A 121,896-nucleotide genomic window follows, 5' to 3' on the forward strand; every position below is an offset into this window, starting at 1 on the left:
TTCTCATCCTAAACACAAAGCTCTGTATGAGTCAGAACCTGGCATCACTGCTTTCTTATGAGCTGCCCATCCACTGGTTGTTGTTTTTTAAATAATAAAGTGTGGGTTGAACATTGCATAAAGAAACAATATTTGCAGCCAGTCCTCGAGTATAAAAGATTTCCAAGCTGTCATACAGCATAAGACGAGAACAATAAGCAGCATTAAAAATGAAAAGGTCTTAAATTGCCACTTTAAGCCAAGAGGCAAGGAAAACAGAAAGGAATGAAGATTTAATGGACCGTGATCCTATTAGGAGAAAAGGAAAAAGACAGAATACATTTTAGGATAAGAAGAACTCAGGAAGATATGCAAGAAGAATTAGCCAGGGCATTAGCCAGGACATAAAAGAAAACAGGTTAAGGAATGTAAGCTATGTGTATGGGTTTCTTGTTTGGAATAAATAAATAGGTCATTGTTCTTGAATAAATGTTCTCCATAAAAACATTTATGGGGCTTAAAAAGTATACATGGGTCTCATTTTCCTGCCCACTGGGCATTTAGGTAGCTCCATGGGGCAGTCAAGGAGATAGCAGACAAGCCTCTTCAAAATGAGAATTTTATACCTGAGGGAACTGACTGCCTTAAGAGACATTCTAAAGCCTCTTCTAAAGCCAATCTTGGAATATATACAAATGAATCAGTTTCTGATGGCGTTACTGCCAGTTCAGTGCACATGCGTGTACAGTTGCCTGTAAATAGGCCAGTGCATGCACAGAACATTAAAAATGTCGAAAAAAAACATGCTGCGGCAAACAGGGAACCGATTTGGGGCGAGCCTGCCGTCCCTACCGGTTCAGCGACCCAGTCGCAATTTCTACTACTGGTTCACCTGAACTGGTGTGGGTAGCAACCCATCTCTGAAATGGATACTTGGAGTTTCCAGTTCTCCAAAAATCCAGAATCTAACAGACAAGGAGCCAGAGGAGATTTTTTAAGCAGTATTAACTGATCCCAGTTGGTGATCTATAATTTCTGTTTTGAATTATTGCTAGTTTCTGAGCAGCTTTAAAAGACAGCAGCATATGCAGTAGATAGAAGTAATCTGATCTGGGAATTATTTCACTAGGCTCTTCTTGGACAGGAAGGATCACAACAGGCACACCTGTCTTGCCTTGGAGAACCTTGCTGTTGATACTGGAGATCCCAGTGACCGCAGGGGATCTTTGCTTATATCTAGACCGCAGACTGATCCTTTTTAGCATCCATCTGCAACAGACTGTTGATATGTCCCTCCTGGACAGGCAAATCATCCAGCAACGTATCAATGTATTTGTAGGGCTGAGTTTTAATTTATTGTCCCCATTCAAATTAATAATTTTCTGAATGAGATGTAGTTGCCTGGATTTGACATAGAAATTCCCTGAGTTATTCTGATGCATGACCTGTCCTAGAACAGAATGGTGCAATCTAGCAGAAGGAGCAAAAAATGATGTGAGTGATGTTTTGCTTGAGTTCCTTCTGTGGTTGCTAGCTATTTACAGTTCAACAAAATGGGAATACCTTTATTGATGTGGTGTGTATGTATGTGTGTGTGTGTGTGTGTGTGTGTATGTATATGTGTGTATGTGTGTGTGTATGTATGTATGAATGTATGTGTATGTGTATGTATATGTATATGTATATATATATATATATATATATATATATATATATATATATATATATACATACATACATACATACATACATACATACATACATACATACATATATATACACACATATATTATTTATTTATTTATCAGCACAAATACAACATACATACATACATACATACATACATACATACATACATACATATATACATATATATATATAATCTCAAGATACTATTTCACAGATGGCTACTTGGAATTATTTCTTTTGTGAACTTGTTTAGAAAAGCGGTTTTGTATTTTGAGCGCAGATACCCATTTCTGCCTTGCATTTGGCATATTAGGCAAGTACATTTTCTGTCAACTTCTCCATTGAACCTTTTTGTTTTGGAAGTAGTCATGTCATTATGATAGTCATTATAACCAGGAAAATGTTCTTGTTAATAGCCACTGTAGGAGAATATACAGATTATCAAAATTCCCCATGCCCAGAAATATTGGGGGCCTTCTTCTAGTCTAAATCAATGCTATCTATATTAAGTGTTTAAGAATATGTAGATTTGTATAAAGTCAATCTGCCTTACTTTCCATTTTGTAAAGAATATTTCCAGTCCAGTAGATATAGGTCAGTGCACCAAGATGCTGCTTTCTCCATAGTAATTCACTCAGACCCACCTCAGTAGGGATCCTGTAGCCCAGATTTTGGAAAAGTCAATCCTTCGTGGCAACATATCAGGCATAAGGTATCAAGAACAACACAATGGATTGCTCAGAATAGTTTCTTTATTGCTGTGCCCCCATAATTAGGAATCTTGTCAGATTAAAGCATACTCTGCAAAATTATCAGATAAATCCCATAAAGGTTTAGGAACATGACTTCTGGACCTCTTTCTAAAAACTGAGGACTCAAGGCTGATCTGTCTCTTAACCCCTTAGGAAAAATCCCCTCCCTCCTGCATTTCAGTGCTAGATTCAACCATACAACCTATTCCACTGTGCTTAGAAAGCAACTCACAACCAACAGAGGTGTTAAAACAGCTTTCATGTGATCTTAGTATCTTACACCATCAACCTAGTTCTTATATTTTGTATCAATTGTATCTCATTATCCTGGAATGTAGTCTGATATCCCAAGTGGGAGGGGTTACTTCAGTGGTGGTTTTCAATTTATTTACTACTGGTTCACTCGTGCACGCTCGTGCGCTTGTGTGACACTTCTACACAGGCGCAGAAGCATCCAGGTGAGTAGGTGGAGCCTCCTGCCACCACCAGTAGCGGTTCGCCTGATCCGGGGCGAACTGGCAGAAACCCACCTCTGGGTTATTTCCCAAAGAGCAAAGAGAGGGTGGAGCTTGGAAGGTGTAGTAGGCAGGAAAAGGGCAAAGGGGGACCCTTCCTAGAAATTCACAGAGTACATCTATAGTTTAGGCAGATACCGTAGTTGTTTTAGTGTGGCAAGATTGTTTCTGCAGGTGAAGAATAAAGAAACTACTCAGAAATAACTCCCTGTATCATTCTTGGTTTTGGGGGCCTGACATATGGACAATTTAAGGGCAGCTTCACAGAAAGCACGTGATAATAGTTGCATTGGAATGAAGCTGAAATCCTTGTCACAACAACATAACTGTATAACACGCCACAACTGTTAGCTGGGAATCCACTGTCACCTGAGGATAAAGGAGACTCCCGGACACTCTGCACCTGTTCATTTAGGAGAAATGTGATATATTCCAGAATGTCAGACCTCCAGTCTTTGAGTCCAGATTGCTCATGATTAACAACACTGCATTTGCCTGGTTTAATTTTAGCAGTCAAGGCGTTTTTATTTTTTGAAAGATGTGGTTTTAAATTTTGGATTAACTTTAAATGTATCAATTGTATTCCTTATTATAGTTTCTATTTTTTAATTGTTGTAAACTAACTTTCTATTTTTATTCAAGAATGCAGTGCATTCAATAATAAAATGAATGCATGAATTTAGGCGATACACTTCTTAGACATTGACGGCAAAGACCAGTACAGCACTTAGTATAATATGGATGTCATAGCATTTTAATGATTCTCCAGTCTAAAATTCCTAACAGATTTTATGCAAGTATTACATAGTATAGGGGACAAAATTGGCTCTGATAACAGGTGGACTACTCTGTTCATACACTTTCCCATCACTGTAAACTGTTACTCTTCCTCCTTGTCATCTGTATCAATCAGCCTTATTCTCAGATTCCTCCATCTGCTATATCAGCTTCTCATCGTCTTACACAATACATGGACCACACCCAGATATTTCCCCAAATAAACTGGAAAAGCACCTTATCCTACTCCCTAGCCTACAATCTATCATGCTGATAATGTTTCCTTCTTCAAGGAAACACCCATCTTAGACTTTAATATCCTCCCACTGCATTCATATTTCATGTCCATTAGTAGTCAAAGGATCTTCTGGAAGAGCATAGAACATGGAAGAAACAGGAACAACTCTGTTCTATCTGGCCTTAGTTGGAATAGCTCCTGCATCTTCTTCCTTGGACTCCTACAGTTTGCATAAAAGGCAGTAATAACAGCATTGACCAATGAACAAGAAAAAAACCAAATTCCACCTCAATGTAATACCTTCACTATGCCCCTTCAAATATCAAAAGGATCATGCAATTTTTTAAGTTTACCAAACAAAACTTAGATCAACACAGATTCAAGCACCATTTTTCTCTTCTTTTGCTTTATTAACATGCTTCAAGAGCAATACTGACATTCCATTAGACATAGGGGTGGGTTCCTGCCAGTTCTAACCTCTTCTATAGAAGAGGTTCCACAAATCTACAGTGCTATTTAGAACCGGTTCCAACTCCCTCCCCCCGCCCATCCGCACATCATCAAGGTGAAGAGCGAGAGGAGGAATTCTGGAAGTTGAAGTCCACACGTTTTTTTTCTAAAGGGTTAGAGGTGCAAGGGTCTTGTAACTTGACAGCTTTAAGATTTGCGTTCTTCAAATGCCAGAGTTTCTGAACCAACATTTTGGTTGCTAAGCAAGAGCGTTGTTAAGTGAGTTCCATCACATTTTACAAGTTGGCCACATCCACCCAATCACATGGCTGGCAAGCCACTTCCCCGGTCACATGGCTGGCAAGCCACTCCCACCCGGTCACATGGCCGGCAAGCAACTCCCACAAAGCAGGCCACACCTACAGAAGAAGTTCTAAAAATTTTTGAAACCCACCACTGATTAGACATACAGTCAATCCAGAATTGAAACTGGTAGCCAACTATGTGAGAATCACTGGCATAAGATATGCCAGTGATAGGAGTTATAGGGTGGCATGGCTTTTAAAGTCGGGATGAATCGCAGTATGTTTTATGTTTCTAGTCCAAGGATGTCAAACTCACATCGTCACAGCATCATCATGTGATGTATTGTGACTTTTCCCCCTTTGCTAAACATGGTGTGGACATGGTCAACATGTGACACATCCGGTCCAGAGGTGGGTTCCTACTGGTTTGACCCACTTCAACAGAACCGGTAGTGGTATGCTGGCCTGGGTCACAGAACCAGCAGTAACCCAGACTGGCCATACCTCCGAACCAGTTTCCCGGTCGCTGCGGTCACCATCTTTTTTTGAGTTTTTGAGAATTTCCATTGAACTGCGCATGTGCAAAATGTGCACATGAGCAAACCAGCAGTAACGCTGGCTAGAACCCACCCCCGATCCGGTCCACAGACTGCAAGTTTGATACCCCTGTTCTAGGCCCACTAAACGTGGTGTGTGGAATTATAGGCATTTGAAGGAACAAGGTTCTTAGTCCAACTGTTCGACATTGTGGAGATGTGTTAGTTAATGTGTATACATGAGCTTGTTAGCTAATGCTAAATTTACTGAGCAGATTGTGGATGTTGGCTTGATTACAAATGCAGATTGACTATTGAGACTTTAGATTTAAGAGCTGCTTTGGGAAATATTACCTCTTTCCCTTTACTTTTCAGCTCCCTCACCTGATCTCTTAAATCTTTTCATCCTCGCCTGGAACTTGAAAAGAACTGTTTTAAGCTCTGCTTTCAACCAAATAATGAGAATAGGGTTTATTATGTGATTATCAACAGTTGCCAATGCCGGATTTAGATGAAAAGAAGCCCTAGGCTATTCCACTTATGAGGCCCTTTCACTTCCCATTTTTAAGTTTGTAAATTACATGAGAGACAATAAAATACATCATTACTGTGATATATATCAATATATATCAATATATATAGCTAGCCTCCCGACGGAGGGTGGCTCTGCTCTGTGGCAAAGGCAGTGAGGCCAGCCGCCTCCCCTGCTGCGCTCAGCTGCCTGGCTCGGCCCCCTCACCCTCACTTGCCTGGCCACTGGTGGGCTCCGCATCGACGGGGTGGCTATTGGGAGTGGCCGCGCCTCTCACCCGACCGCCGGTGCCGGGAGCGTGGGCGGGTTCCCCAACTGCCGAGGCGCTGGAATGATCTTAACGAATACATTTTTATGTTTGTTTATTAGTCATATGCGTAGAATTTCTCCTTATTTTCGGTTCAGTGTTTTAGTGTTCACTGTTTTTAGAATAGTGTAATTTTAATTTTGCTAACAATTTGAATGTAGGCCCCTCTTGATCTTGAGGCCCTAGGCTGAAGCCTAGTTAGCCTATAGGAAAAGTTGCCTTTCATTTTGAAAACCTGAATCACTCAAGATGGTTAATCAAGAACCAAAACAGAAAATGTCATCAAATGCTCCCAAACTGCTAAAATGATTATTCTCAGAGAATGAAATTCCACCCAAAATACAAACAAATTGAAACCATAACCACAGTTTAACACTATTTATGACTAAGGGACTCTGCATGGAAGCTATCATTGCTTGCAAATAATGGTATTTGGAGTAGTTAGCAGCTTCATGTAGCTGCTTTGAAGATTGAGAGAAGTGGTTTTTTTGGAATTTATTATTGACTCATCAGGTTATAAAAAGCACCAAGAGCATTTGAATCTGTCCCACTGCCCTCATGATTGTAAAACAGACGAGGACACTTAAATAAAAGAAAGAATATAGGAAGATTGGGTGCTTTCCAAATTCAAGGGAAATTAATCTGATTGGGTACCTTTCACCTTGTATTTTAATTTAAACCTAGAATCGGGCTACAGTACAAATCTGTCAATTAGGTGAGAATCTGTTAGCTGTTCTGCAAATTATATCAGACACTATGTAGTACAATACTTGTAGTAAAACAAATCTTACCTGCCATGCCTCAACTTTCTTGATATCTGCACATGACCCATTGGCAAATAGCCCTTTCCCAGGAGTGCAAGTGTATATATCCTGCAAAGCATGAGCAATGGAATATACTGCCAAGTACACATTGTAAGATATCCGCAGGTGGGTATAATCCATGTATGGTGTTTCCACACTAGTGATGTTCTCACGCCCTGTACATGGGGGACGGAATGAAGCTGTACCATTTCCAGCTCTAGGGCCTTCTTCATAGCCTTTGTGGAAGAAACCTGGGAAATTTTTGTTTCCTTCTGGTAAGTAGCAATTAAACGTCTCCTCCCAAAACTCTTTAATAAATCCATTATTAGCAGACTTCTTAGGGTTTACCTTCTGCAGAAAGTCACGAAAGCCAGGGATCTGTCCTGCCTTAAGAGCAAATCCAATGGTGCCCCCCATGACATGAAAGAATTGTGGCATTGCTATCAATGATGAGCTGGCCCAGGCTTCACTTGCCAGCCAAATCCTGCCAGTGATGTTCCGTGTGACAATCTCTTTGATCAATGGTTCTAGGTCGGGTGCACTGGAGAATACAACGATCACTTTGGCAGTGGAATTCTGGATGACTTTCACCACCTGTTGGATCTGATCCTCAGGCAAGTACTGGGCAATGAGCTCACTGAAGTCAATGCAGATGTTTCTCTCCTCTGTTTCTTCCCTGAACTTTTCAATACCTGGCCGGCCATAATTGTCATCTGCTGCAATGGTACCCACCCAATTCCAGCGGAAGTACTCTACAATGTCAGCCATAGCAGTAGCCTGGTGCTCATCATTAGGTATAGTGCGCAGGAAAGATTTGTACTCGTTCCTGTTGCTCAAGAGCCGACTGGATGAAGCATAGCTAACCTGGAAAAGGAAAGAGGGGAATAAATTCTTATGCAACGCATTTAAGTAAAAACTATTCTGAACCATTTCACACGGGATGTGACTCCATGAACACATCCTTAATTAAAGAAGAAAAAATGTTGTATCAGCAGGGCAGTTTGCAAGTGAATAAGAAATTACTCACAAATGCAGTGGTACCTTAAACAAAAAGTTATTTAATAGGTGAACTAACAATCCAAAGAGATACCAATTGGAATATCCATTCTTATAACCATAACATTTTAAAGCCTAATTGAGATTATGGATTGATGACAGCCAAACATTACTCCCTAGAAAACACACCCCATAATTTGAGAAAGATAAAAGTTTTCTCCTATCATCCTGAAAAATGCCCTTCAAATGGGAGAAGTGTTCCCTCAATCAGATGGTAAACCATTTATGGATGTTTTTAATGGTAAATTGATAATTTATTTATATATAATGATTTTTATTAATTTATAATGTAGCATACAAAGAAAATACTAAAGTAAATAATAGGAAAGATAGGGAGGGGAAAAGGGAAGAGAAAAGCAAGGGAAAAAAAAGGGGGAAAAGAAAGAAAAGGCATTGACTTCCAACTCCTGCAGTAGAATAAGACATTAATGTAAAACCTCAACTTTTTACTTTTACATAATATTTAAAAGTAGCCATTTCTATAACAACAAATCTATGTAATCGGTAAAACCCAAACTCAATGTTTCCTTCCCCCCCCCCCTCAAGCACAAAGTCTAGAAGCGGCTTCCAAGTAGATTAATTTTTGAATTATTATTTGTATTTTTTTCTTTGATCAAACACTAAATTTAGCCATCTCTGTTAATGCCATCAGTTTTTGCAGCCATTTGTCCATTGTGGGGATCAATGTAGCCTTCCATTTCTATGTATAGAGTAGTCTTGCTGCCATGAACATATATAACATCAAAGTTCCAAATTTCTTTCTAAATCTTTTTTCATTAAACCCAAAAGAAAAGTCTCTGGTTTTCTGTTTATATTCACTTTAAGAATTGTATGTATTAAGGTATGAATCCTACGCTAATATTTCTTCGCTTTATCACATGTCCACCATAAATGATAAAAAGCCCCCTCTTTACATTTATATTTCCAATATTCATTTGAAATGCCTTTATACATTCTTGACGACTTGTCTGGAGTTAAGTACCAATGATACATCAACTTATGTAAGTTTTCTTTTCAGTTATAATTTAATATAAATTTTAAACCTTTGCTCACATATTATCCCATTGTTCAAGTATTACATAATTTATGGTAATTTATGATATTTTTCATTTCAGAGCAGATCTTCAAGTGGGCTCTAATCATATTGCGTCTCTTTTATCCCAGGATTTTCTTCTACCAGTTAAATTGCTTACATCATCCCACTTCATCCTCCTCAGCTCTCCATTGTATCAGGAGGCTTGCTTGGATCAGTGAAAGAGAAAGAAGTACTTATAAATGACGGACAAATTATTTCTACATTCCTCAGCCCATCCAGAACTTTTGAGAATATCCCCAATATATAAGAAAATTTCCAATCACATTTAGAAGCAATCACTGTACATTTTCAAATCTATATTTATTTTAGGAATTTTGGCTTCAGCTAGGTAAAAAATGGATATATTACTGGGGAGTGCAGAAGACTTAAGGAATGGTCTTGAAGAACATGAAGAAGAGCTGCTACTAAGGAAATGGTCAGATAAGAGGACTTGTGTATGGGCCAAGAACATAGTTTGATGTAATGCCTGTGACAGACCCCATCCCTAGTTGACACAGGAATCAAGTGGGGGCGGGGGAACACATTCAGACTGGCAAGATTCATTTACTATGGCTTCTACAATAAAAGTAGTCCTGACTCATGCTTGGTCTTTTACTCTAGTCTTCCTTTTTGGACTGACAGGGAGATATGGCTTTTCTCAATGCACATTTGGCCTAAGGTTGTCCCTGAAAAGTCCTTTATAGGACTATGCAGTAAGTGCTTGATGGGACTTGATAGTATCAAGATACAGACAGGTATATTGATATCACTGACATGGAGCAAATATGTAGAGGGAGAAGGGAAAATCTTTTGAGAGAACTAGAGAAATTGGGCTGAATTTGAATTTCTGAAATTCAGAGTTAAATAATCATCTGCTTGGGGCAGGGGGGGAGAAAGATGTGAAAAAATATTCTAGATTATTTATTTGAATTTATTGGATAGGACAATCACTATCACAATAGATTGTTCTTTTGAGTTCAGGTATTTTCTCTCCAGAGATGGGATACTTCACATTGTTATATCTGTCTTTTATTTTCAGACCATGCATTTAAAATCTGAGCAGCATCTGAACTAATTTAGTCACAATCCCTTAACAATTAATAGGATAATAGAATGGGAAGGAACCTTGAAGGTCTTATAGTCAACCTCCTGCTCAAGCAGGAGACTATACCATTCCAGACAAGTGTCTGTCCAGTTTCTTCTTAAAAGCTTCCAGTGATGAAGCATCCACAACTTCTGAAGGAAGCTGTTCCACTGGTTAATCCTTCTCACTGTTAGGAAATTTGTCTTTAGTTCTAGGTTGCTTCTCTCCTTGATTAGTTTCCATTCATTGCTTCCTGTCTTGCCTTCTGGCGCTTTGGAAAGTAGCTTGACACCCTCTTCTTTGTGACAGCCCCCCAAATAGTGGAACACTGCTATCATGTCATCCCTAGACCTTCTTTTCACTAGAATTGACATAACCAATTCCTAATCAAATACCCTATCAAACTAGCTCGTTAAAAATTAGGCCAAAACAGCAGCCACAACAATAAATATTTTGAATATATTAAAGAAAAGCAATGGCCAGATGGAATCATATCTCATGTTGGATTGTTACATGCTGAAACATGCTTCAACAGGAAGCTGCAAAATGAATTAGTATGACTGATGTAAATACACAATGCGCATTATGCTATTTAATATGGGCATAAGAAAATAAATATGTTATAGAGAAATTATCCTATGATTATAATGGGTTGTAGAGCTGCCCTTTTGAATCTAGGGGCTACTCAGACATATACGCACAGACTGCTAGAATGACTTGTTGAATCCTGTTGGTGTTCAAAATTGGAAAAGGGATATTTATTCTTTTAAAAAAGGGAAGATGTGGAAATGTTACATTAACTCCTTAAGATTTTATATACATTGTGAGATTGACGGAAGAGATGATGAAACATGCCATAGCAACAGTAGAAACATTTTGTAATTAACAAGCTTACCTGCCTAGGACCATCCTATTTCTAGCATTGGAAAGAGATAACATATGCTCACCTGAGGTATATAAAAGAGACCCAGAAGATTGGCAACTGCAGTGGAAATCCCAGAGCCCGTTGCTCCCACCACTGCAATTGTTGAGGGGATATGATCCGAACAATTGCAAAACTCATCCAGATTCAGAGAATCAATCTTGTTTTGGGCTACAAAACTCAATGTGGCTTCCAGAGCTTTAGACACTGTGTTGCAGGTGTCAAAACTGCTGTATCCAAGAGTCATATTGGGAAGAAGAGTTGGGCTGTTATTAATCTCTTCAATGGCAAATATCATTGCCTGTAACCAGCGAAAACCCCGGAAATTATATCTACAAAAAAGGAAGAGAAATTAAAATATGCACAATGTCTTATATAAAGATAGAGGAGAGAAACAGGAATATATATTGTTTCTGAGTGAATGGAAGAGCATTCCTAAGTCCATTTTCCTCCAAAGAGAAATGCAACTACATATTTCAAAACAATTAACCAAAAATAGGGCCAGTTCACATAAGCATCCATTTCAAATCACAATGACCACTTATATTGTGCAAATGATGCAATTTACATCAGTTGTATTATGTCATTATCAAGCAAATGATATAAATTACAGAGTGCAAGTCATATGTGCGATGAGGTAATAATGCACAGAACATAATTTGATCCTTGAATCCTCCAATGGACAACCATGACAGTTGTACGACATGCAAAACAGAGCCCTGTTGGATCAGAACAATGGGCATTTTGGACAGTGGAAAGTGCTCTCTCGCTCTCTCTCCAACCTCTCCCGCTTCCAGAGTTCTCAACAACCACTGACACAATTTAACAGCATATCCTTATTATCTAAAAGGTAATTGTTTTGAGGTCTTGTTTTGAATGATTACATTACACATAGTCTAGAGAATGTGCCAAGAAACTGTTCTTATTCGTATTGAGAATTGCCCTATGAAATTTTTCAGAAACAAGTAGTGAACATTTATATGCTATCCCACTTTCTGGACAATCCCTGAGGTATTACATGATATATTATCAGAATATTAAGGCCCATTTTGTCCAAAATTCTGTGTCACTCAATGACCAATCAAATGATGCAGGAAGCCCATAAGGATAATGGAAGAATTTCATCCAGGGTTACCCAGAGAGTTGATATTATATGGCAACCTCCCTGTAATTTAGGAGGTAATATGTGACCACCAAAATTAGCAACTTTAACATAGATTTATCTATTATTTTAAAAAACACTTTATTAAGTAATACTAACTGTTTTTAAAGTATTTCCCTGAGGCAAAGGAGTCCCTGTGGATTTTACTCCACTTGTCATTGCCGACTGTAGGGACAGTGCTCATCTTGGTTTCAAGGCCATTGCACCAGCACTGTCCAAAGATATTTCTGCGGTCATGTGGCCAGCATGGCATCACGGAGTGCTGTTACCATCTCACCAAAGTAGTACCTATTTATCTACTCACATCTGTATGCTTTCGAACTGCTAGGTTAGCAGCAGCTGGGTGGAGGATGGGAGCTCATCATGTTATGTGGTGCTCAGGTCTCGAACCTGCACCTTAACCACTGAGCCACAATGACACCCCTCCCTTGAGGCATTGTGGCCAAAAATATATGTTGTCTTCCACTATATGTTTATTTTAGGGAATTACAGTCAGGGCTGAATAATTCTTCAGATTCAGTCTCCAAAAGGTGTTTTGGAATATATAGAAGCATGAACATAGTAGCTGTCTATAGCAGGGTGTCAAACTCGAGGCCTGATTTGGCTCAAGGGGTGCTTAGATTGTGCCCATGGGCCATCCTTGAAACAGTGGAGGACTGGCCTAAGGTGCTTCTGCCAATGAAAACGGAGCTTGGGAGGGCCACACATTTTTACTGGCAGAGGGTTGCAGGAGGCTGTCACAGACAAAAACGGAGCTCAGTAGTCCGTTTTCTGTGGCAAAGTGCTTGGGCCCCCATAGGTGCTCCCGACACGTGATGTTGAGCTGGCCATGCCCACCCTGGCCAAGCCCTCCCACTGGTCCCCCAAAGTCAAACACAACTCTGATGCAGCCCTCAATGAAATTGAGTTTGACACCCCTGGTCTATAGTTTTTCCTAGGACTGTGTGATTGCTATGAAGCATTGGAAAACTGAAGCAAAATCATTGCAGAACTTTGATTACAATATTAGAAGTGTTACTTTCAATTCTTATGAATCCTAACATGGAATGTATAATTTTAAATAAGCAACACATTGGGTTGATATTTTCATTGTATCAGCATATTAATACACTGTAACACTGACAATGTTTTTAGGTGATTTCTATTTATAACATCTTCTAGAATCACTCAACTATTATGCCAAATTTAACAGCTTAAGCAAACAGGCTACTTCATTTCAACCACAGCTAGGTGATGCTATAAGAAATTGCAAATCACTAGTGCAGAAATTATCTTAGCCACTGGCAGTTTGGACTTCATTAGCCCACATGTAGAGATTAGGTTTTTAATCCAATTTACACAATTTTGCATTTGTTTATACTGAACTGCATTCCTTATTACAAAATTCATTCCTCTAGTCTGGAAATGCCATTAAGGTGCTCTTTACCATTCTTTTTTATTTTTATAAATCTAAATAATTTATTATCATTACCTCTGATTGCAGGATAGAATTATACAATTTAGTGTGTTCTTTTTTATAATATTTGGTTACTTAAATGTTTCTAGACAATGTATAAATTAAAGCATATTAACTGAACACAAAACATTTTTTAAAAACTAAGAAAATAGCACAAGTTATTTTCTCTATGAAAATGAAGAGGTCTTCACATAGCACTTATAAGGCCATAATGAAAGTGACAGGTGAACATCTCTGGAGAGGCTTTCCACAAACAAAATGCCACTCATGAAAAGATCCTTTCTTCTCTGATTGGCTCTCTTGCCTCATTTGGTGGGGCACCTAGAGAAGAGTCGCAGGTGAAGTCATCATGATGCTCAGTGGTGAATTTTTTTTTACTACTGGTTCTGTGGGCATGGCTTGGTGGGCGTGGCAGGGGAAAGATGGTGTAAAATCTCCATTCTCACCCCACTCCAGGGGAAGGATACTGTAAAACCCCCATTCTCTCCCGACCAGCTGGGACTCAGGAGGTAGAGAATAGATGGGGAAGGGCCAGCCAGAGGTGGTATTTACCGGTTCTCCGAACTACTCACAATTTCCACTACTGGTCAGAACCTGCTGAATACCACCTCTGATGATAATCCAGAAAAGCAAATATGGATGGATCTTTTAGCTAACCTAGCCAAGTTTTAGAGTTACAAGCTAATTTTGGGGGGGGGGGATACAAAGTTCAAAAACCAGCTGTCAGGCATGAAGATCATTAACATTTCTAGTGATGGTGAGGAATCTGTAAGTAATCCCAAATTGTACACCTGATCCTGCAAGGGCAGTGCAGCATTCTCCTCAACAATGAGAGATTCATTGTACTGATTGTACAGTTGTAGAGATTAACTGATTTTGCATTTAATAACCGTAGCTAGACTGTTGGTGGTGCAATACTGGAAGAAGAAAGAGTTGCCTACTATTCAAGAATGGACATTGAAAATAACAAACCTAGCTAAGATGGCTAAAATATCTGCATATCTTAAGGACCATTCAAACGAGAGATATAAACTGGAGTGGAAAAGATGGATTGATTATACTCAAAATAAATACGGGACTAAGAAATTTCAGATAGCTTATGACTAAAGAAACCAGGAATGATATAAATTGTTTAGAGCTAGCCTAGCAAGGAGTTAAAGCTAAAGTGAAAGATGTTATTAACTTTTTTTCTTTTTAAGCTTATTTTAGAATGTTTTTGTTAAAGATTTATACCTTGTATTGGTTCTGGGAAGTCGGGGGGGGGGAGGTTGGGGGGGGTTGGGGGGAGGGTGGGGGGAGGGAAGTAAATATTTGTAAAAGTTTGTTTTTTAAAATATTCATTAAAAAAAAAACAATGAGAGATTCAGTTCTACTTGTTCCTCCAGCCCGGAGTCCTTCAGCATTGGGTGGCCTATAAATTTAATAAAATAAATAAATAAATAAATAAATAAATAAATAAATAAATAAATAAATAAATAAATACACTCTTTTACTATGTGCAAAACAGATAGTTAAAGAAAAAATGAGAGGGCCTTTGTTCTGATCCAGTCTGGTATTCAACATCAAAGGCAAAAGTGATAAAGCAGTCAGGAACAGTTTAAACCAGGGTCTCCAACTTTGGCAACTTTAAGACTTGTGGATTTCAACTCCCAGAATTCCTCAGCCAGCTTTGCTTTGCTGGCTAAAAGAACCAAAAGAGAAACAAGTGCATGGGGTCAGATGCCTCTTCTTTTCAACCTACTTCTAAATCTACTACTTCATAAATATTCCTGCCTACTATCAAAGCAATAGAAGTGCCTTCTGGGTTAAGGATGAAGAATATAAAAAACAATTATTAAGAAACTTTGCTGACCATTCCAATGGTTAGAGATGCAAGGCTCAAATTACACATGAAGCAGGCTTCCTACCAGTCACCCCCAAAACACAGGATCCCCTCCAATGAGAAGTTTCATGTACTAGCTGCTTTCTAAGGCTAACCAAACCTCATTACAGATTTATTTGAATTGAATATTTTATATCAAATACAGTTATATTTTATTTTGTAAGCCACATACTGTTTTGAAAATCTGCATATATAGTCAAATTCAGTAAATAAAAGCCAGATCTGACTGAAACCGCTACTTTAAAAGTCAAATACTTCAAAAAAGCCCAAGGTGTGGGAGACATAATAAGAGTTCAGTTCCTTCCCTACAAGCTTGGAAGTGGCTTGCGATTTTTTTTTTTTTTGAAACTAATAACTATTATCTAGAAGAAATCTTAACACCATTAAGGCCTCTGGCATGCGAATCTGGAGGATCAGTGAGTTTGGGGGGGGGGGATTTGTGGACTTACCTTATGCATTCTACTGATTCTGGCCTAGATTTCAGATCCTGGTGTTTAGCAGCCACTCCAAAATGAATGGGAAACAATCCTCCAAGAATAATGTCTCCTTTCTTCTGTGCCCTTTGATTTGGTCCATAGGCAGAGCTACTCGAAGTAAGTGCAAAGAGGATCAAACAGAAACTATAAAAAGTCATCGTTCCTCCTTTATATAAAAGGAATTACGTTGCAAATTTCAAATCAGGTACCTAAGAAGCAACATAAGCCTAATATAATTTGACATATTTTTTTTCCTATTTGAAACACCACACACTATGGCTGAGATGGGTAGGCTTGAAGTCCAATAAGCCGCTGGACAATAATGATAGCTCTGATGTCTCTTCAGTGGACTTCTCCATTGCAATTTATCTGATCCAGCAATTCCTTGCTTCTTCAGTATCACTAGCAGTTTACGTAGAATTCATCTTCAAGACTTCCTAAAACAATATTGAAATGTAAAAAAAAAATCATGTCTACAAAGTATAGAACTGTCCATAGAATCAATCCCTCCCAAACACCAGCTGCTCTAGGAATACAAAAGAGACATGTAGCGTGAAGATTTACACGGTGTCTTCTTTCTTGCCTTGTTAGTAAAATGTCAAAATTACTGTAATAAAGTTTATGGCATATATTTGCAGAAATACATCTGAAGACATCTTCAAATCATGAAGTCACAAATCACAGCCTTGTTATAAAGCTGCTTTAAGTTTTTTTTCTTATAATTATTTTATAAAACATCACATTTGCTTTACATATAGAAAAAATGAATAAATGTCCAACATATTATATTTACCTATAGCAAGCAAATAAATTTAGGTACGATATCCCTAGCAATGGTGTCTTAGTTTCAGTATCCATTTTCCCCAAGTGAAAAACCAGCTAAAGTGCTCCCTATTTAACAATAATCAATGAGAAATTCCAAAATGTGCATCCAGTTCAAGGAGGATGATTATTGACATAAAGAATAGCCATTTAAAGAAACTGAGTGATGAGTTGCTGAAATTATTATTTGACAGTGAATCTATATAAAGAAATCCATACCAAAATACACAAAGAAAAATAGGTTTAACAGCCTCATAGACCTATAGCACTAGCACTTAGACTTATATACTGCTCCACAGTGCTTTACAGCCCTCTCTAAGCAGTTTACAGAGTCAGCCTCTTGCTCCCAACAATCTGGGTCCTCATTTTACCAACCTTGGAAGGATGGAGGGCTGAGTCAAACTTGAGCCTGGTGAGTTTTGAACTGCCAAATTGCAGTCAAGTGGCAGTCAGCAGAAGTAGTGAACCTTGAGCCACTCAGAATCGAACTCCTGGAGTGAGCAATGAGTTAGCCTGCAGTACTGCATTCTAATCACTATGCCACCATGGCTCTTAGGCACCACCACAACTAAGTGAATATTTCATGTTTGACAAAGAAGCTTCCCCTATGCTATAAAACAGTAAGTGGACAGATTTTTCTCTCCATTTACTACCATTTGGTGGAAGAGTTGTTAAATTAATATTTATACAGAAAAGAAAAGAAAGGAAAAGAAGGAAGTCTCCAGCAGACATTTCTATTCAATGCACAACTTTCCATTATTTACAATTCCAATATATTTTTCATTCTAATTTCTCATTCTCCCATTATGCAAAATAAAATAAAGGAAAACAATGGAAAAGCATAGCCATTCTAAAATGTTACAATGTTTTCCTGAAAATAAGACAGGGTTTTATTTTCTTTTGACCCCCAAAATAAGCGCTTGGCCTTATTTTTGGGGAGTCCTTATTATTTTTGAGGTGCAGGAGGCAGCGAGTGTGGTCACCTCATGGCTGCTGCTGGGTTGCAATATCTGCGGGGAGGGCTCATTTTCAGGAAAACAGGGTACTCCTATCTTATGTCTATAACTCACAAACCATCATGTTAGCACTTTAAGTATTTGTAGGTTGGATGAAATGCTACAGGAAAAAATTGGTAGAACCACACTCAGACAGACTCTTGAATATTTTAAATAGCTCAGACAACAAAAGAGGAAAACTGATTCCTTGGGTTTCCTTGATCTGAAGGACAAATCAGCCTCATTCTCCCAGTGTCAGATCTGGCAATCACACAAAAGAAGAAAATAGGAATAAGGCCAAAACCAGCTAGACTCTACTGTCTCCATGCTCTTAGGCAGTCTCCAAATTCTGAGATAAGGGGGGTGGGAGGAAATTGAGGGTACAAATGGTTTCTTCACTTGTAAGCATCGCTTATTATCTATATTAGTCATATAAAAGGACTGCCTCTCCTGCTTTTAGCAGAATAGCTGTCTTTAAGCCTCACAAAGGTTGTATTTTTTCTGTAATTTCAGGAAAAAAATCCACTGAGATAATAAATTATAGAAGACAGCACAAATGAGACTAAAAAGTAACTAAGTGGCAGCTAACAAGTCTGGAATAGTTCCTTTGCAAAGTGCAGAAATAGGAAATGCGTGTGCCCCCAATGCTTTTTTGTGCCACCCACTGCATCAGAAAGACCAAACTCAATAGTAATGCATCTCAGATGCCAAAATAGGCTTTAAACATGCACTAGGAATGAGCTTGTACTTGGTGGGGGGGAGACTTGTGGAGACCCAGTAATATGTTCCCCATAACACTCCAAGGTACGTCTATGAAGAAAATCTTCTGCCTAAATGTAGAAAACTATGCAGCATGGGGCTATAATAATCTAATCCTTATTGCAGCCTGAACAAGTCATCGTTATGATGAAGAGTAATATGTGATTTCCTGGAATACTCCCTCAGGGATAATAATAATCTCAGTCCTATTAACCCAGTAGTCTGATTTCCTCGTGGCATACTTAACCTAGTCAGCCACTATCCCAGTGAAATCCCTTTACCTCTTATTCTGGCAATGCACAATCACCCTAACTGGGTCAGAAGTCAGCAGTTTAAAAATTACGGGTATTTCCTTCACTTTCTTTAAAAGGCGCCTAGTATCCTACCAAAGGAGACACAATGTGCCACAGCATCACCAAGCCGTTCTCCATTGGTCAGATAGGTAGAATAAGCAAGGCCAGTCTATAGTGCCTGACCTGTATTTCAATTCTGCGCTCTCAAGCCTTGGCACCAAGTTCAGAAATGGAGACTCCTGCTTTTCAGCCACTTTTCCCCCTCCGGTTCTTTTACATGGAGACTCATGTAAAGGTCAACTGCATAAGTTTAGCTATTCCTCCAACACAATTGACTGGGTGGCATTAGTTCAACCCATGCGTGACCCTAACCCTAACCCTTTTGGGTTAAATTTAACCCACTGGTTTAGCTGACTGAATCCACTGACCTTTGTTTTTGTTGTGGTACACCCACAACAGCTTGCTGATCCAGTTAGGTGTGTTGTAGGAATCATTTGAAGACTGATTTTGGTAAGTATATATTAAAAAAAAACACACAAGCAAACTTGCAAGGAAGGGAAATATTTGCTATGTTACATCTCTGTGAAGGTGATCTTTCTGCCCAGGTTGGAATGTACAAACACCTGGAGTCACCCTCCACTGAGCAGCATCAGCTCACCTCCCTGCCACGTCCACCACAATATACGTTCCATCTCCGGGACAACAGTGTGACTTTTGGAGGCTCTATGCCTCATTTAATTCTGGTAATAGCCTAATTGGGTTGGAAAAATGCAGGGGCAGGAGTGTGATTAAAAACTAGCTTGGTGGCGCTTATTTATGCCATTGGAAAGAAAAGGGTTTTTGGTTGGGTTTTTTTTTTTTTAAGTTTTAAGCATGCACTTAAGAGTGTTTCTTCAAAAACTGATGCTATCTGCAATGTTATGAATGGTATCAGCTCAAATACGAAAAAGTAAGGTGCAAAACTCACACAGCATCATTGCAAAGTTTTATGGGTGATTCTTATCCTGAAATGTTTAATTGCTTTCGTTCAACTCAACGTTCTTTTGTTTTCACTCCTCTGAATCAATTGCAGCTATTCTGGAAATCATTTTGCTTGATACGGAGAAATGTTACACGGGGAAATCTAAGTGATGAACTTTGCCATTAGTTCTACTCACATACACACTACTTTCTCATCTAGGCAGTCTCCAGCTCTAAGAGCGACCTACTTCCCAGGATTGTTTAAAGAAACATAAAAAATAGGAATATCGGATGTTATACTAGAGAAGGCCAATTCTTCCTGCTATAATGTCCTACATTTTACAAATGTATCAAAGTAACACATTCCAGAAACACACAGAAGCTTTTAAGGTTCCTGCTAAAAGCAAGTTTTTGAAAGAGCCATTATTGAATGCAGCTAGAAGATGAAAAATGATACTTCTCTTTAAGAAAAAGAAGTAATGAAATGCTTCTACATAGTGTAAAAACCTTTTGAACACTGTACAGGATTTACCTTTAAGTTAACAAGAATGATATTGTAAATTAATCTTGCCAAGGGCTTATGATCAGCTTTATCTTTACTTTCTTTCTAATCTTGAAAAAAGTTGTTTCTCTTTTCCCTTTTCTCCATTTTTCTCCATTACTATAAATCTATTAAAGTTTAATTGATAATATCTCTCATTTTTATTTGATCTTAAAATTACTGACAAAAGAACAAGAATAAAAAACAGAATGTAACTGGACAATAATACAACCTTTGGGGAGGAACAGATATTTTAAAGAAATATTGAATGGGAATTATTTTTAACTTTTTAAAATAAAATTGAACAAGATATACTTAAACATGGTAAGACAGATGTTAAAGGTTAATTTATTCATATTTCTAAAGCATCTATTATCAGTTTTTTTACAGCTCTCTGACTCCTGAGCTGTTGCCGACACAAATCCTGTATAATGGGTAAGGACAGCTTTCAGTTATATGGCTATGGCTGCCAGATTTAAAAAGGGGCAAATTCAGTCCTCTTCAGCATTCTTCTGATTAGAAAGAACAATACACCACCCCTGCACATGATGTATTTTTCGGACTATAAGACGCACTGGTGTATAAGATGCACCAACATTTTGAAGAGATAAGTAAGAAAAAAGGTTTTTGTCTTCCCCAGCCCCCAGGAACACTCTGCAGGCTTCAGTAGATCTAGGGTAAGGCAAAAACATCCCTGTTTTTCACCAAAATGGGGGCATTTTTCCCTTCCCCCAGCCCTGCTGAAGCCTGCAGAGTGCTTCTGGGGGGTGGGGGAAAGCAAAAACACTGTTTTGGTGAAAAACGGCCCATTTTTCTGCCTATTTTTCACAAAAATGGGATGCAGGGGTGGGGCTTCGGGACGCTAAAAATGGCTGTATTCGGTGTATAAGATGCACCAACATTTCCACGTTCTTTTAGGGGGGGAAGGTATGTCTTATACTCCGAAAAATAGGGCAATTGTGTCTAGCAGAGTTTCTTTTATCTGTTGAGACTCTTCAAACAATTGAGAAGAATCTATCCTACCCTCTACAACAAGGAGAGCCTCAATGGATAGCAGAGATTCTCTGCAACAACCAGTTACCAAGAAATTACCAAGATGTTTGTTGCTACTCTTCTCTGAACGTGAGCATGCTGACACTTAGTCTTAATCCAGTTAGGACTCTAAAAGAAACTAGCAACCTGAGATGGTCTCAGAAACTAACACGTGTTTTGGTCAAAATGTAGCAGCCAATTTGAATATTACTTAGGCATGGATAACAATAGCCAACTGTGGGTTCCCCCCAAAAAACAGAGATAGCACATTAGTCTGAGCTTGTATAAACTATTTATTTCCAATTATAATTGGAAACATTTTATATTTCAGCCTTTCTTTGGCAAGAAAGGAAAGATATTAGCAATATTAGGACATTCTCACTGATATAAAATTGCTGTTGTTCAGAATTCTTAACATGACTGAATCGGACCCTTGAAAACTTTGTGGACACATCCCAAGATGCAGTGCTCTCAAAGATAACAACTACTATAAACTTAAACAACAGATTGCAATGGACTTGAAGAAATGGGAAAAGTTACAATTATCGATGATAGGGAGAATATCTACAATTAAAATGAACATTCTACCTAGAATCTTATATCTGTTCCAGATGATTCCAATTAGACTAGGGAATAAATTTTTTGATGACTTAAATTAAATAGTGTTGAAGTACATATGGCAGGGGAAAAAAGCAAGAATAAAATTAAAATTGTTACAAGATGCAAGAACAAGAGGAGGATTGGGCCTGCCCAATTGGGAACTACACTATCAGGCTGCAAGTTTGATGTGGGTTAAAGAATGGATAACACTAAGGAATACCAGATTATTGACTCTTGAAAGACATGATCTATTGCTGGGATGGCATGCCTTTTTATGGTACAAGGGAACTAAAACGCAGGGGTATTTTAGAAGACATTACCTACGGGAGGCCTTGCTATTAAATTGGGAGAAGGTTAAAAGACAATATTATTTAAAAATTCTAGTCTGGCTAGCAACGATTGAAGCTTTTTCATACACAATAATATACAAAAAGGAACAAACAGTTAGATATGGTGAAATATTGAATGCAGAGGGTGAACTTAAATCTATGTAAGAATTGGAAAAGGAAGGTATAAAGATGAATTGGTTTTCATATATGCAAATGCAAGCTAGATATGACAAGGATTGTAAAGAGGAAGGTTTTTATGATAAAATGATGGAGTTAGATAAAATGTTGATGTATACTGACGAAAAGGTAATTCAAAAACTCTATGGGCAGTTGCTAGAGGTTAAGTTAGAAGAAGAACAGGTTAAAGGATCTATGATAGCCGGGGGGGGGGGATTTTGGGCGTGGGATTGAACTAGAGAAGTGGTAGAAACTGGTCTCAAAACTACAAAATGACAAGGTCAACAGCATATAAAGAAAATTTGTATAAGATGCTTTACAGGTGGCATCTATCCCCAACGAGAATAGCAAGAATGTTCAAGAACAAATCAGAAAAGTGTTGGAAATGTCATCAGATACCGGGTTCATATTACCATAAGTGGTGGACTTGCATAGGAGCTAAAAGATATTGGACTAAGATCCACATGTGGTTGGAGAAATTGACAAAAAAACGCATAGTCTTTAAACCAGATACTTTTTTATTGGGAATTATACCAGAAATATACAACAAAGATTTGAAATATTTGATTGTAAATGTTTTAATAGCAGCTAGAATTGTATTTGCAAAAAATTGGAAAAATGAGAAAATACTAATGCAGGAGGAAATTATCCAAAAAATAATGGAATGGGCGGAAATGAGTAAATTGACATTTGAAATTAGAGAACAAGAAGATGAACAATTTTATAAGGATTGGGATTTGTTTTACTAATGGTTTGATAAAAAATCATAGTAACGGAAAATATTGAAGAATTTTTTATATTTTAAGAATAATAGAATGATATATGCAATACTATAAGGGTTTAGCATTGTTAAACAGATTAGAATGATATAATGGAATGATGTATGCATGAATTCAATATTTAGAATATTCTATTTAAAATTAAGGAATAATAATTATAGTTGAAGAATTGATATATAATAATAAGATACTTATGTTTATCTAATGAACAATTTGTGATTTGATATATAATTATAAGTAGTGACCATGGAAAGGATGCACAAAATCTTGTAACCAAATGACACGCTATGTGAAATGGCAGAAGGTTGTATATGTTTATGTTTTTGTTTGTTTTTGTCTGATTAAAAAATTTAAAAAACTTTAAAAAAACTTTGTGGACACATCCTTGCAGTCTCCTTGGCAACAGAACAGTAGTAGTTTATCATTCCCTGCTTTGGAGACCTTTTAAGTTTTATTTTCCCATATTTTTTTGCAGCTCACAGCCTCCTGAGTGGTCCAATGCTAATTAGGAGCAACTGTGCTTAGCTCCTGAAACCAGAGAATATCAGATATGTAATCAACTTTAATACTGCTTACATGGAAAAGCCTTTTACACATACATTGATGATTGTATTGTTCTGGAGAATCTCTTTATGCTGTGCTCCAAATTTAACTTTCATCTAGTTTTGGGATGCTAGATTCTCTTCTAGATGAGGAAACATGCCGAAGCAGTTTAAAAATCAACAAAGGATTTTCTGAATGAGATAGTTGAAATGGATATCCGGATCTGACAGTGGAAAATACACAGATGTACAAAATTCTAAATCTAGTGAAGATGTCAATAAATATCATAGCAAGTCATTTGGTATTTTCTATGATTCTAATGTAAGTTTTTAAAGGTTCCTGCCCATATTTGTTCCATATGTTTTTTTTTACTTCGTTTAACTTAATCAAGTTTTTCCCTTTATGTCAGCATTATGAGAAAGTTGCACCTGTGTTTGTATTCAGAGACCCAGATGAGTTCAAATGCTAACAGTTGTCCTGTGGGAGATACTGAAGTGAAGCAGAACAAGCCCAGGTTGATTTTCAGATAACAAGCCTGAGGTTGCTCTGTCAGCAAAGAGGAAAGCTTATTAGGTCTCAAAGGCTAAATGAAACAGATCAAATTCACTGAAAGTGAATAATTAGAGTCACAAAAAGAAACTTATGATTAAATATTAATTTCTAGTAAGGTTTCCACTGATTAGGTATCCCTCCAGTCATTCTGCTCTTTGCATTTTAGATGTTTCAAACTTTGTTTTCATGTTTAGAGCATCAAAGCTGAATCATCAAAGGTTATAAGAATAAAAGTCCAGACACTCACTGGTCTGGGGAAGAGATCTATATATTTAGAACAATTACCATTTCCTCCAAGTTTTTTCTCTCTCTCAAGAAAACTTTAAAACTGAATGGGAAACTAAGACCAAATACGGCTAAGGTGCCATTATCTCAGTGATGCAAAAAGAAGGGCTAAAAATGTTTTAACATTTTGGAAAATTTGCCCACACTGATGGCTTCTATGGTAACTGTTCTACTAATAAAGCAATGACATCACAAGAGGGAAGAGAGTGAAACATTAACAGGTGTAAAGAAAGCAAAATTTTCAATCAGTTCTTTTGTTGTTGTTAGATAATGTACAATAGTTGTCTTTATTGGTCAATGCTTCAAAATCTTACCATTTTTCCTAGTTTTGTTCTAAATAACTCCTTTGTGGTTAGAAATAAAGATTTAAAATTCCTTTTATTTCCTTCTCCATTATTAGGTAGTATTTCCCTTATCATTTGCACCTTGTTTTTTAAGGAATTGCATTTTTCCCCTTTTGACTGAAACACCACATCAAAATAAGGAAACTCTCCTGCTGCCTCAGCTTCCTAAGTGAGCCAGATCTACTTTGTGACCACGAAGCACACAGCCTATCCCTGCTTTTGGTTCTTCTTTTGCCTCTGATACTACTGCAACCACTGCAAAAGATCCATTTTGATGTACAGTAATTGTGTCAAGACTTGAATCTACTTTGTATGTTTTCCATCTGTTGTTAGTCCAAGACATTTTGCTGCTTGAAGCCAAGAATAAGATAGCATCCCTCTTGTTCCCAGTAACAGAAACTGAGTGGAGGAATGACGACAGTGGAACAGCAGCCTTCCCACAGCCAGGAACAGAAGGCTATTGTGGAGGGGAGGTTGCAAGAAAGTTGGATTGTGCCTCCCACTCCCATCTGTTCCCTAACACCTTGCCAGTGTTTTCCAGCTTCGCCTGCCTGAGGTAGCTATCTTCTCTAAGATCACAGTCATCCTCGTTCTCTATCTTTGCCCCTTCATCTTCTTCACTGACTCCTTTTCAGTATTGGTCCACTCTCATGATTTTGGATTTTGAAAGTTAGGGAATTGGGGGCGGGGGAAGAGGAGGAGAAATCAGTGTGCATTTATTCCACAAGTTTCCCCATAAGCAAGTAAATTGCCTCCTCCTCTTCATTTCCTAATACCTGATGATAGGTATTAAATTAAATCTTGTGAGTTGGGCTGTGTTTACTTTAGTGTGGGAAGCTGATGACTAAATGGTTTTTCTCACATATTTCAGAAGGATTGACTTCTTCCATGCTTGGTTGATCTGCGGCCATCATCAATTTGCAGCCTCATGGCAGGTCAAGTGTGATTTGTGTTCTAACGCCTGGCAGAATTTCTGGGCTCCTCTCCATATTTTGGAATGTTATCTCAATTTTTCCCTAGGGAAGGCAAGAGTTCTAAATAAAATGGCATCTCAGGTATTTGAAATTTGCATAGAAGTGATGTGGGGTCAATTAGAAGAGGGTTTGCATATTGCATATCATGACAATAACAGAGGGTCCCTCTTATGTTAGTGAAGACATAGAGAACAGAGTGAAATATTCAAAGGCTTCTTCACACTATCTTGACAATATTCAAACAACTACCTACTGTATAGATAAGTAATATGAATGGATTAAGGTTAAGATTAAGGGTAAAACATATGAAGAATGGATGTAGGAATTGGGTAGTTTAATGAAAAGAAGGACTGGGGTGATAGCAATGTTCCAATAACTGAGAATCTGCCACAAAGAAGAGGTCAACCTATTCTCCAAAGCACCAGAAGGCAAGACAGAAGCAATGAGTGGAAACTAATCAAGGAGAGAAGCAACCTAGAAATAAGAGGAAATTTCTTGACAGTTTGAATAATTAATGAATTGAGTGGAATGACTTCTCTCCAAAAGTTGTGGATGCTCCACCACTGGAGATTTTTAAGAAGAGACTCAACAACCATTTGCCTGAAATGGTATAGAGTCTCTTGCTTGAGCAGGTGATTGGACTAGAAGACCACCAAGGTCCTTCCAACTCTGCTACGTTGATTTAAAAATATGTTAAATTAGTTGGCCCCTGCTTATAACCTCTTTGCACCAGAAGAACGTAGCACATTCTAACATCTTCAATCTGATGCTTCATCTTTAGTATTAAAACAGAAGATGATGTGTCAGTATTGGACATGAACAATAAATATAGTATCCCTACACAAGCTTCTTTTGGCACACCCGTTGAGAAAAACAGACTGAGTGGGAGGTATGTGACAAACAAAGCAGGAAGTAACACACAATAAATCCATCAACTAGACATCACAGGCATCCATGCAATGAATATGAAAAGTAACTCAACAGGGTGTGAAGAAACAAGTGGGCAGAAGGAACACTAATGCATCCTTATCTTGAGTGTGCATACATATGCATAATGTAAAAGCTGCTTCCATTAGTGGCCATTTAAATACAATCTGTCTTAACATATTTTGTTGATTGTTTTGTTTATAAAGCATTTTTAAAAACCATATGAGATGCAATAACATTCTTAGCTGGAAAAACCCTATGCCTCTTTGAGGCGTATAATCTAGTGGTCAGAATTTGGCAATCTGCCACAATGATTTCTAATCTGTAAATTTTGAAGATCTTTTGATGCTTCATGATGGAGCTTCTGCTTTGGATGCAGGTCTCAGACTCAGACCTGGTATCCCAGATTGGCATATTGAAAAAGAAGCTTGGAAGAAGATAATAGCAAATAACAGCCATGCTTGTATCATGAAAACCACATGGACTTATCCATGAAGTCACCATGAACTTAGCTCATCTCAAATAAGACTTTGTCCAGATAGAACTGAGACAATCCAATCTCTGAAAACCTTGGGGAACCAATGGCTATACTGAACTAGACACACTAACTCAGACTAAGATAGTTCATAAGACACTTACCATAGTTAAGATAACCAGTTACAAGTATTGTTATAGTTTTCAACATCAATAGGTTGTAGTTCTTATAGTCCTATAATAAGTTTTTAATTTATTAGAGGAAGATCTATAGAAATAATACACTAGTTAATATCAAATTCTGTAGAAAACGATGGCCAATATACTTTAATTCTTTGGGTCAACTGAAATAATTTGCAAAAGATTATTACCTCTATGATATTTTGGGGTAAATTATATATAATAGTCATTGACCAGTTGAAATTACAACTATTGTCAGATAGTCACCAAAGTTTTAGAACCAACATAAAGACAAATGCTTCAAAAATATTCATTTCCTATCTGACAATACTGGAATTTTCATTAAGAATTGTAGCTTGGTTTGCCATAATATATATTCATTGGCCAGGAGACGATACAGATATCACACTGCCCTGGCCTGCAAATTTAAATAATTTAAATTTGCAATTTACTATTATTTAGTATTAATGCTATGCCCACTTACAAGTCACATCATGTTATCACATTGAACAAGTTTTTCATGGAAAACAGGGTTTTAATATTCAAGAAATTGAAATTTAATACAGAAAAGCTTTCTCGGGGTTTGCGGTTTGCTGAATGCTGTAATTACATGTACAGAATCTCATTTAACACTCTTGCAAAAGAAAAGAATGGCTATTTATAATATAGCCATGATTATATGCTGGCAAATTTATTTAAACACCAGAGAAATTTGGCATCATTACAAACTTTAACTGCTCTCAGATATGTCAACAGATTTTCCCATTGTTAAACCTTACATACAAAGATCAGTTTATGATTCAATGGGTTATGGCATTATCATCATTATTAGAACAATCAGTTAAGGATAATTCCTTGTGAGGAATAAAATGAGGTATTTCAGTTTGGACTTCCTGGGGAAAAATTATAGGAAGCTTCTAAAGTTACAATTCCCAAATGAATAATTCAGAGAGCATTCTAAACCTTATCTGCCTTTCTATCTCTAAGAAAAAAGAATTTGTACTATCACTTCTACAAACAAACAAACATGGAAGTTAACTTTTGTTCTTCTAAAATATTCAATTAAGAAAAAAAATAAAAATCATTGGAATTGGAAATATCAACACCACAAGGCCACTAATGGAGAATAAGCTTGCCTTTTCTGTCTGTGAGTGCATTATCCCTTTTTTTCTTGTTATTTCTTCTAATGAAATAAGCATTAGTGTGACACATTGTCTAGCAATTATAGTCTGAGGGTTGATGACAGAGATCCATTGCTGAATTATTCTGTGTGCCAGTTCAGAACTCATGATAATAAGAAACAACTGTTGCAGGGGTGGATTCCTGCCGTTTCTAACCTCTTCTATAGAAGAGGTTCCACAAATCTACAGTGCCATTTAGAACCGGTTCCAGATGCCTCCCCCTGCCCGTCTGCACATCATCAAGATGAAGAGTGAGAGGAGGAATTCTGGGAGTTGAAGTCCACAAGTCTTAAATCTGTCAAGTTTGAACACCCCTGGGTTTTTTTTTTCTAAAGCGTTAGGGGTGCAAGGGTCTTGTAACTTGACAGCTTTAAGAGTTGCGTGCTTCAAATGCCAGAGTTTCTGACCCAACATTTTGGTTGCTAAGCAAGAGCATTGTTAAGTGAGTTTCACCACATTTTACAAGTTGGTCATGCCCACCCAGTCATATGACTGCCAAGCCACTCCCACCCGGTCACATAGCTGGAAAGCCACTCCCACAAAGCAGGCCACACCTACAGAAGAGGTTCTAATAAATTTTGAAACCCACCACTGAACTGTTGGCACTTACTTCTTTTGTGTCTAATACAGCCACAAGGAGGCTAGTACCATTGTGCTTTCTAAATTAATCCCATCTAAAGTTGACTTGGTTGATCAAACTATTCTGAATTGGGTGGCTCTAAATGGCATTACAAGCTATAGATAATTTAATAAGGAAATGAAAGCCTGCAGTTTCCTCACAACTGCACTAAAGGAAAGGGGAGTATGGATTTAGTTACATGAATTAGTGCCATAATAGCAATTGTGAGGTAAGCCTTCTGGCATCTAACAAATGAAGCTGTGTTAAAAGGGATCACACACCACACTCAACTATATAACAATGTTTTTGATTTTAGCTCAGCATGGTATTGGAATCCAACCATTATGACTTATAAACCTGGTTTATGATGTAGCGTGATGGGTGAAATTGGCTGCTCTAGCTTGTTTAGCAAATTGCTCATAGATTTGCATAAGGTATGAATCTATCTTTGTCAATATATCAAGCATAAGGTCTGACATCCCAGAAGACATGTAAGCCACTCATCTGCAGAATCTGTTTTTTCCTCGCAAGAGGAAAATAAAACAATAATAAAAACATTCTTTCGCTATCAGGCTAGCATCAGAGCCCAAATATTTATCTGTATCATTTTGAGTCTGTCAGGAACAAAATCTCATTTGCTTTTTTTTTCCTTTTAAAAAAGAAAAAGGGAGCTATGGTCTCATGCTGAGGTGCAGAAGACCACATATTTTAGCTACAAAGCTACCAGAGTTGTAGCTCTGGGCTGTGCTGTCTCTTGCCACACAATCTTCTCTGGGGAGTCGGTAGCACTTCTACCATCCCATGCCCAGATTAAATCCAACCATGAGGCTATGCCTAACCGGGGGGGGGGGGGGTTACAGATCTGGAAGCAGGAGCAACAAGGTAGGCCCTAGATGGTTACAGAGAAGGTTATAAGTTCAAAAACACTTGAGGGGAAGAGTTTGGAAATTGCAGAATAAATTTCAGCATTACATTATTTGGCATATATATATATATGCATTTCAGCTATTATAGCTACCTACTCATTCACCTTATTATTAGGTGAAGGAGGGTTACAGAAAATTTTTGCTTGCAATAAAATAGCATTACTTACATTTACACACCAGATGCACCGTCAAACTCAGGGCTATGCAGATGGATTCCACAGACAAGAATTTTGTAAGGCAGCTTAGGCTGAGAGGTAGTTCACCACATCAGCTTTACTGGAGTTCAGAATCTGACCTTCCTCTTCAGTGTCCAGCACTGTAACCTCTACACAACATTATCTTTAAATCTAATCATGCTGCTTCAAGTAATTAACATTTGCACTATCACAGGCAGGTTTGTTAGGATTTTGAGACATATTCTCCCAAAACTCTTAACAGCAGCAATAAGAAAAGCCTAGAAGAAGCCATTAGACAATTGCTGCACTGGCTAATGAAAAAGGATGCTCTATCTAAGCCAGGGGTGTCAAACTCACGTCATCACAGATCATCATGTGACCTATCACAACTTTTCCTCCTTCGCTAAACCAGGTTTGGGCATGACCAGCATGTGACACATCCGGTCCACAGGCCACGAGTTTGACACCCCTGATCTAAGCCTTTCCCTGCCTTAGAACAACATAGGATTAAATCATGATCACCCCCAACACAAAGAATGCTTTTGCTCCCCTCTCCCAAAATTGGTGTGGAGAACCGTCATAGTTTTGATGATCTGTCTATTTCAGACCTAGAAGAAACAGCCAAGATGTCACTATACATAAATTGATATGGATTCCCTGACCAACCTCCTTCGCCCTTCTTGATGCTTACAAATAGGCAAGAAATTAGTGTAAACAGGGGGGGAGGTGTTTAAGTGGACAAAAACAATTATGAGAACATATGCCGTGTGTGCAATTTTCCTGGTAACAAAGCAAATGGAAAATAATTCATCATGTTCAGCACCTTTTTAACCAAGTACACAAAGGCATAATTAGGATCCAGACTTAAGCCAAAAGAGCCTAAGTAGGGAAAAAAAAACAATCAAGCTTATATATTTAATGAAATAATGGGGCAAGCTACCCCTGACAAAAGTACATTCCCTATCACTCGTATTTAAATCACAGCGACTGCCTAAGAAATGTATATCGATCAAGAAGAGATCCAGCTTCTTTAAAGCAAATGAAAATCTCTTATGAGAGGGCTATGGAAAGAGAGATCTGGAGATGTACACAGTGATGTCTTAACCTTACTACTTGTTGTACTATGGGTATATATGTTACTGTTCATTCTTTTATATGATATCCTCAGTTTACTGCAGGCCATCTCCAAATCCTTCAATTACAATCTGGGTTACAACTGTTAATATATTTGTGACTATATAATAATATTGGCAGGGGCATAAAGAACTTTAAACTTTGAGGGGGGAAATGATTGACTCTGTTAGCATCTACCCTTAGCAGCCATGTAGATAAACTTTTATTAGGTTACTCTGCCTTCAGCCTGTCCTTCCAATGGTGCACCTATCACTGCTGTAGTTGAGCCTTACCGGTGCTTGTCTTTTCTCCTCTTTCCTTCCATCTTTCCAAGAATTACAGAGTTTTCAAGAGAACCAAATCTTTTCATAATGTGTCCAAAGTGCTGGAAAATAACAGGAACTTTTAGACCTAGTAGGTGCTAAAGTCTATTTCAAGGTGACATTGTCCCTTCTAAGGAGGAGCCCATGTTGGTCTGTTAAACAGAATGTGGGTCATGGCACGGATGTTCATTCATAAATATCTTAGTGCTTGAGATTTTCAATTGCTTTGTGCTGCATCTATATAGTTCACATATGCTGGAGCACTGCATTTGGAGCGTTTCTTCTTTAAAAAAAAGAATAAATATGCATTAAAAATGCAAGAGTTTAATCAAAATTGCTATTGTTTGTGGCACAAAGATTTATTGAGTCCAAACATTCAACCTACTTGCATTTCAACAAATTGAAGTTACATATTAAGAACTTCCCTGTGTCAGTGCACAGGCACAATAATTATAGACCCAGTGGCTCCAACCACCGAAGCAAGCAGAGAATGGTCTCTTGTGGGAGTCATGATTTCCCATGATGAGGATATGAAACCTCTAATAAAAGATATTGCAGAATTCTCAAAGTCCTTAGAATTCCCCTGCTAATGAAATTTGATATAATCTCACTATGGTCATGTCCATGAAAAGCTATTGTGTACATTATCTCTTTTCACAGCCTGCTTGTTTAAATAATTAGGGAGGGGAGTGACCACTTTTCACATCACAGATATGAACCAGCCAGAATCTATGTCTTTGGTTTCATATCTAGCATACTGTCACCCCTCCTCCCTAACTGCTCAATGCCTTTCATCTCCATAAACCTGAAAACCATCTACACAAAGGTCTCCCAAAAACCCATTCATGGAAACTCTGGCCTGCCTGATTTAGACTGATTAGGATCCTTAAATTTCTGGTATCTCCATTTGCTCCAGATGGGCTTGCAAACTCTTATAAGAATCCTTCCTTGGTTTTATTCTCATCAATTCTAGCTGTCATATTCCCTTCAGACATCTCCAGAGCTTTACAGAACCTTTTCAGAGGTGGTATTCAGCAGGTTCTGACCAGTTCTGGAGAACCGGTAGCGGAAATTTTGAGTAGTTCAGAGAACCGGTAAGTATCACCTCTGACTGGCCCCGCCCCATCTATTCTCTGCCTCTTGAGTCCCAGCGGATAGGGAATGAAGGGGATTTTGCAGTAACCTTCCCCTGGAGTGAGGTGGGAATGGAAATTTTACAGTATCCTTCCCCTGCCACGCCTACCAAACCACGCCCACGAAGCCATGCCCACAGAACTGGTAATAAAAAATTTTGAATCCCACCACTGAACCTTTTGTTTGTGAGCCACATTAAAAATGAGAACTTAGATTTTAAATTTGTGTTTAAATCGAGGGAGAGTAGATTATCTCGTTCATCATTACTAAATGTCATAAGTACTCCTGGTATAGGAGCACCACCATTTCCATAATTGAATTCCATGGAAATCACTAGCTGCAAATGTATCTGTGCCCCATACCTCTTCAGTGATATAGTGCATCTTTGCAGCACTGACAGTCTATTACTGAGAGGAAAAATACCAGAATTTTCAGGGGCAGCAGTTGTGATTATCGTGTCCCAGAAAGCAACTGGGTGGAGTGAATGTAAGTGGTTTCCATTCTATGCAGGTAGGGTGAACTATGATTGGTATGAATGAGAGCCAATAAATGGAGAGTTCAGACCAGATAAGATAGAAGTTCTGATGGTTCATCTGCCTGTTAAGTGGTGATCCACCTGCTCCCAACATAATACACAATGTAAACTTTTACTGGGCTCAGTGACCAAATTTAAACACAGTTCTACAAAAAGAGCTACCAAGCTTGGGAGGGGATGGGTGGGAGTAAAGAAAATCCTAGGAGAATTCCATACAATAAAGGGTGACCTAAAAAGCTATAAAATAAAAATGTTACGATATAGGAGATCTAAAATATTTGAAATGGTTTAAATTGCATTATTATTAATTACAGAATTTATTACAGGTTGCTAAACTTCTGATAGAATAATTACTAAATTATTAAGATGATTAAGTAATAATCCTAGATACATGTGCCATAAAATATAGAAGATATATGTGCCACACATATAGAAGTTGCTGAGATTGTACCTAGGCTAGGGTTTTTCAGCTATGATGAAATGTAATAAACAGTGGTGTATTTTATTTACATAGGATCATATCCTATATAATGAATAAATTACAACTATCCTTAATGTTGCAATGCTTTTAAACATTAGGCAGAGATCAAGAGGGTGTACTCTTCAGATCACGAACTGTAAATCTTTTGCTTGAAATAAATGTATGCATTCACTCTAACATTTCAACTAAACCCAGAGGAGTCACTAATTTACAAATGTTTTTGTAAAATTTTAAATCACATATTTAAGTGTATTTAATTGAGAGAATAAGAACAACCTCTCTGCCAGAATCTGTTAAAATAATTATCACAGCAGTGGCTTCTCTAGGATCCAATGGTTTAATCAGCATGATGAAGCCAGTGTTATGAGGCAGTTTCCACCCCTTATCATGCTTGTATGATGTCATAACAGATGTACAAAAGAAGCAGAGTTGCCTCATAGAACTTTCCTTAAAAAAATCCATGGTAGTGAGACATTATCTCTGCAATGCTGTCATCCTTTCTGAGGTAAAGAATGAACATCACTTGATGTCTTTGGTATATAATGCTGATGTTATCCCATGAAGTAATTACTAGAATTCAAAGCAATGAGTGATTTTATTGGAGAAAACAAAAAGAAATCTTGGGGGGGGGGGAAATATCCTCTAATTAATATTTCATCAGTCTCATTCACTCATGTATATAGGCCATGCAGCCAGTCAGCAAGGTACAGTGGCTGAAGGATCCATTTCCAATTGTAGTAGGCCAACATGACAAAACATCGTCATGACATCGTAACACAAACTCTGTCCTTTGATACAAGAATCATAACATCACAGGTAAGATTGTAAAGGGAAGAGTTACATTACAACATCATGACTTGGTTTAAACAGTCACACACACACACATTTTCTTCTTTGGACTCTTATGTGCCATGAAGGGATAAAGGGAGGACCAGATTGGGGAGATCAAGATTTGAACCTTAACATTAGTCTCAGCCATGGAAGTGCACTCATTTTTAGCCAGTCACTCTTTTTCAGTTCAGACTCCCTGTTGGGGAGAAAAAGTGGAGTAGGCACTTCTACGTATACAACTTGGAGCATTTTTATTATTAAATAAATAAATCAGGCAATACAGGTCAGTAGACCAGTCAGATCTCCTGCTCATCTGTAGTTAGTGGCAACTTTTGTATCCCGAAAAGTCAAAAGTGCCACAATCTACAATTAAAGAACAAGTGATGTGTATATGTGTGTAAGAGAGATTTATTTATGGGAGATGAATTTTGTTTCTTCATTCTTAAATGACACAGTTTAGAAAATCTTATTGAAGTGAGCAGCCTTGTTTTTTTTCCATTTTCCTTCATGTATTGAAAACTTGCTTTGTTTAGAATGTAGCTTTTATCAAAAGTGGCAATGGTTTATTAACCTATCCTATTTACACACCCTGCATTGACACATATAAAAGGGGCACAACAGGTACAGACCTGAAAATCATAGCTGAATATTCAAAAACACTAGAAAACCAATCAAAAGCATCAAAACTACTGTAGTTTCAAAAGTTTCATATCACATGACAGTATTACCGTAGTAAAATCATTTTAAAAGAAACTGTGTTTATCAACATTGCTTTCTTTTAGGAAATCTCATTTTTCAGCTGCAAGATGAATTTTGAGTACATTGTACGTACAAGAGTAAATTTCTGTGTTATTAATGGCATTAATTTCCATATGAATAAGTTTAGACTTCAGCTCCTGTGGTCTGTAAGAACACACAGTGAAAAGGAGTTGCAATCCTAGATTTGCAGACATGGAATACAAGACTTTTTTCCTGAGCGATTATGTATAGAACTAGCATGAAAACAATGACTCACTTGCAAAAGTAGGGATTTTTTCTGCAATCATCTGACCCTGGGTGAGATCTCAAAAGCTTTTTAACAGTCCAATATAATTTGAGGTGATGATCACCACAAAGGAAAGTTTCTCAAATTTGCATCTTCCAGTTCTGATGGAACTGTGATTCCCAATCGGCACGCTGTCCTTATTCCTACCTAAGATGCTATTGTTAGGGAAGGTGGCTGCATCAGGCCCTGAAACCAAACTTTTAAGGCCAATTCAAAAAAGATAATAACCATTGTATATCTTGATAGTTAATAATAAGTTACTAAAATACCTTGTTTCGTTCTGTTATCCCAATGTAAGTTTTATTCCACCAGTAATTAATCCAACTGCCCTTTCTTCTTGGATTTAGGGAACCATTAATGCATGGGTGTGTGTGCATGGGCACATACACAAGATTTGTGTTCAAAAAGTGCTCAGTAAGAATTGCAGAACTGAAGGCCGTTCCCTGACTGCCCATTGGTAATTATAACCCTGGGGCAGCTTTCTTATGCAAACTTACCTAGAATCAAAACCCACTGAACATAATGGGACCCCGATATGCCCTAGATGTGGCTACTGCCCAATGCATGAGAGCCGGTAGAAGTCCATCAGTTGATTTCCACCACAGGCGATGGATCTCAAGCCTAAGGAAATGGGTGCGTATAGGATTGCAACACGGTCCAAGATTCCTCCATTATGCGCTACTCAAAAGCCAAGCCATGTGCGCAGGCCAGACGTATTAACCTTTTTAAACCAGCCAGATGTTCCGCTCCAGCTGTCGTCCCTAAAGTGGCTATTCTATCTAGTTTCCCGTTTTAGAAGCTTAGAAAGCGAGCGCCACCGAGCGCAGCAACGCCAGCCGCTCTTACCCCAAAGGAAAGAACGCAGCGCCCGCCTGTCCCGGCGACGACCCGCGCGTCCAGGATCCGGACTGCTGCCAGGGAAATGGATCTGCAAGCTCCCCGCCGTCTAGGCACCCAACGGAGAAGGGAGACAGGGCCAGCCCACCGGCAGAGCCCCGCATAGAGCGCCCAGCCTCAGCCCACCTGTCTGGGAGCCGCCTGCGCGCTTAGCCTTCTCCATCGCCAGCCCGCCTTGCCCTCGCGAGGCTGAGTTTTGTTGAGCTACCGTCGGTAGACCGCTGCAGAAGTAGAAAGGGCCAAGGGAACCCTGTTCGGGTGCCGACTCAGTGCCGGGGAAGGAGGGGGCAGCCGCAGTCCCACCACAAGATTGCAAAAGTTTCTTGCTCCACCCTGAGGCGGGCGGTGGGGGTCGCGAAGGAGCTCGCTCGCTCCGGGGCCCTGAATGAGGGCGCAGGCGGTCTGCATATTCATTAGATGAATAGAAAGTGGTCCTTTGGGCTGCACAGCCAGAAGCGGTGGGTGCCATTTGATTTCGGAATTTCAAAGAGAGAAGCAAACAAGTTTCATGCATGTCTTTAGGCACCCTTCCTGTTGTTTTTTTAGGTTGTTAGATGTAAGGAATTAAGGCATAAGTGTGTCCAAATTCTAAGGAGACTGAAACATATTCCATCAATTTTGTTAATACTGAAAGTTAATGTTCTTTAAAGTCCCATGGGAATATTAAATTTAATATTAAATTAAAGTCTTAGATTTAATCTTGGATAACTCTCAAACTAACTTTTATTATATCTATGTAAATTAGCAGAAAAAATAATGTGCAAGAAATGTGCCATAATCACCTTCTAAGTTATATAAATGATCTTTTAACAATAATACTGGAACTGTTTAAATGTTTTTTAAAAAAATATAATACATATGTTGAGAAATTGATTTTTACTAACATGGGTAATAGGGTTTTTTTTTTTTCATTTTACACTTTTATGTACCTCAGGAGAAATCACAATGCCTTATTCTGGAGTATATTGTCAGTTAATTCAGAAACTTTCCAACCTACAGCTCAGCTCAGCTCATTTTACATATTTATTTTCTAACATTTATATCCTGTCCAGATTAGAAAATCCAGGCTGCTAACGTCTAAATTACATTTACAAAAGAATAAAAATAGAGAAAATGGGGCAAAACTTATTTATATGTCAGATTGTTACAAGTTAAACAGGAAATAGTTATCTCAGGAGCAAGAATCTAAAAGCCCTGAAATATACTAAAGATTAAGGTTATACAGTAATAAAAGGATTCCAGTAAGTAACTGTGCTTTCAAATGAGAAGGTTGCATGCAGGTAGTCCTCGACTTATGACCCACAACTGCGCCCCAAATTTCTGTTGTTAAGTGAGACATTTGCCACATTTTATGACCTTGCCACAGTTGTTGAGTGAATCACTGCAGTTGATGTTAGTAACCTGATTGTTAAGTGAATCTGGCTTGCCCATTGACTTTGCTTGTCAGAAGGTAGCAGAAGGTGATCACAAGACCTTTGGACCCAACAATGGCCATAAGTATGAACCACTTTCTAAGAATTTGAATTTTGATCACATGATCATCGGAATGCTTCAAAGATCGTAACCCAGAAAGCAGTCATAAGTCACTTTTTTCAGTGCTGTTGCAACTTTGAATGGTCACTAAATGAACTGTTGTAAGTCAAGGACTATGTGCATAGGCAATGTAGGGTGACAAATCTCTTGCCTGTTTTTTTATGCATATTTCAGTGCAAAGGGGAGGATGCTTGTCTTGAACAGTTTGCAAATGTTCATTGTCTTGGTTACTATTCTATGTTGTATGCTGTAGCTCTCAGTTTCCAAAAGATAAGGAGCCAGTCTTTTGTTACTTAGTGGAATGATATTTTAGTGTCCAGAATACCTTATAGAGTGGGGACAGCAATTGAGAAGGCCTGCCTCTGGATCCATTCCAGAGGGGAGTTGCTCCCGGTTTGGCCTGGATCAGGTGAACTGGTACAAGCGGCAATGGGAGGCTCTGCCCACCCACCCGGATGCTTCTGCACATGCGCAGAAGTGTTGCGCATGCGCGCAAGCCCAAACCGGTAGTAAAAAAATTGACAACACACCACTGATCCATTCCTCCTTGTTCTGTTGGGAAGGTGAGTCAGATTATCCTTATATGTATAGATTACAATAACTCTTGGGCTTGTCTTGTCATGCCCGAAAGAGGAGTGATCACAGGAGTCGCTTTCTGCTCAGCTTTCCTTCTTCAACATACAAATCAGTTTAATGGGGTTTTCTGTGGAGCTCAACACCATGACACAGTTACATTTTTAGAGATTTTAGAGCAACTGACTTGGATCTCACATGTGAAAGAAACTCCATTTTGACTACAGTTCACTACTTTTAATTTAAGTCAGGAAAAGGAATTAGTTGAAATATCCCAAGAGTTACTTGAATGTTGGAATTTTCCTACTCATTGTTTTTGCTCCTCTTTTCTTTAGTTTCCTGTAGTTGCACCGTTGTTTTTATAATAAAAAGGTTTCTTCAGTTGAAGCATTGAGGCAATGACCCATAGTAATATACATGGATCAAGGATATGTGTCCCAAGAGTCAGAAAATCTGAGCTCATGATAATAATAAGTAGGTGGTGAGGTACGATGTGGAAAAATACCTTACATTAAAGAGCTCAGCTAAATGTACATTAGCAGATGTTTTTAAGCAAACATTTTGGAAGGAAATTAATGTTCAAGATACAACAGTGTGAAAGAAGCCTTATGACAGAAATTATATTCCATCTGGAGAAAAGGTTCCTTTTCTTTTTATATGACTTTGTTTTTCTTGAAGAAAAACCTGCTATTTTGAAGACAAAGTCTGCAGAAATACAGTTTTGTTTTGTTTTTAAAACTGCTCAATGCTAGGAATTTCCAATTCTGGCCACTATATTCTTAATAACTTCAGTGTTCCTCCAATACCATCTTGGGGAAATAAGTAAAACAATAAATAAATAAATTGGCAAGTATAGTGTGTTCTTGGCAAGAGATTTCCTTCGGACTATAGCATAGAAGTCATATTCATTGACCTTCTTTATGGTATTGTTATTGACTATAGGGCCTTTTCTCACTACTGTTCAGTTTCAGATCCATTTATCATTTATTGATTAGTCAAATAATTATATCAAATAAAGAGTAAAATAATACAGATTATAGCAATACATAGAACTATTCAGTGAAATAATCATATAAGGTCATCACCATGGCAATTGATCCCAATCTATCCTTTCAGTTGGATGACTTGGCAGTCTTTCTTACTGCCCATTTGCTTGTACCTTGAAGGAGATTAATGGTACCCCGATGGGCTGTCCTGTCAGTTAGTAACCTTTAATGCTGGGATGTGGCTGAAGCATATAGTTGGAAGTCAAAGAGAATAATGACAAATGTCATTTATTTCTCTCTCTCCCCCTCCCTGTCTCCCCTCCCCTCTGCCCTTTCTCTCTTTCTTTCTCCATCTTTCTCCTATCTGGATAAGGTATGATGAAATCACTGTTGTTTTGCTATAGAATCCATGAGCTTAAATCTTGTTAGGGCTGTCATTTCTAGTTGAAAAATGCTCTGGGACAGTCATTTTAAGGATTTGATGTTACCTAGTGTCTCTATGTCAACTTGAGCACTAATATCCAAGACCCTCTGTTGAAAATGTCTTCGATTTGGTAGATGACTGGGATGAAATATGGAAGTGAAAATCCATAGAATATGACCTTAGGAAGCAGAATGTTGATAAATGCATTAAGTAACTTTGGCATGTGGACAGCCTAATAGAGGAATTCTGGGATGTCATGGACCTAGCTATTAAACAGCATCCTTGTCTAATACTACTAGTAGTAGGAATGTTGTGTGTTATGGTGCTATTTATTCTTGTAAGGATTTTCAGAGGGCCTTAAATCAGGCATAGGAGACTGGGTTCCATGTCTAGATCTACCAATTCCACAGAATGACTCTGTTAATAGAATCAAATGCCATACTTAGGTCAACAAGGCCTTTCTCCACTACTGAATTAAAATATTATCCCCCATCTAGCACAAAACAATATTGTCATAACATTTCTAACCACCACCAATCCCTTTCCTGCCTCTGTGACATCTGTTCTGAATCACTTCCTGCCAAGTGGTTGGTTTGTGGGGACGTGCCCTCTATTATGGTAAAATGATTGGTGTTCCCTTCTAGCCAAGTTGCTGTCCCATTTCAGCACATCACCAAGCGGCAGGGAGCTCATTCCTACTGATGGAATGGGGTAAGTCCACTTCAATAATTCTGGTTGTCTTTCCTAAGCTGGTTTTTCTGCCCTTCTCCCACATCCCATTTGTATTTGTATTTGTATTTATTGAGTATTTGTATGCCGCCCTTTTCCCTGAGGGGACTCAGGGCGGCTCACAACAATCAGGGGAAGGGAGTGCAAGACAAGACTTAAAAAGAAAAAAAAATCGTGAATAAAAGAAAATTATCCATAAAACACAACATTCGCTCAACATTCGGGCGGGGTGAGAGTAATCCTATCCCCAGGCCTGACGGGATAGCCAGGTCTTGAGGGCTGTGCGGAAGGCCTGGACTGTGGCGAGGGTACGGATCTCCACGGGGAGGTTGTTCCATAATGTCGGAGCTGCAACTGAGAAGGCTCTCCTCCGCGTAGTCGCCAGTCGGCACTGACTGGCGGATGGAATACGGAGGAGGCCTACTCTGTGCGATCTGATGGGACGCAGGGAGGTAATTGGCAGAAGGCGGTCTCTCAAATAGTCAGATCCACTACCATGGAGCGCTTTATAGGTGGTAAGTAAGACCTTGAAGTGCACCCGACGATCAACAGGTAGCCAGCGCAGCTCACGGAGGATTGGTGTTATATGGGCGAACCGTGGTGCGCCCACGATCACTCGCGCGGCCGCGTTCTGAACTAGCTGAAGTCGCCGAATGCTCTTCAAGGGCAGCCCCATGTAGAGCACATTGCAGTATTCCAGCCTAGAGATCACAAGGGCTCGAGTGACTGTTGTGAGAGCCTCCCGGTCCAGGTAGGGCCGCAACTGGCGCACCAGGCGAACCTGGGCAAATGCCCCCCTGGTCACAGCCGACAAGTGATGGTCAAAACTCAGCTGTGGATCCAGGAGGACTCCCAAGTTGCGGACCCTGTCTGAGGGGTATAAATTTTGCCCCCCCAGCCTGATTGGTGGCACGTTGACCAAATTTTTGGGAGGAAAACACAACAGCCACTCGGTCTTTTCCGGGTTGAGTACCAGTTTGTTAGCTCTCATCCAGTCTTTAACAGCCTCAAGGCCCCGGCTCATCACGTCCACAGCTTCATTGAGTTGGCACGGGGCGGACAGATACAACTGCGTATCGTCCGCATATTGATGGTACTTAATCCCGTGCCTCCGAATGATCTCGCCCAGCGGTTTCATGTATATGTTAAATAGCAGGGGGGACAGAACCGAGCCCTGCGGCACCCCATAGGTTAGGGGCCTCGGGGACGATCTCTCCCTCCCCACCAACACCGACTGCGACCTGTCCGAGAGGTAGGAGGAGAACCACTGTAAAACAGTGCCGCCCACCCCCACCTCCCGCAGTCGTCGCAGAAGGATACCATGGTCGATGGTATCGAAAGCCGCTGAGAGGTCGAGGAGAACCAGGATGGACGCATAGCCTCCATCTCTGGCTCTCCAGAGATCATCGGTCAATGCGACCAAAGCGGTTTCAGTGCTGTAACCGGGCCTGAAGCCAGACTGGAAGGGGTCAAGGTAGTTAGCTTCCTCCAAGGTACGCTGTAGCTGTAAGGCCACCACCTTCTCCACAACCTTCCCCAGAAAGGGGAGGTTGGAGACTGGACGATAGTTGTTAAGAACTGCTGGATCCAAAGATGGTTTCTTCAGGAGGGGCCTCACCACCGCCGCCTTAAGCGCGGTGGGGAGGTGTCCCTCCCGAAGAGAGGCGGTAACAACCGCCTGGATCCAGCCTCGTGTCACCTCTCTGCTGTTGGCAGTCAACCAAGAGGGACACGGGTCCAGTATGCAGGTGGAGGAACTCACAGCTCGCATAGCCTTGTCCACATCCCCAGAGGCAACATCCTGAAACTCAACCCAGAGATGGTCTACCAAGTTATTCCCCTGTGTCCCGGCTGGATCTGCAGGGGTGGAGTCCAGTTCCGATCGAAACCGAGCAATTTTGTCCGCCAAGAACTGACTATATTCCTCAGCCTTACCCTGCAGGGGGTTCCCCGTCTCCCTCCTATTTAGGAGGGAGCGGGTTATCCTGAACAGGGCGGCTGGGCGAGACTCGGCGGACGCTACCAAGGAGGCAATGTGTGATCTTTTGGCGGTTCTCAATGCCCAAATATACTCCTTGGTGCAAGCTGTCAACAGTGCTCGGTTCGATACGGACCTGTCGGATCTCCACCGGTGCTCTAGGCGTCTCCTCCGGCGCTTTATCTCGCGGAGCTCCTCGGTGAACCAAGGGGGCCTCCGCGAGCCGCTTACCCGGAGGGGCCGTAGTGGCGCAATTCGGTCTAGAGACTCTGATGCCGCCGAGTGCCAGGCCGCAGCAATAGTCTCCGCCGAACTGTGGGCGAGAGCATCTGGAATGACCCCAAGCTCCGTCTGGAACCTAACAGGGTCCATCAGTCGCTTGGGGCGGAACCACCTGGTCGGTTCCTCCTCCCTACGGTGGGGGTTTGGCCTCCGGAAGTCTAGCCTCAGTAGGTAGTGGTCTGACCACGACAGGGGAGTGATCTCATTTCCCCTCAGACCAAGATCATAACTCCACTGCTCCGAGAGGAATACGAGGTCGAGTGTATGTCCCGCCAAGTGGGTAGGGCCTCGAATTACCTGGGTCAGGCCCATGGCTGTCATGGAGGCCATGAACTCCTGCGCTCCATCCGAGTGTTCACCGAGCGAAGGCAAATTGAAGTCCCCCAGAACCATTAGTCTAGGGAACTCAATTGCTAGCTCGGCTATTGACTCGAGGAGCGCAGGGAGGGCCGCTGCAACGCAGTTGGGAGGCAGGTACGTTAGCAGCAAACCCGCTTGACCCTTGAGGTCCAACTTCACTAGCAGGGACTCACACCCGACAAGCTCCGGAGCAGGGAGCCTACGAGGAGCTAAAGACTCCCGGACTACAATAGCCACACCGCCACCCCTTCCCTGGGCTCTCGGCTGATGAAGCACCTGAAACCCGTCTGGGCACAGCTCTACGAGGGGGACTCCTCCCTCCGTGCCCAGCCATGTTTCAGTAATACATGCCAGGTCTGCCCCCTCGTCTACAATCAAGTCTCGGACGAGGGGAGCCTTATGGGTAACAGACCTGGCATTTAGCGCCAGCAGCCTGAGACCAGGGTCCTGATCGCTCACGCCATCTGACCTTGGAGTGGGACTCATAGGGCTGGAAGGAGGGATCTCTGCAATATAGCGAACCCTCCTTCCCCTATAATGGCCAGCCCTAAAGTCCCCGCCATATCTGCCTCTCCCTGTTATGATCGCAATGCTCCGACTCTCTCCCGTGGGCATAATTCCCCCAACCACCCCAATGGCCCCCGCTTGCCCCGCCAGGTCCTCCGAATCAGGCATACTCAGACACTCACACAGGCAGTCCCCACAATATAATTAAAACACAAAGAGAATACAACAATAATACTGCTAAAAGTGGGTCTTTCATACTAACTCATTCAATCCCACGCACTCACATTCACACCATCCCAGACAATCTCATGCACTCAACAAACCAATTTAAAAATTAAAATTTAAAAATTAAAAGTTGCGCAAGTTGGCAAGTCCGTACTAAGCTTGTGATAGTCCAAGGCGTCCTCCACCCTCCCCTAGGGGGGGAGGGGGGGGGAGAGGTACTCCACTCCTCTCCCTTCCTCTGGCAATTAATTGGCAGGATGGTTAAAGGCCCAGTTCCAGTCCGCTGAAAATACATAAAGGGGGGAGGATGGTGCTTCTCTCCTTCTAGCAGGATTGGAAAGTCCCAGGAGTCTAGATGGTTTAGGGGCCTGCCAAAGATGTTAAGTCCGGACTGCCAAACGTTTAGTAAAAGGCAGAGTCTGAGTGGCTGCAGTAGTGACACTGGAGCAGAGAGAGGTGACACTGATTGAACAGGTGTAATTCGTTCATGCATATAAAAGTCTGTGTAAAAATCCGAGGGCTGCAGTTGCAGTAGTGGCCACTGTGGGGAGTCCAAGCTGCCAGCTCGTTGTCTCTCCGGAGTAATGGCGTCTAATACAAAATGATGACAGTAGTGGTGCCTAATGCAATACTCCTGGAGTGGTAGCAGCAATGGATGGCACTGGTCACCACAGGAGGCCTGTCGTTGGGGTCCTTGAGTCCCAGTCTGAGCAGAGAGATGGTCAGGCAACGTGGAGCCTCGTAGGGACAGCGGCAAAAGCGGAAGAAAGCGCCGCGCCAGGAGGGAAGGGGGGGAGTCCACAGGGCTATGGTGGGGGCAAGAAGCCAGTCCCCCAGACCCGATAGACATCTCTCCTGGGCTCCACACCCCCTCTCCGGGACACACACCAACGCCTCGGCACTGCTCACTCAGAGGGAAAATCTTCAAAGGGAAAGTCCAACGATTCCCAGGGCAACGAGGCTGAAACCGTCGCCTCTCGTACAAAGCCGTCTCCGCCACCGCCGCCAGCCAGCTGTTTAAATAGGTCAGCAAAAGAAACGGGGGAGGTAACGCCGTCCAGGAGCCGCTCAAATGCAGCCCCCTACTCAAATAGTTACCTCCCTGGAGAGCCCAAACGTCTGTGCTCTGCAGGAACCCCTCTGCTTCCATGTCCGGGGTCCTGGTCATCTGAATTATTTCTTTGCTGTCTCTCGGTAGCCGGAGCGGTAAAACTCGGCAGCCATTCTCATTCTCGCGCATGCGCAACCTCCCAACTTAAAAGAATATGAAATAAAGAAATAAAGAAGACTCTGGGACATAAATTGCTGGAGGGTGGATAGAGGCAGACTTTGACACAATTGTACAATCAGTGAAGTCCCGTAGTTCTAAGAATTGAAACTGACTAGCTGGGTAACAAACCTGCAGCCATACAGTCAAAGTGTTATCCTACGTCCTTGAGCTGGCAGAAAAGTATATTGCTATAAAATTTCCTTCAATTGCTGAGTCCTATTCTGTCACAATGACAAAGCTGGAGTCTTATCCTATTCTTATTATTTTAATGTGAGAGATGGCAAGAAAATGGACTGGATGATTTCCCAGCTTCATTTCCCCTTCTATTAAGTGTTGCCTACCAGCTGGAGACCCCTTTCCATAGCCTTCCCTAATGTGTGGTATGAAGAGGTTAGGCCAACAGACAGGTGTTTTGTCCAGCACATTAAGCCATCTGTTTTTGCCCAACCAACAGGTCCTAGGGAACCTGGACTGGGGGACCTGGAGTAGGGGGCTGGATTAAACAGGAAGGAAGAATCACTAATTAGCAAACTCCATCTCCAGACAGGGCTGTCCAGGATTGGCTGTGCTGACAGAGACCAGTGCATGGTGGCAGCATCTAGAAATAGATGGTGGGTAAACATAGGACTGAATAGAGTAAGTGAAACAATCCTCCTCCCTCAATAAGAAAAATAGTAAAAACATGGCCCTGCAACCATTTTGTTGGCAGAAGCAGCAGAAAGCTTGTAATTCCACAGCAGTGACCCAACTGAGACCATCCAATTCCAGTGTAAGCTGAATTTTATCCAGAATGAAGTAGACTACTAGAACTTTCACACTGTTGCTGTTTTTTAAGCGAATTGTAGGTATAGCACTGTTTCAAAGGAGCATTAAATCCAAGTTTAGAAGTGTTTTGGAAGGTAGTTAGGCATTATCGGGACAGATATCTAGATGACTGCTATCTTTTAAAGCCCCAATCTGGATTATCAGGAAGAGCAATGCCCTGAAGCTGTAGGAGAGGGACATTCTTGCAACAGTTTAAATAGGAACCAGATCAGTGGTAGGTTTCAAACATTTTCGCCACCGGTTTAATGGGTGTGGCTAGGTGGTGGGCATGTGACTGAATGGCTGTGGCCAACTAGACATCACTCACATATACACGCAGTCACATGACCCTCACCAACAAGCCAGTGGTGAAAACCAGTGGTGAAAACCTTTGGGACTTTTGACACTTTTTGGAGGGGGGGAACCCAGCTGGCCTGGCTCAGTGTGCCAGCTGTCAGAGGCGAGAAGGGGTGCTCCTCCCGTAGCCATCGCCGAAGCCATCCAAGTGAGCCGCTCCTTGCCTACCCAGGCCAAGCCCACTGCTCACGCCAGACTGAGGCTGCAGCCCGCTCCCTTTGTCCGCCAGCTTGGCAGGAGCGGCGGCAACACCAATCAGAAAAGTGAATTCCTAAGCTACTTAAAATTGATCCTTCTTTAACTGATTGCCCCTCACTCACTCCATCTCCTCCATGGGATTTGGACAGGGCATTGGAGCTGCCCCTCTTCTTCTTCAACACACATTCATAGGATATCTAAAACTGCTAACGAGAAGAGTCCAGGCCACAGGTGGGTTCATGCCGGTTCTAACCGGTTCGGTAGAAGAGGTTCGTCAAATCTACTGTACCGGTTAGAAGAGGTTCCACTGGTGGACCCGGAAGTAAGTTCCGGAATGTCTACCCTGGCCCTGTTGCTCGCTCGCTCACCTGTTCCATCACAGCTCGCTCGCTCCCTCGCCCATACGCACTAAACTATCCCAGCCTGCCGCTCACTGATTGGCTGGAGTCCAACCAATCAGTGAGCGGGCTGTAGTCAACCACCTCTAACACCCGTTTAAAAGCATGGCGTCAACAGCCAACATCCCGAGCAGCTGTCGCATCCTGCTTGCTGATTGGATCCTCCCTTTGCTTCGCTTCGCCTTCCAGCAGCTTGCTGCTTCCCTCAGGTAAGCAACTAAGCTCGATGGGGGTGCAGTGGCGACGGAAGGCTAGCATATGCCAGCTCGCGGCTTTTGTGAGCTGGCATACTCCTTGTGGATGAAAGGGAGTGGGCGATGGCGGGAGACTAGCGTATGCCAGCCCGCAGCCGAAAGGGAGTGGGTGGCAGTGGCGGGAGGCTGGTGTACACCGCATGGCTGAAAGGGGGTTTCCTGCTACCCCCCGCGTCCCCCCAGTCCCCAGCCTTGCCTGGCTGGCTAAGCCTGCCAGGCGGCGGATCTAGCTGACCCAGTAGTCCTCAGCTTACAACCACAATCAAGTCCAATATTGTTTTATTTCTTCTGCAGTTAGTATTATTTAACAGGACGAAGAGGCAACAGAGTATGACTGCTAGGACAATCATTTTTCCTATGTAAGTAGCTGTTTTATTGCTTTGTGTGCTGATTTCATCCTTAATATATTAGTGCAAGCAATTAAAGTCTTCCTTTCTGTATCTCTTTGTGCAGGCCATTCACTGGAGCAAGGTGGTCAGTGGGTGACTTCAACACACAAAAGGACAGTAATCTTCCTTTTCTATTATTTTTTCATGCTGGTTTCATCCTAATGCAGTGCATACAATGAAAGAGTTCATTTCTGTATCTCTTCTTTGTGCAGGCCATTCATTGGAGTCAGTGATATTGAAGACTGGCAAGGACAGTCATCTTCCTTCTGTAAGTAGCTCTTTTAATGTTTTGTGTACTTATTTTAATCTTATTTAAGTAGTAAGTACACAAAATAATAAATGTCCTTTTTAATATCTTTTTATAGATCATCCATTGGGGCAAAGAACTCAGTGACATTGTCTTGGCCACTCCCGTCCAGTCACATGACTGCCAAGCCACTCCCACCCAGTCACATGGCTGGCAAGCCACTCCCACAAAGCAGGCCACACCTACAGAAGAAGTTCCAAAAAAAATTGAAACCCACCACTGGTCCAGGCACTGGGAGAGTCTGCAGCACTGGTCTGAAGGCACATGAGTTGGGCTAGGATACCATGCAAGCTTAAAATGTGTGGCTTAGTTTATAATGCGAATCCATTCCAGTGTGGTTAGTCTGTGATTGGGTGTCTTGACACAAACTTCAAACAATTGAGTTAATCCTGTGTAAATCAAAGCCAAGAGGATCACAAACATCACTGCTGAAGCGCATGTTCTCCATTACTGTACTTGACCCAAAAACAGGTTCAGGGGTCTTCCCCAGGGGAAGGAACAGAGCATTGCTCCTCCTCGCCAGATTGCCAGATTGTCCCTCCTGCACTTTTGCTGTGCTCTGCTCCACCATGCGTGCACCCATGGAGTTGCTGAGGCAGGTGGGAGGGAGGAAGGCGTGAGGGGGGCTCCTTCCCTCAGCGGTTCATTTTCTTACCTTTAGGCAGCTACACTGGTTTTGTCCTTAAGGCGGCGCCATTTGGGCCTCCCTTCATGGAGGTAGGGTTTAAAAAGCAGATAGGGAACAGGAAGGGTTATTGCAGGCTATGGGAAAGGCACTGCTCAATGCCTTTTGATCTTTCTCGGGCGCAGAGAAAAGTGACCCAGTGAAGGGATCAAGCCTGCTGCTGAACGTGGAAGCCGAGACAGTTCTTTTCCACCCAGCCACTGGCTGCAGGGTGCTGAAAAGTCCTCTGGTTGTTGCCGCCATCTTTGCACATTCACACCTTTCTTCTCACCAGCTGGAGGACTTTTCAGCGCTCTGTGGCCAGCAGTTGGGTGGAAAAGAAGCCTTTCAGCTGCCTCTTTGAGAGCCAGAGGATTGGAGGCTTCTTTTGCACCCAGCTGCTGGCACCGAAAAGTCCTCCAGCCAGTGAGAAGAAAGCTGTGCATGTGCAAAGATGGCAACAGTGACTGGAGACTTTTGGTGCCCTGCGGCCAGCGGCTGGGTGTAAAAAAGCCTCCGATCCTCCGGCACTCAAAGAGATGGCTGAGAAGGTTCTTTGCCAGCCAGCCGCTTCCCAGCTCTAGTCAGCTTGTTGTCCAATGGATGTGTCAGGTGGCCGAGCAAGCAGTGACCAGGGGACTGGTTCAGGGATGTGGCCAGCCTGCTGTCCCTACTGGTTTGGCAACCCAGGCCCAATTACCACTACCAGTTCACCCGAACTGGTGCAAACCAGTAGGAACCCACCTCCGAACCAGACAGATCCCAAACTCTGTGTGTCAGCAACCATATTATTGATGAAATGTGCTAAATCATATCCACGGTCAGTTCAGAGAAGAGGAAAAATACTAATTCAAAACTGGAACAGCTAGAGACAACTTCAATCTATTTTGGCTGTCGGTGGAAGATGGTGGCAGAGATGTAACATTGAAAAGGATTTATTAGGGCACATTATTGTTGGCTAAGGGTACTTGAGGATAGAGGTCTTGCTTTGGGGAGGATGTGTATGCAAGATTGAAACTGAAAAATAGAAGTAAGCTGGCAAATCAGTAATAAAAGCCCAATTCAACATTCCTTACTTTAAGGACGCTGCATTAAAAAATCCCGAGGCAGCTACATCTTAAGGTAGATATAAATTTCAAAATATTGTTAAAATGCACTATGATAGTGAAAATCATGTATTTGATTCTGCATTTGACAATAAAGCACTATGGAAATAACTGAAATGCTCTCCAATGATTTAATGTCAGTAAATTTAATTCCTTCCTATGCTAAACATTAATATAATCAATGTGGGTATCCTTTTTTTTTTGCCTGCAATAGCCATGTCTGTGAGGACAAATGATTCATTCTGCATTAAAAATGAATCAGGGCTGTTGTGTAATGGGTAGGTTAGGATTTAAATTTGCTCAGCTATAAAGCTCAATGAATGACCTTGGGGCATCCACTTTACCTCAGCTTCTTATTGACTGAGGGCTGATGTGAAGATAAGCAAGATGGGGGGAAAGGGTATAAAAGAATAAACAAGAACACTTTAAAGCCATGGGTGTTAATAGTGCTCCTACTATCAAGTCAACATCTCCCTCTGCTGACTTTTAGAAGTCTTCAACAGCTATGATTTATTAACCCCCCTCCCCTTATTCAGAATGATTTATATCATTTTGGAACATTCACCTTACAAGGTCATATCAGTTACACTCTGTCATAAAATTAAGGTCAGCATTCTAAACAGATCTATAAGTGAGCACACTTTATTAACTGAAAAAGAACTTATTGGTAAGTCCGAATAAACATGTTTTTAAGTGAGCTGAAATGAATTTGGTGATGAAGTTCATAGGATGACACTGGACCATTCATTTTCTTTCAGCCTTTTAGGGATAATGTGAGGATAAACTGAAAGAACCCGATGGGTTTCTCTAGCAACTTTCCTTGAGAACGAAATAGGCTATAAAAATGTAATGGTAAAGATAGAGGGCACATTTATTTTTGCCCCTCAGTTATGATTCTTTTTTCATGATAATTGAAATTGAACATGTTCTGATGATTTTTCCAGGGTTTTTATGTGGTGTTTATATAATCAAAATGAGAATATAACAGCATGAGAGGCAACAGCTGATTTCTTGCCTTGCAACTTTTCTTCTTGGTACTTTCAATAGTTTATTGCAATGATTATATTTTTTGTGGGTTAAAACTGTTTGTGGGGGCAAGCTTTAGTAATTTAGAAAGGAATATCAGAGTTAGAAATGGCTGAGTAACTGAGTTCTTGAATTTCTTTGACAAGCTCACCTGTTCAATGTTTATTTTAAAAAACTCACTCTTGATTTTTAAAAACCGAGGTTAATTGTTCAATTTTGCTGAAGTTAATTCAGTCTTGTTATCCTATGCATCAAATATACTCAGTTCAGTAGCTCAGTTTCAATATAATGTCAGCAGCTGAGAGCTAGCAGAAATTGACATCTGAGACAAGTACAATAATTTCAAGGGCTGACAGAATTATATTATCTGACTGACTGCTGGTGAAGAGAGAAAAGAATAGGAAAATAAGAAGATATGCTGACGTTCAGTGCTGGCTCTCTCCAAAGCCAGCATAACTAATATTTGGCACTCATCTATCTAGTTAACAGCAGAAGGCAATGGCAAATTGGTTTCATATGGTTGCCAAGAAAACAAAATGATTACTTTGCATCCATGTAAGGTCTGCACTGAATTCAACTCAAGGGCAACATTACTTTTTGGCCACCTAATTAATTTGTGTTTTGTTTTTTTAGCAGCATTACAAACTGGAAACCTTACTGGAGTATCCTATCGGTTCTGTGATGGAGTCAACAATATCCGATTAGTGAAAGGACATTAGAAGTGAGCCCAGACAGTGGTGGGTAGAGCTATCATGCTTCTTAAACCTAGCAAGTGCTGTGGTAACATAGAGAGGAAGCAGTGCACAACTGATTACGTGGCATTGGCAGCATGCTGCCTTTGGAGTCTGAGAACTGACTCACCAAATTCTTTCTCTGAATGCATAAAGGGCTAGACTTGCAGTGGACTAATCCAATTTCTTCCTCAATGCAGGAACTGTAAAGATGTCATAATAACATCGCTGACAGATAGTTGTCAAAATCCTGATAAAACACTTCATAGGAAATACATACCACTAAGCAGTTTATATTTGTATAACATTTTTCCTAATATTTACTCAGCATTTGCCTTATACTGTCTATCTGTCCCTGCTCTTTAAGGCAAAAGAATCTGCTGTCACATTCTCTCCCTAATCTTCTCTTCTCTAGGTTAAACAAAGCTTCATCCCCTGAACTGTTCCACTCAGTCTGTTCCTCCTTGATATTCTGTTCACTCATCTCTGAATCTGTTCCATTTTTCAGCATCCTTCTTAAAATGTACTATCCAGACCTTGACACAATATCTCAAATACAGCTCAACTACAAGAGAAAATGAAGGAAAAAAAAAACCGCTTACTTCATCTGTTTGTAACATATGCATTTACTAGTGGAACAAACTAAAATTGCATTACTGTAGCTTGTTACTGATAATTCTGAATGTTCTCAAAATAGTTGATTTCTCTCTATGATTCAATACCTAAATATTTTGATTAATGATTAACATATATATATCCCCCTTCACCCAAGTGCCTATAAAAGAAGCCTTGACAGCTATCCAGAACAAACACAACTCCTCTAAACACATCCTGGACCTGACCAACTACTGCCTAACCAACATATACTTCATCCGTAATGGACAAAGATACAAAGATACAGGTGAAACTTGAAAAATTAGAATATCGTGCAAAAGTTCATTTATTTCAGTAATGCAACTTAAAAGGTGCAACTAAAATATGAGATAAGATTCATTACATGCAAAGCAAGATAGTTCAAGCCGTGATTTGTCATAATTGTGATGATTATGGCTTACAGCTCATGAAAACCCCAAATCCACAATCTCAGAAAATTAGAATATTACATGCAATCAATAAAACAAAGATTGTACATAGAACAATATTGGACCTCTGAAAAGTATAAGCATGCATATGTACTCAGTACTTGGTTTGGGCCCCTTTTGCAGCAATTTCTGCCTCAATGCGTCATGGCATGGAAGCTATCAGCCTGTGGCACTGCTGAGGTATTATGGAAGATCAGGATACTTCAATAACAGCCTTCAGCTCTTCTGCATTGTTTGGTCTCATGTCTCTTTTCTTTCTCTTGGCAATGCCCCATAGATTATCTATGGGATTCAGGTCAGGCGAGTTTGCTGGCCAATCAAGCACAATAATCCCACGGTCATTGAATCAGGTTTTGGTGCTTTTGGCAGGTGGGCAGCTGGAAAATGAAGTCAGCATCCCCATAAAGCTCGTCTGCAGAAGGAAGCATGAAGTGCTCCAAAATCTCCTGGTAGATGGCTACGTTGACCCTGTTCTTAATGAAGCACAAAGGTCCAAAGTCTTGTTGCTCAGTGGCCCAAAGTCCTCTTTTCTGATGAGAGCAACTTTTGCCAAAAGCACCAAAACCTGGTTCAATGACCGTGGCATTACTGTGCTTGATTGGCCAACAATAGAAATCTGATATTAATTTGAATTTCTATCAGAAAATATCTTTCTATAAAATTACAATAGCAAAACTTAAATGTTGAAGTTCTCAGACTGTCAGTTTAAGTCTAGTATTCTTCTATATATAAATCACTGGAATTTATTAAATCGCACAGAGACACTGAATTTATAGTGCTAAAAAAAGGCCTTCAAAGAAATTCAAATTTTAAAAAGTAAGAACTTCTGCCTTCACCATCTTTTGTTTTCCTCTGTGTTATAGATAGGTTGGATGGAGGGAGGAAATCTGCTGCCTACATATGTCTTGGTAAATCTTGGTTTAATTCTTAATTCCTATTTATTGCCAGAGTTTCAATTATTTTAATAAGCACTCAGAATAAATCTGGAGCTACTGATATTATCTATTTCCATGACTAGGGACTACTTTCATCAAGATTCTAGGTTTTTTTTTGCTCCTTCTTCCAATACTTGATAATTTATGACAGCAATATGCTAGAGAACATTTACTAAAAAGGAACCAACTTCAAGTCAAAATCTTTTGCCATATATGCAGTGATTTTGGGATAAGCCTCCTGAATTAAATCATGAACTGACACAGCTCATACATTCATATCTTAGAAGCATATTTCTAAAGAGGAGACATCACAATATCATAACATAACAGAGCTGGAAGGGACCTTGGAGGTCTTCTAGTCCAACCTCATGCTCAAGTAGGATCCTAAACCATTTCAGACAAATGGTTATCCACTCTCTTCTTAAAAACTTCTAGCAATGAAGCACTCACTTCCAGAGGCAAGCTATTCCATTTTCATGTAACATTATACTTACAAGTTCCACATATCCTTGTAAATTGTACCATTGCGTTTCAGTATTATGAAACACATTGCCCATGCAATGTGTGTTAATTTGAATGATTTGTGCATTGTTGAGTAACACCTGGATAATTGCAACTCATTCGCCCAGCATTAGAAAAAATATATTCTGGGAAGTCTTAGAACTCAAAATTCTTTGCATATTATAGGAGGGGAAAGAATTATGTCATGAGAAGCAACTCAAAATTTACCTCTTATGTCTATATAAATAAATATTTCTACATAGACTAGCTATTATCAGTAAGATCTCTATTCATGTGACAGTGCCTTGAATTCAACGAAGTGTTAGATCAAATGGTACAATGTTTTTCAAAGAATCTGGTTTACCAAAGATATTTGAATTGGAGAGGCCCAAAACAGTTTGTGGGATATTTATCAATATTTATAATTGTCATTTGGTTTCATTGTACAAATTGATAGGAAATAATTGTTGTGAATCTTAAGGGGGAATTTTCTCCAAAACAAGATGCAATAAAATCTAAAGCTTACTTTGAGATATAAACTTAGTTCCACATTAAAAGTGCTTATTTGGCACAAGTGGAGATTAGGATCTGGAAACTCCTTAGACATTCAGTTATTTTTTTAATGGAAAGGTCTTATTTCTGTCTTGAAGTTTAAATGAAACTCTAGTAAATACAGTATTGTCTATTTTGTAATCTTGATTTTGAATCACTCTGTAGTAAGAAATAAGATGGGGTGAAGTAAACCTTATAATTTTAGTACACATCTGAGTTTACATTGGAGAGCCTATTTTTAAAAGCCCTTCATGTTGATATGAAAACTGCCTTTTTACCAATGAACAGAGAATGTGCATATGTTTCTTTACTGGCAGTAAGATATGCTTCCTGGAGCAAAATAGCCAAAATTAGCCAATAAAAGTTCACTCTGTTTTTTTCCTGATTAGATCTTTTTCAGTTTTTGTTCTATCTTGGATAAATTCCAAAATAAAAAATAGCTAGTACTACAAATTGAGACATCAATACCAACCATTATTTTAATGTTCCATAATCTGAGGGGCTGAATATTTCTACAGCACCATAAAGTGCTGATATTGTGGGCTTGATTCCAAGTTGAAAAAAGTAGGCTGAAACTGGTTTGGATTTTCAGCGAAAACTCCTTCCTACAGAACACACCTCAAATTGCAATAAACATTTTACAACCTTAATCCAGAATCCAGCGGCTGCCCACAGAATTTTCACATGCCTCTGATCTGCATGTAGTCACGTTGCTGGTGGGGGCAGGCTAATGTCTAAAAAAGCTACATTATATCCCTGGGTTTATCTGTTGCAGTGCTTCCTAAACATTTTTTCTTCATTACCTAGAACCGTGTGACTGAGTAATGGTTTGTGTATTCTTACCCAAATGGGGAGGGAAGGCAGGGGACACCTTTATTCAATTTTGAATAATTTACCCAGGTTTGGAAAACATTGATCTATTACTTTCGCTTATAAATGCTCATTCTCTTGCACGAGAAAAAAAACAAAAACTAAAATACGGGGGGAAAGTTTTACAAAACAACTGTAATGGAGAAATGGCTATGTAGGCATCTCAAGCTCTGGACTTGAAACGTTGGAAACGGTAGACTTGCTCATGCAGTTTTGAGCAAACTCCTCACACTGAGTATTACTTCTACTAGATAAAGTAGAAGAATGTGGTTGGACAGCATCACCACCAGATGGATTCTTAACTGGCTGACCAACCACACTCAACGTGTAGTCCTCAATGGAACTGCATCTACATGGAGGGAAGTATGCAATGGAGTAACCCAAGGCTCTGTTTTAGGCCCAGTATTCTTCAACATCTTTATCAATGACTTGGATGAGGGAATAAATGGAGAACTCATCAAATTTGCAGATGACACCAAGCTGTCAGGAATAGCCAACACTCCAGAAGATAGGCTACAAGATACAGAAGGATCTTGACAAACTTGAACATTGGGCGCTGTCTAATAAAATGAAATTCAATGGTGAAAAGAGTAAGGTTCTACATTTAGGTAAGAAAAACGAAATGCACAGGTACAGTATAGGTGGTACCTTGCTCAATAGTAGTAACTGTGAGAGGGATCTTGGAGTCCTAGTGGACAACCATTTAAATATGAGCCAGCAATGTGCAGCAGCTACCAAAAAAGCCAACACAGTTCTAGGCTACATAAACAGAGGGACAGAATCAAGAATAGACTCAAAGGAGTGTTAATACCACTTTATAATGCCTTGGTAAGGCCACACTTGGAATACTGCATTCAGTTTTGGTCGCCATGATGTAGAAAAGATGTGGAGACTCTAGAAAGAGTGCAGAGAAGAGCAACGAAGATGATTAGAGGACTGGAGACTAAAACATATGAAGAACGGTTGCAGGAACTGGGTATGTCTAGTTTAATGAAAAAAAAGGACTAGGAGAGACATGATAGCAGTGTTCCAATATCTCAGGGGTTGCCACAAAGAAGAGGGAGTCAAACTATTCTCCAAGGCACCTGAGGGTAGAACAAGAAGCAATGGGTGGAAACTAATTAAGGAGAGAAGCAACTTAGATCTGAGGAGAAATTTCCTGACAGAACAATTAATCCAGTGGAATAGCTTGCCTCCAGAAGTTGTGAATGTCCCAACACTGGAAGTCTTTAAGAAGATGTTGGATAGCTATTTGTCTGAAATGGTATAGGGTTTCCTGCCTAGGCAGGGGGTTGGACTAGAATACCTCCAAGGTCCCTTCCAACTCTGCTATTGTACTGTATTGTGTCTTAGAACAGGATGAGACGTTTTCAATATATCGTTAAATGAAAGAGAGAATATTTTAGTGTGCAAGCGTCCCGGCCGAGCTTCGGGTAGGACGGTCGCCCGCGGCCGCTAAGGACGGTAGCTCCGCCTTTCGCGTGAGGAGGGCGCGCGAGAGCGGAAAGAAACTGCCGCCGCGTTCTACATTGCAACTCCACGGACGTGGGCGTGAGCGAGCAAGCATCTTCCGTTTTCCGGTCGCGCGCAGCCGCAAAGGCGGGTTGACTCTCGCGCAGGATGCCAGAGCGAGTCGTCGCCCGGCCGAGGGTTTAAGCTGCGGCGTGGAAGGGCTTGTCTGTCGCCGCTGCCTGGCGGGAGGAAGGAGGCTCCGGCGCTCGTGCCGAATTCGGGACGCGGCTACTCCCCGCCGCGACACCGGCTGACCCGGGGGCCGTGTCTTGCCGGGCAGAAGGGCATGAGACGGAATCGGTCCCTGGGCCAGCTGGGCAGGCGGTGGTGGTGATTGAATGAGTCTCTTCCCCTCCCACCGCCACCATCTCTGTGCCGCTCTGGGCCTCCCTGAAGCCCCGGTTCCTAGCCAGTGTCTCCATTCGCTGCCGCCCGCGCCGCCTCTGCTGGCTCCGGATGAGCGCGGCCGGGCCGGATCGATCCCAGGCCTCTGGGATTTGGGGGTCTGCCGGCCTGGCGGGAGCCGCTGCGATGCCGGCTTTCCCGCGTGGCTCCGGGCTGCCTTGGTAAGGACGGGTAGCCGCTCCCGGGTGTGAGCCAGCAGTGTCGTCTTCCCGGCTGCTGCTGTTGCCGCCGCCGCCCCTCCCGCCTTCGTGGCGCGATGACGACCCCGGCTCTGCTGCCTCTTTCTGGGCGCCGGATCCCGCCTCGCAACTTGGGTCCGTCCTCCTCCTTCCCCCATCACAGGGCTACCTTGAGACTGTCCGAGAAGTTCATCCTACTGCTGATCCTCAGTGCCTTCATCACGCTGTGTTTTGGGGCGTTCTTCTTTTTGCCGGACTCCTCGAAACACAAACGGTTCGACTTGGGCTTGGAAGATGTCTTGATTCCTCACGTGGATAACAGCGACGGTGGGAAAAACCCGGGTGGCTTCTTGATTCACGGGCAGGGCCACGACCAGCACAGACACAGGTAACCCTGTTGCCTTCAGTTGGTGGGATGCCATATGTTTCTGGGAAATAACAGTGCCTGTCGGTATTGAAATGCAGTGTTTTGCTGAAGAATTATGGTATGCTGATGGGTTTCTGACTTGGGTTGCTTAGGGTTGTCCAGAAGAAGCACCCCCACTATGTTTTGTCATAGACTTGATGTTTGAAATATTGCAGTTTTATCGCATTTTCTCTAGCAGTGACTCTTCTCTTTCAAGGTAAGTCACAAATGTGGCATTCTACAAACTGAACACTGCCATTCAAGGACTGCAATACAGGAAAAATCCACAAAAGAGAAGACAAATGCCTTTTTTTCTGGAACGTGTCTGAGGGTCCAGGAGTATAAAAGCTTTAGATAGTGGTACAGTAGTCTGTTGTCCTTGCTAATTTGACATGTGGTGATAAAAGTATTCGCGAAATTGTGTTGCAGTGGTGAGTTCCTGCCAGTTCTAACCTCTTCTATAGAAGAGGTTCCACAAATCTACAGTGCCATTTAGAACAGGTTCCAGCTCCCTCCCCACCCCCCGCCCGTGCGCACATCATCAAGATGAAGAGCGAGAGGAGGAATTCTGGGAGTTGAAGTCCACAAGTCTTAAAGCTGTCAAGTTTGAACATCCCTGGTGTTTTTTTTCTAAAGGGTTAGGGGTGCAAGGGTCTTGTAACTTGACAGCTTTAAGACTTGCATATTTCAGTGCCAGAGTTCTTGAGCCAACATGACTGGAGGAGGAATTCTGGGAGTTGAAGTCCACAAGTTTGAACACCCCTGGTTTTTTTTTTCTAAAGGGTTAGGGGTGCAAAGAGTTGCGTGCTTCAAATGCCAGAATTTTGGTTGCTAAGCAAGAGCGTTGTTAAGTGAGTTTCACCACATTTTACAAGTTGGCCATGCCCACCCAGTCACATGGCTGGCAAGCCACTCCCACCCGGTCACATGGCCGACAAGCAGGCCACACCTACAGAAGAGGGTCTAAAAAAATTTGAAACCCATCACTGTATATCTGAAATGTAGTCAGTCTCACAAAGAGCTGAGTCAGTTCTAAAATAAGTAATAAAGATATCAACAGATATGCTGGCAGTAATTTAACCTGCCTTTCATATACATTCAAAACCAGTTATAAGCAGACTTGTAACATTAAGAATCGTAGCAAATGGAATCTGGAAGTTTTTAAATGCCCAAAGTTTTTAAATGCAACAGGATGAAAAACTGACAAAAACTAAAAAGCAATATTATCAATGAGATAATAAACTCTGAACTTTGCTTATATATACTTTATCAGTTTTTCTTTTTAAAAATATATGAAATAGTAAAAACAATTAATTTCAAGAAAAAAGTAAATACCAGACCTAATTGGGATATTGTTGAATTTATACAGTTCAGTTACTTAGTTAATTATATAATTATAACAAAATTTAAAAGAATGACTCAGTTTTATTTAACATTAAAGTCCAATGACTTTAAATTAGAGACTGACTTTACAAATCTAACTTTAGGTAATAAAGAGTATTATTATATATTAAATATTACATGTAAAGCACCCAAACGTTCAAAAAATGAATGTATTTTTTGTAGTTGCCTCCTGTCAAAGAGCTCAAGGAGGCATATGTACCATTCCCTCCTCAGTTTTTTTCAACAACCACGTCTCTATGGAGGGATTTGGGCTGGCAGAAAATGATTGGCCCAAAGTAAGCTTCTGAAGCCGAGAATGAATTTGAATCTGGCCCAAGCCCAAAACACATACCATTATATTACATTTACTCTATTGGAACCTTAATACTAAAAGAACTGGTAGAGATGCTCAGCAAGACAGATGATGGGCAGTAATTTACTTTCTCTGCTTTTCTCCACTTATTCTGCTCTGAAAAGATGAGGAATAGTTTGAAATGTAGGAATAGAAATAATATGTAAATGACCATTAAACACTTTCTCCCAATTCCACTGTCAGAGATCTGGAGGGACAACAGTTGGATGCAGCCCTAGTTTCTAAAGACTTGAATATATAGACATATTATTTTTTAATCTAATAGTTTTGTTTGTAGGAAAAACATGTTGGGAAATGTGTTATGTCATATTTGTAGAGTTCTCTTGTCTGCAATACTTCTTGGTTCATTTCCTTGAACAAAAAAGGGGAAGTTTGTGTGTGAGTATGTTTAAGAATTGTGATGATAATAGGAAGTATAATAAAAAATAAACTGAAGAGAATAGAGAGGAGTAAAACATGCAAGGAAAAGGTAAGAACAAAGTAAGAACATAATTAAGAAATATATAAAGAAGTTATTTCCAACCTTCATCACAACAAATTTGGTAACTTTTCCGCTCTAAAATTACAAACATTTATCTTCATCTTGTATCTCTTCTCTTCTCTTCTCTATAAAACAAAACTAGGTATCAGCCTTCCCAGGCAGACAAGGATAATACTATATTGTAAAGCTGCATACATTAACAGAATCTTGCAAATTTGCAAATTTCCTGTTTTTTCTTTTACATCTGAGAAGTTAGGGAGGATTCCTTCCCACTCTTTCTCTGCCCAGTTGTGGGCTATGCCTTCTCCTATTCAGATTGTTCCTTAGGCAGCATTTCTTCCAAGGCTTTCCTATGTACCATTACATTAGGTCACTCTCTTGGTTTGTCAGTTGTGTTGCCCTTTTAAATTTTAAAACTGTAGCAAGTTAGTTCCTTTTGTAGATCTAGTGAAACATCCTTTTTCTAAGTCAGTCTCTTGGCCTCTCAATTGTAAATCCACTTTTGGTACATTGTCTACATTGTCAGATATACCATGTTCTTCACTAACATCTTTTGGATATAATCTGTCCATAAAAACAAACATTAATACTGACATTGTTGGTATTTTAGTTACTATGTTCAGATCTGTTCTACAAAAGACTCCTTACAATGTTTTGTTCCATCTAACATCTTTGTCCTCTCTAGTGTCCACTTTTTAAAATCATAAAAATATTTGTTTCTTTTAAAAACCAAAACAGGATCCATTTCCCATGAGAAGTTGGTTGCATTTTATAATTAATTCCAAAATCTGGATCCTTAGTCCAGTTATAATTTTCTAAGATCAAAATCTCATATGTTTTTTTGCTACTTATTCTTTAAATTCTGAAGCTTATGAATACAATTTTCTTTCATTCAGCACTGAAGACAGACTTGCTTCAGTTTTAAAATAATCATTCCAAAGTTTTCTAATGGCTTACAAGTAGTTAATGGTGATTTTTGAAAGTGAGTAGAAAATGAGGTTTGCACTTTTAAAAGTTTCTATGGCTGTTGCAAGCAAGATGGCTAATTCTATGGTCTCCTGGTGCTGAAACTCATGGAAAACCATTGTCCTACAATCTCCTCTTAGACAGCAGCAATCTGGAGCACATGGGGGAAATCTCCCATCCCTCCTTTATCTAGAGAGGTTTCAAGGAACTAGTTTACTGACTAGTTCCTTGATCTTTGCCAAGGTTGTCAGATCTGCTTTCGCTGAGCTCAGTCTAATATTCAGGCAAACATTTTGTATGCACAATTCAGTTCTTATGCTCTTTATTTTCTCTTCTTTGTGTATGTCTCTGATTACCTTCCAAGGGAATAATATTTATTGGAATTGGTTGCCAAATATTGGCTTATGTTAGCAATTGACATTCTTTTTGTACTACAGACATCCTACTTTCAAAACACTTTTCCTCACCATTGAGAGCTATGCAGGGTGGTGGTGGTGGCACATTTTCTCTAAAACTATTTCTCTAAAACTATTTAATTTATAATTTAGACAAAACAAACCTTACAAAAATAAAACTGGAGGTGAATTCTGAATATTAATGTTTACATTATTGTTCTCTGCTGTATCCATAAAATGTATATGTATAATTATGTAATAAAATGTAAAATGTATATAATTAATTATTTTAGTTTTTCTCTAAGAAATTTTATTAAATGTATTTTAAATGGGCACCTTTAAATATTTTGTGAGCTTTCGTAAAATCATTTTTCAAACTGGATTATGAAAAATGTTTTCATACTATCTGGAAAACCACACTGACATTTTAAGTAATTTTTTACAGGTAGCCAGGATAAACATAAACCTTAGGCTACAAATATTCTCTTCTATTGGAGCCAGGATTAAGTTAGGATCATAAGAATGATAACTTTTGGCTGGTCTATGACTGCAATAAATAAAATCAAATTGAATGATAATTTCTTATAAGTGTTTTAAGAAATCCCAGTGTAATTTTATAAAATAATTTTCTGCTTAGTCCGAGTACAAACCTATTATGAATATTTAAAAAAAAGACTCTTGGGTCATGTGAATTGTAGGTATACATAGCAAGGGGAACAGGAGCCCAACTTCTTTCACAAAGTTGTTTCTTATAGAGGAGGCAGCATTATATATGCCTCCTTGAACTCCTAAAGTGAAAAGTGAGTAACAAATCAAAGATTACAAAGATGTTATGTCATCACTCAAATACCATAATTTATATACTTCGATTGTATGGAATGCAAATATGTAATGGCAAGTTAGATAATGTCATGGATATGCTGTTATTTTGGCTTCTTCGTGGTTTACTGCTGATGCCACTTTCTCAAATACAATATTTAGTTTTAATTAAAATCAAATGTAATCTAACAAAAAAGATAGCTAAACTGCTATCTGAAGTAGGAACGTCAGCTGAAAAGGAGATTATCTGGCATATATAAGATTTCTCACTACACCTTTTGCCTTCATGTTTAAGCTGGTCATTTGGAGTATACGAAAGACACTTTTCTCTAGTTAACTTGAATCGATATCAACTTTCTCCACACTTAATTTTAAGGACGCTCCACTTAATGGCCTAGATAAGATAGGCAGTATTGTATTAAAATTTAAAAGCTTCTCTGGGCTTAGGCAATATGTTTTGATTACTTGCCAGAGCAGAAGAAATCTGCTGCTTTAATTACCTTTGCAGTCTGATTTGTTGAAACCTGAAACTGTGACGTTGTTTTCTCATCTTGTTTTTTTCTTCAATCTGATAACCATGTTCAGATATATTAGGAAATTATGGTTAATAATTAAAAATATATTTGATTGCTGAACCTAAAAAAGTTGCAAAAGATTCTCTTGAGTCCAAAGTACTGGAACAAGATATACGTATATTTCAGTTTAATAAACCAAGATACATTATGTCTAAGTTGATTCCTTTAGAACTTCTATAGTTACAGTACTTTTTGATGAATGAGTAAATTATAATGAGTTCATGTGCCACCCACTGAAGATATATGAGTATGAACCTGCATTTTTAGTTAATGAAGATTATGTACTTCCAAGCTTAACTTGATTGCCCTCTGAGGATAAAAGCAATGTTTGTCTTGCAGAAAAGTAGCGTTCCTTCCTATTCATAATATTAAATTGTTCTAGAGGTTTGTATTGTATTGTTTTACAAAAAAATTACATGAAGTATTGTAAAGAGCAGTATATGCTATATTAAAACTGTGCACTCTTTGAAAACCATTGGGCAATACTTCTGATACCATGCAAACGCAAGCACCATTTTGCCATTCATTAAAGCAGATTTATTTTTTCAGGCTTCTGTTAGAATCTGAAAAAAAGGCAATGCTGTTTTAAGAATAGCATTATCTGTAGTGACTGAATTACTTAATGTATTACTCTTTCAAGTTTATTTGGAATCCTGAAAAAAGTGGGGTTACAGTGTTTTAATGAAAATAGATATTACAGTCCCGTGTTGGTGAACCTATGGCATGCATGCTACAGGTGACATGCGGAGCCATTTCTGAGGGCACGCGAGGCATTGCCCTGTCAGATTTTTGGCCGTTTTTCACCATCCGGATGCTTCCCTGAAAAACCGCCCAATGTGCAAAGCAGAGGTTTGCGTGTTGTATTCCAGAGGCTTCAGGGAAGCCTCCTGAAGCCTCTGGAGGGAGAAAATGTTACAAATTATAAAGTAACATTTTGCAGCATTGAGAGAAGGATATATTTCTGTGGGAAAATAAGTAATTAATCCAAATTCCCTGATAATTTCATTATTACAGAGTTTACATTTAGGGCAGCACATGTACTAAAAGTGGAATGATATTTTATTGAATAGCAGACAGGGTCCTCTTGTGTTCACTTAAAGTTTGAAGCACTTCTGAATCATATTTTAAATGAACACAATCCTACTATGCTTTAGAGTAATTGATAGCATCAAATATACTTTATAGATTCTAGAAGTAAAAGAAAACACATCCTTCCTCAGCTTACCATATTTCTAGATAGACTGGCTTGGTTGTTCTTAGTTATCTAGTTTATATTAAAATTTCTTTAATGGTGTACTGACTGCTAAAAACACAGGTGTCTTGCTTTTTTCATCCTTCTAGAAAATATTTTGCAGTGGTGTTTGTTTAAACAAATAGCGCAGTGGCTATAGTGTTGTTTTCATTTTCAGAAAGGGAAATAAATGGAATCTAAACTACTGGCTGGTTGGTAATAAGGACAGAACAGTTGCAAAGGGTATAGCTTGATCTAGTTCAGTGTTAACTGCCAATTTATTGAAAATAATTATCTGCTATTAAGATGGCTTTTCGCATTAAAAATAATACAGGTAGTCTTTGATTTAGGATTGGAATTGGGACTGGAATTTCTGTTGCTGAGCAATGAAGTTGTAAACTGAGGCATTCCATGACTGTATCACTTGGCAATGGCACTGTCGGTGGCTGTTGTTAAGCAAATTGTACCTGTTTTACCTAAGGACCAACTCCCCAACCCAAGTCTTTCCAGACTTGGTCCTTCCCAGCTCTAAGCCTCAGTAAGGTAAGGGACTGCCTTCAATCCCCCTGTACCCGCCCTCCAAATCTCTGCCCTGTTTGCTGGTCTGTATCTTGCCTTGCAGAATAGCAAGCAGACCCAGAGCTGTATGGCTCTGGTGTAGCTTGCTATACCCCAGAAATTTGCAGCTGTCTCATCCCAGTCGTAGTGCAGTTGCCCTCACCTCCCTGCACTCCAAGGCCACTGCCATTCTTTGCTCCATCTTCCCCCAGCTTACCTTGCTGTCTTTCTGCTCTTGCTCCTGGCAAGATATGCATGATTTAGCCTAGCCCTTTGCAGCAAGAAGCCCCTTTGCGTGAAGCCATCAAAAGCAAACCCCTAGCTTTGTAGCTGGTATGTATGTCTGCTATGTGGCCCACTGGTAGTTCCACTCTATCAGCCTTAACTATTGCCCTTTTCTTTACTACTATAAGGTTATAGGGCTCTAGTCTGAATGACATCCCAGTGTTCTTACTGTAGTTGTGTGTCAAGTGGCTGAGCGTATCAATCATTCATTAACTCTTAGCATACATCTTGTATGCATCCATGTAGAGGAGGTGGTTGACGATAGTTCCATGCTTGAAATTGTCTCTATAACCAGTCCTCATGATTATCTGATTGGGGTATTTTATGCAGAATAGCAGAAAGGATAATACATCACCTTGATATATGCCACACTTGATGGTCACTTGTGTGAATTGTCTTGAGTTGATTTCCAGTGTTGATTTCCACAGTCCCAATGAATTATTGATGAAGTTCTTTGTATAGTGCTAAATGTTCACAGATCCATGAATTGTAGGCTTTCCTGTAGTCAGTCCAGGCTAGGCTCACATTAGCCTTTCTAAACTTAGTTTTGGGCAACTGCTCTGTTTATGAGCAACTGGTGTTTTGAGCTTCTGGCGTTGTTTCCAATATCTTTCTGAGCTGTACTCATATGGCCTATGTCCTCCTTTAGATTGGTGGCTATGATTCCTGATAGAACTTTTCATGTTTTGGAAGGAAAGTTATTGGCTGGTAGTCGGCTGATGCTGTCCCCTTACCTTTCATGTTCAGCACTGTCCGTCCTTGTGTTAGCCAGTCTGGGTGGGAGCATACTGCTAGCTGCTGGTTCATCTGTGCTGCTGGGCTTTTGTGTACAGTTATGAATTTCTTAGCCAATACGCATGGACCATGTCCGGGCCAGGCACTATCCAGCTCTTTATGTTCTTGATCCACTGTTAGATGTCTGCTATTACGATGTTGACAATGACTGGTTCCTGTTCTGAGAAATTCTACCAGCTGAGTAACTTCTCTCTGAATAACTTTGATCTTAGTTTCCAACTCATTTCCATTTGGGGTATGCACTGCTGTTCCTTTTGATCATGTAAGCAAACATCTCCAGAATTATAGTGGCTGTAGTGTATACCACCAGTTCCTTGGTTTGAGTTGTAGTAGGGATTGTTGTGAGGGCACTATTAGTAGCTTCTAGCTTGATGGTGTTTCTCCACTAAATGTTGGTAATTGGTCTCAAGAGTGTAGCTAGTTTATTTATGATTTTATGTCTCATAGCAGTTACTGTGTTCTGTAATGCAGGTTGTGGCAGTGATATTCCAGCTTCAGAAGTTGGCTAAACATCCAATTTTTCTTCCATTCTTCTTGAGTCCAATATGTAATGTGTAGTTGATCTATTTCAAGTGTAATAGCAGCTTCCTCTTCACTATGTGGTTGCAGGTCTTCTGTTTATCCATAGCTTCTTCATATGTTTCACCTCTCATTAGCTCTGCTGTTGTAGTAGCATTCTATCAATTTCTGGTTTTCTTGTCCTATCTTGTTTGGTTCGTCCCAGTAGTCACTTATTGTTAGATTGTCCTGCTTCTCCAACTTCTGGCACAGATCTTGTTTTAATCCAAATGATGTCTGAACCAGCATGGCTCTTTTAGTTCATGTTACTCTCATATCTGAATAAAGCATTAGGTAATCTTTTCTCAAAAGACCTTTACTTACAGGTAACATAGGTACCAACTGGGATTCAACACCCAATCCCCTACATCAAAAGAGCAGTGCTCTCACCACTGTATTATCATATACTATATTTTTTTGCATTATAAGTTGCACTCCCCCCCAAAAGTGTGGGGGGAAATGTCTGTACATCTTATAGAGTGAATATTGCGGCCGGAAGAGGGGTTGGTGCAGCGGTGGCGTTTGCTGCCACTGCCTGCCATCGCTGCTGCCACTCGTGACTACCGGGGAATGCTGGAGCCTTTGCTGCCGAGCAGCAAATTGGTGGTTGGATTGGCCTCCCAAAATATTGCCGGTCAGCTGTTCTAGGTGGCGGGGATCACTGCCGATCTCCGCTGTCAATTACTGCCTAATGGCGGCAAGCAGCAGCAGTGGCCATCCCTGCTGCCTAGAACAGCTGATCATCGGTATTCCAGGGGGCTGATCCAACCACTGATCAGCTGCTTGGCAACGAAGGCTCCAGTGTTCCCTGGTGGCAGTGGCAGCTCAGTTCAGTTGACCGGTGGTGGGCACAATGGAGTGGAGCCCTGACGAGCCAAAACCTTACAGATTTTCAGTTGGATTCAGGTCTGGGCTCTGGCTGGGCCATTCCCAAACTTTGATCTTCTTCTGATGAAGCTTTTTTTTTGTAGATTTGGAGGTATGCTTTTGGATAATTGTCATATTGAAAGGTGAAATTCCTCTTCATTTTCAGCATTTGAGCAGAGGCCTGAAGGTTTTGTGCCAAAATTGATTGATATTAGAACTCTCCTTAATCCCCTCCACCTTGTCTAAAGCCACAGTTCCAGCTGAAGAAAAGAAGCCCCAAAGTATATGCTGCACCACCATACTTAACTTGGCTATGGTGTACTTTTGATGATGCGCAGTGTTGTTTTGTGACAAACATACTTTTTGGAATTATGGCTAAAAAGCTAAACTTTAGCCTCATCAGATCATAACACATTTTACCACATACTTTTGTCAGACTTGATGTAGGTTTTTGCAGAATATAGCCAGGCTTGGATGTTATCGTTTGTAAGAAAAGACTTCTATCTTGCCTACCTATCCCATAGCCCAGACATATGAATACAGGAGATCATTGTCAATGTAGTACACAATCAGTACTTGTCAAAACTTCCTACACTACTTTTAATTTTCTGTAGACCTCTTGGCAGCCTTTTGGACCAGTTCTTTTCTTTTCATTAATTTTGGAGAGACCTCCAGTTCTTGATAATGCCACTCTTGTGCCATATTTCCTCCATTTGTTGGTGACTGCCTTCACTGAGTTCCATAGTAGGTCCAATGCCTTGGAAAAAATTTGGTACCCTTCTCCAGACTGATGCTCTCTAATAGTGAGATAGATCCCTTTGCAAGCTCTTTGCAGGCCTGAGCAACTGAATAAATCTCCAAGGTCCTTCCAACTCTGTAATTCTCATTCTCTCTTTCTCTCTCTCTTAGGTGTTTGAGGGCTATTATAAAATTAATTTTCTTGAATACTTAGAACATGTATTTGAACATAAGAACTCTCAAAGGTATCACTCACAGTATTGTTTCAAGACTTTCTTGTACCAACAGCTTGTTTAGAATAGATGTAATTTGATTTAAATCTATATTTAAGTAGGTTCAAAGGTATATTTAGAAATTATTTTATGGAATATTTGCAAATATTTCAAAAAATAAAAATATAGGAGCAATGTATTTCCTTTTTATTTAACCTTTTCATTAGACCTAGCTTATCTTTATAAAACATTGTCTTTTTAGAAATGGAATTTTTTCACTAAAAATATAAAAGGTAAAAGCTTATTCAAGTTGAGCTGAACTCCTAATGACTACAAGAATAAATAAATGCAATTTTCTTGGCAACAGTATAAATATGCTTGGCTATTACCTTTTCCAAGATAGTTTGGATTTCTCAGTCTAATATAAGGGTCTGGAATTCTCTGGTGTTAGCTATAAAAGACTAAGAAATAGATACTGTATTGATCCCGAGTTACTTTTATTACAATAGCTATAGTAACAAAATCTTGCAAGTCTCAATGTGCTTCACTTCCTTTTTTATTCCATGCAAATTGGGTGGTGGTCATGCTGTTAGAATCATTAGCTTTTTTGGCCTAAACCCCAAACTGGTGTTGATGTCATGTTTGGAAAATGTTGGTGGCTGGATGGGACAAAATAGCAAGATGGAGCTGCTTCCCTGTGGCTCTGGTTGTAACTCTGACTGGAATTACATGTTCCCTGAAGGAACAGGTCCATTAACTTGGGAGTTTCTCCTGGACACATAACCATTGCTGGTTGCCAGGTAGAGGCTGTGGCAAGTTGCAGCTCTATTTGGCACAGAAAATTTTGACAAAAATGGTTTACCTTATTACCTAATTGCTGCAATACTGCACTGCATGCTTCATCGGGCTTCCTTTGAAGACCACTCAGAAATTATAATTGGTACAAAATATTACAATTCATAAGTGAAAGTTGATGTAGAAATATGACTCCTGTGTTCCACATGCTTTGTTGGTTATCACTACTTTTCCAGAGTAACTCAAACTCCTGGGATTAACATATAAGCTTGGCTCATAGGTGTTTTGCTGTCTTTATATAGAATTAACCTATCTTGCATATGCTCTCCAACAAGACATGTTGCTGGTGTTATACTTCTGAGACAATTGAAAAACAGAGGGTTATTGGAACTGGTTTTCAGCTAGTTTCTATTTTATTTAAAAAAAACATTTCATTGAAATCAAATTAGTAAAAGTGAGGTGAAACTTGAGTATACCCAAAAAGCATATGTAAGACAAAGAATTGACCCTGTCTGGCATTATCATATTATTGTATGGGATTTATATGCTGCTTTTATTGAAGTTAACTGCCAGAGGACAGTATAGGGTGCAATGGTACACTGAATACATAAATAAACATTGGGATTTTACAGTGAAAATGTTTGCATCTGATAAAGGACACTAAAATATAGCTGCAACATTGGATATGTATATATGGTATTGAATTCAGAAAAATGTTGACACAAGTGATTGTTTTGTAGAACTGAAAATGTTGCAAAAATAAGTTTAATATTATTTCAAGATAAAAAAAACTAAAGCTGATCAAATATTTTAAAAAATATCTTTATAAAAAAGCTGCTTTGTGATTAATAAGCCATTTAACTTTGTTTAAAACTATATTTCTTAGTAATGTTAAAATTTAAACATAAGTTCTGATATTAAAAATGTTACCTTCACCAAAAAAGACAAAGTTATGTTTCTCAAATGTTTAGAGTGAGATTTAATGTCAATACATTTGAAATATTTCTATTTTGTGTAGTCATTATATCTCCCAGCCACTTTGAAGGAGAAGTCACTAAATCTTCAACTTGGTGCCTTGCTGGCATCCTGCCATCAAAGGCTAGGGCAGAAGGGGCATGGGGAGAACAAAAGGGGAATAGGTATGGGGATGTGATGTGAAAATGGGACGAGGAACAATAACTGACGAAGACCAGGGAAGCACAATAACAGTTTGTGCGTGCACAGAAGCGCCAAAGGTAAGGAGCTCGGGCGGGCGGGCCCTCCGGAGCACTGTACCGGAACATTACCCGGTGCTCCGGGTAGGATCTGGTACACCCGTACTGGGGTGTACCGCCTGCAACCCACCACTGGGCTAGAGCTGCAGTCATGTTAGCCTGGAGAAACACCTCTACTATGGGGATCATACATACAATGTCAGCTCAAGGGAGCGACCAGGAGGAGAGGGAAGTCTGGGGGGAAGCATCATCAAAACCTCCTGCAGGAGAGCCTTCTGAATGGCTGGGAGAGGCGGGAGCCTGTAACAACCAGCTGAAGCCCTGGTGGCCTCTTAGGGTGAGACGAAAGAACAATGGGAAGAATAGGGGGTGATTTCTATCTGTGGAAGCCATGGCAGTTGCCGAAGGGAGCCATGATTGGAGCTTGAGGAAAAAATGACCATGGAGGAGCTGGACCAAGAGGGCTGCATGCTGAAACAAGCCATAGAGTTCCTGAGGGGAGTCCCTGACTCAAGGAACACAGCCGGCTACCCAAATGACACAGCCCCAGTGGGGAATGCTGCAGCTGTACCCACAACCACAGGGGCATCCATTCCCACAGCACCAGCAGCCACCTCAACTCTGCAGTTACCCGCAGGTCCAACACTCCAGCCTGTACCACCAGCTGGAGTTGCGCCAGCAAGGTCACAAGATACTGACCTTCGATGTGAAGTTCAATGGAGACCCCAAGCAACGGGGGTTCTTCCGGGTGCAAGTCTGGACCTACATGCAAAAATATGGTCTGGATATAGTGACTGAGGGGACCAAGGTGTGGTGTGTCACTATGGTGTTGGAGGGGATCACTGTGAAGTGGATGGTCACTCTCCATAATGATGCCTCGGAGCTGCGAAACATTGTTTCATGGCAGCACTCTGGATGTATCTTGAAGATAACCTAGCTGACCACAAGGTTAGAGACTGGATCAAGACCATACACCAGGGCTGGTGGAGCATAACTGAATTCACCCAAGACTTTTGAGACCTGGCCTCCTGGCTGACTAATTAGCCGCAGAACAGCCTAATTGGATGTTTCCAAGATGGGCTGAACAATGGAATCTACCATTGAATCTACCAGTGCATTTCCAGGCACACACACCCTCCATGGCTGGTACATCTTAGTGGAGGAGGTAAAAATTGATCTGGCCCTTTCCTGACATCATCCCTCCTAGAAAAGAAGCTGTCAACCAGTGTACAGAGCCCATAATGATGCTCCACTGGCTATTTCAAGTGCGGGAAGGAGGGGCATTGATCTTTCAAATGCCGAGCTACGCGCCCAGCCCAGGGGACACCTTTGAGGCCCATTAAGAAGCTAGCGAAGCCTCCTCAGAGAATCCAAAAGACAGATCTGGAGGCAGAGGAAGTCGCTGAGTTCACCCCGTCCCTCAAAGATGCTGAGAGAACTCCGACTGTTCCAACTGATGGTCTGATGAAGAGCAGCACTGATGGAGAGCGACACTGAGTTTGACAATGATCCCCTGGTAAGTTGCCCAGTCATCCCAGTGACCATCTCCATAGAACTGGTGGTTCCATCCTCAGGGTGCAAGAGGAACCTAGTGGCCCCCCTGGACTTAGGTTGCACCAGATGCCTAGTCAGTCTTGCCCTAGTTGAAAAACTAGGCTTAAAACTCAAGCAACTTAAAGTGCCTGTGGCTTTTTGCCAGCTGGATGGCTCAATAGCAAGCAGGGGCCAGCAATGTTCATCAAGCCAATAGAGATAAGGATGGGGGTACACACAGAGACTTGGAGCTTTATTGTAGCACCCAGCATGGAGAGATCCCTCGTGCTAGGTTTGGCATAGCTACTGAAGTGGAAACCCTATAAGAACTGAAGAAGCAGGATATTAAAGATTCGGTGAGATGGGCCCAAAAGGGAACTGGAAAAGAACTTTGAGGTCCCTACTCCTAAGCTACCATTGGCAAAGCTGAGAAGGGATACTTGTGATGTCATGATGGGGCCAGTGCTCTTGCAGTAAAATGAGCAGTGGGTCCTGCAGCCATGTGCCCATACTTCCAAAAAGCTTATCGAAACCAAATGTAGGTGGGCGGTTTGGGAAAGGAAACATATGCGGTATGCTGGGCACTCTTAACTTGGAAGCATTTCTTGGAAGAAAGGAAAACCCCTTTTGTTTGCCCTAAAAACATTCCCCCCAAGATTGTCACCCAAACAAGTCTGTTGGGCTTAATAGTTTAACCCGTTCAATTTCACACTGTGATATCTCCCAGAGGGGACGAACATCTTATCCAGACTACTACCAAATAACAGTTCAAAGCCGGAGGTAGTTAGACTGGTTATCCCATCCTGGTTCCAGTCACCACCAGAGCGCAAGCTAAACTAAAATCCTAGGTAGTTGGAGCATTACAGGGCACCCTGAAAGCAGCACTGGAGGAGGACAAATTATTCCAAACCCATAAAGATTGTTTAGCTTAGGTGAGAGTCAATGGCTAATGGTCTGTAACTACTTGCCCTACCTGTGCCTCTGCCAAAAGGCCACAAGGGAACACACCTGGGCTCTTCCAACTAGTGGCCATGCCCAAGCCCCATGGAAAGAGATTTCAATGGATTTCATAGTGGAACTACCCGAGAGTTCGGAAAATGCAGTGATTTAGGTGATAACTGATTTATTTTCTAAACAAGTACATTTTGTGCCTTGTCAAAAAAATTCAATTTGCTTGTACTTTAGCCAAGTTGTTGGTACAGCTTGTCTATAGACTGCACGAGAGCTCCAGAGAGAATAATCTCAGATCATGGAATCTACATCACTTTGTGTGTTTGGCAAGAGTTCTTAAAGATTTTGGGGACCACTCAAGGGCTTAGCTCTTTTCATCATCCGGAAATGAATGGAGGGTGAATGTATGAATGGGATCATGGAGCAGTACTTAGGTGTTACATTAATTATCAACAGGACCACTGGGTGCACCTTTTTCCTTTCAATGAGGTTGCCTACAACAATTCAGTATACAGTAGCACTGGATTCACCCCTTTTAATGTTTCTGTATGTGAAATTTAATTCTAGCTTGACTTTAGTGTAGCCAGCATCCTTTAGTAAAAGAACCCATCACTTCACTCAAATGGAGTTGGGGGTCTTTCTTTCCTAAGGGCCTGGATTAGGGCAGGTCTGACAGTTTCGATAATAAAACAGTTCATACAATCTGAATTTAAAAGACTATTTCATAATAAATTAAACATATTCAGTTGCTAAAATCACTTTATAAATGATGCATGCTAAACAACATAGTTTGTTGTATATGATACAGTTAGAGTACTGATATCTTCTTACACGCCTTATACACCCAATGCATGTACTTTACATCAACATAATATGCAAGAGCTCACAATCAAAATAAAACAATAAAATATTTCTATATTTTCTAATATAAAAAATGAAAATTTATATTAAAGGCATAATGAAGAAGCTCAGGGTTCATTTTATTTAAGGTAGGAGTTGTTAGCATATACTGCCTCAGCATCCATGGTGACTGAAATGGTGGTGTTAGGGAGATTGTCAGTAGAATTCAGAATTCTTAGAAAGTCTATGGTGTCTTGTATACAGCTGGGACTACTGGTGGTATAGGGTCTAAATACAGGATCCGTGAAATTTGATAATATATGGAAAAAATGTACCAGTGTCCCCCACAACATGGACTTCCAGCCATTGTGACTATAATCACTGATACCAACATGGCATACTTTGCCACCAGGCTATATGACTTTGTACTTACCCATAACGAATTCACCACTGGTTTGCATATACTTGCAGATCTGTGTTGCTGTCATGGGAATGGCTTATACATGACTTCATAATATGCCAACATTTTCATTGGTGATTTTGAACATTTTCTCAATTTTTACTTTATTTGAGATTCATTGATGACATCTGGATCCCTTTCCATGGATCCAGTTGTCATCAATGTTGATTCATTCTTACAGAGGAATTATTGAGTCTGTTATTTGTAGTTTCATAACTGTCTGGTACAGGACAGGTATAGACTCCAATGGATAGTTAAAGCTGCAGAAAGAACAACTAAAAGCATCTGTCTTCTATAAAAGACATATATATTGTGCAGGTCAGAAGGGGGGTTGAGAAGATATCTGTAGATCTCTCACATCCTGGAGATAAACTATTTCAACTCATTTCCTCGGAACAGTGCTATAGAGCAGGAGTGTCAAACGCAATTTCCTTGAGGGCCGCATCAGGGTTGTATTCGACCTTGGGAGGCTAGGATGGGCATGGCCTGCTCGATGTCACTCATGTTGGGGGCACCTGTGGTGACCCGAGTGCTCTGCCAGTGAAAATGGTTTCCCAAGCTCCATTTTTGGCTGCGACAGCCTCCTGCAATCTCTGCCAAAGAAAACGAAGCTTGGGAGGGTTGTCTGTGGCCCTTGTGAGCTCCATTTTTAGCTGTAACAGCCTCCTACAACCCTCTGCTAGTAAAAATAGAACTTGGGAGGGCTGTATACAGCGCCCCCCCCCCCCCCGAGCTCCATTTTTGCTGGCTGAGGCACTGCGGGCTGGTCCTTTGCTATAGAGCATTTAATGCCAAAATAATTAAACACAGGGACAATTTTTCTCATACCATCACTCTGTTGAACACCTACTTCTTTCGGTGCTGCCTAATGTCTATGTATATTAACCCATGTAGTTGGGTGTAGTACTTCTCCTTCTCATTATCTTTTTTACTTCCCCTTTTAATCATTACTACAACTACTACTATTACTACCACTACTGATCATCACACAGTCAGCCAGATCAGACTGGCAGATGTTTTTGTCTACCTATTGAGCCCTTACCAAGGACCTGGGATAGGCAGATCTGGGTGTTTGATGGTGTTATAGATATCATCGCAGGATGGAAGCTGTTCCCATTAAAGCTGCCTTTTACAATTGACTGTGAGTTTGTCAATGCCAATGGTGGTCAAATTGTGCTCCAGTTGTTTTGGGATTGTACCCAAGACACCTATTACTATTGGTACTACTCTTGCTTGACTTTGCCACAGTCATTCTATTTCTATTTGTAGGTCTTTGTATTTTGTTATCTTCTCCAGTTCTTTCTCTTCTCTTCTGCTGTCTCCAGGGATTGCCACATCCGTTATCTAGAACTTTTTAAAAACTGATTTCTGACAAATAGCAAAAATAAGAGAACAATGATGCTGATATGAGAACCAGATCCTACATCAAACTCATATTTTTTACTTTGCCTTCACGTGTACATCAAATCACATGCACTAAACATAAGACTAGATGTTCCTTCAAGTGCTTTTATCTAATATGATGCATTACAGCATATAGGGTAGTTTACACAATCTATTGCTAATTATTAAAATGAAATGAAATTCTTGACTATGTAAAAAAAGTTTTAATTATTTAAGATTTGTTTTACTGAAAACTTTTTGTTATACTTTCTTTAATGTAATTTCTTTAAATCCTCCAATACCAGTAGATGAATAGTTACCTAGCAAGTTATCTTCATTTATGCTTAGGATACTTAATAGATTCTTGGATAATAACAGATTAAATTCAGAATTTAATAATGTGTTTTGTTCACAACAGTTTTCAAAAACAAAATTTGAATTACCTTTAAAAATTAGTCTTATTATTGTTTTTATATTTAGGGAAGAAGAAGAACGTTTGAGAAATAAAATTCGTGCAGATCATGAAAAAGCACTAGAGGAAGCGAAAGAGAAACTGAAGAAGTCAAGAGATGAGATCCAAGCAGAAATTCAGACAGAGAAAAACAACATTGTAAAAAGTTTGAAAAGCAAAAGTAGCAATCCTCTGCCACCAGTCCCTGTGCCAAATCTTGTAGGAATAAACAGTGGAGATCCAGTGGATCCAGATATACGAGAAAAAAGAGATAAAATTAAAGAGGTAATGAGTTATGCTAATGGTTGTTACCTCCTTATCTTTATTGATGTGAAAAGCATGAATTTGGGAATTTTTACTATCTAAATGCTACCAGTTTTGCAATTTAATTATTTAATTAATTAATATAGCCTCTACTTAGTACATGACTCAACAATGAGCATGCAACTCAGGATGTGAATGATTGTAAATATAATGTTTGTGCAAGGCTTTTTTGTGGGGGATGGTTCAAGTTAGTCTTGAGTCCTGGTAACTGCCTGAACAGGTTCTCTGCAGTTTATTGGCAACATTGTTTGGCGGTAGTTTGTATAGATTATCTTATGTAAGTTAAATGTAATCATGCCTGTACCTAAGGTAAATTTTAATAAGATAGCTACCAAACTTTTCTTATAATCGTCACAAAAAATATTGCCCAGTCGTTGTGCACTTTGAGGTGATGTGAATTGTAATCCAGGGCTCCTGAAGAATATTTTGAAGAAATGTTGGGAAAAGATCATGAATACAGATAGTCCTCAAGATACGACTGATCAGTTAATGGCAGTTTGAAGTTATGATAGATGCCCCCACCACAACTACATACTAGCCAGTTTCAAAGTTGTGGTCTCTGTAGCATCTATATAGTTATTTGCCTTTATGACCAACAGAAGGGATGTTGCCGTACCACCACCCCCGCCTGTTTCTCACTGCCTCTCTCCCTCCATGCTGCCCTCCCACCAGAATCTCACAGAAATTGGTCCTGATCCCCACACCCATTACCCATACCAAACTCTGTGAAGATCTCTGGAACTAATGTTGCAGAAAAAGGACAGGCCATGCATCCCTAGGCCAGATGGCAGTGACCTGGAAATGACTGACCATTTTTCCCACACTTGCTTGTGGGCGGGAATAAAATGGTGAGTTCAAGACAAACAACCCCATTTTGCTCCCTTAACAAGGTTGCAAAGTGCTGCAGAAAGCTCTGCAGTACGGTGCAAACAACATTAAGTCAGCAAAATAGAGTATTTTTTTTCCTGCAGCCACATAGGGTGATTCCAGAAGCGGCAGCAATACTAGAATATAATTTTACCACTGGAATTATTTGTGACCGCTTCTGCAATTGAGAGACAAAACAACCCATACTGCTTTGTAAATAGGGTGATGCTATGAATGCACACACAGAAAGATGTGTATTAAATATACACTGTAATCATTATAATATATTGATAATAATGAATATCATATTCCTGTTCAGTAGGGAGCATCTCCATTTATTACCTAGGAGTTCCATGCAGAGAATCTGGATTAGATTTAAACAGTTAAAATTTGAAACACATTACCATTTTCAGACTTTTAAGCTCTATTTTGAGGTTTATTTTATTGAATTAATTTATTAGCTACTGCAATCACCAAAGCAACTTTAGGTACAATGCAAAGATAAGAAACAGTGTAAAACAGATACAAAGATAGGCAACAATGAGAAAATATAAAGTGAAGAGAATCAGTGGATTTCAATGATTAATAGAAGATCTGTGCATATAAGATGGATGTATAAAAATATTTTTTGTTAAAACATCTACAGGTCATAGCGACATGCTACATGCTAACATTTGTATTTTCTTTCTTTCTTTTAGATGATGAAACATGCCTGGGATAATTATCGGCAGTATGGATGGGGGCATAATGAACTGAAACCTATTGCTAGGAAAGGACATTCCACAAACATATTTGGTAGGTTATTTATATTGCAAATTCTACATTACCTTCTCTTCTTTATATTATGGTATTATCAGTGATGTATTTTACTATGTGATTGAGCAGCAGAAATTAAGGTAGAACTGTAGAATCTATAGAAAGGCACAAAATGGAATAGAAATAATATTAAGAACCAGTTTGGTCTAGTAGCTAAGGCACCTGGCTAGAAAACAGGAGACCATGAGTTCAAGTTTCACCTTAGCCATAAAAGCCAGCTGGGTGATTTTGGGCCAGTTTCTCTCAGCCCAATTCACCTCACAGGGTTGTTGTATACAAGATAATATGATTGATACACAAAAACATTGGATTAATTGGATTAATACAGGTAGTCCTCGACTTAGAACAGTTTATTTAGTGATGTTCAAAGTTACAATGGCGCTGAAAGAAGTGACTTATGACCGCTTTTCACACTTTACAACTATTGCAGTCTCTCCATGGTCATTTGATCAAAATTCAGATGCTTGGCAACTGACTCATATTTATGATGGTTGCAATGTCCCGGGGCCATGTGGTCACCTTTTGTAACCTTTTGACAAAGTAAAGCCAGATTTGCTTAACAACCGAGTCCCTAATTTAACAACTGTGACAAGATAGGTCGTAAAATGGGGTAAAATTCATTTAACAGATGTCTCACTGAGCAACAGAAATTTTGGGCTCTATTGTGATCGTAAGTCAAGGACTATCTGTAAAAGATATTAAAATGTCCTTTTATTATAAAATTTATATTAATACACAGAAAATTAGTTGCTGATTTTCTATAACCATTTATATAAATATGTGAATATGACTTTAATTAATCAAATTCTATTTATGATCGCAGACTAAAACAAATGGTAGCATGAGGATGAGGACGTTAACACTAGATGAATTACAGTGATGAAGTAAATCTTATTTACTCTTAAACTGTCTACAGATTAACCAATTCCTCATGAGTTGTGTATGCAATAATGCAAATTTTGCTACAGTGTAATTTTAGAATCTTTATCCAGGAATAGATATTGAATATAAAATTAATCAGAAGCCCTAAGAACATCTTAGGTAGCAGTTCTAAGAGAGAGGTTTTTTAATGACCTCTCTATAACTTATTAAACTCATTAAAATAAATTTTAAAGATAAGAAGGTTGACCCAAGATAAAAGCAGAACTACAACTGAGAACTTTCTACTGGTAAGTTTAAATGATATAACAAAAGTAGCAACCTGACTGCTAATAGTTGGAAACACATCTGCAAAAAGATAGTTTGCTTTGTGTCTTGATTTACTTATTATATGGATGATTTGCTTTGTTTGATGTTTCATATGCATGATGGGTCCTTCTAGGAAAGCCTGGAATATTAAGATAGGTGGGATCATTTTTAAAACAATGACAAAACATTTTTTTCTACAATTTGTCACAAAATGCCTGAAAAAAGGAGACTTTCCAGTTACCTTGTTGACCAGAGTAATAGAAAAAACATAAATGTTATCCCCAGCAAGTTGACTCAATGATATTTATCAGGAAAGGTACACTTTGTAACTTAGTTTCTGTGAACTATTTATCTTGGCATAGCTGGTAGAATCATCAGACAACTCTCCATAGCCAGCCCTACTTTAATTTTCAGGATTTGATCCACTTTCTTCACTTGAGTGGGTTAGGTTTCCACTCAAGTGAAGACAACAAATCTTCGAAGAATTGTGGAGGGTTTTTTTTAAGCATTTTGGTGGCTGAGATGAAAAGATGAACTTTGATTAGAATCTGCACATAATTACGTATGCTCAACCATCAATCTAGATAATTGCAACTTAGTGTGGAGCCACTCATGGAAAATATTTGGAAAGTGTTGCTACTCTGTTTCCCCAAAAATCGCTCTGTTTCAAAGTAACTCATTTGCAAGTAGACAAAGCTTCCAGTCTCTGTCATTTTTCTGTCCAGGTGAAAAATGTGTATGTCCTTGGGAACCCTGTAAGCCATTGTGGCCATGGGCAAGCAGATGGTAACAGGGATTGGGCCTACTGCTGCAAAATGAGATCTCCCCCCAAAATAAGACAGTCTTTTGGTTAAAAAAAAATAAGACCCTGTCTTAATCCCCTGGCTGGGGATTTTAATCAAGCTAGTCTAAAGTCTGTTCTCCCAAAGTTTGTGCGAGGTAAGAATACTCTAGACCATATGTAATCAAACTTAAGACAGGCATATAGAGCAATCCCCCTCTCCCATCTGGGTACGTCTGACCACATCTCTCTGCTACTGTGCCCAAAGTATATCCCCCTTAGGAAAAGGATACAACAAGTCTTGAAAACTGTCAAAATCTGGCCGGAGGGAGCACTCTGCCAGTTGCAGGACTGCTTTGAGACTACGGAGTGGAGTATATTTGAACAGTTGGAGCTGCAAGAATTCACTGGCACTGTACTCTCATACATTAAAACACGCACAGACAATGTAACAGTGAATAGGTGCATCAGAGTTTACAGTAATCATAAATCCTGAATGTCAGCAGAGGTACAATCACTTCTGAGAGCCCGAAATTCCACCTTCAAGGCAGGAAACGAAGACAAATACAATAAAGCCAGGGCAAACTTGAGAAGAGGCATTGAGGTGGCTAAACAGAAATACAAACAAAAGGTAGAGAAGTATCTGGAAGATAATAACTCAAGACAGGCTACAACACCTAACCAACTATAAGGGCAATACAAAAAAATAGCCAATGCTAATGCCCTGCTAGTAGAGGTGCTAAATAGCTTCTTCACCCACTTTGAGGTCAAAAGATCAGTCTCTATGGCTCTAGCCCGAAGGCCTCTGACCTCCAGCCACTCACCCTAGATGAACATCAAGTGAGAGCTGAGCTGAAGGCTGTAAATCCCAACAAAGCTGCAGGTCCAGACGGGGTGTTGGGGAAAGTGATAAAAACCTGTGCTGACCAATTAACAGGGGTCCTGACAAAGATTTTTAACCTCTCCCTGCAACAGGCTAGAATCCCATCATGCTTGAAAGCATCCACAATTATCCCAGTTCCAAAGAAAGCAGCCATAAAAAGCTTGAATGACTTATCAACCCATTGCACTGACATCTATAGTGATGAAGTGCTTTGAGAGACTGGTCCTACAACACCTCAGGTCCTGTCTTCCACCAAATTTTGAACAACACCAGTTTGCTTATAGAAGCAACAGGTCGACAGGGGACGCCATCACCACTGCTCTACATATTGCACTGAGCCACCTTGAGAAATCTGGGAATTATGTCAGAATGCTTTTTATAGACTATAGCTCGGCCTTTAACACCATCTTACCAGGAATTCTCATTGAAAAGTTAACTGACCTGAATTTCCGTCCCCTCACTTGTGAATAGATCAAAGACTTCCTGACGGATCGTCCACAAACAGTAAGAGTGGGTCCTTTACATCTTCCACGCTGAAGCTCAGCACAGGCTCCCCTCAGGGCTGCGTGCTCAGCCCATACCTGTACTCGCTGTATACATATGACTGCATATCCTCTGATCCATCCAACATCATAATAAAGTTTGCAGACGACACAACAGTGTTGGGTCTCATAACTGGAGGGGACGAATCAGCATACAGGGAAGAAGTCCTTAAGGTATCCGAATGGTGCTCAAGAAACAACTTACATCTAAATACTAGTAAGACAAAGGAGATGGTGCTAGATTTCCGGAAGCAAAGAGAGAAACCTGCCCCACTGTATATGGAGGAGGGCTGTGAGGAGAGGGTTTCCTCTTTTAAATTCTTGGGCTTATTAGTCAAGATCTCACATGGAAAAACATGTCCCTGGTGATTGGAAAGGCCCAACAGAGACTTCATTTCCTTAGAGTCCTGCGAAAAAAATCAGGTGGAACAACGGCTGATGACCTCTTTCTATCGGTCCACCATAGAAAGTGTCCTCACATATTGTATTACAGTATAGTATGCTGGTTTAACAGCTGCAGACAGGAAGGCACTATAAAGAGTGATCAATTCGGCACAAGAAACTATTGGTTGCCCTCTGACACCACTGGATGACATCGGCAGATCTCGCTGCTTTAGCAGAGTAAGGAAGATACTCAGAGATGATTCACAACCCCGGTCAGTGTCTCTTTGCACTTAGCAATAGCAATAGCAATAGCAATTCGACTTATATACTGCTTCATAGGGCTTTCAGCCCTCTCTAAGCGGTTTACAGAGTCAGCATATTGCCCCCAACAATCTGGGTCCTTCTACCAACTTCTACCATCAGGCAGAAGACATCAAAGTATAGCCAGCCGAACAAACAGGTTTAAAGATAGTTTCTATCCTTGGGCTGTGTGACTTTTAAATACAACCACAATCACTCCATGCACACACTAGTTTCTTTTTCTTTTTTTGTTTCTGTTATAATTTTGCACCAGTGAGGTTAAAACCAATTCAGTTGTATTTAAGTACAATGACAATAAAGATTATACTTACACTTATTTTGGGGGAAACGGTAGCACCTAAATGTGATAGTTGGATTGGGTTTTGGTGCAGGAAGATTTTGTGAATTTTATACCTTGTAAACTACTCTTGAATTTAAAAAAATGGCTTTGAGTTTGTTTTTAGGCCAGTTCATATGTGTTTAAATAAGCTAATTGGTTAAAGGTCAAGATATGTGAAACTTGCTATCACTTTAAACTTGCTATCACTTTAAATCATTCAAGAAGGCTTGAATGCTAAAAGGTTAAATTGATGGAAATACATAACAAAATTTTATCTATGCCAGCATCTTGGCTTTGGAATCCCCTTTCTAAAATGTTTTCATTGTTTTATGAGTTTGTTCATTGCTTTCAGCTGCTTTGAGTGAAGAGATAATTTATAAATATTGGAATAAATAGCGGAACAAGCTGTCAAACTGATCAATAATTTAAAAATATAAAATATATATTTCCTCAGATGGCTGATGAAAAGGCAGAAATTTTAACTTGTGGCACCGAAAAACTAGGCTATGCCAAAAGGATTATAGGATTAAACAACTATTTGGGTTGAAGTCTGAATCATTATGACGTGTCACCAAAGTTGCCAAGAAAAAGGAGAATACAAGTTCTCCATTTATAAGCATATGCCAATAGTATAAGATTTTGTAAAATGTTGGCACTATGTAAAGTTTTATAAGTATTTCTGCAGCAGTGTGGTTGAGCAAAATAAATTCTTTGATAACATTTTTGGTTTTCGGTTTTCATTAAAAATACCTAGCAGTGTTCTACAAATGACTGATTGACAGAATTAAATTTAGAATAAAGAGAACGAGTACTGCATATATTTACAAGCAAGTCCAAATATGCAGTATATTCGAGAATAAGATGAGAGATCTTCATTATGTTGAAAAGCTTTTTTTAAAAATTAGGAAAGGTACAGAGGTACTGCATATTACAAGCAGCATGCAAACTGGTGATTCATCATCATTATTCTAGTTTACGTGTGGTAAAAAAAAAGTTTTCTGCTTTATTTTTCATTGAGTAATTGTTATACTGGATTCCATTTAATTCTATTAAATGTATTCTTCCATAAAATATCTAAGAGTATATTGAATTACACTGCAATTCAAATACAGGGAGTTTTAAAAGCTGTAATTAAATCTTGTCAGATGACTGTGACAGTCTTTGAGTAATTAAATTTAACAATGTTCATCTCCTTTCCCCTATGTTAATGTTAACAGTAACTTAGCATGTTTCAATGTCAAATTGACAGGTATTCTGCCATCTGTATTTACCAAAGGAGTAAAATTTGACAAAATGCATATTATATGTGGAAATAGAATTAATAGGAGTCTTTTAGCTGAAGATAAGATACAACTTGCACCTCTTTGTGTAGTTCCTGTTCATGCATGGTATAGAGATCACAACATCATGAATAGGGAACAGATTTTGCAGTAGTATCCGATTGAAAGCTCAGATGCACATGCACATGATGTGACTTCTAGAGACAACACAAAAATTATTAAATATATAACTGAATACTATTAGCTACAATCAATTTTAAATTTAAACATAAGTTAAATGCAGTTTACATTTTGTCTTGGAGTTTGGCTCTGGAATGCCATTTAGAAGCCAAGTGTAATTGTTGTTTCTGCAGGGCGGGGGGCGGGGAGTGATGGATCCCTAAGCATTATTTTTGTTCTTGATAACTCCAGATAATAAAAGTCAACCCTGTTATTATCCCAGCTATCTGTGTAGCTGGGCCCTTTAGCCATAGATTTCTCTCAAGCTCTGTTTCTTGGTTATGTTAGTGACACTAGTAGTGACTTCAGTAGATATGTAGTGATTCAGAATTACTGATTTTCACAACAAAAATGACAGTGTAGTGATTTCTGCCCCAAAGGAAGTTTAATGGACTTGCATTTGATCAATCTGAATCATCCAGATTGTTGCAAATTTGTATAGATGAGAGGTTGTTTTTTCCAAGCAGACATTGCTGCTCAGCATCTCCAATCAGCTCTTGGTACACCAGATGTTGATTGAGGAGTGCTGCGTGGCTTAATGTGCAATACATCTTCTTTGTGTCTTTCTTTTGGTCAGATAATTGCTTTGTGAATATGTTGTCACTATTAAGCTCTTCTAGGTGGAATGTGACAGTAATAATTTCTTTTTCCTCTTCTAATTCATGAAGCTGTTCCTCTGACTTTTTCAGTGTAATTGAATGCTTGATGACTTTTTGTGAAGAAGGTTGAATAATCTCATTTTCAGATTCAATACCTGTCCAAAACAGTACTATTTCTTTGCGAAAAGCAGCAACAGTCAATGTAGTGATGAGTATACAAGGCACTAAATATAGAAGAGTTGATTGACTTGCCTGTAGGAATGTTGCTACCACAAAAGTCACCAACAGGCCATAGCTGTATGCCAGAATAGAAGCTAGGAAATAGATCCCTGGAGACTGAATTTGAACATCAAATCTGTGGCAGTAGGCTACCAAAAAACCAGGAAGTACAACATCTCCAAGGCCTATAGCAGTAAATGAAGCATTATCCAGAAAGGATGTTGATGGTAATATTGGTACTTTCAACAGAAAAGGGATCTCTTCTGAGTTAGATGACCCAAAAATTGTCATATCTGTAATGTCTTTACCTGTTTTGGTTAGAAAAGGTGTGACTAACAGGCAAAGTATATCATAAAACAAATGAGTGAACAGAAACAAGCTGCAGTTTTTTAAGGTAGGCATGTGAACTGTTTTCAGAAGGTAAATGCCAATTGAAATTCCTAAAACATCTTGCAAAACCCAGCTCCACCAATTTTCATTTCGGAAAATAATCCAGGTTGCATTGACAGACAAACACAGCATTGCTAGAAGCAGTGCTCTGATTTCTAGATCTTTATGAAAATATGGAAAATGGACTAAATGTTGCCCAAATGGGAGTTTGTTCACAAATGGAGTCAAACACCAGTATAGGCTAAAAGATGCATAAATACAGAAAATGCCAATCATTGCATGCATCATATAATCATAGAAGCAATAGAGAGAAAGAAGCATGAAGGTGCCCATTACCATACAGGTACACGTGAAGCAGATATTGGTATCAATTAATATCTCATCAAAATCTTGTGTTTGGCCCTGACTTTTTATATTGTCTTGTTTTTTCTTCTCTGTGCTTCCTGCCCAGTAGCTTCCTATGGTGACTGTGCTCATTACCATCAAGTAGATTATTCCAGTTTTGTGTAACAAATTTCTAATCAGATTTTTGAAGACTAAATAAAGGATATCCACATCACTGAGCATAAATCCTGGGAGGCTAATCTCTTCACAGTGACCCCAGTTGTATCCAGATCTCAAGCTTTTCATTGGATATGGAGCGTCTCCACCAAGTATCAGAAGCCCCTCTGTACTATTAATCTGATGGAGTCTTGCATTCTGAAAGAGATTGCAATTTCCCTGTCTGATAGATGCAATTCTTGTACTAAATCCACCACCATCATTGTCATCTTCCCCAAAGAATGAAGGCAAGCAACACATAGCTGAATAAGTGAAGTTCTGAGTAAATGGTTGAAGGTCAAACCAGTGTTTCTTGTTGTCTTCCTGATATGATTTTATCCATTGTGAAGGGAAAAGGAAACAGTAATCACCTCCTTTTTCTGGCCTGATGTGGAAGACTCCAGGGTTCTGAGCTAACACAGATGGAATAAAAGTAAGAAATAGTCTGATGAACAGCAGTATCATTCTCTTTGAAGTTCTGTCATCTACCTTCATCTTTGGTACGAACAGTAACTGGGCTTTGTTCTTGTCTTCTAGAAGAGGTTGGGCTGTTTTTGGTCTTCAGTAGTAAGCCCAAGTCCCTATGCTTGCTACATGATAAGCTCTTTCCTGATAACTTTATCTCCTCACCATGGCTATAACCACCAATCTTGTTTATTACATAATAAGACCACTTTTCTTACCATGGATACAGTTATCCACCTTTGTCTGTTGTATTACAGGCTTCATCTTTTTTCATAGATATTTGGCTCTGCCTTTTGTACAGACAAGCTCAATGAGACTATTACATATTAAATAGGGAAGCAGGATTACAAAGTGGCAGTTAATTATCTTTGTGAAGCAACTGTAATGTGAATATTTCACTTTAGTGTCCTCAAAGTCTACTTGATGTGATGTCAAATATTTCTTGTATGATGTCTCAACATTGATGTCTCAATGTTTAAAGAAGTGTGAAGGATTATATTAGAGCATATATCTTTCATGACTTCAAAACCATGCGGTACATAATAAGATTGATGAGTTTCACAATGAATTTTCTCCATAATTGGTAAACAATTTACTGTTGAGATTACTGCTGGTGAGCAAATATTTTTTCATGGCTATCTGGCCATTCTCCCATCTGAATAAGTCCAATTGCACATAAAAACTACCTTTAAGGTTAGATTGGAAACACATAGCCTGTATACAGTCTTTTGATTCAGTAAAGACCTCAAGGAAACCTACAATAAAAACTTAGGAATGGTGTTTACAGCAGTACCTCCCCTTGCCATTTCTTAGATATTTTTGTTTGTCATTGTCATAATATTTGTTACATAGCTAAGATGTAAATATTATATCATTAACAATAAATGTTACCATAAATTTTGATTATACTAAAGTATTATGAAGCTGGTTGCATGGTGACATGGAAATAGCTATGAAAAGAAAGCTTCTTGAAGTTTTCCATATTTTTTAGATTTTTCATTTATGCGCACATGCGCGCATACACACAGACACACAGAAAGATATTTAGGCACCTTGAATGTATTATACATTAAATTAATGTATGGAAAGAGGGAAGACTTCCATATTTATATTTTGTCTATTTCAGGGTTAGCTTTTCTGTACCAGAGGTGAAGAATGGTATGGGCTCTATATGGATTCCAGCATCCCAAAGTTATTTTTTAAAAACTCTGAACACATTTTTAGACATCCATTTTATGTTTCCAAGGCCTTGAACTTTTCTGTAAATTTGGATTAATTTTGCATTTTGAGTTTAAGTCCCCAAAAACTAAAAATTTGAATTTCCCTACTGCCAATAATCTGTTGTGATGATATTTTCAATTTTCCAGTGTTGAGAAGCCAAAAATACTTTATTGAGAAAGGGCTGTCCTAGCCATAAGTAATTAGTTTAAATATAATTTCAACAATATTTAAGCTTAATTATATTTAAATTTAGCATGTTTTATATTTTTACAGAAAAAGATATATCTGGTAATAACTCAAGTTTTGTGGGGATTGCATTCACTCATTCATGACTGGTGGGCAGTGTTGATAATGCATTTATTAAGATAGAGTAGAAATTATGACAAACTGTAGTTCAGAAGATCAATATTAAAGAAACTGCATTACTTAATATTGAAATGGAAAATATATACTGTACCTATATTCCATCAAGTAAGAAATCCAAATTTGAAGGCTTGGAGTAATGCGCCTGTAAATTTGAAAAAAGTCAAACACTTAAATTTTGAATATCTTAAAACAAATTAAATAAATGAGGGAAATGTTTAAGGTAGGTGTTTTTTTTTAACAGCCTGATTACCAGCCTCAAGTTTGATAAATTATCAGGATTATTTCCGATGCTGGGTTGGAGCAAATCCTGAGGGTTATAGTATTTCTTTCTATGAGTTCTATATAACTTTAAATTCTCTCTCCAGGTTTCCCATTCTCTAGTTCTGATGAATGTTTTAGAATGTTGGTTATGTATATAGTTTAGAATATTACTTCCTGTATTTCTTCAAATTGTTTTCAGTTAATCAGGCCTAAAGAAGGCTTTTGGTTTCACAAAGGTTTTAGAATTGTTTCAGCTGGTAAGCAATTGAAACAGATGTTTATTTTTGATATTCTAAAACAGTGGGTCTCAACCTTCCTAATGCCACGACCTTTTAATACAGTTCCTCATGTTGTGATGACCCCAATCATAAAATTATTTTATGTTTTCTGTATTTTTTCAAAAATATGTGTTTTCCGAAGGTCTTAGGTGACCCCTGAGAACCGCTGTTCTAAAAGTTCTTTAAGATTTACACATGATCATTTTTTAATCATTATAGAAACCATGATGCTCATAATTGAATCCTTCAATTTAAACCCTCTATCAATGACATTGCTCAAATGACATCGTACTACCATTGACAGTTGCATTTTCAGCCTGCAATTGAAACAGTTCTCACATATTGAATTTGAGATAAGATCCTGTGCATAAAGTACTTGAGTAATAACAGGAGAGGCGGTTTGGTGTAATAATTGAGGCATCAGATTAGAAACTGGGAGACTGATTTCTATTCCTGCCTTAGATACAAAACCAGCTGGGTGCTTTGGGCAAGTCCCTCTCTTTCTTAGCTCAGGGAAGAAGGCAATGACCAAGCACTTCTGACAAACCTTGCTATAAAAACAACAGGGACTAATCCAGAGAGTCACCAGGATTTAACATTAATTTGAAGTAACTAAATACACATACATACATACATATTTATTTTAACACGGTATGAGGCATAATCTGGTTGTTCACCTTGTGAACGCTCTAGTTTCACTAATGCCTGAATGGATTTTAGATTGCAGAACCCAAATTATCATAACAAGAGCACAAATGTCATTAAATTTCCTTCTTCCAGGTAGTGATACACTACATTGCCAAAGGTATTCGCTCACCCATCCAAATAATCAGAATCAGGTGTTCCAATCACTTCCATGGCCACAGGTATATAAAATCAAATACTTAGGCATGCAGACTGTTTTTACAAACAATTGTGAAAGAATGGGTCGCTCTCAGGAGCTTAGTGAATTCCAGCGTGGAACTGTGATAGGATGCCACCTGTGCAACAAATCCAGTCGTGAAATTTCCTCACTCCTAAATATTCCACAGTCAACTGTCAGCTGTATTATAAGAACATGGAAGTGTTTGGGAACGACAGCAACTCAGCCACAAAGTGGTAGGCCACGTAAACTTGCCCAACATCAGTGTGTGACCTCACAAATGCGCTTCTGGAAGAATGGCCAAAAATTCCCATAAACACACTCCTAAACCTTGTGGACAGCCTTCCCAGAAGAGTTGAAGCTTTTACAGCTGCAAAGGGTGGACCGCTGTCATATTGAGCCCTATGGATTAGAAATGGGATGTCTCTTACAGTAAGTTCATATGCAAGTAAAGGCAGGTGAGCGAATACTTTTGGCAATATAGTGTATCTTTAGGAGTTTTTCAATTTGTCACTAATCACCATCCAAAGTAGTAGTATTACATGTCACTACTCATATTGCTAGCTTTTGGCCATAATAATTTTTTAAACAACTTGAATTGAATTCGAAGACTGCCCAAGCATTCTGATCAGCATTATGCAGCCCATCACACTCATTAACTTTTTTTAAATCAGGAATTGCTATAGAAGTCATAGAAGGTACGGGTAGTCTTCATTTAATAAACCTAACTGGGATTGAAATCTCTATGATTAAGTGAAGTGATTGCTAAGCAAAACTTCATATAATTGCACTGCTTAGCAATGGCAGTTCATTACTACAAGTTGCAAACATTAGGCCAGGACTGTGTCATCATTAGGCCACATTTTTCTTACCTTGCCCACCTCCACTTATCTTCCCCCTCCCTATCTCTGCCCTTTTGGCTACCTTTCACTCTGCAGTCCCAATTGAGCTTCACCATCTTCTTCTTTATACTTTTGGTGTACACATGGCTTGACTCCATGGCAAGGCTCATGCAGCCAGCAACTGCTATATGGAGGACCAGACCAAGTTTTCCTGTCAGCATCAGGAGGAAGAAGTTGGCGAGCTGGGGTGGGCAGGGCAGCAGATGTAGTATGTGGCAGGGTGATAGGACAGCAGAGTGCAGGTCAAAAGAGCAGAGATGGCAGCAAGATAGACGAGTGGGGGGGCAGGGCGTTGAAGCACACTTTTGTCATTAATGCAGGCAGACTGCCCAACACCCAATTTTTGATCATGTAAATGAGAAGACCCTGCAATGGTAATTTCAAGGACACGTTTGAGAGCTGGTTTGGTCTAATGGTTAAGGCACCAGGGTAGAAAGCAGGAGACCGTAAATTCAAGTCCTACCATAGCCATGAAAGCCAGCTGTGTGATCTTGGGTCAGTCATACCTTTTAGCCAAACTCACCTCTCAGGGTTGTTGTTGTGGGGAAAATAGGAGGAGAAAGGTGGTGTTGGATATGTTCGGCATCTTGTATTATTTGTAAAAGTAATAAAAGCAGGATACTTTTTTTTCTTTTTACAACCCTATAATCCCTTGATTCAGAATACAAATATGTTGTAATATTCAATGCTGTTGCAACATTGAATTGTTGCTAAGTGAATGATTGTTAAGTGAGGAATACCTTTAGTAATTATTTGGTAAAAGTAGTTTGGGCTACCATATCTGGCCTAAAAAGAATCTGGGCTTAACTGGTTGTAGCAGATGATGATCAGAAACAATTCTTTGTTTTGAGGTAAACATCCAGACTTTTGTAATCCAGAATTGCTAGCCTCAAGACCAGCCCCATATTGTAAATGTTGGTGAATGATTATTTTCATAAAAGTGCTCTTTTAATTATTTCTGTATTCTTAGTCTAATCTTTATTTGATTTCTATATAAGGACCTTAAATATTTATGAAGTATTGTTTCAATTGGTAAGTGGGTAATGGCCCTGGAAAGGATATTTGTGAATGATATATTTATCATGGAAATACTGGATTTTGATTATAGGCAATTCCCAGCTGGGAGCAAGCATAGTAGATGCATTGGATACCCTCTATATAATGGGCCTTCATGATGAATTCAGAGAAGGACAGGAATGGATTGAGAATCATCTTGATTTTAGTGTGGTAAGAAAATGTATCTTGGAATAATATTGGTCCGAGAAATTTAAATTTTCATTCTACTAGTGTTTTAAATGATTTGTGATAACGGACATGAAAGCTTTGTAAAACTTCAAGCACACTTTTTATTGCAATCTTTTAAGAGAGAATGAATGTTCCTGTTGATTTACAAGCACTTATTTGTGTTGTGCTAGTAGTTTTTTCTTTTGCACTCATTTTTTATGAGATCTGCTTTTGAAATGTCCAGTGATATTTTGCATAATTAGGTATCACTGTTTTAGTCTCATCAATTATTAAAAATACAATTTTAGTTAGCTTGTACTAAAGTTTTTTCTCGGCGACTTTCATATTTTTCTGTTTAAAAAAAAACAGAAATCACATAAGATTTTTCTTAATCTTCACTCTTTATATTTGATCCATTTAAGAGTTATATTAAAAGTTTTCAAATCCAGTTTTAATTAATCTCAATGTATCCTTGTATCTAAACTCAAGGTAATTAATTTTCACTGTTACTAGTAGCAACAATGGCTTACTATCCCAAAGAACTGCTATAAAGAGTAATTGCAATTGGTCTGCAAAAATCCTCTAGTTGCTTTAAGGATGCACATGAAATGTAAATGCAGTGTATTAGTATTTAGTTTATACCTAAAGAATCTACCTTCTTATCTGTTTCAAGAACTCAGAGGTATCTGTCTTTGAAGTCAACATTCGTTTCATTGGTGGCTTGCTTGCAGCTTATTACCTCTCAGGACAGGAGGTAAGGGAGTCACTGTATATTTGTGTAAAAGTTTGAGTCTTGTTCTTAAATTTTTAAGGAAGCAATTGCTTGTTTTCATCCCATTTCACAAGCTGTTTAGTAGGTAACCAGAACTGATGAAGTCTGAGCCTCAATTTATGTCTAAATGAAAGAAAACTCTTGATATTGGTCTCAGAAAGTAGTATACTGAGAAAATCTTAAGTTTAATTTATTTTCCATAGCTAAAGGAAAGTCCTTTGGTTCCCTAATGAACTTATTGATTTTTCCTTTGGATATAGTACTAAGAAAAATAATTATGAATTAGCTTATCTATTATGGTAGTTGCAGAATTTATTTTTTTACATAAAATTTGATTTACATATTTATGGTTGGAGAAAGTGAATTAGATTCAGGTGTATACAGAAAATCAGTACTAATATGATATAGTCATATATAAATCCTAATTATTCATCTTATTTCTAATATGAGAAGAACTATTGTGATGAAACATTAATCAGTCAATGTTTAGTAATACTTCTTTTTATTTTAAAGTCTCAAATTTCAGTTTATTTTTTTTTAATTATGTAATACATTTTATATTGTACTTTAGCTTAAAATAACTCTTAAAGCAGCTCCAAATAGAAGCATAGGGCAGCCTTTGTCTCTTTATAAACTTCAAGACTTTTAAAAAAGGGGAAGGGAGAAGTAAAGAGCAATCTCCAGCATTATTTTTTTAAAGTCAGACAATTGACTGATGACAAAACAGTTTGATTTAAAAAAGGCAGAAGATTGCTAAAAAAAATGAGCATTTGAGTTTCTGAAAGACTGATTAAGGCAAATAATCTTTTAGGGATGAAAATGGCTACATGAAAAAAAATGCTTGCCTAATGAACGCAGAACAGTGGATAATTACATCATAGTAAAATTGGAGGGTGTAGTATAGAACATTCAGGGTTCTGAGGTAAATTTTTCACTATTACACACATAACTATTCATATTCATTTCATTTTTGAAAATTAAGAATCATTCTATACCTTTTGGGTTGTTTTCAGACAGTTTTTACCAATTACATTTTGATGATCTCTTTAAAAAACATGGTTTGGGGACTAAAATGCAGCAGACTGCCAACTTCTGCACTTAGGAACTTAGAGGAATTTGGTTATTATATTAGAGGTCCTTGTAATGATTTTCAGATAGTTTTGTTTTTTGTTTTTAAAAAATTGTTATGAGGCTATGCATTTATATGAAGAAGATAGTATTAACGCCAATATTTTATATCACCTCTGAGCTTTTCATTAACTGATTCAGCATTCACTCCATTTCTTCTGAATGATCACCTAGTATTTATGAACAGCCCAGTTTTTGTAGTTACATGAGATCTATTCTGGAGCTTTAGTGGCATATATTATACTCTCACCAGGAAGACTTTAAAACCTTTTCCTTCTTTAACACTTCTATATTGCATTGATCTTTTTGGTTACTTTTTAGCTTGATCTTGGTTTCCTTTTAAAGGTGAGCTCCTCTCTTTTTAGGCCGCAGACAAGTAGAAAGTGTATATCCCTTATTGGATAAAAAGGAAAACTAACCAAGCAACCCACAAACCCAATTTACTTTGTCTTCTGTGCCACAAGAGAAATACTTGTCCATCAATATAGGCTAGTTCCAATTTTGCATTAATAATAATGCTAAGCAATAATTTTAACAACATCTTAATTGCTGTAGCCTTCAATTGTAGGAAGAATTATATAGCATTTATATAGAGAAAGTAGAGAACCTCCCAAGTTTTTTGTCTCCAGTTTGTTAATGCAGATATTGTTCAATATACAGTGTACTGAGAAAATTATCCAGAAGACCTTTGCCATCCATTATAGAAGATAAAGTTGAAATAAATTCAGACAAGATGTAGAGATCACTGATAAGTTTGTTGTTATAAAAAAACGGCTAGCATATACTAAGTATGCAAAAGTAAAAAGTTGAGGCTGTAATGTTATTTTTATTCTACTGCGCTGAAAAGAGTTGGAAGGGAATGCTTCCGCTTTCTTTTTTCCCCTTCACCCACATTTCTCTTTCTCCCTTCTCCACTTTCCTACTATTTTTATTTTTACTTTATTTTACATTTTGATAAGTTTAATAAAATTGTTTTTTAAAAAGTACAGATCACTGAAATCTATTCCTTCCTACTGGCATAGTGGTGGAAAAAATGCTGTGGAAGAATATTTATGTGGATGTGTGTCAGGTGGGATACTTAGAAGAGGGCTTCCTTCTGAGTAGATGTGTTTAGGTTTGGAATGTAAACAGCAGACTATGGTTCAGCTGTCTTTCTCCATCTGTTTCAGCTATTCAAGATAAAAGCAGTGCAATTAGCAGGAAAGCTCATCCCGGCCTTCAATACACCCACAGGGATTCCTTGGGCAATGGTGAATTTGAAAAGGTACGAGTATGGACAGAGAAACCTGGCACAGTGAAGAATAATGTAAAACTTCTAATTAGCTTTTCTTACTGTTGTTGAAGATCAGCTAAGCAGTTTAAAGAATTTACATATTGTGCTGTTTTGGATTTATTTGACAGCTCCAAATTGTACTTACTATATGTTAAGGTCATAAACTTAAAGTGTACTACAATTTTACTTTTATTTGTTAAGTGTCAGTTTTCTTTCCTTGCTTTTTGTTTTTGTTTCTTGTAAATACATTTTCTTAGCCTTTTCCTATCGTTTTCTGATTAGTGGTGTAGGTCGCAATTGGGGCTGGGCTTCCGCTGGCAGCAGCATCCTCTCAGAGTTCGGTACACTTCACATGGAATTTGTACACCTCAGCTATCTGACTGGCAATCCTGTCTACTATGAAAAGGTTTGTTTTGTGCCTCTTTCTGATATACTCATATAGTTCAAGACGTGAAAATATAGATAAGATGGAAAAATGCATGTGGATGTGGATGTACCACATACTTACACCTTTTCTCAATATTTCTTTAATTGTAATTTTAAGACAGGTTATTAGTTCAACTATAACATTTCTAATTATTTAAAATACATTAAGGAGTCAATTGATTAAAAAAATCTGATTTTAAAAAAATCAGAGGAATGTTGAGAAGAAACCATGGTTACCTTTTGTTTCTTATTAAGGTTATGCATATTCGTAAACTGCTTCAGAAAATGGACCGTCCTAACGGACTTTATCCAAACTACTTGAATCCAAGAACTGGGCGCTGGGGGCAGCGTAAGTATTTCTTTCCTAAAAATTGCAAATTGAATTTATTTTGGGTATGAATATACACATGTATTTATCCATAAATTCACTTGAAACATCTTCCAAAACTCAATTTAATGTCACGATTTTAGTTATTGAGTAATCTTTATGGTTGTAGGCTCCAAGGTCAACATCATGCATAGACTAATTTCTTACTTCTTGGCTATGATAATTATAATTTGACCTGTATATCTGAACTGGGCATCCTGTGAATACTTGAAATCATAATTTATTTCTAAAAAGAATGATCATTCTTGTTGAAATTATGATTTTTAGGATTGTGTAGCTGCAGCAGAGATTATTCTGCAAAAGCCAAGTGATCCTGAAAAAGGATTGCTCCTGTTTTAATCATTAGAATTTAATTAATTGTCAAAGTGTTGTTATTGCTATCTTTTTTGGTTAGACATTGCAGCACCAAAGCATGGTCTAATTTTGTTGTCTTTTTAAAAAACCAGCCTGTTCATCCATCACAATGTCTTCAGATTCAAGCCAAGCAATTAGTTTCTCCTGATTAGCAAATATTTTGCAGATATGATTTAATAAACAGGTTAGGCAGTAGTTAGCTGGATCATCAAATTAAGGGGATTGAAGGGAGATAAACTGATATTAAAAGATTTAGGCTGAGTATCCAGAGGAATTTCTTCCCAGTAAGAACCATAGAGTGAAGTAGTATCTCTAGAAAATGGCGCTCCCACTGGATGTTTTCAAATGGACTTTGAATGGTGACTTGTTAGAGACAGTTTAGAACAGGGGTGTCCAAATTTTTGCAAGGAGGGCCAGATTTAGTGAGGTGAAAATGTTTGGGGCCGACCATTCAGCCTGACATTCTTTGAACCATTAACATTAATGTGTGAAGAAGGAAAAAATGATGGCCAGCGGGGATGAGTGACAGGCTGAGCTGAGGACTGCTCAAAATTTGAAAACGGGCTGCAGTTGGCCCCAGGCTGGACTTTGGACATACCTAGTTTAGAATATTTCTGTTCTGAAGAGGGGTTTGAATTGAATGAGCACGAGATCACTTTCATCTCAATTTTATAATTGTATTGTTCCAACAAGACTCACCAAGCAAAGCAATACTTTTTATAATGGTTATAGGAAATGATGGTGGAAACAAAATGCTTACGGAAATATTGTACAATAATGCTATGGGGATGAAATATATGTGCCTATTAGACCAGATTTTATATGCACATGCATTTTCTTGTAATCCTATGACGTACATTTTAAGGATTTGAGATTAAAAAATATGCTATTAAGAAATAAATACCTGTTGTGGCTCGGTAGGAGCCTTTGGAGCTGCTATAAGACTGATACAGAAATCTCAGGTGAGTGGTTTCAGGATGCTCACAGGAGAAGATAACAAGCAGCTGGGGCTCGTTAAGGCAGTGTTTTTCAACCTTTTTTGTGCAAAGGCACACTTTTTTCATGAAAAAAATCACGAGGCACACCACCATTAGAAAATGTTAAAAAAATTTAACTCTGTGCCTATATTGACTATATATAAAGTAATTTTCCCACCGCACACCTTACACTATGTCACGGCACACTAGTGTGCTGCGGCACAGTGGTTGAAAAACACTGCGTTAAGGCTCTCCTCCTGTGGATAAAAGACTGATGGTGCCACGCCTTAGTTGCAGAAGTCAACGTCGTTCCTTCATTCTCCGTTCCTGTGTAACCATTGAGAGAAGCCTTTAGCTAAGTGTCTGGATTCACGTAACTCTGTTTGGTATTAGTTTGAGTGAAGACTTTTTGTAAGAACCGTTTATCTATGTTTATTTTGGGCTCGCAGCCAGCAAAAGCCAGGACTGATAAAGACATTCCTTTGCGAGCTGTGTGTGGCTGTCGTTTCTGAACTAACAAAGAGGGGGGTCAGAACAAATACCATTGTCCTACATTGATGATTGAGGACACAGTACTTCAAACACAGTGACATGCGGTGAAGTTTACAGTTGGTGAGGCAAGAGTGTGGCGGAGGCGAGAAGCAGAGTCCCTGCCGCTGTCCCCAACAGAGGCATCTTGCGTTTATGTCTGCCATAGACGTGAGACGCCTCTGTCGGACACAGCGGCGGGGACGGATGAGGCGGGGGGTGAGGCGGCGGAACGCAGCGGCGAGAAGCAGCTTCCCCGCCGCTGTCCCCGACAGAGGCACCTCGTGTTTATGTGCACCATAGACGCGAGACGCCTCTGTCGGACACAATGGCGGGGACAGAGGAGGCGGGGGGCGAGGTGGCAGCCAGTGAAGAAAGGGGAGAGGAGGAGGAGGAAAGGGAGAGGAGAGCAGGACGGGGCTCCCGGTGGGGGGGAGAGGAGAAAGGGAAGGGGGGCACAGCAGGCAAAAGAAAGAAAGCGCCAGTCCGTCAGCAGAGGCGGAGAAAAAACCCGCCTCTGCTGGCGGGCTGCCCCTCTCTTCTCAAACAAGCTGTCCTCCCTGCCTCTCCCCCTTCCCTCGCTTCTCAAACAAAGTCTCTCTCAAATTGAGAGTGAGTTTGTTTGAATGAAGTGAAGAAACAAACACACGTGCGCGCGCACACACGCACAAATTACTCACAATAAAATTACTTACAAATTACAATAATTTTGAATTCCTCCCCCCTCCCTCCGACCCAGGACCCACAGGACCCACATACCTTTTCCAGCTGTGTCACAGAGGATTTCAACTCTCCTCTTGTCTGCCATGATGAAAATGTAAAAAATGTAAAAAGAAAAAGGCAAAAGCTGCTGCTGCCAGAGCAGGAGGAGGCGAGAGAACCACGTGCCTCCTTTGCATAAGGAATTTTTCGCCTTTTAACCCTTGCTTAACTCTGCTCAAGTGATCATAAAGATAGAGTAAAGGGGGCATGTGGTTCTCCCGCCTCCTCCTGCAGTTAAGCACTAAGCAGAGTCATCCACTGTGATTCTGGCAGCAACTATCTCCGCCTTTTTCCTTTTACATTTCTTTTTCTTTTTCATGATGAAAGTGGTGAGGCCCTGCCTCCCCTGACTGCACGTCCCTGTTCAAACATTCAATTTCCAGTAAACTTATTTTCCATTATCGAATGCTCTGTAAATTGTTTTAATTAAATGTTTTATTTTGTTTTCGTTGACCATTCAGATACCAGTGGAGCACATCTTTTTACTAATATGGTGTTGTAACAACTTTCTATTTCCAACTGATAGCCAGCATGCGGTAGTGATTAACACAACTAGGAAAAACTTAGATTCACATCCATGGAAACTTCCTGAGTGACTTTCGACTTGTTGCTCAGACGGTGCTTAGCTAGCTCCAAGGAAGGCACCTTTAATTCAAATCAACTATTTGATTATTTGACTTAAAAATTTGCTCAGAATGGTGGGTTATTAAAAGTTATTCTCTATGTGAGTTGAATTTTATACAGTTACACAATCCTGACTATGTAGTTTCTGTTCATTTTATTGAAAACCTGGGAAATCCTATAACACTTAAGCAAATACTTTCCAGGTAAATCTATATATTGCTAAAACTCTTCTGCCTGTAATCCTTAATTTGGGGAAAACAATGCATCACTGGGTAAAACCTTTTGAACTAAAATATCTCAAATGGGCTAACCTACAGAATAAATCCAAAGTACATTTTTGTGACAAAATACAAAGCCTTAATTGTGGCCAACTTCTGATGTTTGACTGTGCCATATGGTTCAACCTAAACTATTTCAAAGCACATATAGCTCTCTGAATTTTAAATAAATTTTCAAATATATTAGAAGCTCTTAATGTCTGTTGGAGACATTAAGGAACCTGGTAAGGTAATACCAATGAATCAGGTATAAGAGTTTGTCTAGCTATAACATAAGGAGAGCTTCATTCCTTACTTTGCTAGATGAAATGTGAAAATATTTCTAAAACATTGGCTTTTTGAATCTAGGCTTATTGATTTTGTAGTTGCAAATCACAGTAATCTTTCATATTTACAGTTTTATATTTATACATACTCTCTGCCTCTTTCTCTTGCAGATCACACATCCATGGGTGGTTTGGGAGACAGTTTTTATGAATACTTGTTGAAAGCTTGGTTGATGTCAGATAAAATGGACACAGAAGCAAGGAAAATGTATGATGATGCTATTGAGGTGATTATAATGCATTAATTCCCCCTTTCTCCAAGCAATTACTGGTTGTATTTTTTAAGAATCAGAATGAAAACAAAAATGCATCCTGAACTTAGCTCATCCTGTTCTCTTACTTGAACATGTTGTTTGGGGATTGAATACACCATGAGCAGAAGAAATAAATATAAATATAAATAAAGAAGTACAGGTAATTTGCAACCACAATTGAACCCTAAAATTTCTGTTGCAAAGTGAGACAGTTGTTAACTGAGTTTTACCTCATGGAGTTTTGTGATTGATGTGATTGTTAGTACTATGACAACTGCATAATATTTCACATTTTATTTCTCTTCTCAAATTTTATTCCAGTTATCTATTTATCAGATTTTATAATAAACCTTCTGAGCAAATGGGGGGAGTAGACATCTTTGCCTTGAGTTGTTGCTAATTGGAGAATTTTATAAACAGCAATCCATTCACTGCTGTTTGCCTTTTATATGTACTTTTCATCCAAGTTTTTAATTCTTCTCTGGAATTCAGTTTGTTTAAGACATTTAATTAAAAAAAATCATTCCAAATTATCAAAGGCTTTTTCCACATTATAAATACTGATATTTTTCTTAATTTTGATAAATTATAGTATACTTGTGATAAATCTGTTATCTTTCCCATTTTGAAACATAATCTGTATGTATAATTTATCAAATGTACTTCCTCATACGTTCAGCTAGTGGAGTAGTTACTGAATTTTCAGTAGTAAAAAAATTGGTCTATATTACTGACATTTCTTCTGATCATTCCCTTCTTTGTGTATTAATATTAAATACGTTTCTTCTCAATAGAGCTGTAGATAGCATCCACTTATGGGTTAACCCTGTCCGTTCTCCTATTGGACTGAGTCTGATTAATAATTAATTAGCCACCTTAATAATTAATTAGCCACTTATATAACCCGTCTCTGTGAGTGACTCCACCCAGGTTTTTGACTCAGTCCACTCTGGACAGTCGTGTTATCCAGTATTGATAAGATCTTTCTTTAAAAAAAATTGTTTAAAAGTGAGTACTCAACGAAGAGTGGGCTGGAGATCAGGAAAGCCTTAAACTATTGGAGAGAAGCTCATTAAGACTTTCTTCCAGCCTGGAACTGGAAGCAAGGGGCGGGTGAATTGATTGCGCGCTGAAAAGCCAGCCCCTCCATTGCGCGTTACGATCGCTGGGACAGCACCCCCTCACCTGCTGTGTCCAGCCTCTTCAGCAGTGTGCCTGCGAGGCTGGGGGCCTCCTTGCCAGCGTTCGCCTGATCTCTCTAGGCTAGGGAGAGCGGAACAGGCACGCCTTTGTAATATGACACCTCATAGCCTGCTTCAAACTTGACGAGGCCCTCAGATGGTGATTCTAGGCATGGGTGTCTGTACGGGCCTGAGGGAGCCATCAGAAGCCCAGAGAGCACCAGCGGCCATTTGGAGAGGGAGAAAATTGGCGCAAGTGCCATTTTGGATAATATTTTGGCGCGGCCACCATTTTGAGTGCTAACGGCCCCTCCGATGACAGACAACACAGCTTCAGGCCATCCTGGCATGGAAGGAAGCATTTAGGGAGGCTTGCTGTCAGTGGCTGGGGGCTCCGATCCCCCGACCTTGCCTGCATTATCTCTAAGTGGCAGTGCAAATAAGCCAAATGATAAGGGCTCTAAGAACTCTAAATCCTCCAGCAAGGGCTCCAAATCTAGGAAGGCCTCCAAATCGGCAGACAAGGAGGCCAACCTCTAGGCCAAGGCTGGGCCTCAAGCCTCTTCCCCCTCTACCATCTCATGCAGCAGCTCTCCTTCACAGTTGGATTCTGGGCCTGGTCCATTCAGTCCAATGCTGTCTATTAATACCTCAGGGATCTGGGGGCAATCTATGCTGCAACCCCCTATGTAACCTCGCCCACCTAGCAGGCATGTGGAGGCCACATTTACGCCCATGGCTGCAGGCCTCTGTCATGAGTTCCTGACCCCAGCCATGCCTCTGGATTACCAGTCCTTCATTGCAGAGGCCATTAAACAGGATTGCGGCTGGGTTGCAGCAACGTGCACCACCTCCACCGGCCTTCCAGGTTCGCGCACACAATGACCTCGAGCCCAACATGGGGCAAACCAGTCACCTCAGCACCCAGAGCGCTCTTGTTCTCCTGCCTCGGAGGAAGGGGAGATCAGGGAGGACGGCTTATCTGAAGAAGAGGGGAATAACCCAGACAAGCCGGTGGCCTTGGGCCTCTTCCCACCGGCCCTATTCAAGCCTTTGCTAACTAAGGCAATTGCTGCAGCTAATATGGGGGGACTCCCTCAACCTCTGGAGGCACCAAATCAACCAACACATTGTTTACGGAGCAAAAATTGGAGATGGATGCCATCCCTGCTCCCCAATTGTTTATGGACACCATCCAGAGACAATGGACTAGTCCGACATCAGGCCCGGCTCCAGAGCCATACAAAAGGGGGACCTATTCGGGGATTCCCTCAGACACCTCCTGGTAGAGGGAAAAGATAAGTGTAAGGTCTTGCCCACCAATTACAAGAAGGGGCCGTATCGCCCGGGGCCAATTCCCAGGCGGCAAGGGGCTGGACAACTAGATTACGGGGGATCCTTTAGGAACCTGGATTATAGCCCATCCACCTTTAGGCAGCAGGATAACTTTGGGCAACGCTAGAGACAGCAAGCAACCGTACCACCAACAACGGGGCAATCAGTCCAAGCGGCCCTTTTGGGGCGGGGGAACCGATTCTACCATAGGCCCTGAGCCATCTGGAGGTCGGTTCCCCATTGGCGGCCGGTTGATTCATTTCATGGAAATGTGGGAGGCTACCACTTCCGACAATAGGGTCATCACTACAGTTAAGACGGGTTTGGCCCTTGAGTTCCTTTTGTTCTCTCCACGTTTTTTCATTAGGTCCCCAGTCTCAGGGAATAGGCAACGACAGTTCTTAATGAGCTCGGCCTTAAAGCATTCAACCGGTGCCGGCTGACCAGCGTTTTCAGGGTTTCTAGTCTGTGTTGATTGTTATCCACAAGTCCTCAGGGGGTTGGAGGGCTATTTTGGATTTGAAGTGTCTTAATAAATACTTGATATACCGACGTTTAAAATGCACTCCTTGCAGTCAATATTAGAAGGAATAAGACAGGGTGACTACCTCACCTCTATCGACTTGACAAAGGCATATTTGCATATATCTATACGTCCAGACCACCGTTGTTTCCTCCGTTTCTGCTACAATAACTGCCATCAATACAAGGGCTTGCCCTTTGGCCTCTCATCTGCCCCTCAGGCTTTCACTAAGGTATTGGTTGCCCTGACGGCTCATTTAAGGACAGTGCCCATCAGGATTATGTCCTATTTAGATGGCATCTTGATATTGTCCCGCTCTTGAGATAGGGCCGTGGTGGACCTAGACACCACGGTTCATGCCCTCCAATCCCATGGGTTTTCCATCAACAGGGCCAAGAGTCACCTGGTTCCTACCACTCACATTTTACACTTGGAGGCCTGGTTCGACACAGAAGCAACTCAGGTGTTCCTTTCTGAGGAGAGACAGGACAGTCTCTGACAGTTAATCTCCCAGGTGGACAAGGGGAGCAAGGTTTCACTAGCTACCTTGTCTAGGTTGCTGGGGAAGATGGTTTCGGCCATCACAATTGTCCCTTGGGCCAGACTACACACCAGGGAATTGCAATGGCTCCTACTGCCCTTCCAGAAGGTGCAGAGGAGCACTTCCCTGGTTAGAATCATCTTGCCTAGCGAGGTACGCCACTCCTTACATTGGTGGGCGTCTCCTGCGATTAGTAGAGGGTGTCATTTCAGGTTGGAGGACAGGATCACAATCACCATTGATGCGAATCTCACGGGTTGGGGCGCCCACCTCGACATGCATGTGGCTCAGGGCAAGTGGTCAGAGGAGGAAAGTGCCTTGAGTATTAATCTCCTCAAGCTTAGGGCCATCAGGCTGGGCCTCCTCCACTTCATAGACATGGTCAAGGGGAGCCATGTGCAGATTCTGACTGATAACATTACAGCCAAGGCCCATGTCAACAGGCAGGGGGGCACCTGGTTGAGACAACTGATGGGAGAGGCGGAAGAGCTGGGTCGCTGGGCTGAGGTTCACCTCCTGTCCCTCGTAGCTGAACACATTTCAGGGGTTGACAATGTGAGAGCAGACTGGCTCAGCCACTCTACCCTGGATCAGGTGGAGTGGAGATTATATCCTCCTCTCTTCCAGGCAATTATGCGACAGTTCGGGGTTCCGGTCATGGATCTCTTCACCTCTCCAGCCAATGCCCAGCTACCACAGTTCCTCATGAGGTTCTCTGCGACAGGGGCAGAAGGGACGGATGCTCTCCGCTGGCTCTGGCCTCGGGGACTGCCGTACACCTTCCCTTCACTTCCACTGTTACCCAGGGTCGTACACAAGATCATTATGTCCAGGGTGGAGGTCATACTAATTGCCCCACATTGGCCACATCGGCCATGGTTTGCGAACCTTCAGACATTGTCCGTGGAGAGGCCCTGGAGAATTCCACCAGACCAGGCGTCCCTCAGCCAGGGGTCGCTGGAGCACTCGTACCCTCAGTGGCTCTAGCTAACCACCTGGCACTTGAGCGGGAAGGTCTGAGACTGGACAGGTTCTCCGCTAGGGTTATAGACACTATACAGGCGTCCAGGCGACCCTCCACGGATCATATTTATAACGCTACCTGGCGGGTGTTTTGTGAATGGTGTTCTAATAGGATAACATCGGTTTCGGCCTCGGTTCCTCAAGTCCTGGAGTTCCTCCAGGATGGGCTGGAAAAGGGTTTATCGCCCAATACCCTTAGACGACAGGTAGCGGCCTTGTCAACTATGCTGTCCTGGGGAGGGGGCCAATCGTTATCTCGACACCCGGCGGTTAGGAGATTTTTGAAAGGGGCTTCTAATTTAAGGCCACCTATACGTACACAAATATCCCACATGGGACTTGTCTCTGGTCCTCACCTCCCTCACGAAAGACCCGTTTGAGCCTATAGGTGCTATTTCTCTACAGTTCCTTTCCCTAAAGGTCGCTTTCTTAATTGCCATCACATCTGCATGGAGGATATCAGAGCTCCAGGCACTAAGGTTTGTGTACCTTTTATGATGATAGGGTGGTCCTCAGTCTTGACCCATCATTCCAACCTAAGGTCAATTTGTGGTTCCATCGGACACAGGAAATTGTATTACCTGATTTTTGTCCCTCACCTTCAAGACCCTTAGAGGAGCAGTGGCACAAGCTGGATGTCCGGCGGGCCCTTCCAACCTATATTTGGAGGACATCGGATTTGAGAAAGATGGAACGTCTCTTTGTTTCTTTCCAGACTTCTTCCCTGTGACAGAGGGTTTCGATCACTACCATAGGCAGATGGGTTAGGAAATGTATCGCCAGGGCCTATTTCTCCAACGGAGTGCCGGTCCCATAGGGGATTACGGACCATTCCACCAGGAGCTCGGCCACTTCTGCAGTGTGAAATACCCAGGCCTCCCTGGGGGAGATTTGCAGGGCGGCGGCATGGGTGACCCCCTCGCCCTTTGTTCAGAATTATAAACTGGACAAATTCGCTTCGGCGGATGCTGCCTTTGGCTGCAGGGTTCTGCAAGCATTCCATAACAACAGGTAGCCCAACAGTCTCTTCCCTCCCTACGTAGACTAGCTTGGGTATGTCCCATAAGTGAATGCTATCTCCAGCTCTATTGAGAAAGGGCGTTGGTACTTACCTGATGCGCCTCTTCTAATAGAATGGAGATAGCATCCAGCCCCACACGGTATGGAGACTGTTTTTCTGTGCTTACCTGGGAACCTGAGTTGTGGTTCGTTGCCTTATTTGTGCTTGTGATATTTCTTGTTGTTTTTTGCCTTACATGGTTTACTAAACTTGAAGGTTGGATAACACGTGGAGTCTGTGTATTTGTTCTTCGTCGCAAAGCTGAGTGGAGTCACTCACAGACAGGTTATATAGGTGGCTAATTAATTATTAATCAGACTCAGTCCAATAGGAGAACGGACAGGGTTAACCCATAAGTGGATGCTATCTCCACTCTATTAGTAGAGGTGTATCAGGTAAGTACCAATGCCCTTTCCCAAGTCTTTGAAATTGTTTTTGTTATTTCAATTTTATTCATTGCCTTTAGCAGTAGTTCTGCTAGTTATTTTAATTATTTACCATACAGAGCTTTATTAATTTTAATTTTCTTATTGTTTTTTCATATCTTGAATTGTTAGTAATTTGCTTAAAATTTCTTATTTTAAGTAAATTTTTAAGATCCGAATTTTCTCTCTCCCTCTCTCTCCTCTAAACGACTTGTTCCTAAAATTTGCAAGTTCTGCTGTTATTTCTGACCATATATCTATTAGCTTATTATATTTATTTAATATATTTATTGCTGTTATCTTCCTTTTTACTTTCTTTTTCCTAATTTGATATGCTTCCCTGGTTTACTTTTATTTTGAAAATAATTTTGTTTGGTACACTTTGTCTTCTTTTGGAGTTCTTCTGTTTCCACTAAATCTAAATGATGTTTCAATTTATTTAATTCTTCCAATGTTTATTGATCTTGTTTGTTTTTATGAAACTGTTCAGATTTATTTCTTTTGTCTTTTAATGGTGGCTTTAATCTGCTATGTTCTTTTTTTCTGATATGAAGCAAGCCTTATTTAGATTCTTCTTATATAAGTTGACTCCCATATCGTTGTCTCTGTCATCCTTACATAATATACTTTCTTGAAGTAATAACATTTTTATCCTCTAACAAGTAATTTTTCTCCTTGAAAGTGAGGTATGAAAATCTGCATGATCTGTGTATATCACTGAGCAAATGTATTTTTCTTTATTGATAGTGGGTGTGAGAGCTTTAGCTGATATACCTCCTTAATCATTAACTGTTTTCTCTACTTGTCAGTTTTAACTCTTAATCAAAAACCTTTCTGCAGTTCTTGAACTCCAAGATAATGTGATTACTTCTTCCCATGGTTCTCACTCCATTTACCTGTTCAACCAGCTCGCTGTTCTCTTTTAAGATCAGCTCCAGAGAGCCATTTTTTTTTTTGTTTTTGTTTTCATCTTCTGCACTTTGGAACAAGCAGGCAGTAAGATCATTGAGTAATGTTTGAGGCCTTACTGTCTTGGCTATCCATCCATCAGATGTCCAAGCAATGAAAGATTCCCATCATTACTGTAGCTCTTATCCCTGAAAGTTTTTCAATGTGGTTCCACATCTAGATCTTCTATCTGGCTTCATAGTCTATAATTTACTTCTACAATAAAAACTTTATTGCTTTCCCTTCTTTGTAGTTTTATCTGAACATTCTTACCTGGATTCATGTGAAAATTCCTGAAACCCAAATGTGCATATACATCACATATAATGTAATATATAATGTATAATCACATATAACCTGAAATGTGCATATACATCACATATAATGCAAAAGAATAAAGAGAATAACTACAGACAGCTGCTCCTTTGCCTGAACTTTCCCCACAGCTATTGTGATCTCATTGCTTTGATGTGTATAAGACCAAACAGTTTACTTTCTTGAAATCTCTTCCTCTCCAGTCTCTGTGCTCTGGGTCTAATGGAGGGACTTTGCTTAGGCAAACAAGAGATTGCCTGCAGAAATCACTTGCTCTCAGGACTTTCTTTTAAATTCTGAAAGTCTTTTTAGTTCGGTTCACTATTCTCATATATGAGTCCATTCTGAGAATTCCACATCTTCCATAATTAAGAACAATGGGTTTGTACCTCCTTTACTTTATCTTCCAAGAAGGCAGTTGGTCTTCATTTGCACACATATCCCTGTAATCTTTAGGAAGAAAATGAAGATATGATAGTTCCTCATCCAAATTAAAAGAGCAGTTTGGATGATTTCCATGTTGCTGAGGTGAACGTGTTAGAAGAAAATCTGCTCTGTTCTGTGGCCAGGTAAATGAGCACAGGATGCCTATGTGAGGTGGAGGGAGTTTATTTGATAGCAAAGTCAATGTATAAATCAGCTGATGAAGGTAGCCCAAGATCAGAACACAGAGAATAGTAGTATTTATAGTAATAATGACTGATTGTGCATTAGATGTACAAAGTGAGGTGTTCGTGATGTAGGGATGCCCAGAGAGCAAAGTCTCTTGCCCATGTGGGTGTGCTGATCTTTTTGGTGTGGAATTTTATGAGGGGTGTGACATTAGAGTTTTAGGTTAGGGGTCTGATCCCTGAGGAGTATGTTGTAATAAAATATTTCTTTTATCTTGAGGGGATTTTGTTTCATGATTATTTTGCCAATGATTTTTCTGAAGGGCCATGCTTAATCAATTGCAGCCCAAGTGTCAATGTGGGTGGAAAAGTTTAAGTGGCTACATTGTATCTTTATTTTGAGGTTGCTGGAGGATCAGGAGTGATTGAGATTGAAGTCTAGCTTGGCTAGCAGAGGTATCATGGAGGTTCTTCCAACAAACAGTAAACAAACCTACAAAATTTATGTCTACCCATGATCTTTTCAGTTAATGAAGTCAAGGGGAGGTACTCTTTGTGTTTGTTTCTTTGTGTAAATCAAAATCTCTTGTTTGCTTTCTCTTCTCACTTACTCAAGGGACCTAATAACAGAAAAATGTGTCAATGTTTATTTTATAGAATGTTTGGTCATATCCAAGGAAGAAAAGACAGTTTGATAGTAATTTGTGCTTTTATTAACAATGTGAGAAAGCCAGGAGTCTTGCTAAATTGATACAAAACACATGCCTTTTCAGAAATTTGAGGAAAAATGGAAACAACCAGATTTCTCTTTGGCCATTGACTAAAGTGCTATAATACAACTGAGGTTCACTTTAATTGCATAAGAATCCACTAATGGTACAAAAGTTTGTCTTTGGCAAAACAAAGATTCAGGGAACTAGGGAAATTAGGCCAAGGTATGAACTGCCTGATCTAAGTGAATTATTCAATCTGTTGCCATCTTAGTTCTTAATGACATAAAGAAAAGCTGTTTCCAATTGACCTTAAACGCACAGTGCTCACACACTTGCTTCAAAAATGTCACTAATAGAAAAAGTGAAGCAAGGAATGGAGGAATAAGGGTAACATTTCCTAAATAGTGGTCATCACTTTTCCATGTGGAAAGTATAAAAGGAGCTCAGTGCTTAACTCTTCTGTGAAGCCAAGGTGGCGCAGTGGTTAAATGCAGCACTGCAGGCTACTGCTAGATCAGCAGTTCAGCGGTTCAAATCTCACCGGCTCAGGGTTGACTCAGCCTTCCATCCTTCCGAGGTGGGTAAAATGAGGACCCAGATTGTTGGGGGCAATATGCTGACTCTCTGTAAACCGCTTAGAGAGGCCTGAAAGGCCTATGAAGCGGTACATGAGTCTACTGTTATATTGCTATTGAAAGTGGTTTACATTTTCTTTTTCTTTCCCCACATCTCTTTTAATGGAGGGGTGGAGGGAAATAGAGTAACTATACAGTTCTTGTTCTGTTCTGTAATTTCATGAGATCTAGTGTCTTGGAGGAGAAATATTAAGAGAGAATGAAAAAATGTTTTGACCTGTCATGGTAATTAAACTTATGTATTCCACTGCAGGCCATAGAGAAGCATCTTATCAGAAAGTCGAATGGGGGCCTAACTTTTATTGGGGAATGGAAAAATGGGCACCTTGAGAGAAAGATGGGGCATCTCACATGCTTTGCTGGGGGCATGTTTGCCCTTGGAGCTGATGGTTCCCGAGATGAGAAGGCTGGACATTACCTACAACTTGGAGCAGAAATTGCACATACATGTCATGAATCCTATGACAGGACAAGTAAGTATCCTTGCCTCTCTTAAGTTTTAAATTTGTTTTCCTGAGACTTGCCTTTGCAGTTGCTATAAGGTACAATTGAATTCTGTGAAGAGGAGGCTTGCTCCTAAATCAGATATTTTTGTTTAAATAAAGAATATGTTGCTGGATGTATTGAATATAATTCTCATCCCGCACAACCCATCATAAAACCTGGCACCATTTCTCTTTTCAACTAACTGTGAGAACGCTAACAGATGCTGTGAGTTTAACCAGCAATAATTCCATGTAACAGGAGAAGTCAGAATAGTAGGAAATTTCTTCCTATTAATTTCAGATCATTTCCCTAGGTCAGTGATGGTGAACCTTTTTTGGCTCACCTGCCAAAAGAGTGGGGAGCGCAGGGGGGAGTCGTGTGCGGGTGTGCCACACCCATAATGCAATGCACGATCCCCCATCGTGCATGCGCGCATGACAGGTGCTGCCACCCATTTTTTTGCATGCTTTTTTCGCTCTTCCCAGGCTCCAGAGGCTTTAGAGGAGCCTGGCAAGGGCGAAAACAGCCTCCTCCCTCCCCCGAAGCCCTCTGTCGGCTTCAGGAGCTTCCCTCCGGAGCGCAAAAAAATGGCCCTTTGGGCAAACCGGAGGTTTGGGAACGGACTTCTGGTTTGCTTATAGGGCCGGTTTTAGTCCTCCAAAGCCTTCAGGAGGCTTCCCTGAAGGCTCCAGAGGACGAAAAAAGACCCTACGAGCAAACCGGAAGTCCATTCCCGAACTTCCGGTTTGCCCGTATTGCTAGTTTTTTGCACTCCAGAGGCTTCAGGGAAGCTCCTGAAGCCTCCAGAGTGCCTTGGGGGGGGGGGGGGCAGGGGGCTGTTTTCACCTCCCTGGGCTCCTATAAAGCCTCTGGAACCTGGGGAGGGTGAAAAATGACCCCCCAAAAACACTAAAGTTCCGCTCCCCCCTCTTTTGGCACGTGAGCCAAAAAAGGTTCGCCATCACTGACCTCAAGTGCCCTGACAAATGGCTCCGCGTGCCACCTGTGGCACGAATGCCATAGGTTCATCATCTCGGCCCTAGGTCATGCTGCGTCTTCTTGCATTCACTGAACTCATCTTCTGCCTGTTTTTCACAGCCTCACACAGGAAGAAAATAGAGTGTAAATCTTAGTAATCTGTTTGCTTACTGCAGTAGCCCAACATATAGGCTTTGCAATGAAGTACCATTTTACACAGCTTAGTAGCAAACTCAAACTCTGTGACCAAGTAATCTCTTAATAAACACTAGAGATATCATCCAACTTCCCTTTTTTGGAGGGGGAGATGTCTTTTGCAAGATAAGCTTTCTGAAGGTAAGATAAAGTAAGATAAATTTTCTGACAATGTTTTTATTTGCATTAGGATACATATAATCTATATATGACTTATATTTTTCAAAAAATATTTTGACATAAATTTAACAAATTTATTTGCACAAAAATCTTACATAAATGTAGATGATATTTAATTAACCATAAAAGACTTATTTTCTGCTCCATCTGAAAATAAAATGGATTTGTCAGGTTAGATAAAAGTAAAAATATGTAAGCTGTATCTTACATCTTGCATCAAAAATGAATGATGGAGTTGCATTACTATTTCGTGTAGGTGTTCTGTTTCCTACAGAAGCTATTTGGGTAAGCAGAAAAGCCTATAGTTCAAAAGGAACTGGAAAATTTTGTTGGAAGAAAGTTCTGGGTTCAAATCCATACTGGGTCATTTTAAAGAACACACAGGGCAAGTTGCATAGATCAGAGGGAGTATAATTGACAGTATAATATGCAGTATAGTAATCAAAAGGTATGCTGAAAGTAGTGATATTTATAGTAATAATGGGCTTTGATCGTAAGGTTTGTAGTTGAATTAATTGAGATGGTTTTGCCTGTGGAATGGATGGGGTGTGTTTGACCAAGGTGGCACATAGCTATTTTTGTCCAACAGGTTCACTATGACTGTCTTGTCTGTCTCTGTCAGTAAAACTAAATGATCGTTTTAACTATCATTAAAACAACAGGCCCCCAGGATGTGTTGTTAAATCCACAATTTCACCAGGAGCAAAAGCCTGACTTTAGGATGAGATAGTAGACATTGCCCCAACAATATGATAGTAAGCAATAGTAAGGATCTACCTAGCTTCCTGGCCTTTGCCCTCATTCCCAACCCCCCCTAGCTCTTTCAAAGGTGAAAAGATTGTTGCTAGCTTTGATACTGTGACATCTCCTTGTGGGAGTTAAATCATGAAATTGCCAGGAAAATATGCTAATGAAGAGAGACAGTGGAACCTGTATTTCACTTCCCAAGATTTCAAAAAGGAGAAGTTGCAGTATCTCCTTTAGCAGTTACATTCTGTGCAGAGAAGGTGAGAAAAATGAGGTTGGCCTCTCCAAACCAGACTGCTAAGGTAAGATTTTGCTTTTTTAGGAGAGAAGAGGGGGATATTTAGGGCTCCACTTAGTGGGCCCAAATTTCAGAGTTTGAAAGGAGTTTCATATAGTGAAACTGATATATTTTGGGAATAACTAATGTGCTGCTCACTTCTCCATAAAAGTTATGTAGACGTAATAGCTTTTTTTTACATAGTGCCAATTTTTTTCAAGGTTGTGGCCAGCAAATAGACAATATATAAATATAAAACAGCAGTGAGTTCTGTGTTCACTTATTATTCCCTAAGATATGAATCTTAGAGTATGTTAAATACTTCTTAGATATTCTACAAACATACATATGCTTAAAATTGTGAAATGAATTTAGATTTTTATCAAGCTGTTACAGACCTGATTAGATTCATAAGAACCATCATAACTATTTCTGGGACCATTAAAACATATATTAATGTTTCTTTTACAGTAGAATTGTTGAACTTAGAAGTTATATAAGAAGTTGCTGCATTAATTTTCTTCATTTTCCTTTGCAGCTTTAAAACTGGGGCCTGAAGCTTTCAAATTTGATGGAGGTTTAGAGGCAGTAGCAGTACGGCAAAATGAAAAATACTACATATTAAGACCGGAGGTGATTGAGACGTACTGGTATATGTGGCGATTCACACATGATCCTAAATACAGACAGTGGGGCTGGGAGGCAGCACAGGTAAGTATTAACTAGCCTTCTAAAAAAACCTCTCACAGTTTACCTGCCAACCTTCATATTGTGCATAGTAAGAAATTGAAAATGTGATGCTCATTTTTTCCCCCAGATGGTTCCTTCTTTGCTTGTGGAGACCTAAGGAAAAAAGGCTTTAAAAAAAATCTGATGACTGAGAATATAGGGGAAAAAGACTTCAATTTCCAGTTTCTAATATTGCCTACAGAATATTTTTATTTAGATTTTAAAAAAATATTTAAACTCTGCCTTACAATAATGCATTCAATCATAAAATAAGCATTGAAATGAAAATCTAATTAAAAATTAGATTTTTTTTCATGGAGGTTTTTCACGATGTAACTTAGCAGCTGCACCACAAGAAAAGAGTGCTTCAAGTCTTTTCCAAGAAGGACAGCCAGTATCAAATTTCCCTCACAATCAGAAGTAGTGTGCCAAATAGAGGCTGCTTTGTAGAAAAAGAGTTTGCATGTATTTTGAAACTTTCTAGAAAGGAATATTGAGATAACCTCAATGCATTCTAACAGAACATGCTGGCTGGGAAATTTTGGGAGTTGAAATCCACATCTCTTCAAGTTACCATGGTTGAGAAACACTGTAATAGAGGGACTTTGGATCTTATTATTGAAGAAGCTTCTCTGTTTATAAAAGGGCTGTTTTAAATTCCAGCTAATCTTCAGTCTAATAATTTTGGAAGTGAAATGCTTCAAGACATTTTGAAAAATACAAAATAATCAGGGAAGGAAGCAGGGCATAACACCTGGATTTCCCCCCAATTACAACCTCTTTTATAATAGCTCTGCTCTGGGCCTACCAATGAAAGAGGGAGGAGACTGGGAATGAAAGCGTAGTCAACATTCCAGGGCATGCATTGGGGGATTTTTTTTTTCTTGGATTATTTTTCTCATACCTGGATTTGGCTATTTTCAGATTTTTCTCATTTTCATCCTTCTCCCTACATACAAAATTTAATCTCAGTTCTGTTCTGTTTTCAGAGAGTTATTCTGTTGCTGGACAAATAGTAAAAATTATTTTATTTAATTTATTTCTAGAGTTATTAGTTGTCTCATCTAAAGATTCAATCATACAAATCTGAAATACAAAAATAGCCCTGTACAAAATTTGAAACTTGTGTTCAGGATGCTACTGCTTTACAGACACAGGTAGCTTATGAATTTTGGTTGCTTAAGTGATACAATAGTAAAACAAGTCATCACGTGACCATATTCCATATTTTATGACCATATTTCCATATTTATCACCAACATTAAGTGACTGAACATTAAGCATGGTTGTTGAGTGTATCACAAGATTGTTAAGCAAATCTGGCTCCCCCAATTGGCTGCTTTTAGCTGCAAAGATTACAAATTGTGATCACGATTACAAGATATCTCAACCATTGTAAATTATACTATTACCCTCCTTTCATTTCTAAGTATATAATATCTATATTATTTGAATCTGTGTCAACTACATCGAATTTTGAATTTCTGGCTAATAAAGCATTCATTCTGTTTGTTCCACTTAAAGGCCATTGATAAGTACTGCCGAGTGAGTGGTGGATTTTCCGGGGTCAAGGATGTCTACTCCTCAGCTCCTACATATGATGATGTACAGCAAAGCTTCTTTCTTGCTGAAACTCTAAAGTAAGTAGATTTGTTTCAGCAATCTTGGAAATTGAGGTTCTTAGAAGAAATATTCAGCAGTTACACATTAACATAAATATTATAGAAAATAGAATATTTTATAAAATACATAATAAACACATGGCTGCATTAAATGGCAATAAACTGTTGGATATTATCACTGCTGGAGATTTTATCCCACCAGGTTGCCAATGCATATGTCTACAGTCTCCTTTTTATTTTTTACTTTTTCTCCTTCCCAACTAAAAGGAATTATAATCTATTCTGTAACACTTACACAAGGATGCCCTTTATCCTCTGTAATTTCTGTGACTCTATCTCATATTATCACACATTGAAATTGCCTAAAGGACTATAGTGAATACACAGATATTGCAATTGTGCCCCAAGAGGGTGAAGGGGAAATTGTGCAAGTGTGCAGAATTTAGAAATTCTTGACACGTTATGTGGATTTTAGTATGTTGCAGAACAGGAGAATTGAAGAAAAAGCTTGGCTCCACCAACAAAGAGTTTACAAACTGTGACACAAGAATGGGATCTCATTGACAGATTGTAGATGTTCATTATAAATGAAGAGCCTTTTTGGTAGTGTGGATCATGATTGTTTAGAACTTACTGTACTATTAGAAATGCTTTAAATCTTCATCAGTAGCAATTAGTGCTAAATTTAGTACACTTACAATACATGAGTGATAAGGCATCTTATTCAAAGGGAAAATTTTAATTATAATACTTGTATCTAATTAGACGATATGCATTATTTTATACTCTGTAGTTAATGGGTTTGAGCAGTCAACAGTGGAATGTGTCCTGATGCCATCAACAGAATTTTCTTGATTTGGCCCCCTGCACATATGTCTCCTCTCTTCTCAGATGGCTGATAGAGGGAGATAGTGAAGGCAAACAGAAAATAGTCCTGTTGCACAAGCAGACCCTCAGGTCATGCAGTCTTCGATGTAGTCTCAATGGTAACTTTTGTGTATCTTGTATAGTGACAGATCTTGTTTCTCTTACTTTATAGGTATTTATATCTGCTCTTCTCCAATGATGATCTCTTACCTTTGGATCACTGGGTTTTTAACACAGAAGCTCACCCCCTGCCAGTTTTACATCTAGCCAATACAACACTTTCAGGAAATAATGCATATCGATAAAAACTATTCCAGGAAAAAGGACAGAACAATCTACATTAGCTGTGTCTTGTTTACATGGACCACTTGAGATTTCAGGCTTGAGAAAAGACTTAGTGTGTTTAAATAAGACCTTCAGAATGATGAGAGAAGTACTGCACTCTTCCGCATGTAGATAATTCAAAAATTCCATTTTATATGACCAAAACAATTTGTGCAGTATATGGCAGAAAAAGACCTTGTATATTTGCAACAGAAAAAGTGGCGCATGATTTTGAAGGATTGAAAGGCTGAATTAATATCCCAGCCACAGGAACAGCTGCAACTATTGAGATTGACCGTTGTAGTAAACATTGTCCTACCCAAATAATGCGGATTCCTGGTAGTTTGTCATTTGCTTCCCCCCCCTTCCCCCAACTTGGTGGCATGAGCAAAGCAATGCAAGGCAACAAAAGTTCACTAATAGCACCCAGATTTCAAGTTCTTTGACTGCTATTTTGAAATTTCTAAACATCTTCTTCAGTCTGTTCAGACTGGCAACCATTCCCAGTGCCTCTGAGACCCTTGCCTCTTTTTATTATCAACAATGCTGTGGATCGACCATTTGTTGCTGTTCATGAGTAAATGGATTAGGAAAAGGCAACTTCTTTCAATCTGTCACTTTAGGATATGGAAATCTTCATTCAGTGCAGAGTTGTTTTTTGCATACATCATGACAAAATTGCCCAGTGATGTTTATCATTTGGCCAAGATTTCTTTCAACTAAGTTGCAATAACTAACATTTGTCTATGAATCCTGGAGTTTCCCAAGGATCTCACTCTTTTTATTTGTACAGTATTCAAAAAGTGTAGAATAATCCTGTAAAGAGACATTCTTTACCAATTTTAATTCCTGTGATTAAGACTCACCTGGGTATAATGGTGCTTCTTTAGGGATTTTTTTGTAAAAGCTGGAGTTTGCAGAGGAGTTTTTCAGCCTTCACACCTATCTGTCTTTGAAAATCTGAAATCTGGTTGTTTGACCTTCAAGTATCTAGAAACAATATCACGCAAGGCAACACAGAACACATCAAAATGAATTTGAAAGTAAAATTTATTTTGCAATACATTTTTGTCACTACTATGGTAGATATCACAGACAACACTTTGGGATAAAAATAGCTTTTTCAAAACTTAAAAATGGATGTTTCAAAGAGCTCCCCACTTCTGTTAAAGAAAAAGACTTGAGCATAATTTTTTTCTGGCAGGATATATAAAATATGTGAATATTATTTATGTATATTGGAATCAAAATTCCTGATGAATACAGATAACACATCTTTATTATTATTGTTGTTGGTATGATTCCTTTTTAAAAATAATGAAATTTAAAAGGCTGGCTGGAGTAGCCTTTGTTGACCAAGTTTTCCTATTGGCATTTTGCCATATCTTTAAGGATATAACAATTCAATTATTGAGAAAGATAATTTAATGCATGTTACATATTGCAGTCCCAGTGAGAAGATTGATGGTTTCAGTGAGCACTGTTTACTGCAAGAGTGGTGCAGGTGAGTCTGGGAATCTGCCCAGCCCAAATTGTGTCGCATTCCATTGTGAAATCCATATTCTACATTGTTCTGGCCCACCTAGTTGTAGGGATTAATTTAAAACAGTATTGGAGTCTTTGTGGGTCAATTGCAATGAACATGAAGTTGAATTCCAGATATCAGGGCACTGAAATTCAACTGTCTTGGATTCTGGCATTAATTTTACTGTTCTCCATAGTTATCGTTCACATGTTCATATCCAGGCTCCTCCCTCCTTTTCCTCTTCTCAAAATCAGTATTCTAAAATAAGTTTTTAAACCAAGGTCACGTGCAGTTTGAAAGTATTACAGGGTTGTAGAATTTGAAATAAATTTTAGTACTACTGAGTCTTGAATTGAATTGTAAGATGGAAACTGATGTTACTTATATTTATCCATATAAGACCATAGTATTTTAATGAAATCTGAGACAAATTTATACATGATATCAAAAATACTTATCTGCTGAAAAGTAATGTGGCCATTAATGACTAAAAGTTCTCAACTCTCATGGAATGAAATTTGCTTGAAATTAAATCAAAATGTCCCAACTATATTTTATGAATGGAAATAATGGATAAAACATAATAGGATTGGATAATTGTGTTTGAAATATTACATTACTATTTTTTATTTCCTTTAAATATAAACTAAATATTTCTTTTTTCCACTTTAGATAGAACTATATGCTGCAAGTAGTGCAATATTGTCTTAAGCATTATTACACAGAGTTCTTAAACCTCGTTGCATAATAGCATCATTAACAGGCCCAATATTATTCTGATGATCAGTCAGTCTTTCCATGTTTTACGTCCAAAGTTGTTTTTACAGACCACCCTGCATTTATTGTACCAGTTTTTATGTTGCTTCCTTTCTCCTTCCCTTGCTGGTTATTAATGTGCAAGAATGCAGTGATTTTAAAACATGCAGTTAAAACATAAATGTTATCTTTTCTGGGTTATTGAAGGAGAATTGTAAATTTATTACATTTCTATATTCTGTGTTAAGATTTAACACTTTTTTCTGAAGTGTTTTAAATCTAAAAAGGCTTAGAAACTAATAAGCAAAACTGCAAGATATTATGGTTCTTGATAACAAAATAACCACAATGTTATTCAAGAAGCAGACACATTTTCTCTCTCTTTTTAAAGAAATTGCCCAAAGAAAAGACAGGAAGCCAAAAAATGGATTATTGTTCATAGTCTGCCTTCATTGGCAGGAAAGGTCACAAATTCCTAGTTCAATCTGCATCCTTGGAGACAAATTGTTCTTTAATTATAAGTAAATAGCCATCTTCCGCAAGCATTATGGATTATTCTTTCCAACCCAAACAAATGTGTGACAGAAATTCTGTGAAGGGTCTTGGGCTTCCCTCAACAGGATAACTCTCCGAAAACAGAACAGAACAATAACTCCAAACAGAATGGAAGCAAATTTGGTGTTGGGGGAGAATAGAAACATTGATTAAAAATGGGCAAATCTGGTTGGGCTGGGAAGAGAGAAATTCAAGGAAAAAATCCCCCATTTTTGAAGAGGCAGTTGGCTAGTTGTTTGAAATGTAGTTAACTCCTCCATTCTAAGACCCCTCTTCCCCTTCCCAGTGAGGCAGAGTTTCAAGGTTGAAAAGAATTCTAGAAGCCATCGTCTGCATGCTTTCCCTACCTTGGTTAATTCTAGGAGCCTGGTATATCCATCCCTTGTTCAATCAGGTTTGTTGATTTGATTTCAAGATATATGCAGTATAATTAAGTCATTGTCAGAAAGAAATCCCGGAAAGATAATTTGAACACTTCAAGGTGTCTTTTTGCTTAGATCAGGGGTGTCAAACTTGGGTCATCACAGCAGCATCATGTGATGTATCGAGACTTTTCCCCCCTTTGCTAAACCGGGCAGGGGCAGGGCCAGCACGTGACGCATGTGTGCCACGAGTTTGACACCCTTGGCTTAGATAATTAATCATTGTGTTCAGGTGCAAACACTGTGCAAGGAAGAGGAAAAAAGATCCAAACTGAAAACTGTAACTAAGCATTCATCCACCACATCCAAAATTAAAAGTTCTCCAAATTGTCAGTGTCATGGATATCACCATCCTTTTGGGCAAAGCCAAAAAGACTTGTACATCTACTCAGGATTGGCATTGCTGGCCATTTTCAAGACCCACAGTTATTCAGGGAATCTTCTGTCAAGTTCCAGTACAAGGGGCTCTGCTGCAGTCCCTGGTTGCTTTTCCCAATTCCACTGCCCTCTACCTGACAGGGCAATGAATGAAGAAAAATGGGCCATTGTGGATTGGGTCTAAAAGAGAGCGCCAGTGAATGGGCAGAAGCAGTAATAAAGAAATGGCAACTCCAGGGCAGGGGCTGGTGCCTAGGGGCTCACCAGGTAGACACTACATTTGTTTGTTTATGTTTAGTTATGGCATGTGTTTCTTCATTCCATGAGCAGAGCAGACAACGAGAAAAGAAAACTGAGCTTGTGACATAATGGAGTACTGTATAAGCAGAATGTGGGTTGGCTGGAAGAGAAAATTGCTATTTTCCGCAGCATTCCAACATCTGTCACAATATATATTCCGTCAGAAGATTACTACTGGGCTAAATAAACTTGAAGAATTTGGAGGTGATAGAGATTAACAGTACAGGTGAATAATTCAATTATTCATAAACAGAAGAGTTCAAAGTGATTTAAGAATGTGGTTAATGGCCCTTCAATTTACTTATAATTTTATGGCTATGTTCTGAAAAACAGAAGTGGGATGACACCTCAATTTCTAAGAATTATTTAATTTAATTGGCATTTATTTAAAAATACTTTTGTTCCATTGTAGAAAAAAGATTAAAATTAACTTCCTATTTTCTATAATTGCTAGGAAGTTGAGCTTTGTTCTGATTATTCTATTCCCATCTGGTTTTTTTTAAAATCAGAATTATGGAGAAATACTATCTTATTATTTTCCTCTTTTGTTGTGTTCAGAAGAATACTAAAAAAACAGGAGGAAAGAAATCACATGTTGTATGTCTGCAAATATCCAAAAATAAATGTATATACCATGGAGAAAGGTTGAATAATTCAACCTCATTGATACTTTTTTCCCCCTTTAATGTAATTTGAGTTACTGACCCACTTAGGTCTATTTCTTCACCTAAATGTGAAGCATAATACACTGCCATAAATTTAATTTTATATTCTGATCTCTTTCAAAGTAAATATAATGCTATTTGATACTAGAGTTATATGTATTCACAGTTGGCTGAATGACTGCACTGAAGAGTGCTTATTGGCTTCATTTCAGCTTAGAGGAAGTATTAAGTAGCATGCCAATGGGGTCTGTGCTGGGCCTCCACAGTTCAACATTTTGATGAATAACATTGATCAGTTTTCAAGTGGCAGAAAGCTGGGTGAGATCAATAATATTTTAGATGAAAGAAAATTCCACAAATTAAATGAACAGGATGGAATTTAATAAGCAGAAATACAAAGTTCTGCATCAAGATAGGACAAATGTAAGGCTCAAATATAGGATGGAGGAAACTTGGAGGGGCAATAGAGAGTATAAAAGGAATTTAGGCGATCATAAATTAAACATGAGCCAGATGTGCCATTCAGTTGTGAAAAAGGCTGATGCCATCTTCACATGCAGTAACAGAAATAGAGAGTTCAGGTCACCAGACATAATTGTTCATAATTGTTCCTCGATACTCAGTCCTGGTCAGGTTTCATTCAGAGAACTGGCCCAATATTGAGAGTCCATTTTTTTATATTTTTTTACTAAATAGAGTTTGTATTGTTCATAGCTACCGTTGCATTGACTCTGGCGATGGTGGACTCATTTCTCACACTGTTTCAGAAATTAGAAGTCAAGAAATTAAAGAAATTAATTAATATATAGATTATATTTGTCAATAAGGTAAAAATATAAAATTATTAGCAACAGTTAACAGTTGAGGCCATATATAAAATGAGAATAATATACTTGAAATAATTTACGGTGCATTGATATATTTGCTGCAGTCTAATTTCTCTAAATTGTTAAGTATAGGATGTAATTTTTTTGTTTTCAGAAAGAAAAAATGTTAACAGAAACAAGGCCCTATGCCTGTGATGGCGAATCTATGGCACACGTGCCAGAGGTGATATGCAGATTCTTCTCTGTGGCCACATGCGCCATTGCCAGCTGATTTACTGCTGGTTCATATAGTCTGATTTACTGGTACATATAGAGCCTAGTTTTTTTTCTGCATGAAATTATTAATGACTGGCAGTTGAATGTGTGATTTGACCACGTTGGAAAGTATATTCATTGTGGCCTTGGGTCTCTGGTAGTTTTCACAGTGCAATTCCCTGAGTGTTGAATGTTCTAATATGAATAAAAATTTAGAAGTCAATCCTATATAGTTTTGCTTGGAAACAAGTCTACTGCATTTAGGATTACTACCTTTGTAAGAACTGATGAGCAGCCTTTAATTTTCAGTAGCATCCCCCAGATCACAATGAATTTTAATACTTTTTAATTGAGCATTTTAATGTAGAATATTAAAGATTCTGTTTCTGAAAGACTAAGAGCATCATGTCACTTCAGTTGAGCTTATTCCCAGGTAAGGATGAGTAGACTTGCAAGCTGGTAAACATTTTCTTCACCATTTGACTGAAATAAAATCCTTCTGTCTTTCCTTTTAAAATTGGTGTTTTTTTAAAATATTTACAGTAACAGAAAAAGGAAGAATGTAGCCAGAATATTTCTTTTTTAAACTTGACTCATCTCCTGAGAGCATAGGTGGTTACATTTTTAACAAAAGCATGATGCTTGTAATATCTGCAGATGAACAATTTTGACCTGTTTACAAGTTATGTGTTGGATGCAATCCTTTTAAGACAACAAAGACCCCCATATATTATTTTTAAATATTGCAATTAAACACTCTAATATGTACTCAATATACTTTTGAATATCTTGCCCAGTTGTTTCTCATATTCAAACACAGGACAACACAACAGATAAAAGGCTCCCCTATTCTTTAGTGCAAATATTTTTTAATATTGTGCATTGGACATTCAGCAACAATCTATACAACCTGGCTCATTCTTGAGAC

The 121,896-nt window shown here is 39.5% G+C and overlaps 3 protein-coding genes and 1 pseudogene across 3 annotated transcripts in view; 2 read left to right on the forward strand and 2 right to left on the reverse strand.

Moving 5' to 3' along the window:
• CASR (calcium sensing receptor) overlaps nt 1-36,978 on the reverse strand; it is a 57,485-nt gene extending 20,507 nt beyond the window's left edge. The window contains exons 1-4 of the mRNA XM_087716465.1: nt 36,773-36,978; nt 15,970-16,433; nt 11,046-11,352; nt 6,872-7,747 (exon numbers count right to left, since the gene is read on the reverse strand). Coding sequence (XP_087572591.1) covers nt 6,872-7,747; nt 11,046-11,352; nt 15,970-16,154 — 1,368 coding nt within the window. The 5' untranslated portion in view covers nt 16,155-16,433; nt 36,773-36,978. The remainder of the gene's footprint in view (nt 1-6,871; nt 7,748-11,045; nt 11,353-15,969; nt 16,434-36,772) is intronic.
• Nucleotides 36,979-57,465: 20,487 nt separating this feature from the next.
• On the forward strand, nt 57,466-121,494 carry MAN1A2 (mannosidase alpha class 1A member 2). Its single transcript, XM_087716466.1, has 13 exons — nt 57,466-58,348; nt 76,259-76,514; nt 78,119-78,215; nt 91,365-91,483; nt 92,154-92,234; nt 94,550-94,644; nt 94,936-95,059; nt 95,335-95,428; nt 99,428-99,543; nt 109,134-109,353; nt 112,282-112,454; nt 113,997-114,112; nt 115,134-121,494. Exons 1-13 carry the CDS (start codon nt 58,038-58,040, stop codon nt 115,264-115,266), a joined length of 1,935 nt encoding a protein of 644 aa, XP_087572592.1. The 5' UTR covers nt 57,466-58,037; the 3' UTR covers nt 115,267-121,494.
• Nucleotides 84,520-86,521, reverse strand: LOC148045532 (signal peptide peptidase-like 2B pseudogene; annotated as a pseudogene).
• On the forward strand, nt 103,578-105,521 carry LOC148045533 (uncharacterized). Its single transcript, XM_087715142.1, is given in 2 exon segments — nt 103,578-104,487; nt 104,489-105,521. Coding segments are annotated over 2 exon segments (645 nt in total). The 5' UTR covers nt 103,578-104,025; the 3' UTR covers nt 104,672-105,521.
• Nucleotides 121,495-121,896: the final 402 nt, after the last annotated feature.

The sequence above is a fragment of the Thamnophis sirtalis genome, unplaced genomic scaffold (assembly GCF_051295495.1).
Source record: "Thamnophis sirtalis isolate CommonGarterSnake01/CBP01778 unplaced genomic scaffold, rThaSir2_p1.2 scaffold_5, whole genome shotgun sequence".
NCBI classification, from domain to species: Eukaryota; Metazoa; Chordata; class Lepidosauria; order Squamata; family Natricidae; genus Thamnophis; species Thamnophis sirtalis.

Coding starts and splice junctions, on each gene's coding strand:
- MAN1A2 (XM_087716466.1), top strand. CDS start 58,038: ATGACGACCCCGGCTCTGCTGCCTCTTTCTGGGCGCCGGATCCCGCCT. Junction 91,484..92,153: donor ATCATCTTGATTTTAGTGTG/GTAAGAAAATGT, acceptor ATCTGTTTCAAG/AACTCAGAGGTATCTGTCTT. Junction 99,544..109,133: donor TGTATGATGATGCTATTGAG/GTGATTATAATG, acceptor ATTCCACTGCAG/GCCATAGAGAAGCATCTTAT.